Genomic DNA, 120,448 nt, shown 5'->3' with positions numbered 1-120,448 from the left:
CAGTTTGTGGAGGTTTCTTTTTAAAAAATGACTTTGGAACAAGCCTAAGGATAACAATCTTCAGAATCACTGGGTACTGTTGCAAAATGTTAGAAAGCAGATTCCATTCATTTGTTGGGGTTATCATGACAAAAATCTCACGACTGCTGAATTGTATTTTCTCATTTCCTGAGGTTGAAATTCCAATCTGTGGGGAAGATGTCCTATCACCCTCATTTGAACTTTTCTCCAAATACAGTTATATGTTGAGGTGTTGAGTGTTGGTATTTCAACCTGTGAACTTCAGAGAGATACAATTTAATCAATCGTGAAGTTATACAATCAGAATAGTTTACTAAAGCCACTGAGGGTGTACAAAAATAGTGACGTGTGGATCACGCAAGGCAAGTTATTCACAACTTTATGAAAAATAATATAAATAATGACAATGCTATCATGATGCTATAAACTATATAAAATAATTAATGATGTAAATTGTGAATACAATACTTGGCAATTCCTTGGTCATTTTTGTTATAAACCCTTTCAATATTTTTCTTCCTTTAGCCCTCACCCTTCCCATCTTCATATTTGTCATTGAGGAAGTAGAGGTCCAGGAACATTTACCAACTTTCCAAAACTAGGACATGCAGAATGCAATGGGGGAGGCAAAATAGGGACTTCAGTCATCGAGCAAATTTTTTGCCTCCTTCAACAGACAAGGCTTATTCTTAGTAATTATTTTTTATGCTGAGAATCTGAGAGTATATTCAGAATCAGAGTAGTGCAGAGGAAATCAACAAAACCCATGGTGTTCAATCTTTATAATCTTCTTAATCTTCCAAGAACAAAGGGATATTGAAGTTTAGGAAATTGGGAAGCACCATACTAATACAGTGAAGACATCAAAAGATGAGAATTAACGTTCCACAGAACAAACAAGAATACATTGCTACAATGACATAGAAACAATGTAGAAATAGAAGTGTTGATGTTAAGGGTATAAATCATAACAATATTTACCAAGAAGTTCTTTGTACCTAACAGAGAAGACTAAATGATTATATTTATTTAATGAAAAGAATTCAATAAGAGGAAATGAGTTGCAAAGTTCCAAACAAGAAATGAGATTCCAATTCAGATTTTCATCTTTTCATGACTATAATTTATGCCCCTGGTATATGGCAACTTATAAAGGAAAATGTTTATATTTGCTTTCAGTTTTATTGTTTTAAGATTTTTTTAAAGATTGATTTATTTTTACTACAAAGTAGGATATACAGAGAGGAGGAGAGACAGAGAGGAAGATCTTCTTTCCAATGATTCACTCCCCAAGTGAGCTGCAACGGCCAGTGCTGAGCTGATCTGAAGCCAGGAGCCAGGAACTTCCTCCAGGTCTCCCACATGGGTGCAGGGTCCCAAGGCTTTGGGCCATCCTCAACAGCTTTCCCAAGCCACAAGCAGGGAGCTGGATGGGAAGTGGAGCTGCCGGGACTAGAACCAGCGCCAATATGGGATCCTGGCGTGTTCAAGGCGAGGACTTTATTCACTAGGCCACGCCACCGGGCCCATGCTTTCAGTTTTAGACTTTCATGATTCAAGGTAGGGCATCCCCTTGAATCTGCTCTGGAATCTGCTGAGGGTAGTGTAGGTTGGATCACATGTGGAAAGATGGTCACACTACATGACATGAAGCAGAGACAAGTAATGTATCTGTCCTCTATGTCCATGTGCCTCTTATAAAGCCACCATGATCCAATTATAGGGATCCATCAGAATGACCTAATCTAATCTAATCACATTGCAATACGTATCTTTAGAAACCGTATTTGAAATACCCTCCATTCCTAATCCATTAACATAAGATTCTAGTGGATCATGCTTTTAATTTATAGACTGTTGGAGACCCCTACCTATCCAAACAGTACCATTAGTCTTCATAGAAACAGGAAGCTACTATTACAAAGACTAAAGAACTGGCACTGGAGGAACTAGATACTTGTGTTTAGATATTAGAGTGCCTAGAGAACCCTAAAATAAATGGGTGGTAAGTGGGAGCTAGACTGACAAAGGAGATATTTCCATTGATGAAGCTGTGGTCTAAGGCCTAAGATCTTCTCCCTTCCTTATGCTCTCCAACTTTCCAGTTTCATCTCCTATTGCTTCAAAGGAGCTGAAATCTAATTGTCAAGGGAATCCTAAATAGTGTATGAAATATACATGTGCATCTTAAGTAATTATTCTAAGCAGAACACCCATTTAATTATCATCCTAATTACAAAATGTAACATAGTGGTAACTAAGAAAACATTTGTGTGCCCATCCAGAATATTATCCTTTCCTGTTCTTATGTAACAACTTTCTATATTTGCATTACTCGTTTTCAGACAAATAATTTAGTACTATTTATGGTTCCTTTATTTTATGTCAAATTAGCATGTGGTTGGTATGAGTCAGCTAACACAGATAACGGTGACAGGACCAAGCATGAATTCTGCAAAAGTGCCAGTTCAGGTAAGGCTCTTGGAAAGCTTAGATCCTCTGGCCTGTTTAATGTTGCTGTTTGAGGGCGTGTTGACCTTGGTAACTTTTGCTTTGTCAGCAGAGATGTTATAGGTTTTAGAATTAAGAGATTGCTACCAGTGACCACTCTGCTCTTGTGCATAAAATATGATTTTTTGTATATTCACTTTAATCATAAAAACCTTATTTTCCTTCCCCTTGGTGTGCTATCCTGTGAGATAGTTGCTGTCATATTTCATAATAAATTTATTTTCCTTGAAAGGTTGAAGACTCTGTGTTCTGATTTACAACATCTGGCACCTGAACATGGGGCTCAACTGGCAGAGGAAATCCAAGAAGTTATTGGAGGAAAAACTAAGAAGCTACTGAAACTCCAATTGAAACACTTGAGGTAAGCAACTCCTGGCAAATCATGGGAAACTCATCTTCAGTTATAGAATAATACATAGGTCTTTTACAGGGGCTTTGGAAAGGCTCAGGAGTAAAAACCTCTCAGCGTACATATGAGCATCTCTTTTCACTTGTGTGTAGGCACTAGCAGTGGTTTCATCCAACAAGTGTGTATTAAACTATAACATGTGGCAGAAGAGCTCAGCAGCAGGGAAAAATGATGCCAGTTAAAGTTTGAATGCTCTGTTCATTGATAATTATAAGATGTAGGCCTTTACAGTCAGATTAAGAGGCATCTTGGTTGGTAGTTATTGATATGAAATATAGACCAAAGCCCCCACAAAAGTTAGAACAGAAGAAACTGCAGAAAGAAAAAAAGAGGCTTTTGTTTCCACTAACAACTTCCAGTAAAGTGTGTCTAAGCCTGTGGTAGAACGGGAAGCCTCTGCTGTAAGCTTGGCATCACTCTCTAGTTTTGATGATAATTCAGAAACGGAGTCAGATGTTATGTATTCTGATGATGACTCAGAAGGGGAGTAAGATATTATGATTACTAAAGTGCAGTACAAATATTTACTGAAGGAGATAAGAAAGCTAGGCAAAAGAATGGATAAAGCTGGCATACAAAAGAGCAAAGAATTGGAGCCAATGGTTCGAAGGTCAGCTAAAGCAATAAATAAAGTTGACATAGCAGAGACAAAAAAATGGAGCCTACATTTCTGCAGCCACCATCTCCCCAACGCTGCCGTCTCCTCCACCAGCTCCCCCAACTTGGAGACAAGCACTGCATGAATACTCTGTAAGTATCACTTATGTCCCTGCAGGACAAATTGGTCTGCAATACCCTAATGGACTTAATCAGCATCAGTGGAATGATTGGGATATCAATACCTTTAAGGAATTTAGAAAGCCATATCGACATATGGAATGCATTTCACTTACACTCGGAGATTGTTGAATACACTGTCACAGGCTCAACGAATGATCCCTCAAAATTCGGAGTCACTGTTAAAAACAGTACTGGAGTCAGGAGCATATATGCAGTTTAAGACTTGGTGGGAGAATGAAGCCAAACAGCAGGCTAAAAAAATCAAGAAAACAATGTTGCAATTATCATGGAACAGTTGCTGGGGATTGGACAGTGGCTGGGGCTCAGGCACAGTTGGTGTATGATGATGTACACAGGTGGTGTATCAAGTTATTAATCAGGTCCAACAGTGTTACATGAGAGCCTGGGACCAGGTAGAGGAAGCAGGAAATTCATCATTCTTTTGTGAAGATGGTGCAGGGCCCCGAAGAACCTATGTAGACGTTATCTCCTATTTACAGGAGGCACAGCAACGGGCCTTTTCACCAACAGATTTGCAGGATCTACTGTCACACATCTTAGCTTATGAGAATGCTAACCTTGATTGTCAGCAAGCTCTCCGACCAATTAAAGCAGCTGAAGGAAGCCCAGGTGATTATACGAGGGCATGTATGCGTGTAGGATATGAAGGTTACAAGGATAATTTGTTGGCTGTTGCATTAAGCACTGGATTAAAGCAAAATAGACTTAAAGGTTATAATTGTGGCAAATTTGGACATATATGAAAAGATTGTAGTAAATGAAACACCCAGAAATCTGGTGAGCAAGTTATGGGTCATCTAAAGGCCTGCCATTACATGGGAACTTTCAAACATCCTGCTCATCTGGCAGGGCTTAAAACCTTTGCTACCAAAAAGCAAATGAATGATAAATGTTTTAATTATGGCAAGCCCAGACACATTCAAAAACAATGCCAAGTGCCTCTTTTAACTGAAAAAATATGGCACTAATACTGCTAGGGATCACTATCCTAAAATATGTTCTAAATGCCATAGAGGTCTACGTAGGACAAAACTATGTAAATCTAAAATTGATCATGAAGGCTGATGCCTGTGACCAGGAAACTCCTGGCAAGGCCAGCCCCAGGCCCTGAACTATCAGAGGTTTGCAAAAGCACCAATATCCTATCCAATTTGTGCCTATAGAAGAGTAACAGACTTAAAATCTGTTACTAATGGAAGTGCTGATTAAAAGCTGATATCTCTCAGGATCTCACTGTCACTCCTTCTCAATGCTCCATCTATGCCCCTTTATCTTGTACTCTTCACCCTACAGGTGGAAATCTTCAGGAACAAAGTTCTACTCAATTGTGGCAAATGGATGTTGCTCATATATCTCTTTTACCTAAACAGCCATTTGTATAAACTAAGCCAATGTACTAATTTTTACCTACAGCTTGTTATAGTAATGTAATCTTTATGTTCTCTGCTTCATTAAGTTATTGTTTAAAGATGTTTGAAAAATTGCAGAAGTCCAATTCAGCTGAACATCCTTTCAAGAACTTCAGAACAAATAAAGCCTATTAGTAAAATGCAGAGTAAAAATCCAGAAAAAGATGAATGTTTACAATTTGGTAAATGTATTAGGTTATTCAGTGCACATATTTTAGAATAATTTATATTACTGAGAAAACTAAATCATAGGTTTTTAGTTTAATGGATATATTCCACAGTAACGACAGTTTTTGTCTTCTCAGGGTTTCAATTCAGACTGGATTATAATGATGGACTTTTCACTTGCTAATTTTTAGTGGGCACTGCGAGTACTAAGCTTGTTTAGTAAAGACTTCTTAGTAAATTCTAGATTTGTCTGATATAATCTCTCTTGCACCCTGCAACATTTTAGAGGTGTCAGTCAGAGGGCAGTGGCTGTATTTTGCTCTGGAACCTGGTTTGGTAGTCTAGGGGCCACCATGATGGTCAACATGGTCCCAGCTGCCAATCCTGGCTTCCTGGGTCACAGGACTTACATGACCTTTACCCATATCCAGATATCTCACTGTCTGATGTTTGTTTTGAGTGCTCATCTGGGACTCAAGAAGGCTGGACGAAGCACAACTTCTTGAGTCAGGGTCCATATGAGACGTTGATATGGACCATTATGTTTCTAAATTGTCTGAGCGTGGTCGTCACCTATGTCAGTCTTAATGTATGTCTTTTTGTTAAAATTATTTGATTTAACAGGTCCAGTGCCCAATGTATGTTCGCTAAGTCATCTTGGTACAGTTAAGTCTAAATTAGACAAAGGGGAAATACTGAGTCCGTTTCAAATACCATATAAACTGATAGGTGTCTCTTCTTGCTGGTTAATAAGTTTTATAATTCCAGGCACAACTATATAAAATCTAAATCTGCCTATACTTGTAAACCATCTAAAAGATTTGGCAAACTCATGTTACTAAACATAGAAAGTAATTCTAATCAATTAATTTTAATTTTAAAAAATCTATAAATCTTAAACTGTTACTAAAACTAATTTATTATTCTGTCCTAAAAAAAGATCACTAAATCAACACAAAATATTTCTGGTTAACATAATTTAAAAGTTTAATATAAACTTTTTAAAATTAATACATTAATTTATTTGTGCTTAAGTTTGACAAATTATATATATTATATTCTCATTACTGTCTATAATGTACAATTTAGTTTACTTGTTAACTTGTACTCTTTAAAACTATAGCAAGCATCAAACTTTCAGGTAAATGTTTTCTAAAATTGTTAATAGTCTTCACTTAATATTGTTCCTTGGGGTAAACAATCTGGTGACTCAAACTTTTTCTTCATTTCTCCTCTACTTTCTAAAAAAACCTCTCAGGATCTCCATATCCTGTAAAAGTAATGACTAATTTCTTTCTATTATTAAATATGCTTCAATTAGTAAATCTTTACTTTTCACCTATTTTCCTATCACAAAAATTTCCTCTGCAACTGTCAAACTGTTGACATGGGGTCAATGAAGCTATCAACATGGTGCAATGTAAGGGAACAACAGTCTGTCTCCAGAGATGTTATTTCTAGCCTTGGTTGCCATCACCACTATGTCCTCTGCTTTAACTGTAAGTCGGGGTAGTAATCACATTTATTGGGCCTACATTCCCGATACCCCACTAAATTGCCCTCAAATTGTGGGATTCTAGCATCCCGGTATGTCAATGATTCCACTTGGCTTCCTGTCCCTTTTGATGACAGGGAATCTATCAGTGTCATTTACAAAATATTCAGCTGTTTATATCCAAACTTGTGTTTGATTATCCTTTGTGTTGCTGATGGAGCCTACACATTGGAATGAATCAGTGAACTCTCTGTTCTGCATGAATTGTTCTTTGCATACATGTTTATCAGAAAACAATACTGCAAATTCTCCCTGGAATCTGTATACTTGCTCAGGGCTCATGTGGGACTACAGCTGTCTGTATGACTGGAATGGGAACAGGAAGAGTCAACATCTACATTCATTTTTAATACCTTGATTCAAGAGGTTAAAAAACAGGCTTAACAGTCTGTAGGAATGTTAATTGCAGCCATACTGGGGATTATTGCTATCACTGTTGTGTAGCTGCAGCTGGAGGGGCCTTGTATCAGGGAGTTCAGACTGTATGTTTTGTGTAAAAATGGCAAAGAGATTCAGAACATTTATGGGCTATCCAGAGACAAATTGATAGTCAATTATATTCTGAGATAGCTGATTTAGAATCAACTGCTATCATACTGGGAGGACAAATACAATCCATTAACCAGCGACTATCTCTAAAATGTGACTGAAATTATACTATTGTGTGCATAACTTCTGTGGGCTGGCTCTGGGGGTGGGGGGCAGCCAGACTTGGCTATGTTCCAACACTTGTTGGCAATCACAAGAGCCATAATGCGTGTGGGTCAGGCTGGGCTAAGCTGATACACTGTTACATCACTTGAGAGTTGAATCAATGGATGGGTAAGACAGAGCCAGGCTGCAACAGCAATAGGTGTGAGTAAAACTGGCTTTGGGTCAGTTGGACTTGGCCACAGTACCCACTGGCGAGTGCCAGAACTGAGAGTCAGCCATGTCAGTCTGAGTAGCACCACCCACTGGCATATGTGAGAATTATTGCTGGGAGCCAATCTGATAGGTGAATTTGGTGAACTCCCTGGCTAGGCTTAAATACTCTCTGTTGAGTGTGACAGCCAGGAGTTTGAGCAGAGTAGATCAGGCAGGGCTACAGTTCCCATTGGTATAAGCGTGTGCTGGGTGTGGAGGCAGGCTGGGCAGGGTCAGGCCATAGAACAAACTGGCATGAGTGAGAGACAGGACAAGGTGCAGGCCAGGGTCCAGTTGGATTCCAACACCTGCCAGTTGACACAGGGCTGGGGGTAGACCAGGTTGGGATAGGCTACTGTACCCACCCGTGAGAGCTGGGACTGGGGACAGGTTGGACTGAGCATGGCTATAGTACTTGCTGGCAAATGTTGAGATTGGGGAAAGACCATCTCATACTGGGGTGCTATACCTGCTCACACACTCATAACCTGGGGCTGAGAGTGGGCCTGATAGTGGAATTCAGGGACCCCCTAGCTATACTGCTGCTTCCTCTAGTGAGCATGAGAGTTGAAATTGGGGGTGAATTGGTCTAGGGGGTATGCCAGACTGGGATAGGCTGCCACACCTACTGGCATGAAAGAGATGAGAGCCGCAATGGAGCAGGCCATGCATGCTGGGTCTCAGCACCAGCTGGCAAGTGCTGGGACTGGGTGTAACTCCTGTCAGGCTGGACTACACTACTCTCTGGCAGGTGGAAAATCTGGGTGTGAAACATTCCTTGCAGCGGAAGTGTGGTCATTCCCCTCTGTTAGGCTGTACCTATCACTGATGAGCACAAGAATCAGGGCTGGGGACAGGCAAGACTGGACAAGGCAATAGCACCTGTCAGGATATTTGAGACAATGTCTGGGAGCTAGTAGGGCTGAGTTCAGTTGCACAATCCATAGGTGTGTATGACAACTGGATGAGCTGTTGCATGGGTTGGGCTAGGCCACAGCAGAAGCTGGCATGTACAAAAACCAGGGATGGGAGGCTGTCTGGAGAGGGCTAGTTGAGGCCTCCTCACTAGGCTGCATCCACTGATGTATGTGAGGACTGGGTCTGTGCATGCTGACTGGCACGGGCCATAGCATCTCTCAGCTCTCATGATTTACAGGGCTGGGGAAGAACTAACCAAGCTGTAGTCACAGTTGGATGCATGGTCTGGTGCAAGTAACGCAATACATCTGCAGTACACAAGAGTGAAGTGTGAGATTACCCCAAGTGATGCTTCTTGGGGTCTCCCCAACATGATTGTTGAACTCATAGCCTGGTCACCTAGAAAAAAAAATCACAATATGTGTGGTCCATCCTTGGGGTGCAAGTATCAGAATGGGGTGTTCTCAGTTGATGATGCCTTTGTGGTGGACTGCATGCACAAATGCACATGGAGGACATGATGGTTACCTCACAAGGCCAGCAAGGGATGTCAATTGCCTCATCAAAGGTTGGAAAGCAGAACAGTTCTCCTAACCAAGCTTTTCACCATTTTCCTGGATTTGTTGAAACAATGGGTGGACTTTGAAAACCAACAAACCTTGGAAAGATTTTCTCAACTTTGATGCAATGACGCCAGCAATGCCTCAGAACTATCAAAACCACTTAACTAACACCCTCAGAACACTATTCCCACATCAGGGTCTCTAAGGCACCATCAAAGAATCGTCCCCTATCCGCAGGTGCTAATGTAGTTTGACAGCAAGGAGCAGCTCCCTCCCCTTCCTCCCTTATAGACAAACGGAAAAAAAACCTGAAACATGTCCCACTTACCTCCCTCTGCAACTGAACCTTCACACTCAAATCAGAAGCTCATATGAGTATGCATCCCTGTCAGCTATGTAAACAATATTGAAAAAAAATCAGTAAAAGTAAAGAGATAGTAAACCACCAGAAATGAATAAAGCTGACAACACAGCACACTAAACTTAGAAGATACAGAAAAATCTGTATTTTGAGGAAAGTTTATAGTAATTTGCACTTACATCCTGAAATTAGGAAGGCTTTAGATCAGTGATCTTACAATACATCTCAAGGACCTAGAAGAACAACAAATAAAATACAACACTAGTAGGAAGGAAAAATAATACACTGTTAACTCTATTAACTTAAGAAAATGAGAGAACACCCAAATTAATAAATCCTGGATGAAAAAGGAGGTTTTTTTCATGGATGCCACAGAAATAGAAGAGTCATTGGGGGTTACTACAAATAACTATCTGGCACATACAATCACCAAAATTGATTCATGAAAACCTAGATAACGTAAAAAGATCAATATCAAAGACAGATATTAAATAATTAATCAAAACACTGTCAACAGAGAAAAGCCCAGGCCCAGATGTCTTTATTGTTGAATTCTACCAAACTCTTTAAAAATTGATTCCAGTGCTTCCCCACTGTTCAAAGCCATTTAAAGGGAGAGAACACTTCCTAATGCCTTCTATGAGATAATATCACCTTGACTTCCAAACCAGAAAAAGACAACAAGAAGGAGAACTATTGGGCTGTTATCCCTGGTGAACACAGATGAGGAAATGCTCAATAAAACACAAAATAATTAAATACGAAAATATATCAGAAAGATCTTGCAACTACACCAAATGGAATTCATCTGTGTTATGCAGGGATGCTTCAATATATGTGAATAAATAAATGTGATATTTCGTATTAAAGTTAAATAATCAACATTGTATAATAAAAAGCATATGGTTATCTCAACAGATGTAGAGGAAGCATTTGATAAAACACAACACCCTATAATGAGAAAAGGCTTTAAGCAAACAGAATAGAGAAGCATCATTGCTCAACATGACCAAGGTAGGATTCGGAAGATGGCCAACTACAGAGAGCTGGTATAGGGAGGAGTAGGGAGAGAGGGGGACCAATCCAGTGGAGAAATAAGCCAGGAGACACTGAATTGTAGGGAGAAGAACGGGAAGGTCACTGGAGTTCACTGAAGTAAGAAGATCTACACAGTGTGGAAAGATAACCATAAAAAGTAAGAAAGAAAATACAGCACGCAGCGAGAAACTTGGTGAGTCACGATCCCAGGCAGGGGGAAGGCGGCAGAATTTCAGCTGTTTCAGGGAAGACAAAGGCGGCTGGAAGGATCGGCGCCCACACAGACAGGGGCACAGTCCACTGGAGTGCAGGAGCCCCTAGAGGAGGCTACTGGACTGAACATAGGGGGCATCATCCCGTGTAGAAGTAGAAGATAAGCAGGGGAGGTTTCCCAGAAACGTGCCCCCCAGTCGCTCAGCAGCTTTGAGAGAGTGCAGAGGGATCTGGAGTGGCGCTCTGAGACTGTAGTGCAGAAATCCCCATCTCAGCTCCGAAGAGTGGAGTAGCTGCTAGAGAATCCAGGGGAACCTACTGCCAGGCTCAGCCTGAGCTTCAGAGGCTGGGCAACACTCAGTAAGACCTCACAACCTGGGCAGAAGAGCAAGCTAGCAGGGGCACTGTGGCGTGCCCCTCACTGCTCCAATCCCACCATTGAGAGAGTGCAAGAGAGAAAGTAACTTCCTATCTGATCCAGGGCTGTGAACTCAAAAGCAGAAAACAGCCACTGCCAGTACACCCTGCTGGGCACAGCTGGAGACCTCAAGCCAGAACCGGTTCAGCAGAATCTGGGCAGAGTCTATCAGTGGGAGCCCACTTAGAAAAGCCTGCCTGCCCAGTGGCGAGAGGCAGTGTTGTCTCTCAGCGGAGCAGCACTTTTGAGTGGGAATCTTGTAGAGAGGAGCTTGGTGCTGGGGCCTGTGGAAGTTTCCAACCCCGCCCGGGGTTGTGGAGTTTAAGCTCTGGGCGGCAGAGGGTCCTGCTGTGCTAGACTCAAGCCCTGAAGACAAGACTCGGTGGAGGTCCTTGCCGGGATTAGCTTGTGACCCAGAGCTGAGGCACAACTTCACAGGTCAGAAAACCCCTAACCAACAAGCTGCAACGGAGCCTGGAGGCAGTTATATAAACCCAGGCGCAAACAAAGCAACCTAACAACCACCCAACCATCACAGGCTGTCCCCAATAGAGTGAGAAATATGATGCCTATGCCAACACTCCATACAGCAGCAACTAGAACACACCTCCTATAAGTCACAGCACTGAGGGCAATGGCTGAGGACAAGCAAGTCAGAGGCTAAAATCCCAAAACGAGAAGAAACAAAAACACAATGAGGAGAAGTATCAGAAAAAGTAATGACCCAGAAGAAAGATCAAGCACTCCCTCCCAAAACAACCAAAAACTAATCTCAATATCTGAGATGCAAGATGAAGACATAGAGGAATTAGCAGATAAGGACTTTAAGAAACTAGTGATGAAATTCATCAGAGACAGCGAGAAGCGCTGGGAAAAGTCCAAGGAATTCGAAAACCATGTCGCTGCAGAAATAAACCAAATCAAACAGGGAATCCTCAATCTAGAACACAAAATTGAAAGCCTAACCAACAGAATGAACACAGCAGACGACAGAATATCAGAACTGGAAGACAATCAGAACGAAAGACAGCAGCTTATCAAAGACTTGGAGACAAATCTAGAGAAAGCCAATAGGTCCATACAGGAAATGAAAGATAACCTCAAAAAAATCAAATATTAGAATAATAGGTCTTCCCGAAGGAGTGGAAAAGGAGATAGGCTTGCAACGGGTGCTCAATGAGATAATACAGGAGAACTTCCAGAACACTGGAAATATAAATCCAGCACAAATCCAGGAAGGACAAAGAACCCCCAGCAGATTCGACCCAAATAGAGCCTCACCCAGACATGTGGTCCTCAAGTTTCCTTCAAGCGAATACAAGGAAACTATTCTAAGACAAGTAAGAAAAAAGGATAAGATTACCTTCAGAGGAAGGCAAATCAGAATCACAGCCGGCCTATCAGAAGAAACACTCCAAGCAAGGAGAGAAAGGAGTAAAACCTTTCAAATATTGAAACAAAACAACTGCCAACCGAAAATAATGTACCCAGCAAAGCTCTCATTTGTATTTGAGAATGAAATTAAATACTTCAACAGTAAAGAGAAACTCTAAGAATACATCAGCACAAAACCAGTTCTAGAAAACCTCCTCAGGAAGGTGCTAAACCCAGAAAGAAAAAATGAAAACCAAAATCAAAGATGGCAAACGGGAAGACCTCCCCACTAAAATCCATACAAGGAAAGTCAACCAATCAGAAACTCTAATAGTCACAAAAACACACTTATATGCTTACACACGCTCATGGAAGCCCAAAATCACATCCTCTCAATATTATCTCTAAACACACACAGCCTAAACTCACCAATCAAACAACACAGATTAACAGAATGGATCACCAAACAGCACCCAACTACCTGTTGCTTACGAGAGACATATCTAACCAGAAAAGCCTCTAAGAAATTGAAAGTGAAGGGAAGGAAAAAGATATTTCATGCCAATGGACGAGAAAAAAAGGCTGGAGTAGCAGTCCTAATCTCAGATGATTTAGACTTCAAGCTGACAGACATCAAAAAGGACAGAGAAGAGCATTATATATTAGTGAAGAGATCAATCCATCAGAAAATAATTACCACCGTGAACATGTGTGCACCTAACTCTAATGCACCTAGCTATGTGAAGCAATTACTTACAGACTTAAGGGGAGACATAGATGTACAAACAATAATAGTGGGCGACCTTAACACCCCGCTAACAGCTATAGACAGATCAACAAAACAAAAACTCAACAAAGAAACAACAGAGCTCATACAAACATTAGAACAACTGGACTTGGTAGACATTTATAGAACTTTTTATCCTAAGACCACACATTATACATTTTTTTCAGCAGTGCATGGCACCTTCTCCGGGATTGATCACATGATAGGACACAGAGCTAATCTACAAAATTCCAAAAAGATAGGAATCATACCATGTTCCCTCTCAGACCACCATGGATTGAAACTGGAAATCAACAATTCAAAATACCCAAGGAAATACAGAAACACTTGGAGGCTGAACAATATGCTATTAAACGAACACTGGGTCAGAGAAGAAATCAAAGATGAAATAAAAAAAATTTATGGCAACCAATGAAAACTCTGACACAACATTCCAAACCTTGTGGGACACGGCCAAAGCAGTGCTAAGGGGCAAACTCATCGCAATTGGAGCTCATGTCAAGGCCCAAGAGAGGCGCCAAACACAGGAACTAAACACGCACCTCCAGGAATTGGAGAAACAACAGCAGAAGAGCCCCACACACAACAGGAAACAAGAAATCATCAAAACAAGGGAAGAAATTAATCAAATAGAAATAAAAAACTATACATAAAATCAATGAATCAAAAAGTTGGTTTTTTGAGAAGATAAACAAAATACACACCCCGCTGGCCCGTCTCACAAAGAAAAAACAAGAGAAAGCAAGAATTAACAGCATCAAAAATGAAAAAGGTAACATAACAACAGACACCGCAACCATTAAGAACATTATTAGAAATTACTACAAAGCACTGTACTCCAACAAATCAGAAGACCACCAAGAAATGGGAAAGTTCTTAGACTCACACCACCTGCCAAAACTTAGCCCAGAGGCAACAAACGAACTGAACAAACCCATAACTGAAGCAGAGATTGAATCAGTGATTAAAGATCTCCCAACAAAGAAAAGCCCAGGCCCAGATGGCTTCACTACTGAATTTTACAAAACATTCCGAACAGAACTAACTCCAATCCTTTACAAGCTCTTGAAAACAATAGAAAAGGAAGCAACCCTTCCAAACTCATTCTATGAAGCCAACATTACCTTAATCCCAAAACCGGAAAGAGAACCTACAGAGAAGGAAACTAAAGACCTATCTCTCTGATGAACATCGATGCTAAGATTCTCAACAAAATCCTAGCCAATAGAATTCAAAAAATCATCCGACAGGGCCCGGCGCCGTGGCCTAGCGGCTAAAGTCCTCACCTTGAAAGCCCTGGGATCCCATATGGGCGCTGATTCTAATCCCAGCAGCTCCACTTCCCATCCAGCTCCCTGCTTGTGGCCTGAGAAAGCAGTCGAGGACAGCCCAATGCATTGGGACCCTGCACCCGTGTGGGAGACCCGGAAGAGGTTCCAGGTTCCTGGCTTTGGATCGGCGAGCATCGGCACGTTACGGCTCACTTGGGGAGTGAAACATCGGACGGAAGATCTTCCTCTCTGTCTCTCCTCCTCTCTGTATATCTGGCTTTCCAATAATAATAAAATCTTTTTAAAAAAAAATCATCCATCTTGGGGCTGTTCGCATACACTATGGCTGTTGATTTTTGTTCATTAATTTTGCACCCTGCCACTCTACCAAACTCTCGTACAAGTTCTAGCAGTCTCTGTATTGAATCTCTTGGCTCTTCTACATAAAGAATCATATCATCTGCATATAGTGAGAGTTTGACTTCTTCGTTTCCCATTTGGATTCCTCTGATTTTTTTTTTCTTGTCTTATGGCCTCAGCGAGTACCTCTAGAACTATGTTGAACAGTAGTTGCGAAAGTGGACATCCCTGTCTTGTTCCAGATCTCAGTGGGAAGGGTTCCAGTTTTTCTCCATTCAGTATGATGCTGGCATTGGGTTTTTCATATATGGCTTTAATTATGTTGTGGATTTTTCCATCTATGCCTACCTTGGTTAGGGTGTTTAGTAGGAAGTGGTGTTGGATTTTGTCGAAAGCTTTTCTGCATCTATTGATACTATCATGTGATTCTTGTTTTTCAGTTTTTGGATGTGGTGTATTACATTTATGGATTTCCGAATGTTGAACCATCCCTGCATTCCAGGGATGAATCCTACTTGATCTGGATGAACGATCTGTCTGATGTGGCACTCCTAGGAATATATCCAGAACAATTGTTTTATGAGAAACCAACATGCACTCCTATGTTCATAGCAGCACAATCAGTAATTGCAAAACCATGGAAGCAACCAAAATGCCCATCAACAGAGGATTGGATAAGAAAGCTATGGTTCATCTACTCCATGGAATACTACTCAGCTATTAAAAAAAACAAAATGCAGTTCTTTGTGGCCAAGTGGGCCAAACGTGGTCACAGAAGGTGGCTGGGAACCCGCATTTACTTTTAACATATTGGTTACTCATTACTATGTCAATTAATTCCATAATGATGTAAATTTTTGCTGATGGTATGTTGGAGCTTTCAATTGACTGGGATAATACTCTGCTGGCTCTGTCATCAGACCAGAGAGGGTATACCTAAGAAGCCGTTGAACTTGACTGGACAATAAGATGCTGGACTCTATGTTTGGTATACGCTTGCAATGGGGAAATCTCAACTGAACTTGAGCTGTGGTTATGCAGCAAGGTGGAGGAATCCACCATGGTGGGAGGGTTTGGGGAGGGGTGAGGAGAACCCAAGTATCTATGTAACTGTGTCACATAATACAATTTAATTACTGAAGTTAAATAATAAATAATTAAAAAAAAAAAGAAACCATAATGCTAAGGGAAATGAGCCAATCCCAAAAGGTTAAATACCACATGTTTGCCTTAATTTAAGATGATATGATGTTATGTATAACATGTTATGTTTTGAATGTTATATGTTGTGTATAAACTAAAATTGAAGTATAGGTGAGGTGGTCACAGAAGGTGGCTGGGAACCCGCATTTACTTTTAACATATTGGTTACTCATTACTATGTCAATTAATTCCATAATGATGTAAATTTTTGCTGATGGTATGATGGAGCTTTCAATTGACTGGGATGATACTCTGCTGGCTCTGTCTTCAGACCAGAGAGGGTATACCTAAGAAGCCGTTGAACTTGACTGGACAATAAGATGTTGGACTCTATGTTTGGTATACGCTTGCAATGGGGGAATCTCAACTGAACTTGAGCTGTGGTTATGCAACAAGGTGGAGGAATCCACCATGGTGGGAGGGTTTGGGGAGGGGTGAGGAGAACCCAAGTATCTATGTAACTGTGTCACATAATACAATGTAATTACTGAAGTTAAATAATAAATAATTTAAAAAAAATCATCCAACAGATCATTCATCCGGATCAAGTAGGATTCATCCCTGGAATGCAGGGATGGTTCAACATATGGAAATCCATAAATGTGATACACCACATCCAAAAACTGAAAAACAAGAATCACATGATAGTATCAATAGGCGCATAAAAAGCTTTTGACAAAAATCCAACACCACTTCCTACTAAACACCCTAACCAAGGTAGGCATAGATGGAAAAATCCACAACATAATCAAAGCAATATATGAAAAACCCAATGCCAGCATCATACTGAATGGAGAAAAACTGGAACCCTTCCCACTGAGATCTGGAACAAGACAAGAATGTCCGCTTTCTCCACTACTATTCAACATAGTCCTAGAGGTACTTGCTGAGGCCATAAGACAAGAAAAAGAAATCAAAGGAATCCAAATAGGAAATGAAGAAGTCAAGCTTTCACTATATGCAGATGACATGATTCTTTATATAAAAGAGCCAAGCGGCTCAACACAGAGACTGCTAGAACTTGTACGAGAGTTTGGTAGAGTGGCAGGGCACAAAATTAATGAACAAAAATCAACAGCCATAGTGCATGCAAAGAGCCCTAAGTTGGAAAAAGATCTAACCAGCAAGATACCATTCAAAACAACAGAGAAAAGTATGAAATATCTGGGAATAAACCTAACCAAAAATGTAGGAGACCTAGTTGAGGAAAACTACAAACTACTTAAAAAAGAAATTGAACAAGACCTCAAAAGATGGAGTAACATCCCATGCTCCTGGATAGGTAAAATTAATATCATTAAAATGTCTATATTGCTGAAAGAAATATATACATTCAATGCAATCCCAACCAAATTGCCCAAAACATTCTTCATGGAACTGGAAACAAAGCTAGAACCATCCTGAAGAACAGGATGCTAGCAGGGGGAATCACAGTTCCAGACCTCTGGACATACTATAAGGCAGTGGTTATCAAAACAGCGTGGTACTGGCACAAAGATAGAGAGGAAGATCAATGGAGCAGAATAGAAACACCAGAATGGAACCCAAACAGATACAGCCAAATAATCTTTGACAAAAGGACAAACGATAATCCAGGCAAATGGGAAGGTCTGTTCAATAAATGCTGTTGGGACAACTAGTTGATAGCCTGCAGAAACAAAAAGATAGACCCACATCTCTCACCATACACTAAGATCAAATCTAAATGGATAACAGATCTAAACCTACATCCAGAAACCTTCAAACTTTTGGAAGAAAATGTTGGAAATACTCTGCAAGATCTAGGGGTAGGTCCCTACTTCCTAAAAAGGACACCAAAAGCAATAGAAATCAAGACCAGAATAAACAAATGGGACCTCATCAAACTAAGAAGCTTCTGTACAGCAAAGGAAACAATCAACAAAGTAAAAAAGCAGCCCACAGAATGGGAGAAGATCTTCGCGCATGACATAGGTAATAGAGGGCTAATCTCCAGAATATACAAAGAGCTACAAAACAGCCAAAATGCCAAAATAAACAAGCCACTAAAGAAATGGGCATGGGAAACGGGCAGACATTTCACAAAGGAACAAACCCAAATGGCAAATAAACATATGAAAAAATGCTCAAGTTCCCTGGCAATAAGGGAAATCCAAATTAAAACATCAATGAGGTACCACCTAATGCCAGTAAGACTGGCCCACATGAATAAAAGCACCAACAACACTTGTTGGCGAGGCTGCGGGGAAAAGGGAACCCTACTCCACTGCTGGTGGGGCTGCAGATTGGTACAGCCTCTATGGAAATCAGTATGGAGAATATTCAAACAACTCAAAATTGACATACCGTATGATCCAGCAATAGCACTCCTAGGAATATATCCAGAACACTTGTTTTATGAGAAACCAACATGCACTCCTATGTTCATAGCAGCACAATCAGTAATTGCAAAAACATGGAAGCAACCAAAATGCCCATCAGCAGAGGACTGGATAAGAAAGCTATGGTTCATCTACTCCATGGAATACTACTCAGCTATTAAAAAAACAAAATGCAGTTCTTTGTGGCCAAATGGGCCAAACTGGAAACCATAATGCTAAGGGAAATGAGCCAATCCCAAAAGGTTAGATACCACATGTTTGCCTTAATTTAAGATGATATGATGTTTTGTATAACATGTTATGTTATGGATGTTATGTCATATGTCGTATATAAACTAAAATTGAAATGTGAATGGGGGGGTCACAGAATGTGGTTAAGAAATCGCATTTATTTTTTAACATGTTGGCTGCTCAATACTATGTCAATTAATTCCATAATGATGTCAATTGTTGCTGATGTTATGTTAGTGCTTTGTTTGATCGGGATGATACTCTGCTGGCTCTGCCATCAGACCAGAGAGGGTCTCCCCAATAAGTAGTTGGACTTGACTGGACTATAAGATGATGGACTCTATGCTCGGCATATGCTTGCAAAGAGGGAATCTCAAATGAACTTGAAGTATGATTAAGCAACAAGGTGGAGGAACCCACCATGTGGGGAGGGTGTGGGGAAGGGTGGGGAGAATCCCAGTTCCTACGAAATTACAACACAATGCAATTAATGAATAAACTTAATAAAAAAAAACAAAAAAAACATGACCAAGGTAATTTACAACAAATCCATTACCTCAGTATCATTTTGAATGTGGAAATGTTGGTAGCATTTGAATGTGGGCATAAACCAGTTATGCCCACATTGGCCACTGCTATTTAATATAACTGTAGGCACAGCAGTTGGGCGAAAAAAAGAACAAATGGATATAAACTGTGAAGTAGAAAGTGGACTTATCCCTGTTTGCAGAAGACACCATCCTGTACATAGAAGACGGATCAAAAGATTGCCAAAATAAACTATTAGAAGACATAGGAGAGCTTGCTAAAGTTGCAGGTTATAAAATCAATAGCCATGATTGAGAAATAACATGTAAAAGCAATACCTTTCACAATAGCATTCAGGAGTTTAAATATCTTGAAATAAATTTAACAAAGCATGTGAAAGATTCTTGCAATGAAAATTACGAAATATTAATGACAGATATAGAAGAAGAAAAAAGTGGAACAATCCTCCATGTTTATGGATTGGAAGAATTAATATTATCAATCTTCCATAATGCTCAAAGCAATTTACAGATTTAATATCAATAAACTATTAAAGACATTCTCAGATCTCCTTGCTAAATATGTATTGAAAAATGTGTGAAATGTGTTCACATTATATCAATAAAGTGTTCACTTTATAATAATGTGTATGTGTTCATAGGAAATGTGTTCACTTATATCAATAAATAATTTAAAATAAACTATAAAATTAGCTTTAAACGTTTCAAATGGAAACATAAAAAATTATGAAGAACAAAAACAAGGCCTGAGCAGTCACAACATCGCATTGAAAGATATTGAAGTAGAATTACAATAAATCACTCTAGTACCGGCAAGAAAACAAACATTTAGAGCAACAGAGCAGAACAGAAACAAGGGAATTTATCCAGGTATCTACAGTCAACTAATTTTTGACAAAGAGCTAACATAATCTCTGGAAAAAGGCAGTATGTTCAACAAATACTTTTGTATAAACTGGATCCAGGCATGCAGAAGTATAAAACAGCATCCTTACCTAACACCTGACAGAAAAGTCAACTCAGAACACAGCAGGGATCTTGATCTGGGCAACGGGAATCTGGGTAAGATCTCAAAGGCACAGAAAACAAAAGCAAAAACCAACAAGTGGAATCAGAAGCTTCTCCACAACCAAGACAATACTCAGGAAAGCAAAGAGACTGTTCCTTTGATAAAGGGTTAAAAACCTTTAAGAAACTCAGATAACTCAATAACAAGCAAGCAAACCCTGATTCAAAAATGATCAGAAATCATGAATAGACATTTATTGGAAGAAGAAATACAGATGGCCAGCAAGCAAGCAAAAGTTTTGAATTTTTCTCTTGAGAGTCAAAATGAGATTATCTCACTTCAGTAAGATTAGGGATGATCAAGAAATACCAGAAATTAGTGATGACATGGAAAAAAGGGACACTTTACACATTATTCATTCCATTATTCATGGAAACATACATTAGAACAGTCATTACAGAAAGCAGTTGGAAGATCTCCCCCCGCCGCAAGAAAATCCTGAGTATGACTGCAATGTGATTGACCAATCACATTACGAATACACCTAAATGAAATGGATCAGTGCAGAAAACATCTGCTTTCTCGTGTTTATTGCAGCACCATTCATCATAGCCATTCATCATGGAATCAACCTATGTGGCCATCATTATATACACAGTAGAATACTATTTAGCTTTAAAAAGCAAAATCATGTCACTTGTGATAACATGGGTGAGCTTGGAAGACTTTCTGTCAAATGAAATAAACTAGATGCAGAAAGACAAATACTACATAATCTCATTCTTTGTGAAATATATAACAAAGTTGATTTCATAGAAATCAGATGCAAAACAATGGTTTCCAGGGGTTAGGAACAACTTTGAAAAAATTTGAGAGAGTGACAAATGAGTGAGCTCTCATATGATTTAGCACACTGGAGTTAATTGCAACATATTCAGTGTAGCTCTAGAGAGGATTTTGAATGTTATCATCACAAAGAATTACAGATGTTCAAAGTGAGGGATATGGTAAGTATCCAATATGATCATTACACAAGGATGCAGGTTTGGAAGTTTCACCTTGTATTTTATAAATATGCTAATTATTATGGCTCAATTGAAAACAAAGTTCAACCTAAAATGACCATATCAATATTAATATTACACAACCTATACATCAAATTGAGGAGTCTTACCAGAGATAGATAGTTTATCATGAGAAAAATTAAATTCATAAATACTCTGAACTAACACATAAAAGAACTACAAAGGCACTAAACTTATGAATAACCATAACCAAGGAAATTAACCTTCAAGTGAACTCACCCTGCTTTCCTTCTTTAATCACATTTAACGGAGTTTAAAATTATGAAGAATTCCTGCTGTGACTTAAATTAAGACTTACTACCACTTACCAAAAATTATCAGTGTCATCACATTTCACTTTGCTTAATGTGTGCCTCTTCAAATCCAATTCTAGAAAGTAACTGAATTGATTACTGAGTTTATTTTGTTTTGTTTGGAGACTATGCCTACCAAAGTCCAAAGTTAATTTCTGCAAGTTCCTGAGGACAGGCACACTCAGGGTAAATATTTAAATGGATTTAATTTTAAGTACTCAAAAGCCCCTTTTAAAAGTATTTATCTCCATGCCCGGCACGATAGCTTAGTGGTTAAAATCCTGGCAGCTCCACTTCCCACCCAGCTCCCTGCTTGTGGCCTGGAAAAGCAGTCAAGGACGGCCCAAAGCTTTGGGACTCTGCACCCGCATGGGAGACCTGGAGGAGGTTCCTGTCTCTTGGCTTTGGGTTGGCTTAGCTTCCGCCACTGCGGCCACTTGGGGAGTGAATCATGCGATGGAAGATCTTGCTCTCTGTCTCTCCTCCTCTCTGTGTATCTGACTATCCAATAAAAATAAATAAATCTTTTTTAAAAAAGTTATTATCTCCTTTGCATTTACTAGAAGATACTCTGTTTCCTGATCTCACATGGCTAAGGAAACTGTTTCCATTGATCTGTTGCAGTAATGATTTGCGGATATTGATGAGGCTTCACTGTGAGGGTCCACCCAAATTCATAGTGGATTGATCAAAGGGCATTTTTTTTAAAGATTTATGTATTTTTATTGGAAACTCAGATATATATAGAGAAGGAAAGACAGAGGAAGATTACTCTGGTGATCTCACTGCCATAGCAAAGTGGATTCAAAGCCAGGAGCCAGGAGCTTCTTACAGTTCTCCCACTTGGTTGCAGGATCTCAAGGCTTTGGGCCATCCTTGACTGCTTTCCCAGGCCACAAGCAGGGAGCTGAAGGGGAAGTGGAGCAGCCAGAACACGAATTGTCATGCATATGGAATCCTGCTGCATGCAAGGTGAACACTTTAGCCACTAGGCTACTGCATGGGGCCCAGAGTAAATTCTATATGTCAGGGAAACAATGTGACCACTCAACATAAAAAACATCCTCCTCAATGTTTTTAATGTATGGCATGGATGGAAAAGCACTGAAGTGCAGAGTCTTAAGTGAATATAAAAGACTCCAATATAATCTATATGCTTTAGAGTTAGAATTTTACAAGGTTTATCTTTTAAGTAAAAGGCAGATTTAAAGGGAGGAGAGCAGAGGTAAAGATTTGCCGTCCACTGGGTCACACCCAAATGACCACAACAGATGGAACTCAGCCAATCTGAAGCCAGGAGCTTCTTCCAGGTGTCCCACATGAGTGCACGGCATTGAGCCATCCTCTGCTTTCCTCAGGCCATGTGCAGAGAGCAGATTAGAGGTGGAGCAACTGGGATAAGAACTGGCACCCATAAAGGATACAGTTACTTGGAGTTAGGGGATTAGTTGGTTGAGCCAATGTGCCAGCCCCCAGAGTTAGAACTTCTAAAGAAAGCTCTGCTAAAGTGAAGTTCAGTGCCAAGGTCAGTAACGCAGTGGAGAAGCTAAACAGTATTCCACTGAGTTGGTTAAGCTGGTGAACATTGACCAGTCACAAGTTGGCGTGAAGCTTCATTACTTGGTCTCTTTCTCTTCCAGTAGTGCCTGGTATGTGGGTACCAGTCACTGAGTTCAGGGTCTCTGTTCCTCTGCATGACTTCGATGCTGGTCATAGGTCAGTTAATGAGAAGAATGTAATGGAGAGATGATCTGATGTCAACGAGAGAGAGTGAGTTCAGTCCCATTCTCAATAACTACAAATTATTCAAAATTTTAATTAGTTTATTATTCCATGATACAGTTTCATAGGCTCTAGGATTTCCCTTTCCTGCTTCTCAAATATACACCCCCCCATCCCTCACTGATTCCCCCATATCACTGCAGTAGTATAGTCCTTCACAATCAGTCTTAAGTCCATCATTCTGCTATTTAGATGTGTCCTGACATTGTAGACATGGACAATGGCAGAGAGTCCAGTATCCTATTGTCAAGATACATTTAACAGTTTCATTGGAGGTTCATCTTTGATTTGCAAGTAGAGATGCACACTGCATTGCATCGGTGTGTGACAGTCTCTACTGCACAATTACTATACGACCCACCTCCAAATTAAAAATCATGAAAAAATCAACAAAAGAGAAAAATGGAAAATTTACGACATGTAATCAAAGAACATGCTACTGAATGATCAATGTGTTGCTTAAGAAATGGCTATTGGGCCCGGCGGCGTGGCCTAGCAGCTAAAGTCCTTGCCTTGAAAGCCCCGGGATGCCATATGGGCGCTGGTTCTTTTCCCGGTAGCTCCACTTCCCATCCAGCTCCCTGCTTGTGGCCTGGGAAAGCAGTCGAGGATGGCCCAATGCTTTGGGACCCTGCACCCATGTGGGAGACCCGGAAGAGGTTCCAGGTTCCCAGCTTTGGATCAGCGCATACCGGCCCGTTGCGGCTCACTTGGGAAGTGAAACATCGGATGGAAGATCTTCCTCTCTGTCTCTCCTCCTCTCTGTATATCCGGCTTTCCAATAATAATAATAATAAATCATATAAAGAAATGGCTGTTAAAATAACAAGTGATGGCAAGGCTGTGGAGAAAGGGTGCACCAATAAACTACAGTTAGGAACGCAAATTGGTAAGATTATTATGATTGAAAACATAGGAATTCCTCAGGAAACTGAAAGTTGAATTTACCATATCGCCTGGATATCCTTCTCCTGTGAATATATTCATAAGAAGTAAATTCAGCATATGAGAGACACCTGCGCTTTTTTGTATATAGCAGGTTGCTTCAGAGATAATTCCAGGCATACATATTTTTTTCCTGAAGGAGCTTCAAGTGGTATGAGTAGCACTACTTCTGTGATCCATCTTTGGTTTTATCTCCTTGTGACCCAACTCTGGACATTGAGGAATCTTTGTGATCTCAAGTGACCTAAGACCTCAGAGAAAAAGCAGGTTCACATATTATTGGTCCATTATCAGATCTATCTCTCAACTATATCTTCTACTGTCTTAAAGGAGAGCATCTAGCTACTGAGTAGAAAGATGACTAATCTCCATGTGACTTGGTAGGTTTCCATAATTATTTTTAATTTTTAAATGTACTTTTATTTCTCAAACTCAAAGCTTTATTTCAGCACATGCTAACACATTACATTGACAAGCGATTTCATCTATATCAAAATAGAAGGCTAGTGACCATTATCAAAGAGGACACCCCACACATTCTAGGCAATGTTAAGAAATTAATATTTCAAAGGCTATACAAATACAGAAAAAAAGCCTTGCAATTTAATCTAATGATATCGCTTCACTGAAATTAATTTAGAAATAAATAACTATGTTAGGATAATCAAATCTTTACTAGAAAAAAGGCTTGAGCTTTAAGAAAACATCCATATTATTTAAGTACTTCCTCTTTAGTAGATGGTCATTTCACCTTCCTATGCCAGCACATGTGAGAATTTGAACCAACTCCCACTAGCCCAGCCAAAACTCCAAGCATTTTCTTTAACTTACACTTAAACTATTTTTTCTTTAAAAAATATCAGTGACAGGTAAACAAGATTAATTAATCTAGTTACTGTGTAGAAAGATGACTAATCTCCATGTGACTTGGTAGGTTTCCATAAATTTTTAGTTCTCTCAAAATATACATATGTGTCTATACATGCACACATGCATACACATACATACATATATGAATAAACATAAATATAATTTTATAATATATTATGTACACTATGCATAATATATACATATGCATACAGATTATTCTATTTATGCAAAATGGCAACTTAATGTATTTTGTGCTACAGATTTAGGAGCATAGTGATACTTCACACCATAAACTTCCCTCCTGCCCAATTTCTCCGTATACCCTTGTCTCTCTCTTTTGTTTGTTTTTTAAAAATTTACAATGGCATACTTTCATAATTACAGGCTTAACACTTCATTAGGTAAAAAACAATTACAGCACATACCAAGTACGATAATAAAACTACACCTCCAAAGAATATAAACAACACTGTAGTAGTAATCAAATCTCCAAATGTCAATCTTGCTCACATAGATTACTGTTTTGTACTGTGTGTATCAGCACAGATCAGGGAACTAATGAAATTTTTTTCTAGAACAGGCTTTAAAATTCTTTTCAGCATAGCTAGGCTGAACATTTTACAAGCTTTAATGCTCTAAATTTCTTTTTGCTTAAAAACACTGTCTTTAATAACTGCTTCTCAATTTTCATTATTCATGTAAGTGCCAAACCACTGCTTCAACACATTGGTTAGAGAACCATTTGGTCATACGAGCAACTTCAACTCTTGCTGCAAGCTCTACCTTCCACAAACACCAGAAGATGAGTGCAATTTAGCAAAGTTCTATGTATTCCCTTTCCTCCATGGTCCCATCACACACAAAGACAAATGCAAAGAACATTCCTATAAAATGACAACAGAAGACTAAATCGGCCCGGCGGCGTGGTCTACTGGCTGAAGTCCTCGCCTTGAACGCGCCAGGATCCCATATGGGCATCAGTTCTAATCCCGGTAGCTCCACTTCCCATCCAACTCCCTGCATGTGGCCTGGGAAAGCAGTCAAGGACGGCCCAATGCTTTGGGACTCTGTACCCGTGTGGGAGACCAGGAAGAGGTTCCTGATTCCTGGCTTCAGATTGGCACAAAACCGGCCGTTGCGCTCACTTGGGGAGTGAATCATTGGATGGAAGATCTTCCTCTCTGTCTCTCCTCCTCTCTGTATGTCTGACTTTGCAATAAAAATAAATAAATCTTAAAAAAAAAAGACTAAATCAATGAACAACCATTGCTAAAATGACAGGACCAAATTATCACCTATTTGTACTAACTCTGAATGTAAATGGCTTAAACTCATCAATCAAAATTAGTAGACTGGATTAAAATTAGTAGGCTGGATTAAAATTAGTTGACTGGATTTATCAGTCACAAATTAGTAGACTGAATTAAAAAACAAAACTCATCTATTTGCTGCCTACAGGAGACACATTTGACCAACAAAGATCAGTGCAAACTGTATCTTGTGCATTTTGATTTTTTTTAATTTCATCTCTTCAAAACACTTTGTTCTGATTAAATTATTCAGTGCCTCATAGATTATATAGTAGCATCATTTTCTTCAAGAATGTTCTTATTTTCTTCTTTATTTCTTCAGCGAGACATTAGTCAATCAGTAGCATGTTATTTAACTTCATGGTGTTGTTAATTTCTTTTTTCTTCCTGTTGTTGATTTTGCTTTGTGGCTTTTCATTTAACAGGATATACAGTAACTGTGTAATGGAAACCATCATATCCAGATGTGAGAATACAATGCAGTATGCATCTCTACTTCCAGACAAAGATGGACTCCCAATGAAACTGTTTACTATATCTGAACAAAATGCTGGACTCTCTGCCATTGTTCATACCCACAATGTTGGACATATGACTGTGTATCAAGAACTATATTATAGCAATTTTATATGGGAACTCTGTGAGGGGATAGGGAATTGGCGAGGGGATAAGGGAAATCTGAGGGCCTATGGAATGGTATCATAAAATGAAAATAATAAAAAATAAGTAAAATTAGAAAAAGAAATGTAAATATATTAACTACTTCTATAGAACAAAGAAGAATGACATTATTGTATTAATACGGGGAAAAGCAGTGTGAGGAGGGGGATAGAAGAGGAAATCCCTGTGCCTATGGGACAGTATCATGATTTTTTTTTTGAATTTTAGAAGTTCTGCTTCTCCTTGGCCATTGTTTCTCCTTTTATTTAAATCAGTTCTGCCATCTTTTTCTCTACTTCCCAATATTTGCCACTCCATTAACAAAAGATAACAAAACATAACAATAGGAAATTTTAGAAGCTATTATTTTTCATGAGTATTCGGAAAGGTTTTAAACAGTAATTAGGGTAGACAATATTTGTCTTTGGGGGACTGCTTTCTTTCACTAAAAATATTGTTTCCAAATCCTTGCATGCAAAAACACGTTGCAGAAGACAAGATTTCATTTTTTTCATGGCTATGTGGTTTTCAATAGTGTATACATACCACATATCTTCATACAGCTTATATAGTCTCTTCCACAGTGTATAGATACAATTTTCCATACCCAGTCAACCATTGCTGGACATCTGGGTTGATTCCCAAGCTTAGGTGTTGTGAATCTGGGTGTTAACACCATACTGTTACAGATAGCTAGTTTTCTCATAAAATAATTTCATCTCATTTGGATAAAATCCCAGGAAAGCAGGGCTGCAATATATATTATGTAAATTTTTGAGATTTGTGAGGAATCTTCATACTGTCTTTCAGAATGTTGTGCTTGTTTCCGTTTCTAACACTGCTGTCTCTGCTTGGTGCTGTGTGATGACTCTGTCCATGTTTCTGCACCATACCTCCCTGCTTTCTGTAGCATTTCCACTGCAAAAAACTTCTCCCAACTCTCCCATGGGAGCAGGGTCCAGCCGCCCCAAGGGTTAAAATAACCTCACCAAGTATGCCTGCTGCACTAATCTTGCTTTTTTCTCATACTGGTTGCACTTGAGAAAGCTTGAGAAACTGCAGGCCAATCACCAGGGCATGACGTCCCCTTGCATGACTGATGGTTCATGTTGACCTAACTGCAAGCTTCCTGATACATGCTCGAAACACAATGATCAAAGAGTGTGAGAATATTCCCCAGGAGGAACTAGACAGGGTATATTAGAATGGCCTGAAGTTCCAATAAATGGCATTCTTACGCAAATGATCCAGTGTATGTGTGTGTGTGTGTGTGTGTGTGTGTGTGTGTGTGTGTGATTTTTTTTTAACCCTAGTCCCTCCACTCGGCTCAGGGTGCATGGTGATGCGGGCTTTGCTGGCATCTGGAGGTTCCACTGAGATTGAGAAAGAGAGGATTCAACAAAAGGTCATCTCAGGAGGCTGGCCAGCTGATTAAGGTAAGTGGCACATATTGCAAACCTTTCCTAGTCAGTTAGGATATGGAGATTTACTTTGAAGTATAGTTAGATCTTGGTGATTAATTTATCCTCTTAAAAGGACAATAAAATGGGTTCTGCCTTCTCCCAGGATTAATTGGTCACTGAGCTTAAAGTACTTCTGCATCAACAAGGAAAGAGGTTAAGACTAGAACTTTACAAAAGTTTTTTCAGGCAATTGAGGCAAGTAGCCTCTGGTTTGTAGTCTCAGGGAGTTTAAATATATCTGAGTGGGAACATGGCCATAGAGATCTTCAGTCTAAGTTAGAAAAGGACCCCGATACTTTCCCAATTGCCACCTTTTCATTGTGGTACCTTGTTTGTGATGCACTCTTGACTGATAAAGTGAAAGTAAAAGAACAATTGAGAGAAGCCCAGTTGTCCCTAGAGGGGCTTCAAAAGGAGGTGGCGTGCCATTCGATTTTGGTCTTGGCTGCTCCCAGTAAAGAATCCTCCTCCTCAGAGGAGCCTCCTGACAAGGATGAGGAAAAAAATCTTAGAGCGAGACATTTGGCAACTGGAGGCCAGGCTCACAAACATGAGATTAGGAGCAAAAGGACTCCCACTAGAGGCCTCTCACCCACCTCCACCTTATGCTTCAGAAGCAGCAGCTCCTTCAGCCCCTGCCTCATTACTAGAACAGGAGCCTGTGATAGAACCCCATAAGAGTGAGGCTTCAGATCTCCCCAAGAGGGGTGTAATATGCCCTGTTACTGAGACCCCTACATGAGCTGGTGGACAACCATGCCGCAAACATCAACCCCTGCAGTTTAACATCTATAAAATAAGCAAGCAGTGAAAGATTATGGCACTCAGGCACCTTTTACCCTTGCTCTTATTGAGTCCTCTTCAGGCATGCGTCTCCCCCTTCTTTACCCATCCCCTTAGCTGAGAGAGGCGGGGTAACAGATAAGCCATTTAAGGTTTATTTTAAAAAAATGAAATGTGTTCTGTAACTTGATTTAACAAAAGTGATCTGATATAGAGTGGTCCAAATACACTGTTAAAATAACCTAAAGCATGAGATGAACCTATGTGTGCTTGTTTTACAAAATATCTCCAGGTTAAAGTATGTCGAAGAAGAGGTTGGATGTCGCAAAAGGTTTGAGAGTTATATGCCTCTGTTCTGACATGTTTGGTGATTGTGCATATGTTTGCTTAGTCATTATTGTTGGTGTTCTATTATTTTTTCCAGAAAAAATAGATTTCATTTTAATAATATTTCTCCAGTTCTATCTTTGTCTTGAATTGTTAAGTTGTTGTTCTTGTTGTGAATTGAGTGTGTGTGTGACTGACTGACAGACGAAATGGGATGGACCATGACTAACCCCCTTTCTCTCTCCTGGTAAATAATTTCAGAGAGGTCTAACAAGTTTAACAGGACCTGGCCAGACCAGACTCCCCACCTCCACTGGGGATAAGCGTGTATGATTTTTTCTTGCTGTTTGGTCTTCACCCTACAGTGTTGTCCTGGCATTGATCAAGTCTAACATACAGTATTCATTAACATGTTCAGTTAAATGCTAAAGGTCATTTTTGTTTAACTCATTTAGACCTCTAAATTCTTCAGAGTTCTAAACCAAGTCTCATAACTTTGAAAGTTCTAGTAGGATCCCTGGAATTCTCACAGATTGAGACAAAATTTGAATAATTTAACTGTCATTTAAAATAATTTGGATTATAATCTCACAATATTATAAAATTATGCTAAATTTGTTGAATCATATATGCTATTAAAGTAGATGAGTATTTATGTTCATTGGACAAAATGTTTCCTACTCATGAAATTAGTCAAGATTGTAAATTATTTGTGTTCTTATTTATAAAGAGGTATGTGAGATTTTGCCTTACAGGAAAGCAACAAATTCTTTAAAAATGTATAGTAGACTTGCTCATGCTGTGTATAATTTCTGAATGTTTACCTTTAAAACAATGGCCCCTTTCAAGCAAAAAAACTAGAGGCTGCAATTGAATTAGTAAATGAGCAGTTTGGGGCTGGACATATTGTTCCGTCCACCTCTCCCTGGAACACCTCTATTTTTGTTATTAAAAAGAAAACAAGAATTGGAGGCTCTTGCCAGATTTACATGCAGTTAATGCTATCATGGCCCCTATTGGGGCTGCACAACCTGGATTGCCATCTCCTGTGGGAATATCAAAAGATTGGCATATGCTTGTGTTAGACTTAAAGGACTGCTTTTCCTCCATTCTCTTGCACCCAAAAGATGCTCTGCATTTTACCTTTACCTTACCATCCATCAGTCTAAAGCCCCCTTCCCATAGTTTCCATTGGGTTATGCTGCCTAGGGAATGATTGAACAGTCCTACCATGTGCCAGATCTATGTGGATAAGGTCTTGAAAGGAATTAGGTCACAATTTCCAAATTTTTATCTAGTCAATTATATGGATGATCTTCTTATCATGGCTGAGATATGTTCCATTCTATCTTCAGCAGCACAATGCGTTTATCAAGCTTTAGCCCCAGATAAAATCCAGACAGATTTTCCTTATCAATATTTAGGCCATCAACTTTTACCAACTGGAGTCACCCCTTAAAATTTGAGCATCAAGTAAGTGATGTGAAGACTTTGAATGATCTGCAGAGTTTGTTAGGTGATATTAATTGGATCAATCAATTTTGCATATTTACACTGGGCAACTCAAGCCCCTTTTTGACATTCTTAAAGGTGACCCAAATCCTTCCTCACCCAGGCAGTTGTCCAAAGAAGGCAGGGAATGTCTGCAGTTAGTCCAGCATGCCATTCATAATGCTCATGTTAGCTATGTAGATTATAAAGCACCAATATGGTTGTTGGTCTTTCCCTCCAATCACGCGCCTAGAGCAGTGTTTTGGCAGACTGGACCTATATATTGTGTCCACTCCCCAGCATCCACTGGACAAATTGTTCAATCCTATCCCACTGCTGTTATATCTCTGTTGTACAAGGCATGTAAGATCAGCCTGCAAATTTTTGGGAAATACCCTGATTTCATCTCCATTCCCTATAATTCCCAACAAGTGGTATGGCTGCAGAATAATATTAATGCTTGGTCTGTCTTTTGTGCCACGGTTTCTTCTCAGTTAATTAATCAATATCTTTACCATTCCTTGGTACAGTTTTCCAAATGACATCTGGTTGTTTCTCCCAAAATAATTAGACAACAACCCGTATTAGGAGGCCGTGTAGTTTTCACCGATGGGTCAGCTAAAGGCGAGGCTGCTATAGTTTCTGGACATGAAGAATGGGCCGTTCCCTTCCCCCACATATCAGCTCAAGCTGCTGAAATAGCCGCTGTTCTTTTTGCCCTTCAAATTTATCATAATGATCCCCTGAATTTATACACAGATGACTGCTATGTGGCTCATGTCATTTTACCTTTAGAAACCACAGCCTATATAGCCCCCCACCTCCTCAGTTTATTTGCTTCTTTTACAATTGCAGCAACAGATTTGGCAGTGCACTTATCCTCTATTTGTTGGGCATATAAGAGCACACACCTCCTTGCTGGACCCCTAAGCAAGGGTAATGCGCAGGCAGAAGCGCTGACTCAGGTGTTGTACATATCCAAGACCATGGACCCTTATGAACAGCCAGTTTGCCTTCACAAAAGGTTCCATCTCAATGCAGCTTCTCTGAGATCACATGCTAAGGTGACTAGAGAACAAGCCACCCAGATTGTCACCAATTGTGAAGTTTGCGCTCAATATTGTTCTGTCCCATCCCCAGGGGTTAATCCCAATCATGCACGGCAGATGGATGCTACCTATGTCCCTTACTTTGGAAAACTTTAATATGTGCATGCTTCTGTTGATATCTATTCCCATATAATATATGTCTCTGCCCATTCAGGAGAAAAATTAAAAGATGTTAAAGCCCATTGCTTACAGGCTTTTGCATATACGATGGTCCCCAAACAGGTTAAGACCGATAATGGGCTGGCCTATGTTAGCCAAGGCTTTGAAAAATTCTACCAAGACTTTAATATACCTCACAAAACAGGCATCCCTTATAATCCTCAGGGTCAGGCCATTGTTGAACGTGCCAATCGCACCCTTAAAGTTTATTTAGATAAAATAAGGAAGGGGGATGTAGCTGAGCACTGCAGTTCACCCCATTCCCTCTTAGCATCTGCCATCTCTGTGCTAAATTTCTTAACCATCACCAATAATGTGGCCCCTGCAAAATGTCACTGGTTACGATCTAACAATGAAAAATAAAGGTCAGGTAAAGTGGAAAGATCTAGCCACAAATAAGTGGCAGGGGACAGATCCAGTGCTAATATGAGGGTGAGGCTCTGTCTGTGTTTTTCCGCAGGATGAAGAAACACCGAGATGGGTACCTGAAAGGCTCACACGGCAAGTTTCTCCAACCCCAATATTTAGTGACCCCTCTTCTGATGCTGATGCTGATTCCGATCTACCCAGCAGAGGTAACATGGGCATTTGTGAAAGATTCCCCGATACTAATGCCAATAGGCATTGATTCCCCCATTTGGCCAGCCTTTCTAAGCTCAAATCCTACCTTGGGAAAGGTGGCCATTCTGCCAGATTATCAAGAAGCCAATTTCACTGGTATCCTCCAGCTAAATGGCTCATTGTGCTTTGTGTTAAATTTCAATTATTCTACCTTGCCACAAGGCAAAGCCCTAGATAATCATTGCTTGATATTGACAAAATGATCTATGATTGAAACAACATCAGATCATAGTCATGCCAAGGCATTCGGCTTTCAGCATTCTTGGACACCTGTAAATGCAAAGAAAATTGCTGCCAACTCCACCTCTTCTCCTCCTTCATCTGTGCCTCATTGCTGGGGCTCCCAAATAGGTAACCCTCCAAAATTAATTGAACTCCCTCTTTCCTGGGATAATTGTGCTACAAAAGCACCTATAGCATTTAAGGGAGTTGCTTTATGATGGTATGGACAGCTGCCTCCCAACGTTTATTCCTAGGAGTTCACCCCGCGAGAATCCATAACTCCTGCAAAAACCTTGGTCTCACCCATATTGTCCGGGGCATATTTATGTGGCCTCAGGGCCTGTGCAGATGCCATTCCCCTAATAATACGCAATGTCATAGTATTCATGGCCAATGCTTCCTGGAATCCCTCAAATTATACTCATGATACATTGTGGCTTAATAAATTTAACGTCCCTGGTTTGCATTTTACCCCCTTCTTTTTTATTGTGACAAATGATTCCGTATCTAATGATGGCATGCTTAATTGTTCTCTTAGTCTTTGCAGGATTAAGTCGTGCTGGAATATTGAAAAAATGGCAGTGATTGTACGACTCCCCGGCATAATCCCCATTGCAGTAAATCATTCTGAAGACTATCCCATGCTGTTGACTAGAAATAAGAGAGCTTTTGGAATTACGGCAGGCATAATAGTTGCCATTGGAATGGCCACAGCTTTGGCCATGGCTGCTGGTGTAGCCATTGGTAACATGGGCAAACACTGCTGCCACTGTTAAATGATCTAGCTGGCAATGTGGCTGAATCCTTACTCACCCAAAACACTCTGAATGCCCATTTGCAGCTTGGCATATTACAGGTAAACCAACAGGTAGCCTTATTACAGGAATCCATTGACTTACTGTGGGAAATGCAGATAGCCTGCTGCTTCCCAATATACCATCAAAAATGTGTCACCTCAGTAAAAGTCCACACTTTTTTGGCCAGAGTAATAGAAATCAATCAATACCTCTGCGGACAAAGATCAAGTGCCTTCCTAAATTTCACCAGTCGGTTAGCCACCAGTATAATTAAAGCAAATGAGACCCAAGTTCCACCCATGTCAGGAGAAGCAATGCTAAATGGTATAAAACTAGCAGCTCGCATGTTCAAGGAATGGAGCGGGGTTATGGCCTTGGAACCTTTACTGTCGCTGCGCTAGTAGTTGTCGTGCTCTTCCTGCACAGCATGCACAAATAGTAGGCCCAGGAGCAAGTCGTCTTTTGACAAGCCATGATGGCTCTGGCTGTGGAAAACCAGGGCGCTCAGGTTTGGCTGAGCATGATGCATTAATAGGTGACCAGAGAGAGGCAAGATCTGACAGGACTGGCGACCAACCTAAGACAGGGACCCCACATGCCACGGGCAGGACTCCCCATGATGGGTAAGATGCAAGTCGACTGTCAGACGATGTAAGACAGGTGCCTATTAAAAAATGAAAAAGGGGGAGATGCAGGGTTTGGCCTGGCTCCCCAAGGGTTAACCTCACCAAGTATGCCTGCTGCACTAATCATGCTTTTTTCTCATACTGGTTGCACTTGAGAAAGCTTGAGAAACTGCGGGCCAATCACCAGGGCATGACGTCCCCTTGCATGACTGATGGGTTTATGTTGACCTAACTGCAAGCTTCCTGATACATGCGCGAAACACAATGATCAAAGAGTGTGAGAATATTCCCCAGGAGGAACTAGACAGGGTATATTAGAATGGCCTGAAGTTCCAATAAATGGCATTCTTACACGAATGATCCAGTGTGTGTGTGTGTTTGATATTTTTTTTAACCCTAGTCCCTCCACTCGGCTCGGGGTACATGGTGACGCGGGCTTTGCTGGCACATGGGAATGCACCTACTTCGTTTTTTCTTTCATTTCCTGCCCTGATCAAAATCAGCAAGCCTTTTCCTCATCCAGCCATCTTTGCGTTCTGAGGTACTGATTTCTCAGCAGCTTTGAAGTACAATTTATTGTATACTTCTCCCAACATCATATTCAGTTTCACTCTACCTCATCCACCCCAAGATGAATAGTTTATTTAAACATAAGCGCTTTGGGAAATTCAAGTTGGAATTTGTCACAGTACGCATTCCTTTCACCACAAAAAATCTGGATAAATATTCATACATTATACCTTCTGTTTTCTTTCCCCTTGATGTCTTTTAATTGTGTACAAAAGTATAACTTTGTTTTTAATAATATACATTCAGTATATGCACACACATATTTTGGAGTCATTTCCATATTAATTATGCTTTAATTTTTGATAATATTCATGATCAGTATATAGACTCACACTTGCTTAAAATATGGAACTTAGAACAACTCCATGGAAAAATTTCATGGTAAACAGGAAGCCATGAGCATCTTTTCTGCAAGTTTATATCTAAAAAGTTAATTAATGCTGTTCATTATATAATGTTTCAATGTAGATGAAATATTGGTTGACTAAATCTGATACACCCTTTGCACATCCTTGGGTATTTTTCTGGAATTGTCAAGATATTTTGTGTCTGCTGTCTGCTCTGGTGACTGTAGTGTCAAAAATTCAACATTTGCTTTGTTATTCATGAGCCTCTTTGCATCTATCAGGGAGGTTTTTTCTTTTTAATTTGATTTATTTGTTTTGGAATTCATAGGTAGATGACTTTTGTTCATTTGTGGTACATAAAATTTTGAAGTATATTTGCATAGTAAGATAATTAAATCTGGCAATTTTACATATATCATTTAATTATTGTTTCCTTTAGTTATGTGACTATCAACTCTCTTTTCAAGAATACAGTATATGAACTATCATCACCAGAGTGTACCAAAGATCTTTTGAAGTTACTCTTTGTATTTTATATTCTTTGACCAACATGTTCTTATATATATTCCTCACCAAACTACCTCAGTCCATGACATCTAAACTATATTTTGTGAGGTTAATTTGTTTTAAATGGGATATCATATAATTATTTTTGCATGTTGGTATTTTTCACTTATCAGAATGTCATCCAGATCCATCCACTAGGTTGTAATGATACAATTGTTTTAAAAGGTGAATATTATGCAGGAGCTGTACCACGAATTTTGCATCCCTTCATCTAATAGACATTTAGTATGATTCCATGTAATGGTTATTATGAAAGCTACTTTAAAGCCCATTGACATGCAGACATCTCTTTGACATAGAGATTTCATTTCCTTTGGAAATACTAAATAATGAGGCTGATAGATCATGTGAATAATGCTGCTTTCTAAAACCACCTCAGCTCTTAGTCATTTGTGAATGAACTAAGGATACCTATAAGTTAGTCCTTCTTACAAACAATAGATTGGCTTGATTTAAACTCATAAATCATGTTCAGAAAATTCATGCATTTGGTTTGACAAAAGTGAGAGGTGTCATTCATTCATTTCATTATTCATTTATACATAGGACCAAATTGAATTTTTTTTCTCCTTATTTGGACCAATCATCAAGAGTATGTTAAAATCATGTTACTTTCATTTTTTTTTTTACTTTCCTTGAGTCTTTAGAGCTGGGAAAAAGAAATCCAACAGAACAAAGTCAGAAAACAAAGAAGCTAAAGAATAACTACACATGTCTCACAAATACCCCACGAGAACCACCTCCTGTAGACAAACTGCGTGTTTTGCAAGGCAGTTTTTTTTTCACACTCGATTCCCATTTTTCTCCCTAACTAAAACAATAAACAGGTTTATGTGCATGTGACAAACTCATTTTCTATTCCACATTTATCAAGTGTTCACAGGGTTGATGATGGTAAAACCAGTGTGATGAGAAAGAATAACTTGAGTTTTAGTAGACACACAAGAAAACATCAGAAGTGTGCCTTGTCAGGGCAGAGCATGAGCCACCACTAACCAGAACATTTTGGGTCTTTTCACCACTAAACCTACTGGTGCAGCGCAATCTCCATGACCCAGAGAGCCTCACAAGGAACTTGAAATTTCTGGGTAGAAGTGAGGCTGTCACTGAAGAAGGACATTAACAGCCCAGGTCTGAGGCTACCAGGACAAGACCCAAGTGATCATTTCCTTGCTCATGACAGAGCTATCAGCACAGCAGCTCTCTGCTCAGATCAAGGGTGGAAGATTTACTCACGAATTTTCTACATCCTGAATGGTTTCGGGAAATGGCTGATTCCTGGTTTCTTGAAGGCAGAAGACAATTAGTCCAGAAAGGATGGGGAAGACTCCATACATGATCCAGGGCAGGTGAGGTGAATATACGACCAGGGTCATCATAAGGGGAACCAGGACTGCCCCAACTCCTGAGAACAGACTATTGATTCCTCCAAATGTTGACCTATGCATGCAAATAACAATACAAATAAATTATGTAGAGATAGCCATAGACAATATCTTATTTATCATCTTGTTTTCATGGTGGAGGAATATTACAACAGAGCTACATACATGAGCTCTGACAGTAAGCCCTTAATCATCACATTTTCTGCACTATCTCCCAGTTTGATTTTGGCAACTGCTTGAAAGTCTATTTTATCATCATTAAGGTAGATTGCTGCAGCATCGATCATGGAGTGTGGTTTTTAAGGTAAATGCAATGACACATGACAGGACTTGACACATTTTTAGGCACAGTTGGCTTTTGTAGTTACTGATAATTGGTCATTAATTATTACCTCAATTTGTTATGCTATTTACTAAACAGTCTGCTTTATTCCCTCAAATAAGTGAGTGATTCCAATGGTCATATTTAGAAATCAGAAAGCTTGCTTTTCAGTTCTTGTACCTGCATACGGTAGGGATGAGTTCATTGGAATAGATGGGGAGAAAAGTTGCAGCAGAAGTACCAGCAGCAATTCCCAGGGTGGCTAAAGCCACACATGGAGTCTGCATTTCTGGAGAGAAACAAATCATAGGAAGTCAGAAAATTTTGAATGAATTTTAATCAGCACAGCCTTCCAATAATTGTGAGAAAATATTGTTGGAGGGGTTCCTGGGTGGGGATGTTTAGGTCTGTCTTCTAACATAGAGAATCCTCAACCTTATGGAGTGGTCAATAGATTAATGTAGCTTATACGATGTTATGTATTAAACAGATAGTGAAGGATGTCAAGTTGCTCCAATTCTTTCTGCACACATGAGTGATTTCATACATTTTATGTAGCTTCTCCTGTCTTTAAGACATGGGTAAATATTAAGGTAATAAATGTATATGCAGCCACCACTGGTAATTTCCCATATAATATGACATAGGTAATTTTATATGCAATTTCTTTATCTACATATTACTGGTGATAACTGTATATAATCACATGTTAAACAGCTTGGAATTAAAAGTGTGGAGAACAATTTTAGATGTGAGTCAGGTATTTTGTCAAATCATAACAAATGGATTGTGTTTATTGGGGGGTGGATACTGTGAATAGACACAGAATCTAGAACAATAGTTCATGAGATAATTAATACTTCCAGTTAATAATCAGCAGTGTCAACCTGGGAAAGATTAGCAGTAAACATTTGAAAAGTATCTTATACAATGTGATGGAAATATTGAAGTAGGACTTTAACTTTGACATGAGGTACATAAATCCAAACAACTCCCATGGACTCTGAGGAAGCCCATTCATCCCGCAAACTCCTGACTTTCTTACCTTTGGGCAAGAATGTGCTGATTAGCATGCAAAGTCCTACCAGGAAGAAAAGCATGAACTGAGTGGTGCAAAGATCCAAGTGTTTCATTATAAAAATGACAGACAATCTGGGTATAACTGTGACAGCCCCAAAGAGAACCTGCAGCATGAAGATACTGCCCCCCACTTCCTGGAGTTTGAGGACCAAGCCCATAATAGGTACAGTGGCTCCCAGTCTGCAAGGAAGAAAGGAGTAAAGACAAATTTAATAAGCCTCAGTGACAAAGAAATTCTTACGATTTTTTTTTAAAGATTTATTTTATTTTTATTACAAAGTCAGATATACTGACAGGAGGAGAGAGAGAGGAGGAGAGAGAGAGAGGAAGTGGAGCTGCCGGGATTAGAACCAGCGGGCATATGGGATCAAGGCGAGGACCTCAGCCACTAGGCCACGCTGCCGAGCCCGAAATTCTTACGATTTTGAATGTAAACATTATAATTGATGAAAATATCATTCAGGTATTCAATGTCAGTGCTGCAGAAAAAGCTAAATAAAAAAAATCACAATATAAATGAATAGAGAAATTTGCAATTGCTACTCATTTGCATCTTCTTTCCATAGAATGCTTTTAAAAAGTAAAAGTATAATTTGTGCTAAAATTTTACATCCTTCCTCTCTCCACGTATAAACCTAGTGCTTGGACACATTTCTGTATCCAGGTTAGGCAGGTCCCAATGAATCCTAGAGGACAAGAATAAACTACAATGTTATCTGTAGACAAGCTTTTCTAATCATTTGCTCTTTTTAAACATTCAACTGTAACAAAAATGCTGTTAATATCAATATTCTAAATCTGTAGGTTGACAAATGTAAAATCTATTCACTTTTTGGAAACAATTTTTTGAAAAGAAAGGAATTTCATTTCAACATTTTAAATGGATCCATCACCCCATGCACTTCACCTCACAAGGCCCAGGTAGAGGATTTGCATGTGTAGTTTCATTGCATGCAGCATCTGAAATATTAATGGTGTTGTCCTGGATTTGTCCGCTTCTCCAGAGCGGTGAATCTCAAAGACTTCAACAATAGAAAGAGAGAGAACAAGGGAGGTTTTAGAGATGAGTCCTGGAGGATGAGATGGGTATAAGAAGGGCCATCACTACAAGAGAACAGATGGTGCCATCAAGTGTGGAATGGGTGTCTGGGTTAGTGGTCAAGATGCCATGCAACACACAGCTTCTGTTAATACAGCTCCCAGGGGTCAGTCATGATGGTTCAGGTCATAGAGTTCCTGCCACCAACAGGGCAGACAGATCTGGATTGATTTCCTGATCCTTGGTTTCATAGCCAACCCAACCCTGGCTGTTGCAGATATTTTAAGAATTTACAAGCACATTAAAGCTCTCATTATGCTTTGCTGCTTCTTCGCCATGTCTGTGGGTCTCGAGGTGCCACTCTGCTGTCAGACTTGTCCTCTCCTGTTTCACAAAATCTCTCCTCATTGTTTCACTTTGGCAAATTATTCTGTCTTTTTAACCCTGCTGCACATTTTCTCTTTCTCTCCCTCATAGAAATAAACAGCAGTAAAATCTCACTTGGTATTAAGGTTTATATATTGCTAAGTCAGATTAAGTAGACTTTTTGAAGTGACAGCTACAGTGGTCATCATTGAATCACAGTTCTCACTATCAGCTTCTGGTCTTCACACTTCTGTATAATTCAGTCATGTTTGCTGTGCTTGTTTCTAGTAAACAGAAGAACGAGGTCCTGAAGAATTCAGTAAAATCAACCTGTAGACCAGTGAGCACCACAGCTTAGAAGATGACCCCGAGAAGAGAAGCCTGCTAACCAGAAATGCAATGACCAAGATCAAAAGAAGAGACAGAGGCACAATGCATATTACTGATGCCTTTCCCATAAAGGAGCAGAAGGCCTTGCCAACCTCAGAGCTAACTGAGAAAGAAGTCTAGAAAATGGAGGATAAAGAATGTTAAATTCTTGTTATAAAGCTTCATATCAGCAATGAGAAGCACATACAGGAATTCAAGGAATTTAAGGAATAGGTTATACAGAAAATAGCAGCAATGAATCAAATGAAAGCTGATATATTATAAATGAAGAACATAACAGAACAAATCAAAAAGTGGAAAGCTTCAATATGAGCATGAATGAGGCAGAAGAAAGACTCTCACACTAGGAAAATATCTCTTGCCATAACAGGGAAACAATTAAAAAGCTGGAAATAGATCTGACTCCAGCTAAAAAACAAATTTCTCAAGAAAGTTTTGGGGAGTTCCAGAAGGTACGCAAAGAGAAGTTGGTTTTAAAGCTGCATTCAGAGTCATGGAAGATGGCTGACTGTGGAGGGTTGGGGTAGCTGAGCGCGTGGAGAACTAGAGACAAAATTGGAAAAGTAGAGAATAGAAAGAGGAGAATTGCTGGAAAAGGAATCTGAAACTCCCCAGAGTTGGTGGGACCAAGGCAGGGCCAAGCAGACATAAAGGACTGCAAAAAAAAGAAAAAAGAAAAAACTCTCGAGACAGCAAACGCCAACTTGAATCAGTGGAAACGGATGCCATCAGGGTAAGCATGGATACAAACAATGAAAAAAAGTGGGGGGGAGAGGAATTGGTGAGTCACTATTCAGAGGCAAACTGGGCGGAATCTGAGCTCACCCATACCCCAGAGCTCTGGGACCTGGGTCACCCAGGAAGACATTGAAATCGCCCAAAACAGAGACATGTGGTTCCTAGGGGACAGAGGGCTCTCCCAAGGAAAAAGACTTCTCTCAGTGATCCAGAAACAGGAGAGCAGATTCTAGGTATAAACATGAGTGGCACTAGAGCAGAGCGACCTGCCCGGCTGGTAGCAGGGCCACAGAGCAGCAGGTGTGTGAGCGACAGAAGAGTAAATCAAAGAACAACACATCACTAAAATGACAGGACCAAACTGTCACCTATCCATATTAACCCTCAATGTAAATGGCTTAAACACATCAATGAAATCTCATAGATTAGTGGACCAGATTAAAATTAAAATGTATCTATCTGTTGTCTACAGAGACACATCTTATCCACAAAGATCAGAAGAAACAAAGTGAAAGGATGGAAAAAGATATTCCAAGTTAATGGTAAGGAAAAATGAGTGGGTGTAGCCCTTCTTTTATCAGATGATACAGATTTTCATGTAAAGAGCATCAAAAGAGATGAAGAAGAATACCACATAATGCTCAAAGGATGCATTCAGCAAGAAGAGATCAGCATATGTGTATGTATCAAATGCCAAAATATCTAGCTATGTGAAACAAATATTAACGGGTTTAAAGGGAGAAATAGACTCCAATATGATCATTGTGGGAGACCTTAATACACCATTAACATTAATAGACAGATCAAAAACCCAGAAACTCAGCAAAGAACAACAGAAATCACCCAAACGCTAGAACAAAGAGATTTAGTTGATATCTATAGAACCTTTCATCCTACAGAGAATACACTTTTCTTCATCAGTGCATTTAACCTTCTCCAGAACTGATCACGTTATAGGTCACAAAACAAGCCTCAGCAAATTTTAAAAAGTTGAAATCATAACATGCATCTTCTCAGACCACCAAGGAGTGAAGCTAGAGACCAAGAAGTCACAACACCAAGGAAGACTTGCAAACACGTGGAGACTGAATAATATGTTACTAAATGAGCAATGGACCAGAGAGGAAATCAAAGGGGAAATTTAGAAATTGCTTGAAATAAATGAAGGCATCAACACAACATATCAAAACTTAGGGAACACAATCAAGGCAGTGCTAAGAGAAAAGTTCATCTCAATCAATGCTTATGTTAATAAACTAGAAAGGAACCAAATAAGTGAGCTAACCCTATAATTAAAGGATCTAGAAAAATACAACAAAGCAATCCCAAGATTAGTAAGAAAAAAGAAATCATCAAAATAAGGGAGGAAATAAGCCAAATAGAGATCAAAAGAACTATACATAAGATCAATAAATCAAACAGCTGGTCCTTTGAGAAAATCCAGAAAACAGACTCTCCATTAGCCAACTAATCAAAAAAGGAGGGAGAAGATATGCATCAATAGCATCAGACAAGAAAAGAGATATAACAACAGATACCTGTGACATACAGTGAATTATTAGGAAGTATTACAAGCAACTTTATGTGAACAAACCAGAAGACCTAGAAGAGATGGACAGATTTTTGGTCATAGAAAACCCACCAAAACTAAATCAAGAAGCAATTAGCAACCTAAAAAGATCTATAACATGGACTGATACTGATTAAAGCCCTTCCAACCAGTAAAAGTCCTGGACCAGAGGGTTTCACTGCTGAATTCTACCAAACAGAGATGGAGCACCTGGGACAAGAACCAGCACTCATAGGGGACATGGTTACTTGGAGTTGGGGGATTTGCTGGTTGAGCCAATGTAACAGCCCCTAGAGTTAGGACTTTTAAGGAGAGCTCTGCTCATGCTAAAGTTCAGTGCCATGCTCAGTAATGCAGTGGTGCTTCTGGATAGCAGTGGTTTGAAATCCTACTGTGTAAACAGGATGTTTCAAAGTCCCTATGTTGTGACAGGCCTTTAGATAACCCATAACTTGTTCAGATTTTTGGGTGTTTCCTTTCCTACATTCTTTCCACATATGTCCCAATTTGCCACAATTATGACATTTAAGTCTGTTTTGCTTTAACCCATTGCTTAATGCAGCACTCAACATTTTAGTTTTGTACCTTTCAGCGATAATATCCACACACATGCCCTCATTACTTTGGGGGCCCAGGACAGGGCCTGCCTCCCGTTTCCCTGCATCTGACCCTGTACAGAATGATTACTCAATTTAGATTGACTTTGAAGCAATGTAACTGTTCCATTCTTGTGGAATTTAGACTGACAAGCTTTTTGCCAATGAAATCCCTTCTCACACTGTGGACAGATGGTGCAAGGAATATTTAAATTGGGTTTAGGAGTGTCCATATAAGTTTTTTCCTGTTTGAAATTTTGGGATGAGTTTCTGGCAGGACAGCTATGGCTGAAATGTCCTACTCCACCACATGAATAGCAATTGTTTCTTTTATATTTATTTGATTACCTCTGATGTTCTTTAAAGTCTGAGTGGCAGTTTGACCTTGAAGAGCTGCAGCAATAGTTAACCCTTGCATGTAAGATGGAATTACTTCAGCACAAGCTCGAACATAGTCTGACAAATTTCCTTTCCTTCTCACTGGTTGAAGTAAAGTTTGGCAAGTTGGAGTAGCATTTTTCAAAAGCTAACTGTTTAACTATGAGATCTGTAGCTGTGTTGTGCATTACTGTCCAGCTCATGGCCTTGGTGAGTCAAGCGACAAAATCGGCAAAACTCTCCTCAACCTTCTGTTTAACATTTACAAAACCTGAAGACTTTTGATCTGGAGATGGCAGGTGTTTCCATGCTCCCAATGTCAGGGAGGAGATAAGCTGTAATGTCTCCTTAGGCAGAGTAAGTTGTTCTGAAATGCCAAGATGAGTGCCCTGTCCTAAAAACATGTCTAGGGTAAAAGAAGGTTTGCCATGCCCCATAGATCCCTGAGACTTTACTTCTGCTTTAGCTAATGCCTCATATTCCATTTTCCACAAAAGGAAGTTTCCTCCTGTGAGGCAAGCCTTGGCAACCTGAAACCAGTCATATGGAGTCACCCACTTTCTGCTAGTCCCTCCACCATTGCCATAGTATATGCGGGGGTTGGCCCATAATTATAGACAGCATGCTTTAGTTCTTTAATAAGCTTATAAGGGAACAGTTCCCATTCAGGTTCATCCCATTCGTAGACAACAAGAAAACAGAAAAAAAATCACCTTCCTTAAGTGCCTGCTGCATTGCCCCTCTAATGCCAATCTTTGCTGGATCTGGTCTAGCTGGAAAGGGCTCACAAGGCTTAGCAGAATACCTTGGAGGCTTATCATCAACAGCATGAGACCATTTATCATGTAATTCAACCGTTTGCCCCTCTCCACAATCCAATCTAAATATTTCTGGTTTTAAAAGATCTTCTGGGCCCGGCGGCGTGGCCTAGCGGCTAAAGTCCTCGCCTTGAAAGCCCTGGGATCCCATATTGGCGCCTGTTCTAATCCCGGCAGCTCCACTTCCCATCCAGCTCCCTGCTTGTGCCTGGGAAAGCAGTTGAGGACTGCCCAAAGCATTGGGACCCTGCACCCACGTGGGAGACCTGGAAGAGGTTCCAGGTTCCTGGCTTCGGATCGGCGCGCACCGGCCCGTTGCGGCTCACTTGGGGAGTGAATCATCGGATGGAAGATCTTCCTCTCTGTCTCTCCTCCTCTGTGTATATCTGGCTGTAATAAAAATGAATAAATCTTTGGGAAAAAAAATAAAAGATCTTCTTCCTCATCTGTTAAGCCTTTCTGATCATTTTTATGAATTTTACATTATTTTCAGGAAGGACATTTTCCCTAGAGCCACAAATAAGGCCTAAGCCTTCCTTCTCAGGATCAAGAAGGGGAGTATGTTCTCTCGGCAGGGCCGAATGCATGGGATAAGGCTCAGGTCCCACATGTAGTGCTTTCTGTAAAACATTCCAAATGGCATATGCAGAAGATAGCATGCCCACTCACTCGTCCATTACTCCAATACCACCTTCTCATATCACTCCCTTTCTGATCCCATGTGTGTAAGTCTAAAGTGTCCTGCTCAAAAAACCATGGGCTAACCTTTTGTACAAGTTGTAAAAATTCTAACAATTGCTGCTTGCTAACTTTAATGCCCTTTCTTTTTATGATATGCTTAATAATATCACCATATAAACTTCTTTCACTAGACTCACTCTGGCCCATTTTTACAGCACAGAGGGTACACAACTTCTCAATATAAGTTCTGACTATTCACCCCTGACCTTCTGTCACCCCTGACCTTCTGTCAGGGGCCTGCAGCACCCTGGGTGAAGTTCTATCCACACCTCAAAGAAAAAGAAAAGACCTACCATCATTGAGCACTCACATTGGGTGCACTTGCCAGAGTAAAGCTTCAGCTGAGTTTGGAACTCGAGAAGGGTGGGTGGATGAGGCACAAAGAGAAATGAAACAGACCACTACAATTCCAGGATCATAATGGACAATGCGAGAAAGCTGTCCACTTTATTTATACAGAAACAAACTCTGGCTCAGACCTTTTACACCATGGTCAAGTGGGTGTTTCCAAGGATAATTCTGCTGTTTGTTTCACCTTAAAGGAAGTTCTCAATAGATGGTGCATATCAATCAGTAACACATTCCTACTACAATCCTAACCCTACAACTGAATCTTGAATCAGTTAAGGGAGGAAATACATCATAGAAGGAGGGAGTTAAAGATCAAGGATAGTCAATGGGGGCAGCAGAGACAGAGACAGCATGAATAACAAAAGGCTCTTCTGCTAAAATGGTATCAGCAACATCAACTTCCAAGCTCACATTGGTAGTAAACACCAACTCCGCAGTGGCAGACAATGGCTACAGAGATTACAGAAATGTCAGTGAGGTTGTCCAGTGTCCATGCAAAGGGTGGTGGAGTTGCATTCAGGTGGTTGTACAGACATCTGCGGGCCCTGCCATGCAGCAGGAAATTCCTTGTGGCCCTGCCTGCAATGGAACAATACTCTTCACACCATCCTGTCTTCCACACCCACCGCATGGACCCTAGCACAGTGGATAGGTTCAACAGTGTTTTATTGATTTAATATTAAATAATATTAAATTTAAAATTTTCATTAATAAGCAAACATTAAACAATATTTTAACTTAATAATATTTAATGATGTTTAATAATTTTAATAATAATTAAATATTAAGTAAATAATATTTACTTAATGAGCATTTATTATACATGTTATGTATTTATAGCAAATATAAAATGTAATATAATGCAATATGGATATATTATCTATATATATTTGTTATATATTTAAAATTATTTTAAATTTATGACTACTTAGTAGTAGCATTAATTTCATCTTAAATTATTATTTAATCATTATTATTGAGAGTAAATATTTATAAATTTATATATTTACATATTATGTGTTTATATGTAAATATGAATGTATATGCATATGATATATATTTTTATAGACATATGTAAAATATATGATATATGTGAAATATAAAATGCATATATATGTTGAAAAAAAGACATGTATAAAATGAGAATTTCATGTAATGCAAATTTAAGAATATAGTGAAATATCACACCACAATGCCCAATTTCTCTACTTTTCCCTCCTTTTAAAAAAATATTTACAATGGCATACTTTCACAATCAGGCAACACACTCTAGAGACTTAGGCATGTGGACTTACACGGAGTATGGGCTATGGCACCAATGAGTCTGTGTGGGGACCTTAGAGTTCATGTCCAGATGAGGAATGACTACTGAGGGACATCCATGGACAACGACACTGTACTTTCAGTACGTGAGGGTGCTGAGACTGAGCGGCTTGGTGGGGGGGATGGAAAGACTTTTAAATGTCTCTCCAAAGCACCAGCACATGTGGGAGACCTGTGCTTGGATAGTTAGCAGCAGCCATCACCAAATACCAGTCACTGGCACACACTCGAGCTAGAGCTGGCAGCCCACCTGGCAGGGCTAGATCATAGTATTCACCAGTGAGAGTCGTAATAGGAGCAGATAATTGCTTAGTTAATATGGGGATTTGGGACGATAATCATTTTCTGTATCTACTTCTTGCTGACTAAAGGTGCTGATCATTTTGGTAATGGGGATCTTGGGGTGCCAGGGTGCTGGTAGTGGTCATTAATAATAGCCTTCAAAGAAAGAAGATTTCTGAAAGTTCCTTTAAGGATTAGTGATAATGTAACCATAACTAGTTGAATGTTCTAATGGAAAAGTTTTCATTTGCTCCTTTAGCATCCACTGTATGCAAGAGAGAACAGATAGAGCAAATATAAGAGTAAGGAAAAGTATGAGTAGGAGTGTCAGTTTCCCTTGTGGGTCTCTTGAGAGGTGAGCGGCCAAAAAGAGATGGGGGGACAGTGCTCCCCAGGCAACTGACAAAGCTTATTTCTAGGGTTATAGTTCTTATATAATTAGTAAAAAAAAATGGTTCAAACACAACTCAGACTTAGGTCATGTCTGTAAACAGGGAGCTCAAGGAAAGTTAACAAGAATGCTTGGCAAAGCACCATTGGACTGGAGAATAAGTAGGGAGTACCGTCTGCCATCAGTTAGCTGACTACACAGAGCACAAATGTTCATCTTTCATCAAGGAGAACATGAATACACCTTCAAGGATTCACTGGGAGCAACATGTATGCTGGGTGAAGGGCCTTTTGCTTCCTCTTCCTGGAGCCCATTCTCAACAGGTTCCCACCCTTGAATCTGTCAGCCCAGCTTATCTTGTTGCATGTGTTCCAACAACAAAAGGTTTTGAGAGGGGCAGAGCGCACCACAGAAGGGGACTTCCCAGAATCCAGGGAGAGGTAAGACTTTTGTTTTTAAGCTTTTACTTAAGCTGTTTATCTTTTGCAATCCCTAACTGGTTGACATAAAATCCACATTTCTCCTGGAGAGAGAGAGAGAGAGATAAACTACCCTTTGTAATCAATAGAGGATTCAGGCCTAGGCAGTTTTGTAGAGCTACAGTTGCCAGGGAATTAAATTGTACTGGGGGTATTAGGACAATTTGTGTCACTTCCTGTAGGTCATTCAGGAATTGAAAGGACAGGTTTTGCCGGATCTTTAGCTCCCTTGGCAAGTCCTTTGGTTATGCCTATTGGGATCAGTAAGGGGCTGAGTGGGAGTTACCCTGTGATTTTGAGCAACAAATTGACCCATGAAGAGCACAGGTGTGACTCATGGATCACACAGTAGCATCATTTTCTCTGAGAAGCTTTTTTTTTTCTTTTTCATTTCTTCATTGACACATTGTTATTCAGCAGCATGCTATTTAACTCCCAAGAGGATGTGTAAACAATGGTCTTATCCACTTTCCTGAAGCCCTTAACCCCTTTGCGTCCTAATCAACTATGTAAAGATTATCAAAATAAATTAATATTTAAAGATGAAATAATGAAAAACATCATTCCTGTTGTTAATTCTGTCTTATGGCTTTTCATTTAAGGGAATATATAATAACTGTATAATAGAGACTATCATATCCAGATGTACAGATACAATGCAGTATGCATCTCTACTTCCAAATCACAGATGGTCTCCCAAATGAAACAGTTGTATATGTCTGGACAATAGGATGCTGGAGTGTCTGCCATTGTCTGTACTTGCAATGTCAGGATACACTAAAATAGCAGAGTGATGGACTTATGACTGCTTATGAAGGACTATGCTATCATAATAATATAAGGGAAATCAATTGGGGAGAAGGGATTTAGCAGGGGGTAAGGCAAATCCCAGAACCTATGGAATTGTATCATAAAAGTAAAAATAAAAATAGATGGAAAAAAGAGCATAGGTGTTTGTTTTTCTCTGGAGAGTACATTGAGAGTAGGAAATAATAAGGTGATGTTATAAACCACACGCCATCATGGAGGCAGGCATTGACAGATTGTGATGTAGCAAAGGAGGGAGCAGTTGACCTTGGCTGTGCAAGTCATATTTGCTGAAGGCTCCACATTATAGCGAATAGTGGAGTCACAGTTGGTACATTTTGAGAATCATAATGAGCTGTTAACTCAAAGGGCAGTTCCCATAAGAGTGAGTGGAAGTTGAGGAGTTCAAAAAGGTGACAAGAGAAGAGGCTAGCTAGAGGTGACCCAAAAATACATCCCTATAATTTTTTTTTTACTCCTGAATGAGAAGTGCAGCAGAAGCCAGAACCCACAGGCAAGGGGCCTATTCGTAGAATATTGAGTTGAGTTTTTTTGGGCATGTAGGCAACTGGGGTGAAAATTGGTCCCATATGGTGCCCCAGGGCACATAGAGGAAATCTGCCACACCCATGAAAGACAGGATCGCTTCTTTGCTGTTGGGCAGCAGCAGTGACCAAGTTTTTTCAGTCTGGGTGATGGCCGTAAGTGTGGGAGTGATGAGGAGTCCTACCTTGAGAGACAGGTAGTTGAACCCTAGATGGAGACACCTGACAGCCACAGTGAGGTAGAAAACTTAATTTAAAAAAAGGCGCTGGTGTGGCTATCCTGGAGGAAGGGGCTGTGGAGGAGAAGGTCATCCACATACTGGATAAGTTTGGAGTGGGGGAGTGAGGGACGATAGGTCCTTAGAGAGAACCAATCAAAGAGTTTGGGGCTCTCCTTGAGTCCTTGAGGTAGGACAGTCCAACTGAGTTGGGAAGAGGAGTGGGAGTCAGTCTATCCACAGAAAGGCCAAGAGCTCCTGGGCTTGGAAATGTAGCACAATGAAGAAAAAGACATCCTTTAGGTCCAGGACTGAGAAATAAGTACTATCACTGGGGATGGTGAAAAGCAGATTGTGACATTTGGGAGCCACTGGATGGACAGAGATGACTGTTGAATGAGCTGCCTGAATGAGTCTGTAGCTTTGTTAGGCTTTTAAACGTATAAGATAGGAGTGTAAAAGGGAGCGTTGGCATGTAATAGGAGGCCCTTTCAAAGCAGATCAGAGATGATGGGAGACTCTAAAGAGGGAGAAGATATTTGCAGTGTTTGGGAAATGCCTGGGATCCTTGGAATGAATCTGAATGAGATGGTGGTGGGTCAGCACAGAAGGACTTGGGGTGTCCCACACTATGGGGTAATGAAGAAATATGAGACTGACAGCATCATGAAGCAACCAGTCATGATTAGAAAACAGGCTTTGGACTCAGATTGGACCCTGCACTTAGAGACAGGTGCTCCATGAAATGAGGAAATTTGGGGTCTTAGGAACACTTGTTTGCTGCATAACACTAAGTCAGAGGAAGAAAAATACTGTTCTCCTGTGAACTCTGATCTCTGGGACTGCTTCATAAATACATGGGCCACAGTGCTGCTCTTCTTTAATGATTTACTATTGCTCGTGTACTAGGATGGCAACCTCCTCCACCCCCTTGAAGTTAGTACAGAAAGCGTATGGCCTGTGAACTATAAACACTGAGCAAGTCACCTATGACACAAATACTTAGACAACCACCATCTCATCCCATAATGCAACTTTATGTTCTCTGCTGTCAAATTAGGTTCCCAGGAATCACACTGTGGACACACAGTAAAGTCCAGCATCTAAAGAAAAGTTCTGTTGCTACTCCCGCTTGTATGTCTCAAATGACACACAGCTCATATCTGTTCTCACAAGCCTTTCAGACAAGCCTAAGTATTCAAGTGCTCTTATAAAGCTATTGTACCCCTAACAGCACAGTGCTAGCTAAAAACAGACACAAAGAGAAAGGGAACAGAATAGCAACCCCTGAAATAAATCAGTGCAATGCTGGCCAACTTCACCTTGACAAAGGACTCCCGAGGAAAGGACGGTCTATTCAACAAATAGTACCTGGAAAATTAGATTACAAACAAGGCCTTTATGTCCCATCATGTGCAAAGCTAAACTCAATATGGGTCAGAGATGTAAAGGCTTAAAAGGATAAAACTAACAGAAGAAAACACAAGGACCCAGTTCAAGACATAGACATCAGCACTTTATTTTTGGTAAGACCCGCAAAAGCACAGGCAAGAAAAAAGCAAAAACAGACTGATGGGATCCTAAGTTCAAAAACCCCTCCATTTCACTCCTGAGAGTGACAATCCTCCCCCTCTCTCCCTGTGCTCTCACCTGGGTCAGACAACTACCCAGTCCTTAGAATAACCACCTGTATCCAGTTTGGTCTCAACCTGTGTGCTGACTCAAGATGTCCCAAAGACTATTGCATTCTGCTTTGCTCTGACCACAAACACTAACTAATTCTGCTAGTTCTAAACCCCCTTTTAAAAAGAGCTTATAAACACTTTACCTCTCAGGGTTCATACAATCTGCAGGATTTTGCCCCTTCCCTCCCTTCGAAAGCAAATAAACCCCAATTCTGCTCACTCCTCAGCTCCTGTGAAATGTTTCGCAACCCCAGGCACAAGGCCTTGCAAACCAGGCTTCCATCTGGAAACCACACAGAGATCTGCTGCCATCTTCAGGGACAGACCTCATCCTGCAGATAGAATGTTTGTAAAATTTGATGACATTGGAGGACAGTCAGTCCTTTCTGTCCTCTCAAAGTTTGCTGGTGTCTCGGGACTCCAGGCTGCTAGACTCCTCCTCATTGTCTTCTAGCTTCATTACTCAGGGACAGGTGCCTGCTGAAGTCAGACAGCAAACATCACCCTTCCACAAACCACTCCTGTTTTCTTCTTTTTAATTGTCACTTATGGACAACAGCCTGTTTACCCGCTCAGAAAGGGAATCCCATTGAAGTGGTTTTCTCAAAAACTTCCCGAGGGCCTAAGAAACTGGCTCAGTGGCTAAATGCTTGCCTTGCATGCACTGAGATCCCATATGGGTGCTGGGTTTTGTTCTGGGTGCTCCACTTCCCAGCCAGCTCTCTGCTTGTGGACTGAAAAAGCAGTAGAGGATGGCCCAAAGTCTTGGGACCTTGCACACGCATGGGGGACCTGGAGGGATCTCCTGGCTCCTGGCTTCGTTTTGGCTCAGCTTCAACTGTTGTGGTCGCTTGGGGAGTGAACCACAGGACCAAAAATCTTTCTTTCTATATCCCCTTCTCTCTGTAAATCTGTCTTTTCAATAAGTATAAGTAAATATTAAACAAACAAACAAACAAAAAACTTCTCCCTGAGGTGTTTAGCAGTTGGTGTTATCAGTGTGATTGGTTTGCCTGGTGTAAGGGGTCTCCATTCCTATACATCTGTGGAAATGTCCTGTTATTCCCCATAAAGTGTACGTGTATTTCATATTAATCCCAAAATTTAAAAAATTAAAACAATTTGTTTTCAGAAAAAGAAAAAGCTCAAAAATAAAATGTGACCATACCTTAACGACAGAAGGAAGATACAGACACCTCTCACTAGCAGATATGCCAGTCTTGAATGGCAAGATCCAGGTATCTTTGGGTTATCTGACTGATCCTGGTGTACGAGCTACCACCTTCAATGCCATGGATTTGAATTGGGATACCATCCACTCTGCCATTGGATGAAAGCCATACATAAGACTCTACTTCAGAAGAAAATGGAAATTCAATGTAGATGATGAAAAGTGTTGTCCACTGAGCCTAGTCCCACCCTAATAGTCATGGTAGGTAGGAAAATCAGCCAAGCAGAAGTGGACAGTAAAAGCAAAGGAGGACAAAGGGTCCAGCAATGGACAGTGGTGGACTTGAGGCAACACCACCAGAGCAGGAGCATTGTGTTGCACCTGAGACGTGGAAAGCCAGATTAGAAAATTTTCTGCTAGGCCTGGTGATGGCTGGGTGGCTAAATCCTCACCTTGCATTCACCAGGATTCCATATGAGCTTGAGTTTGTGTCCTGGCTGCTCCGCTGCCCATCCAGCTCCCACCTTGTGGCCTGGAAAAGCAGCAGAAGATGGCCTAAAACTTTGGGACCCTGTACCCATGTGGGAGACCCAGAAGAAGCTCCTGGCTCCTGGCTTCAGATCAGCTTAGCTCCAGCTGTTGCTGCCACCTTGGGAGTGAACAAGCAGACAGAGAATCTTTCCATATCTTCTCTTTGTAAATCTGCCTTCCTAATAAGTATAAATAAATCTTTTTTAAAATGCTCTGCTGTTACAATTGATGGAAGTATGCTTCATTGTTGATTTTTTTAAGTTGACTCTAATTATGCATACCAACAGGGTGCAGTTTGTTAATGCTTTATGTATACATGGTGGAACATGTTCAACACCTCACATTCTTAACAATTTTTTACTGGTAAACGTATTTACATTCCAGCTTTTGGTAATTTGGAAATATGCACGACATATACATGACTGCATTCACCATATTGTACACTGGACTGAAACACTGACCATGAATATCCGTTTCCCAGACTGTTGGCGATGATAATGTTGAGAACCTGGGATTAGTTGCCACTCTGACATGCTGATTAATTTTCTTTGTGCAGCCATCTAGTAGAGGGTTTGTTGGATAACATGGTATTTCTGTAGTGAATTTGTTGAGGAATTGCCGTCATGGCTCAACTTATTTACATTCCTACCTACGGTGTTAGAAGAGTTTTCTTTTAGCCTAGTGACACCTCCCATCTCTTGTGTTTTTGATAATGGCTTTTTAAAACAGGTGTGAGGCAGTTTTCATCTGTTTTCCTTTGGTTACTAGTGATGTTGAAAATTTTTGTACCTGGGCCTGGCGGCGAGGCCTAGCAGCTAAAGTCCTCGCCTTGAAAGCCCTGGGATCCCATATGGGCGCCGGTGCTAATCCCAGCAGCTCCACTTCCCATCCAGCTCCCTGCTTGTGCCTGGGAAAGCAGTCGAGGACGGCCCAAAGCATTGGGACCCTGCACCCACGTGGGAGACCCGGAAGAGGTTCCAGGTTCCTGGCTTTGGATCGGCGCGCACCGGCCCGTTGCGGCTCACTTGGGGATTGAATCATCGGATGGAAGATCTTCCTCTCTGTCTCTCCTCCTCTCTGTATATCCGGCTTTCCAATAATAATAAAATCTTTAAAAAAAATTTTTTTTGTACCTATCTGCTGGACATTTTTATGCCTTCTTTGAGAAATGTCCTTTGAAGTGCTTTGTCCATTTCCAACTGGATTGTTTCGTTTGAGTTTCTCATTAACACCTTGCTAGATGTGAGGTGGCAAACATTCTCTTCTGTTTTTGTACGTTCTCTTCATATTTTTCATCGTTCTCTTTCACATGCAGAAGCTTTGTAATTTGGTGTATTCCAGCTTTTCAATTTTTATTTTTGTGGATCATGTTTTTGAGGTCATATGATTGTCCATGTTAATGTCATGCGAGATCCCCCTGTTTTCCTCTAGTAATTTTATTAAGTTCTTATGTGTAAACCTTTAATCCATTTTGAATGATATTTGTATGTGGTGTGAAAAGAGTGCCTAATTTCTTTCTTTTCCATGTGGACATTCTATTTACCTAACACAGCTTGTTGAATAGATTTTCTCTACTGTACACTTTTGATATTTTGTCAAAAATTACTTGACTGAACATGTGGCTTTACTTCCTAGTTCTTTATTTTGTTTCATTGCTCTTTGAGTCAGCTTTTATGGCAGTGTTGTGCTGCTTTGATTCCTATAGCTTTGTGATGTATTTTAATACTGGGCAATGCAATCTCTCTGGTTTTCTTCTTGTTGCTTAATATTGCTTTGGGTCATTGTAGTTTGTTATGGTTCTACACAAATTTTAGAAATTTTTAAAATATTTCTGTAAAAAAAGTCATTGAAATTTTGATAATCCTTTAAGTCCATAGATCACTTATTTTAGTGAAATTAGTTCTTCCAATACATTAATGTTGGTTCTTTCCATTTACTTAAATCCAGTTCAATCTATTTCATCAATATTCTAATTTTTTTTCTGGTATAAGTCTTTCATCTCCCTGTTTAAATTTGTTCCTAAACACTTTGTTTTTGTGCATTATAAATAAAACTGCTTCTTTTGTTGCTCTTTAGGGCATTATTTGTGTAGAGATATGTTACTAGTTATATGTTGGTTTGATTTCTTGCAACATTCCTGAATTCAGTTATTAGTTGTAGTAATTTTTACTATCTGTTTTGGCTTTTCCATAAATGAAATAATGTGATAAAGACTTCTTTCCAATTTCTTCCTCATCTAACTGCTCTGTGTAGAACTTGATGTAGCAAGAGTGGTCATTCTTAATTCCCCCACACCCAAAAGGATGGCTTTTTAGCATTGAGTAAATGTGAGCTGCGAGTTAATACTGTTTTGCCTTTTTTGTGTTGCAGTAATTTTTGATAGATAAGAACTCAACAATACCATTTTGTTAAATATCTTCTGAGTGCTCTGCAGATCCTTTATTCTCTTCCTCTCTTGCTATTTTATTTTGTGAATGGTTTCATTCATTTATTTTTGTTCCTTAACTCTTATGTCCATTCACTAACGATTTTCTTGCAGCTATAGGAGCTATACTAGGATGGTAACACTTATCCTGTTAGCATAATTAAATTCTCAGACAAAGTGATCATCTTAGATCCACTCCAGGCAACAAAGCTGTATTGATGTTCCCTCATAGAAATAAACTGTAGAAACATGCTCCCTGCCAGGCCCCCGGTCCCCAAGGTTTGTTGAATGTTTGAACATGTGCTAAGGTTACATAGACACCTAGCTAAGCAATGTGATCACAGATTTGTGCTAGGAGAATACTGGTTTGGGCTTAGCCCAACCTACCCATCATTTTTCACTTTGCACAGACAAGCCTCACTATTTGGTAGTCACCTATCAATTTTCCTGGAAATCTCTTGGTTTAGTTACCAGTGTTGTCCATTTTCAGTGTTAAAAGTGTCTGCCTTTGTCCATTTCCTGCTGTTAATAACACAATACCACATGACATGGCAAGTTAAAAATAACATGGGCTTGGTTTGCTCATCGCTGTACTTGAAAGTCAAGGGTTAGCATCAGCACTGCCTTCTTCAGAGAGCTGAGTCCTGAAGCAACACAGAGCATATGATGATGTGAGAGACTGCACAAAAGACCTAATCCACCTGTCATAAAACTGACTTTTATGGCAGACTTACTCTAGTCACAACCCATAACACATTGATCCATTAATCTCATGAATGGCTTAATGTATTCACGAAGGAAACCTAAGAGACATATGGGATGCTATTGAGTGAACAAATTCCTACCCTTCTAATACTATTAATGTATTGACAAGGAGACTCAAAGTCCTGCGTGGGTTCAGAAGTCAAATCACATTCCTGCCTTACCACTCGCTCTACCAAGGCCCTTGAATGCAGAGGGACGCCAAAAAGTTACTGGAAAATGGAATTCAAAGCTAAACTTATTTGAGTGCAAAACAAGCGTTTAGATTTATACTTATAAGGGGTCTTCAAAAACGTTCATGAAAAAAGCATATCCTAAAAAATTTATGAGGTTAGGATTTTTTGGTACTAAAATAAACTTACCTTTTCATTCCATTTGGAGTGCTCCTGGAAGACACTGAATAAATACACAGGCAAAAGAAAACACATCAGACTGTGGGTGCCACTGGACTCCATCACCACCTCCATCATCTCATTGTGAGTCACTTGAGAGTTTCAGGGATAAATTTATCTGGAGCAAAGTGTCATTTGGCAAAAAGAGAAGATTGTGCCAATGTTTTGATGCTTGAACTTAATTCATGATGGTTTTCTCTTGCTCCCCAAGTCAGAATTCACTACTACAAAAGTTAGTAAATTGCATTCAGCATTTCCCACAGCACTGTCTAAAAAGGACAGTATATCTCTATAGCAGATTTGTTTTGTTTACACGAGGATGTGCAGGACAAAGTCCGATGCTAGCTTTGGACACTGTTGACATGGATTTTCACAAAGTAGAAATTTAAACAGATGTGTGTACAGTTGTGATTATCCAATCAAAACATCTCTTTTTGACTTGAATTCACACAATAACTTAGCTCAGCCCGAAATCATGTGCAGATTCGTTTCGCTTCGCAGGGCTAGAATTACCTAATAAAAAGACACTATCTGTTGGATTTTTTTCCCCTGGGAGCCAGTGTGCCAATTCTCAGGGATCATTGGTTTTGCCTCCATGGCCTTTCTTGATCTCTTGGATCTAGTCGGTGGACTGGGGAGATTTCAGATCCTTCAGACTGTTTTCTTTGTCATTGCAACCATTTTAGCTTATCCACATCTGCAGCTGGAGAACTTCACTGGAGCCGTTCCTGAGCATCGCTGTTGGGTCCCACTCCTTGACAATCACGCTGTCTCTGACAATGACACTGGACTCCTCAGCCAAGAAGCTCTCCTAAGAGCTTCCATCCCTCTGGACTCAGACCTGACGCCAGAGAAGTGCCATCGCTTCATTCATCCACAGCGGCAGCTCCTGCATCTGAACGGGACCTTCCCCACTGTAAGCGAATCTGACACAGAACCCTGTATGGATGGCTGGGTGTATGACCAAAGCTCCTTCCACTCTACCATCGTGACAAAAGTAAGAGAACCCGTTTTTCTCTAATGAGTATGTGACCGGGGTACTTAGAAATAACACAAGTTATGAGTATACTTCAAGCCTTTGAATATCATGTAGGTACTCATTCTTCAATTATTCAGCCTGACATTGCTTCTATATTAAAGGTCATATATGTTTAATGTTCTATATGTTTAATGTACAATATGTTAGACGAGTCTAATACAGTCAAAAGTAGATATGACTGTGCCATCAGGTGCTTTCTGTCACAATTTCAGCAAGTCCTATGTTTTTTTTAAATGATGTATTAAAGAAGGCTCAGCCTTGATCTTGAATGAGAAATATCTTGCAGATTGGTCAAAACCTTCACTCTCAGAATTATATCCCCAGAACAGTCATAGTGGTCTATACAAAGGAGGTCTATAGTGACATGTGTGAAATTGTGTAAGTTCATAAACTTCCTCAAATGACTGCACGTTGTGATCACCTGTGAGAACAAGTTAATACAGGGCCATTAATATAATCTTCAGCTTAAGACAGGATTCCTCAAGAAAACTATGTTTGAGCTATGTCTAAGTGGCAAAATTCAGCAACTATGGAAAAGGAATGCTAGACAAGACGATAGGCACTTGACATCCTGAAGCTTGCAGTCTTGTTAAAGGGCTTTGTCTGGCTACATTGAGGCATTGTGAATTCTGCTCTGCTGGTTCCTTCTCTTCTAGTGGGACCTGGTATGTGCGTCACAATCACTAAACTCAGTGGTCCGATTCTCTGTCATGACTGGGATGCTCCTGGGAGGCGTCTTCTGCGGCCATTTAACAGATAAGTGAGTGACTCTGCTTCACAACTCTCTTTGTTAGAATGAAATTTCTGAATTGTTCATCAACAATGAAATGTTTTTGGCAAATGTGCTGTCCTGGGGAGAACTTAGTCTCCAGACACCTGCAAGCACAACTGAAAAACTGCTGTCAGTTGTAGCGAGGGCAGTTTTCTAAGGTTTGTGTTCTGAGACCTATGGGACACAAAATGACATTTTCATAAGACATGGTGGTATTTTAAGAGAGGGTTTTAAAAAGGTACCAGAGCATGTGATTTAGAGACATGAGAGAGGATTATGTTGCAATTCTTGGGATTCAGCCTAGGCAAAGACACAGATAAAGAACATGGTGTTGTCAGCACTGGTGAGAGCTACAGTATCAGCCCTTTCTGGATCCCAGGCACTGAATGCTTGTGGAACAGAGAATATCCAGCACATCTTTATCCACTGAGTCTGTTGAATAGACATTCCTATAACACTCACATGTCACCAGTGGAGCATTGAAAACTTTTTATCAGCATTCTTAGTTTTTAAAACACAAAAACCATTTTAATCTTTTAAACATTATTTATTTTCAAAGCCAGAATTAGAAAAAGAGGGAGACAGAAAGGGAGAAAGATCTTCCATCTGCTGGTTGACTCCTGAAGATAGTGACAGCAGTCAGTGTTGGACCAGGTTGAGACTAGGAGGAGGGACCTTCATTTGAGTCCCCCAAGTATGTAGCATGGGCCCAAGCAGTTGGGCCATTCTCTGCTGCTTTCCTCAGGCCATCAGGCAGGAAGCTGGAGTGGAGATGAACCATCTGGGATTCAAATCTGCACCCATAGAGGTTACAGGTGTCACAGACAGGAGCCTTATCTGCCACATCTCAACACCAGTCCCTACACTTAAACTTTGCAACTGTGCAAAGAAACTGATCCAACAATGGATGTCACAGTTGTGGAGTTATACAGTGGGGGAATTTTGTCTCCTCAGACAGACAACCATTAACCAGCCATGTAAACATTGAGAAATAAAAAGGGATTCCTACCTTAAAGGGATCCTTACCGTTCTCCATCACCATGTCACTTAGCTGTGGACTGTGCTGTCTGGAGCTGTGAGTGAAAGACAAGAGTCTTCATTCTAAGAGTTCAGTAACCAGGCCCTGTGTGAGATAGGTAGATTCTGATTGATCACAAAAAAAAAAAAAAATGTTCTGCACCTTAAATGTCGACAAATATCTTGTTAGAGTTACAAGCCAGTCTGGATTATCCCAAAATCTGCCAAGATCAACAAAATTATACTTCAACACAACAAATGGCTAAATATTAAAATGAAATAGACATGAGACAGCTGAATGGTACCCTGTGGCCTTTTCGGGGTATATAGCAGCCGGTCCGGTCCTGTATATAAACTAAAATTGAGATGTCAATGAGCTAATCATAGGTTGTGGTTAGGACTTGTTTTTTTTGTTATTTTGTTCTTTGTTTTTATTTTTTTTATTTTTTTTTTTTCTTTAACATACTGGTTACTCAAAACTATGTCAATTCCATAATATTGCAAATTGCTGTTGATGTTATATTGGGACTCTTAATTGACTGTGATGATATTATACCAGCTCTGACTTCGGACCAGAAATGGTCTCCCCAAGAAACTGTTCAACCCATCTGGACAATAAGTAGCTGGACTCCATGCTTAATATATGTTTGCAAGGAAAGAATCTTGATTGAATTTGAACTGTAATGCTGCATCAAGGTGGAGGAATCCACCAGGAGGGAGGGGAGGTGGAGGGGTGGGGGGATTCCCAAAGCCTATGAAACTGTCATATAATGCTAAATATTAATTAAAAATAAAAATTAAAAAAAAAAGAATAGCTAATGGGAAAAAAAAAGTTTATATTGTTACATGCAAATCTTTAACCTCCATTAAAAAGCTTATATTTCAAAATCTTGGGTGAGAAATTTCAAAGCTTACAGGATGGACATCTTTTAAACGCAGAAAAAAAGCAAAGAAAGCAATTAAATCTATTATCTTGAAATCTCTAACAATTTAGTGGACACTTAAAAAAAAAAAGACCCTCAATCTTCATTATATTGTGAATAGGAAGCAAGATATGGAACAGCATGACAGTTAAATATTACCTCCATTATCTCTATTATTAAGCCAACAAAGTCCAGAGATGTTTATGTAATCAGGAGTAGCTTGTTAGACACCTATGAAAATCAGAGCAAAATGCAGAGTAACATTTTACTTCTTAGTTTCTTTATAATGAGATATATCAAATATTCTTATCAGAAGTAATGTTATCATTAAAATGCCTCTAAGACTAAGTTTATACAAATCTATTTATACAAAATGCAACTGAAATTTTTAGCTTTCTTTTGAATCATCTTTGTGCTTTCAGATCATAAACTATAAATATGATTGATAATTATAATCATTCAATAAAATTCCAAACTAATTGTCCACAAAAAAAAAAAAAAAAAAAGAAATTCGCAAATTTGTGGGCTGTGTTGTGGCATAATGCTGAGGCCACCTCCTGGAGTGCCAGCACCCTATAATGTTTCCAATTCAAATCCCAGCTGCTCTACTTTCAACCCAGCTCCCTGCTAATAGTTTAGGGAAAGTAGCAGAAGATGGACCAAGTGCTTGATCCCCTACTACCCGTGTGGGAGTCCTAGAAGAAGCGCTTGATTGGAGAGTGAACCAATGAATTGAAGATTTCTGCCGCTCTCTCTTTATCATTTTCAAATAAATAAATAAACTTTTAAAAAAACCTTCAAATGTGAACAGTCCAATTTATTTCTAGTTTCATTAGAGAGAATGGATAAAGCCAAAAGGGAATTTATCTAGACATACCTGAAGTCACATAAAAGTGATTCTGCAGCCCATGTTGAAATACCATTAAATGAATCCAACGGGATTAAAAGACTCAGAAATAGAGTCCTGCTATACCGTCAGGTTGAAAGAAAAACAGAGTGTAATATCTAGCCAGATTGCGCATTAATACTCAATGAGGCAATAATCTTCACATTTTGCACAACATAAATTTCTTTTGAACATAAAGCGTGATCAATTATCATATTTCTCATATTGTGAGATTCTATTGTAGTCTAGTCATAGCCCTTTGTATAGATGCAATTCCAGTCTGAACTGAAAGATAAACAGAACTTAGGCATACATGTGTAAACACTCAAAGTGCACAAGACTTAACAGTACCATCATGTGAATGTGCTCTGAGAACAGACAAGTGTGTAAATCATTTTCTGAGTCTTCCTTTTTGTTCATTGGGCTGGGTTACTGGTCATGCAGAAATAGCACATGTCATCGTGTACAAGTTGTCTGTGGAGGTGGCCGCTTTCCCAGGCACTCCTGGAACAATGGATACATGTCTGTTTTTCAAGATCTTTTCTGTTTCTTCATGCTCATCTTACGCATTACTTTCCACTTCTAGCTCTATGGGTGGAGGCCTTCTTGCATCCTGTTCTACAGGAAGCATAATCTGCAGGATCCTATTCAGAATCAGAAGACAGGGAATGTTAACGACCCCATTGGCAACTGTGATGCCCCATTCTTGCACATTCCTTTCACACCGATTTAGACATGACCTGTGTGGCCCCGGAGTCCCAATTCCTGATTCAGAGCTTGTGTTACTTAGCCAGGGTTTACATAGCAAAATTCCATGCTGGATGGTTTTAAATGAGGAGGCTGGGAATTCCAATATCAAGGTCATGACCAATTTGGTTTCTACTGAAGGTTTTCTCCTTGGTTTGTAGCTAGCAGATTTCTCCCTACATCCTCACATAGAAGTGATAATGGGATTGCAAACAAGCTCTTTGTCATCTCTACCTGTAAGGGCACCAATGTCACATGGAACCCTTACTCCTCTATCCCTGTCTATGCCTACTCATTTCCCAAAGATGACCTCTCCACACACCATCTCTTTGAAAATAAGTGTTCAATACACCAACTCATTCCAGGTCAGAATTCTCGCATTCTAGACACTATACAGACTCTGCATTACACTAACTGATCTTGTTAATACGAAGGCATTTGCGATGAGTTCTATTTTCTAGCATTGCAGTCCATCTTCAGTAGTTTCAGTTGGTCTTCAAGATCTACTGGTAACACATAAGCAAAGAATATTTGAAATATTTGATGTCTACTTACAAATGGAGAAGGCTTTTTCTGAGAGCTGCCATTGATAATCTGTTGACACTTGAAGTGCAAAGAGTTGCTTGTTAAAAATGCACCAAATGTCAAAGCAGGCTTACTTTTCGAAAAATCTTATGTATGGTTATGGTTTCCAATTGCTAATCTGTTCTCCTTTCTCAGGTTTGGGAGGAAGTTAATGCTCAGATTCTGCTTCCTGTTGTTGGGCATTGCTGGCACCTGTACCGCCTTTTCTCCCACCTTCCTCATTTACTGCTTACTTCGCTTCTTGTCTGGGATGGCTACCTCAGTCATCATATCAAATAGTTTTTTGCTCCGTAAGTCAACATTTTGGATCTTGGGTAGTTTACAAACTTTGCCTTTGCCCTTGAAATTCCACCTTTGTGTAAAGCAAAGTCCTCCTGTTTGTGTTCTCTTTCAGTTCTAGAATGGACATTGCCCCAGTTCCAAGCCATGGGAGTTATACTGGTAACCAGTGCTGGAAGTATTGGACAGATAGCTCTGGGTGGCCTGGCTTTTTTCGTCCGTGAGTGGCACATCCTCCAAATGGTGTTTTCTGTGCCATTTCTCATCTTCTTTCTGTCCTCAAGGTATAAGCCCGTTCGCTTTTAATATTAGAGGATGTAGAAGTGCAAAATACAGGCAATGCATGTGGAATTTGTGTACATGTGGATTGCTATGTCCTTGGTCAACATTTGAGCATGCGCTATACTAATCTATTCTCTGTGTATAATTTGGGAAGCGTAACAGATACAGTTGTCAGATAACATTAAGGATACAGAATTAAATTTGCTTGTCAGATAAATGACAAATATATTCCATATGCTATTCCATATGCTGCCTGAACCACGGCTACACTGAGTGTTATTCATTGTGTGGGTGAAATTTTCTATGCATCCAAGTGTCTTTTAATTTTATGCTTAAGTGACAAAATACAAGATGTCTTACTAAGTCCAAATTTCAAATACATGGTGATTAGTGTAAATACAACAAAAACATTGCCTGATATGTAGTTTATTTAGGAATTATTCACTATTTACTTATGTAAATATTTACCTAAGCAGGGTGCATTCTTATTTGCTAAAACCAGAAAAAAATTCCTTGGATAATGCAGGGACAAATGAGTTCTGTTCTGTAACATCTGCAAAGAAAGTTCAAAACGTGGTGAGGTCATACTTGTGATTTCCTAGTACTGTTGCAAGAGACCGTGTGTTTATGCTTCTAGATAAAACCTAACTAGTGACAGGCATTCCATAGGAAGGGGAAGGTGTCTCAGGATATTGATCAGGTGAACAATGATGAAGCAAAAACTGACTGCACGTTTCTCCCATTCTTGGACAGGTGGCTGGCAGAATCTGCTCGCTGGCTGATCATTACCAACAAACCGGAGAAGGGGCTGAAGGAGCTCAGGGAAACTGCACGCAGGAATGGGAAGAATGTGGAAGACACCTTAACCATAGAGGTGAACCAGGAAGGGAACTGGTAATGGAGTGTAGGAGAAACATTACCTGACATACACACTAGTCAGTTTTCAGCAGGTGAATAAGGGTGGGAGTACGGGACTGGGTATGGGAGTGCCTCACTTAATTATCCTGATTCCCAATAAATGTTGACACTTAATATTTCACTGTTTATATAGTGAAAGAGAATACATGTTAATAAAGAGAGTGGACATGGGTAATTCACTTACAGAGATAGTGGCACTTAGTGTTAATAATTGTGAAAACTGCACGAATCCCATTCTATGTTACCGAAAGCAACACAAACAAATCACTCCTTGCTGTTTATTAGTCTTTGGTCCTTTTCCTCAGGGTGGGCTAAGAAGGATGGGTTCATGATGCTGAAAATAGCACAGAAGAAAATGTACATATTCAATCACCCAACTTCATGATTCTTCATTCAAGATATATTTGGCACTCTTCTGCTCATGGTGCTACCTAAGTGATCATGTCAGTCCAAACCTCTGTCCTAAGAAACTTACATTTTACTTAGTACACGTTCCAAGCCTACAACTGAGTGGACATGCTTCAAAAGTCTTTCTCTTTTTTTCGGACTTCTCCTTTAGAAAGCAATAGGACTCTAGGTAATGAAACAGATTGTTTACATAGAAGTAAACCATTAGATAGTGACATACATAGTTCATCACATACTATGTTAAGCATTGAAAAATTATAGTGCGGTAGGCACATTGCTTAACCATGAGTAGCCGTATTATTATGTCAGGGTTACAATATCAAGGTGGTTTTACACTAGTAAGAGAAAAAATAGTAGATTTTAAAATATTTGGGTGTGATCAAAATCAGTTAAGATGAAATATTCCCTCTTAACAAATTTTAAATGGAATTTTAAGTTGAATTAATTGTTAATAGATTTAATCTGATATATAGATATAATTCTGGGACTCTAATGATATTACCTTCCCCTTCCCACTCCTCCCTTTTTCCCACCCTCTTTCCTTCTTCCTTATGTTTTTTTTTTGTTGTTTTTGAGGTAACTTTTTAACTTTACAGTGATAAGGATTAATAAAAGGTAAAAAAAAAAAAAAGCCAAAAAAAAAAAACCACAAAAGGACCTTGGTTTTGTGGAAATACAGACTATAAACAATAACCCCACGGGAAAAAAAATGACCATTTCATCTGTATGCGTCAATTTCAAAGTAAATAATTCTAAGCCGACTCTTTCAAAGATTCAAAACAGTAAGAACCAAAGTGCTGCTGAGATTAGGTTTCTACTGTGTATGCAAGGAACACGAAAGGGGTCCAGAGTGGCACTGAGGGCTCCTTGCTGATGGACTAGCAAATTCTTCTGACAGAGGTGTTATTTTTTTTTCTCTGCCTACTTCTCCAGATTTTGACCCTTCTATTTTTAGCTCTTCTTTTTAAAAACAAAATTGTGAAGACCAACAAAGTTGTACTGCAGCTAGGTAAGCAGCTGCTGTGACACTTGCATACCGTATGCGTGCCAATTTGAGTCCCGGCTGTTGCACTTCTGATCCAGCTCCATGCTAAATATACCTGGGGAGGGAAAAGAAGATGGACCCAGTGTGTGGGCCCCTGCCACCCACGTGGGAGATCCAGATGAAAAGTTCCTGGCTCCTGCCTTTGCCCATGCGCAGTCTTAGTCATTGTGGTCATTTGGGGAGTCACCCAGTACATAGAAGATTTTCCTTCTCTATCTTCCCTCTCTCCACTTTACCATCTCTTACTGTCTCTGTATCTCCCTTTCTTGCTGTTTTTCTCTCTCTCTCTGAGTAACTTGGTCTTTCAAACAAATAAATATTTTAAAAAGAAATAAGGCAAAATAATATGCTCACAGGTATTTAAGAACTTCCCTCAAGGCATATGCCCGGCAAATGCAGAGCTAACATTTGATCATGATCAAGCCTGCCTGCAGATGATGCCACTCCAATATCTCCCCTCCACAGACTTGCCTAGACGTCATTGTCGGTTTCTAACTCACGGAAATAGGATATGCTAGAATTTTCCTGACAGAGGCTGACAGAAGAATCGAAATCAGGTCTCACAGGGTAACTTACTTTTCTTTCCACAGCAAGTAGTCATCTGAGAACTAAGCACAGGGACCAGGTATGAATGGACTTTGGACCCTAATACAAGTGAACTTCCCAGTTGCATTCCATCCCCCACCTAAATCTCCAGCCCTACAGTGCTTTTCAGTCTTGGGCTATCACTGCCTAGGTACTGTGGCGTTTCTTTTAGCTTTCTACCACTTTTGTACCTGTCATGTACCTCTAATGTTTGCATTTACTACCAGAAAGTGAGAGAGCAGATCTCATGTCCCATGGGTGCCCTAGTCATGCCCCATGCTCCTATCCTGGCCCACTCTTTGTAAAAACTGAGTAGTCTGTTGTTGCTGTTGATGCTGTTGAAGGTCGTGAGATCCACCATGAAGGAGGAGCTGGTGGCTGCACAGATAAAACCTTCTGTGTGTGACTCGTTCCAAACACCCACCCTGCGGAAACGGATCATACTCTTGTCCTTTGTGAGGTAGGCTTCACAGAGTGCCTAAGGAACATGAAATGGTGGAGGCTTGGAGCTGTTATTTCAATGGGTGCAACAAGTGGTAGGGACAGACTTGGGGAGAAAAGATAAGAAAGCTATGAAGATCGTACATGTTTGGAGATGATCAAAGGGATATAAAACTGACATGGAACCAAGTAAGTATATGATGGGGAGCTGTGTTTTTTTCACATAGCTCTACTAGAGATATCACAAGAGACTGACCAAGTTAACTTTATAATCATCATATCTGTATATATTTTAACTTTAGGGGGATTTGTTAGTTTCCATCTTAACTGGGACAAAATTACAGTAAAGGACACCAGCGATTATGTCTCAATATGTTCATCATCTCACAGAGTGTCTAGTCTCAAAATTTAAATAAATGCAGCATGTTGTCCCATGAATATTTATAAATATGTAACCAACATACAGCTCAAATGTAGAAAAATGTAGAAAATCTGGAATTCTAGAAGGCTCTATCAAATAACATCCATTATTGTACTTCCACCCTCCCAAAAAAAAAAAAAAAAAAAAAAAAACCTTAACAAGAATTACGACTTCCCTCATCTTACAATATCTTTTGATGATTTAAAAATAATGGTCATACAATGATTTTTTTTTTCTACAATACAAGTAGCACCTTTATACTTTCACCCCAAGAAATGGCCATCTGGACATGTTGGTGTTTGTAGAACTCAGGCTCTAGGTTTTATGATACACACCTTTCTTCTTTTGTTCACTACAGATTATCAAACATCATGCTCTTTATTGGCCTAAATGTCCACCTGCAGCATTTGGGGAGCAATATTTTCCTGTTGCAAGGCCTGTTTGGGGTAGCGAACCTCCTGGGTAATTTTGTTGCACTGCTGGCACTGAACCGCTTAGGCCGTCGGGGAAGCCAGGCCACGTTCTGCTTCACTCTGGGGATCTGCGTTCTGGCCCTCACAATAGTGCCCCAAGGTAAGAAAATAAAATAAGCGGGAAAAAGAAATTATTCTCTCCACCCCTACTTTCTTTTTTTTTAAAAGATTTATTTATTATTTTTATTGGAAAGGTGGATACACAGAGAGGAGGAGAGACAGAGAGGAAGATCTTCCATCCGATGATTCACTCCCCAAGTGAGCGCAACGGCCGGTTTTGTGCCAATCTGAAGCCAGGAGCCAGGAGCTTCCTCCAGGTCTCCCACACGGGTGCAGGGTCCCAAGGCATTGGGCCGTCCTCGACTGCTTTCCCAGGCCACAAGCAGGGAGCTGGATGGGGAAGCCGGGCCACCAGGATTAGAAGTGGCAACCATATGGGATCCTGGCGCGTTCGAGGCGAGGACCCTAACCACTGCGCTATGGCGCTGGGCCCGCCGCCCCGACTTTACTCAGTTGCCACACTGGCTGTACCTGTCTGGAACAAGGTAGTTGAGTTGTGAAGATTTCCTAACCTAAAAATTCAGCACTGATTGTGCCATTGAGTTGCTGATAAAAGAATTCAAAATTGGTAAAATTGGTGTGAACATAGTCCCCACATCCGAGAAGGACCTGTAAACTGTAAACTGCTCTGTTGGATCTGGCGCCCTGCTGGTAGACAGCGACTTTCCACCTGACTTTTCAGTAAGCAAACTTGTCGATACACATGACTTGATTGTGTCTGCTAAGTGTGACTCAGCCCATATAGGAAACAATATTTTCAGTTCCTCTTTCATGGTATTCCAGCTTTGGAGACAATACACTCCTCCATCTCCATGTATCCACTTGTGGGTCATACACTGCGCCTTGATTTGCAAGAGCTGAATTCAACAAATTAAACTTCCTTATCAACACACAGTAACGTGTCCAGAATAAAAAGTATTAAGTGATTACAACTTTTAGAATCAAGTTTACAGAACGAATGATCATATTTAGTGAATAGGGGAAATCGGGTTGTCACAATACCTCACCTAAATCACAGGATGCATTCTACATAGCATGACTGTATATTCGTGCATTCTAATGCATAGGTGTATTCTGTACGCTTCAACTAAATCCCAGAGGAGCAGTGTATTCCACAGGAGCGGAATGTCCTCATGTGTGCTGCCTTGCAACAGAACTCTGAAGTCCCAAATCTCTCATAAGAGTTGTTTTTTTAATTGCATAGGAAGTAGACTCTGAAATCCCTATCATGTTTGAAAAGAAAAATCCCAAATGGAGGTCATAATTTTTGGTTCCTTCCTACCCTAGATCAACGTTCTCTTGAATTGGTCCTCTACATCCTCTTGGCTTTTCACTCTCTTCTACAACAGCATTTTCTTGTCAATCTCGTACTTGCACTTAGTTGTTCAGCTCCTCTGGGACACGTCTGACCCTGTTAGCCCTTAGCAACTTCTCCTCTATGACAGTCCTCCATTCCCCACGAAGAACCAAAGGCTCAAGGAGGAAAAATGAGAGCAAGATCCTGCTGCTCTCATAGTCTTCCCCCGGTTTGGCAAGTCTCTGTTGTGCAGGGAGAAGTCATGGAATAAATCAAGTCGCTTTATTGAAATATTTCAGTCACAGCAGGTAGAGAAATCACACAGCTATTGGTCCTTACATTTTACGCCACAAACACCTGGATCTGCATTTACTCTACAAGCTGCTAGAATTGGAGGGCTGTGAAATTCGTATGGCATTGATTTTCTGAGTTTCACTGGTCTTTTTTCAAGACATGGAGATCCTGCGTATGGCTTTGTCAACTTTCGGAGGAGGACTTTCCAGTGCAGCTACCAGCAGTTGTGTTACCCATGGAAATGAACTTCTTCCCACAGCAATCAGGTAGAGACGCACGGAGAATCTGTCAGGGCTAAAAGCAGATCTTTTCAGCTAGTTGGGACTTGTGTGGGGAATGGAAACTAAGGCTTGTAAGTTACCAAAATTCTCACTTAGACGTTATCAGTTACAATAGTATGAAACATAATAAAGCTTAAGTTTTCTGAAAATTGTCTTTTTTGCCTATAATATTTTAAAATAGAACGTATCTGAATGCACTAATAGACTTGAAAATAATTAGCAAAGAAGAGAATGCATTTTTAAATGATTTGGATAAATATCTAAAAATATCAAGTAAACATGACAGGATATAAAATAATTAGTCTTGAATATTTAAAGTATCCATAAATCACAAACATAGCCAATAAAATAATAGGGGCTCTTGCAGCAATGATCTGAATGCTTTGGATTGTCAACTTGCATGTGTCTAAACATGATCAAATAATAAACCACAATACATAGGAATGTATTTTGACCGAATTGCTTTTGTGTTGTTTGTGTTCCAAGAGCAACAGCCTTAGGAATCATTTCAATCGCCGGTAGCATCGGGGCTGCCCTGGCTCCTTTGATAATGATTGTAAGGATTTACTATGTGCCCTTGCCATGGATCATCTATGGAGTCTGCTCCATCCTCTCTGGCCTTGCTGTGCTGCTGCTTCCTGAGACCAAGAACCAGCCCCTACCTGACTCTATCCAGGATCTGGAGAATCAGTGAGTGAATCTGGTAGCTGTGCTGAGAGCGTCTGTGTGCCAGGAGCCTGTGACGAGAACGGCAAAGCACCCGGCAGCATTACGTCACCCCTAAGTGATCTCAGCTCTGCCCTGCAACTGTGCACCTCTAGGTTTATCAGAAAAGAGCTAAAATCGAGTTTTTTTCTGTCTTCCCTTCTGTAGTATAGCATACACATTCACACAGGAGGTTGCCCCAGTAGCTGGAATCCTGTGGTTCCAAGAGTGCTGGGAAAATGCTATTTAAGTCTATATTATTCATTTAAAAAATGTGGGGGTGGGGGTGGTTCGGGGACAGTGGCTAACTATTAAACTGTAGTCACTCTCCAAAATGGCAGCATATCTAAGGATAAAGTCCTATTTCGTTGCCTATGAGACTGAGTCCTTGTGGCTTTCCCCGGGAATAAACAAGTTTGCAAAAGACAAGAAAGGTACAGTAAAGAAACATTTAAAAAATGATAGAAGAGTGGATAGGATTGTAAATCTCTTGCAGGCTTTGATATTTCCAAAGACCCCTTTGGAGACTGGAAGGACATCCCAGGGTGAGAGTGGACACTTGACGCCGCCTTCTCAGCTGCTGACTCAGCTTGGTCTTTGACATCACAAGATTCGCTGTAGACCTGGGGGGGGGGGCGGGGCGGGTCCCAGTTCTTACCAAAGCTGGCGTCCTGTCAGCATGCTCCAAAGAGTGCAGGGAATGCCTGTTTTCACCATGGCCCTCCATGTTTGTGCTTAGTTGTGGTTTGCTTTGTGTCTGTCTCAGGAGAAAAGCCAATCAGGAAGACAGCCTCATCAAAGTGACACAGTTCTAGCGGATTCCACAAGCCAACTGCAGATCGAAGCACACAAGACAAAGGAAAGTCATCAGGATCATTCCATAATACTCACAAACTTGAAACTGAATAAACAGCTATGACAGAAAAACGGTCCCCACCTAGGATTGTGGCACTAACTTACTGTCTATAAAATATTCATGGTTGAACACAGTAAAACATTTTAGAAAAAATCCTACTCTAAAGGAAATCATGACACAATGTATCATTGTAAATACTTAACATATTTGGGGATGGAAAAGTAGAATAGATTTAAAGCAATGAGTCTTTCCCAATTCATTAATATAATAATTGATGTAATCATTCTGGCGTGAATGCCAACAGTTTTGAAACAACTTGAAAATGTAGTAGCTCAAAACTTGTGTAAAAATGAATAATTAACACAATGATTCCTAAATAATGAATTTCATGAAATAAGGATGAGTCAGGCTAGAGCAAGCTGGAGCTGGATGTGTTTATTTTGTCATCATAAATTGTCAGGGAATAAAGGGTTATGTAGTCAAGTCTGAGGGACATCACAAAATTTGTGGAGAAAAGGAATTAAAAGATAAGCTTTATTTGGTACATAAAATTTTGAAACCTATGTGTAGCTTTTAAGTAGCTTTTCTGAGACATTTGGAAGATTTCCAATTATGAATTTTTACCAAAAGACTGCTTGGGTGTTGTTATCAAACAAAGGAGTCTTGGCAAAAAAAAAAAGGTAATGGAAAATGCATTATGAGAAAGATATGTACTAGTTTGAAGAATTTTTATTTTTAGACCCAAGTAAACTTATGAAAACTTATTTTAACATATCTAGACAGGGTTTTGTTTGAGGTACTAATAAGGATAATATATCAGTTTGAAAAGAGCCATTGTCAGAGCAACATGAACTCTGCTAAAATTAAAGCAAGAAGAAACCTCAAATTCATGGTGAAGCATGAATGGTAGAATGAAATCGATGATGCTTTATAAAATGGTATTAGGACAATGCCTAAAATAAATCAATTTACAAATGGATAACTTGTTTGAAGAAGGGATGAGGTGATACTGAACATGGAGCCCACAGCAGCAAACCATCCAAAGAACTTGTAGGAAAAAAATAATCTTCCCTATCCCCTAATCAAAGAGGCACAGTGAGTAAAAGTAGAAACTCTGGACTCTCCATTGATCCAACTGATCCGCTTCAGACTGAAAAATTTAAATGGAGCAGGTGTTCTGCTTAGTGGATTTGGAAAGTGTTGTGCCCAAATCAGCTGCAGACCAATACAGCAATTTCCAAGGAACTGTAAGAAGTGCGATTGAAATGCTTGAGAGTTCCAAAAAGAACTAAAATGAGAGATAAAGCATATCTTCAGGGCAACGATCTTCAAGACAAAGCAGTCTCAAAGCAGTATTTATCACAAAGGACAACGAGAGAAGAGCGGAGACCATAGCGACAGTTTGCGAGATTGCTCAAGATAACTCTGTGATTTTTTGGAGGACCAGACTGCTCCCATGTACTCATTCATGATAGAGTTTTGACAAGAAAAACACTCAGGGTCCTTCACCACTGTAATTCCCCTGGTTAAATAAAAACAATTTTGTGACTCAGGACATTGGGATTGGGGGCGGATGGCAGCCTCCCACAGTGTGTCCACTGTAGGGGGCACCCCTGCCGGGCCGGATCCAAGGCTGGGAGCTGAGCAGGCCAAAACCACTGCCAAAAAACTCTATGATGGACTATGTCAACCAGTAGATTATTCAACAGTCTCATCATGCCTGGAGTGGCGAAAATGGCAGCAATGCATAACTGGTGAACTACCGGGACCACTTGAGAAAGGATCTCAGAATATGCCCTACATCTGGGACCTGGGGTGGGTGGGAGACTGGGTGGGGCTTCTCCTCAATATTCCCTTTAGCCCTTGTAAGTTTTTACCCTAATCAACAATGGAAAGATTGCCAAAATAAAATTTAAAAAAAAAAGTGACTGAGTCCTTGGCATTTCCCAGGCCCAAGAGCAACCAAAAGCCTGCAGCAGGACGGCAGGATGGTGGGACGAGTCGGAAGATTCAGGGCCGTTGGGGCCCTTGGGGTTGGGGTGGATAGCAGCCCCCCACAGTGTGTCAACTGTGGGGGGCACCCTTGCCAGGCCAGATCCGAGGCTGGGGGCTCAGCTGGCCAAAACTACTGCCAAAAGGCAGTGACTGAGTCCTTGGCTTTGGGCGAGAGTGTACCCAGTGGTGCCAGGCTCTGCCTGCTGGCCACACAGCGGCGAGCTCTGAGGTTTTTAGGATATGAAATTGCTGCTTAGGGACTCCTATTAATAAGGCCAACTTTAGTGTATGTGAAAGATGAATTCTGGGTGATTCCCGGTTATAGGGTCCTGAAACTTTCGGGTAAGCATGGGGACTGAGACCTGATGGTTTGGAGGGGAGTGTACATAAGATCTATTTGAGTCAGACTGAATCACCAGCCAAATTAGGAATCCTGAGAAGGGCTATTAGCATAGAGCATCACTGACTGCCACACACCGGTCCAAACCAAAGCTATGGATGGGGGCCTGTCTAGCTGGGCACCACAACTTGACTGGGTGTTGGAGAAGTGGACTGGTCACATTCTGCAGGTCAAGACACTTACCGGCACACGAGAGAATTTGGTCCAGGGGTAAACTCTATGGGGGTAGTGTGGGCCTAACCCTGTGGAAATACAAGTCCCACAGGTTAGCTTGGACCTGTGCCAATCTGAAGTCAGAAGCCCCCGAAGCTTCCTCCAGGTCTCCCACACGGGTGCAGGTCCCAAGGCTTTGGGCCATCCTTGACTACTTTTCCAGGCTACAAGCAGAGAGCTAGATGGGACGTGGGGTGGCCGGGATAAGAATTGGCACCCATATGGAGTCCTGGAGTGTGCAAGATGAGGATTTTAGCCACTAAGCTCTTGTGCCGGGCCCTCTCCTTCTCTTTATAAATTTTCCTTTCAAATAAAAACACATAAACTTAAAAAAAAATAAACATACGAGAAAAGATTCAAGCTCCCTAGCTGTCAGCAAAATACAAATGAAAACCACATTGAGGTTCCACCTAACACCAGTGAGATTGGCCTACATTCAGAACGCTACTAAAAACACATGCTGGAGTGGATGTTGGGAGAAAGGTACCCTCTTTCACTAATGGTGGGAGTGTAACTAGTACAACTACTACAGAAGTCAGTGTGGAGAGTGCTAAGATAGTTGAAAATAGACCAGCCATATGACCTAGCTATCCCACTTGTGGGGATATACCCTAAAGAAATGAAATCTATATATGAGAAAGGGAACTGTAGTCCTATATTAACAGCAGCACAATCTATAATAGCAAAGATATGGAAACAATTCAGATGCCCGTCAAAAGAGGAGTGGATAAAGAAATTGTGGTACATCTACTCCAGGGAATGCTACTCAGACATTAAAAGAATGGAATTCTGCCATTGGCAATCAAATGATCCCAACTTGAGACCATTATGCTCAGTGATATGAGTCAATCCCAAAAGGACAAATATCATATGTTCTTTCTGAAATAAGGCAACCTTCATGCAAAATACAAGATCATAGCTCTTTCAATACTGCTTTTGCTACATCTCAGGGGGGTTGATATTTCTGTTTTTTATTAAAAGTTTTTGTTTTTATTATTAATTTCCTCTCTGACTCATAGGTCACACAGTAGCATGATTTGCTTCTTGAAGGTTTTTGATTTTCTTTTTTATGTCTTCAGCAACACATTGATAATTCAGTAGCATGTTGTTTCATTTCATGGTGCTGCTAATTTTCTATTTATTCTCCCTGTTGTTGATTTTGTTTTATGGCTTTTTGTTTATGGGGATATATAATAACTGTGTAATAGGGGTTATCATATCCAGATGTGAAGATACAAATCAGTATGCAACTCTATTTTCAAATTAAAGATGGGCTCCCACTGAAACTATTAAATATATCTTGACATTAGAGCATGCTGGACTGTCTGCCAATGTCCATACCTATAATGTCAAGATACACTTAAATAGCAGAATGATGAACTTTAGACTGATTGTGAAGGACTATCCTATTTTAATGATACAAAGGAACTCAGTGGGGGGTAGGATCTTGGACAAAGGGGAAGGGAAATCCCCGAGCTTATGGAACTGTATCATAAAATAATAAAACACATAAAAATTTTTTTAAAAGAAATCTTTGCAAAATAAAATCTGGCATTTGATTTTAATTACTTTAAAATGAGTTTTCTTTTCAAAATTTATTTTTCTGTGTTTGAAAAGCAAAGAAAAAGTTAAAGAAAACACAGACAGAAGGACAGGAAGATTTTCTCTCCTCTGATAGACTCCCCAAACATCCACAACAGCTGGCACTGGGCTAGTTCCAAGTTAGGATCCCAGAACTAAACCCAGGCCTCGTGTATAGGTGGCAGGAACCTGCATATCGTGGCACTCCTCACTGTATCCCAGGACACACATTTACAGAAAGCAGAGCCAAAACCTCTGATGTGCAATGTGAGCATCCCAAATGACGTCTTTACTATGTCACACACCTGCCCATCACTCAGATTTTTAATATACTGAATTTTCATTGACTCATCTTTTCGTTAATCACACATTTTTGCCTTCTGAACATTTAAGTGTTACACTGTGTCTTCCTTTTCATGGATCTCCATAAGCATTACATTTATTCGCTATACTAAAATTTTGACAATAGTTTGTCCTCACACTTTATTTCTGGCATTTTCTCCTAGTTCGTTTTTAAGCGCCGAATAATCCTTTCTACTACAGGAACCAAAAAAAAAAAAATTGTCAAAAAAAAGTATAGGCACACTACCAAAAGTAAACAGCTTTTAATATCTTGGTGAATATTTATCTAGATTTCCCTCATAACCTAGGAGTATTTTATCTTTCACAAGTTTTATACAAGTATTCAGTCAAATTCTCTTCTTTTAAGCTTCTGGCATTTGATGTATTATTCACATGCTTTTTGTTCTAGATTTTGGGGAAACGTTTCTTTGAAGTGATATGTATCAGTTACTCTAGTTAAGGTTGCAATGATTATGGACTTGTTTCATTTGTACCGTTTATCTGCTATTACATTTGCTTCAGGAAGCAACTGATGCTACTATGTGACGTATAGGTCAGAGAGGAAATTGATAATAAAAACAAAAACTTTTTTTTACAGTCCTAATCTTTTATTTATTTTTTATTCATTAATTACATTGTATTATGTGACACAGTTTCATAGGTACTTGGATTCTCCCCACCCCTCCCCAAACCCTCCCACCATGGTGGATTCCTCCACCTTGTTGCATAACCACAGTTCAAGTTCAGCTGAGATTCCCCCATTGCAAGCGTATACCAAACAAAGAGTCCAGCATCTTATTGTCCAGTCAAGTTCAATGGCTTCTTAGGTTTACCCTCTCTGGTTTGAAGACAGAGCCAGCAGAGTATCATCCCGATCAATTAAAAGCTCCAACATACCATCAGCAAAAATTTACATCATTATGGGATTAATTGACATAGTAATGAGTAACCAATATGTTAAAAGTAAATGCGAGTTCTTAACCACCTTTTGTGACCACCTCATTGACATTTCAATTTTAGTTTATACACAACATATAACATACATGACGTAACATAACATGTTATACATAACATCATATCATCTTAAATTAAGGCAAACATGTGGTATCTAACCTTTTGGGATTGGCTCATTTCCCTTAGCATTATGGTTTCCAGTTTGGCCCATTTGGCCACAAAGAACTGCATTTTGTTTTGTTTAATAGCTGAGTAGTATTCCATGGAGTAGATGAACCATAGCTTTCTTATCCAATCCTCTGCTGATGGGCATTTTGGCTGCTTCCATGTTTTTGCAATTACTGATTGTGCTGCTATGAACATAGGAGTGCATGTTGGTTTCTCATAAAACAAGTGTTCTGGATATATTCCTAGGAGTGCTATTGCTGGATCATACGGTATGTTGATTTTGAGTTGTTTGAATGTTCTCCATACTGATTTCCATAGAGGCTATACCAACCTGCAGCCCCACCAGCAGTGGAGAAGGGTTCCCTTTTCCCCACAACCTCGCTAGCAAGTGTTGTTGGTGCTTTTATTCATGTGGGCCAGTCTTACTGGCGTTAGGTGGTACCTCATTGATGTTTTAATTTGGATTTCCCTTATTGCCAGGGAACTTGAGCATTTTTTCATATGTTTATTTGCCATTTGGGTTTGTTCCTTTGTGAAGTATCTGCCCATTTCCCGTGCCCATTTCTTTAGTGGCTTGTTTGTTTTGGCATTTTGGTTGTTTTGTAGCTCTTTGTATATTCTGGAGATTAGCCCTCTATCACCTATGTCATGTGCGAAGATCTTCTCCCATTCTGTGGGTTGCTTTTTTACTTTGTTGATTGTTTCCCTTGCTGTACAGAAGCTTCTTAGTTTGATGAGGTCCCATTTGTTTATTCTGGTCTTGATTGCTATTGCCTTTGGAGTCCTTTTTAGGAAGTAGGGACCTACCCCTAGATCTTGCAGAGTATTTCCAACATTTTCTTCCAAAAGTTTGAAGCTTTCTGGGTGTAGGTTTAGATCTGTTATCCATTTAGATTTGATCATAGTGTATGGTGAGAGATGTGGGTCTATCTTTTTGTTTCTGCAGGCAATTAACCAGTTGTCCCAACAGCATTTATTGAACAGACCTTCCCATTTGCCTGGATTGTCGTTTGTCTTTTTGTCAAAGATTATTTGGCTGTATCTGTTTGGGTTCCCTTCTGGTGCTTCTATTCTGCTCTATTGATCTTCCTCTCTATCTTTGTGCCAGTACCAGGCTGTTTTGATGACCACTGCCCTGTAGTATGTCCATAGATCCGGAACTGTGATTCCCCCTGCTAACTTCCTGTTCTTCAGGATGGTTCTAGCTATCCCTGGTTTTTTGTGTTTCCAGATGAACCTTTGGATCATTGTTTCCAGTTCCATGAAGAATGTTTTGGGCAATTTGATTGGGATTGCGTTGAATGTATATATTGCTTTTGGCAGTATAGACATTTTAATGATATTAATTTTACCTATTCAGGAGCATGGGATGTTACTCCATCTTTTGAGGTCTTGTTCAATTTCTTTTTTAAGTAGTTTGTAGTTTTCTTCAAAACGGTCTCCTACATTTTTGGTTAGATTTATTCCCAGATATTTCATACTTTTCTCTGTTATTTTGAATGGTATCTTTTTCCATCTTGGAGCTGTTTGCATACACTATGGCTGTTGATTTTTGTTTATTAATTTTGTACCCTGCCACTCTACCAAACTCTCGTATAAGTTGTAGCAGTCTCTGTATTGAGTCTCTTGGCTCTTCTATATAAAGAATCATATCATCTGCGTATAGTGAGAGCTTGACTTCTTCGTTTCCCATTTGGATTCCTCTGATTTCTTTTTCTTGTCTTATGGCCTCAGCGAGTACCTCTAGGATGATGTTGAATAGTAGTGGAGAAAGTGGACATTCCTGTCTTGTTCCAGATCTCAGTGGGAATGGGTGAGGGCTGGTCAGAGAAGGCCACTGTTCCTGTGGGACAGGACATGGACTAAGTAGGGCTGGCCCATTGGACCCACTGGTGTGCATGAGATTTGGCATTGCGAGAGATCCAGATGGAGGAGCTTGGGTAATTCCTCTGTTGGAACACAATCCCTGCAGGTGAGTGCAAGAACTAAGATAGGGAGCAGCCCAAACCAGGTCAAAATACAGTACCCATCGGCATACATTTGGTACAGGTCGGGGGCAGGCCAGGCTGGGTCAATCCATGTCACCTGCTTGCAAATTCAAGTGCCAGAATGGAGTGTTGGTCGGGCCAGGTCAGCGTTCAATACCAGCCAGTCCACATGAGGGCAGGGACTTGGGGCTGGCAGTGCTGGGCTAGGCCATAGTTCCCACCAGCAAGAATTGGAACTGGGGGTGAGCCTGGCCCAATCAGGCTACAACACCCATTGGCAAATGCTGAGTTTAGGTGGGCTGTGACAGACTGGGCCGCGCACCTAACCAGCACATGCGAAACCCGGGTTTGGGAGTGTGGGGACGGACTCAGTGGGTGGGATTGCGAGGGCCCCCCTACTGGGCCACTGCTCACACTGGTGAGCATGAGAGCTCGGATGAAGGCAGACTGGTTGGCAAGGCCATAATATCTGATGGGGTACATGTGAGCTGGATCAGGCAAAAGCCAGGCTGGGCTGACTGTACCTTCTAGTACATGCAAAAGCCAGTGTGGGTGTGGGTTGGTTGGGCTTTGTCGCAGCATCAGCTGGCAGATGCTGGCACAGGGGCCAAATCCTGTCAGGGAAGGCATGGCTTATACAGATAGTGGTACCTGGTGGCACTAGTGTGGGCTGGATAGTGGGGCTGTTTGGGATGAACTGGGCTTCAATGCCCATTAATATGAAAAAGAGCTGAATTCTATGTGGGACAGATGGGACCAGTCTGCTATACATACTGGCAAGCACAGGAACCAGGGAAGCGTGCGGGCCTGTTGGGGGTTATTGCAGGTCACTCAGACTAGGCTACAGCTCCCACTAGTTTGTATGAAGGCCAAGTATGTGGTGGGCAGAATCATGCTGGGTTCCAATACCCACTGATTTTCATAAAACATGGGACTGGAGACAGAACTGACCCAGCAAATGTAACTACCAGTGTGTGCGTAGGCTGATTTGGGTGACAAACACACATAAGAATAAGGTCGGAGATGGTCTCAAGTGAGGTTTTTTTGGTGATTCCCTGAACTGAACCACTGAGCTCAAAACCCCAACCATGGAAAGAATTGCAGGTTCCATGGTCTGACTGTGGAGTACATGTGTCAGAGCTGGGCCTTCTCAGTGACTTAGGTGGAGAAGTGGACATCATATCCAAATGTACATGGAGGATATGGCAGTATATTGGAGTCTCCAGAGGACAGCTGTTACCATGGCAGAGGACGGAAGACAGAACAAATTGATCAACTACCCAGCCAAGCATTGGCAGTGAAGATCTGGACACAGCGAGACCTAAGGTGGATTATAGCAGCCAGTAGATTTTGGAGAGATTTCATCGTGATTGGAGTGGCAGGTTCATTGGCTATTCAGGACTGTTGAACTATCAAAACCTCTTGAGAAATTCATGGCATTGTAAATTTCTTTTTTTCTTCCTGTTGTTGATTTCATATTGTGGCTTCTCATTTAAAGTTATGTGTGCTGACTGTGTAATGGAGACCATCATGTCCAGATGTGAGGATGCAGTGCAGTGTGCATCTCTACTTCCAGCTCAAAGATGGACTACAAATGAAACTATTAGCTATATCTTGACAATAGGATGCTGGACTCTCTGCCATTGTCCATGCCTGCAATGATGAACATGTGACTGTTTATGAAGAGCTATGCTATAGTAATAATATAGGTGAATTCAGTAGTGAGAGAAGGATATTTGGGAATGGGGCAGGAGAAATCCCAGGGCCTATGGAACTATATCATAAAATGACAATAATTTTAAAAGAAGTAAAAAAAGAACTGTATTGTGAAACAGAAAAAAAAAGATTATTTTGATGCTTCAATTTTTGTTTATTTGATCTTTTTCCTTAGGAAAAAATGTGTAATTTTACATAATTTCAGTAAAACAAACAAAAAAATGCATGTAACAAGATACAACATCAACAACCATACTAGGGAAACAACCAATAAAAAAAAAATCAGTATCTTCTCTCATAAATTAAGTCAGGGCTGTGGGGAACTGTGTGGCCTAATATGAAATCGAAATCATGATTCCTTTTCAACTTCTTACAGTGATTAATTGTTGGTAATTTGTATTAGTAACTTGGTAGCACAACTGTAAATTAAGTCCTTTCTTTCCTGCTGCAGGAACTTAGTGCTTCTCCTGAGGTGGCTGATGGGAAGCATTCTCGTCATCTCTTGCACTGTTGTCAGCGATCAGTTGCCGGAGTTCCTTAAAGCCGTGTCACCTTGTCCATGGTGTCTGCCCCATGTGCTTTCCTTGAGGTCGTTTTCCTGGGAGAGACACAATAAAAACCACAAGCAAATAAACACAGCCATGGAAGTCCATAGAGATAACAGCTCCCTCAAGCACCCACATCCTTCACCCACAAGCTTTGGCAGAAACCACCACCCCTGCCTAAGATCTAAGGAATTCTCTGACAGGGGCTGGGAAAGCACATCTGACCATTCCTATCCTCTGGCCTTCAGACATCCTGCCATTCTTCAGTGGCCTCCTTGGACATAACAGGGAAGCTCAGAAAACATTGACGGATCTAACCAATGCATAATCATTTTCAAATCCTTTTATCTTATTCACCATGTTTTTCCTGTCTTTATTGAACGTGTCCTAATGAAATCCAAAAGGAAGGACTCTCCCAGGCAACACAATAGCCGCTCTCCATAGCAGTGTCATTTGTAGGAGAGGTCCTGATCCTGTATGTACTCTTCCCCTCATTTGCTCAGCAAACTGCAGACTCTGTAGTTCCAGATGGCTTGTAATAATTTCTGAGCTGTGGACAGTCAGTGTCTAGGGGTTGAGATGCAGCATTAGATTTGGAACATGAGGCTTAAATACCTTCAGGAACATATGCATCCCATCAACATAGACAACACAGAGGAGCCTAATTTTGGCCTCCTCACCACTACCTACAGGGGCAAACAGGCCAGTCCTGGCCTGGACAATCATGAGAGCCCCTGTGGATGATGGAGGTCAGTGGGAGATGCAGTGATGCTATCCTAAGCCAATGCCATGGGTCACATGGAAAGAAGCCAAGTCCACAGGCCCTGGTCCAAGGCTGTGCCAGAACAGCAGCCCTGCCTGGTATTTGTTGTTCTTGTCGCAAATCTATGGCACAGAGGCAGAATGGCTAGTGGGTTCACTCACTCTTTCTCCAAATCCTGGATGTAGTCGGGCAGAGGCTTGTTTCTGGTTTCAGGAAGAAGGAGGACAATGAGGCCCGAGAGGATGGACATGATTCCGTAGATGATCCAAGGCAAGGGTTCAAAATATGTTCTTAGAATCATCACCAACGGAGACAGGGCAGCCCCACTGTTACCAGCAATCGAAATTATTCCTAAAGCCGTTGCCCTTTGGATACAAACAACACAAATGCACGTGTATATGTCATGATTCAGTATTTTTCTTTTGTTATGGAAGATGCCATGCAAGCTGCTCACACTATAACCTTGCATTTCAAATAAACTCTATTATTTGATAGTAAATATTTTCAAGAGCACCAGGCACATCTTCAATAATTTCAAAATACTCTTGTAGTCATTTTTTAACCAATGAAATACAAATGGCCAATGGACACATGACAAAATATTCAGGATATGAGGCTGGCACAGTGGCATATGAAGCTAATCCTCCAGTATCCAACATGGACACCAGCTCATGTCCCAGAGTATACTACTCAGTCATTAAAAAAAGCAGGAATTTGTGACTTTTGCAACAGAATGTCTGCAACTGGAGATCATCATGCTTGAAGTTAGACAAATATCAAAGGTTTTCTCTTATCTGGTAGTTAGCAGAGAGGAGTAAAAACTGCAGAAAAACTTTGCATGACTGACATTGACATTTTTATTTCAATATTGTCTATAGTTTATCTGTATTCAAACCAAACAGTACTGTTTTTACTGTATATTTGTTGGACTCATTATGTAATAAAGCACCAAGCCTTTCACTATAATATAAATTTAAAATGTATCTCAAAAATTAAGGAAAAGGAAGTCTTAGAATTTTATCTATACAATACATTACATTTGTCCCCTTTAAAAGTACTGCGGTGTGCCTATCGGAACTGCTGTCTACATAACTTTTCTTGTGTAAGGCTCAAGGAGTTTGAAAAATCCATGTTGGCCTCCTTGAGTATCCCTGAGATGTTATACCTGCATGAAGTAGGAATCAGTTCATTTGCATGGGTAATAGAGCAGAGGAGCGCTGCCACACAAACTCCTTCTCCAAAAGTAGACAGTGTCACACGCAGGGTCTCCATTTCTGGAGAAAAAGACCAGGAATACTTAAAAACAAAAACAAACACAGTGAAAGGAATCGCTGTCCCCAAAACACCAAGCACGGACATTGAGCCCGTGACGACAGACTGAACTAAATTATGTCTCTGCAAATATTGTTGAAGAAAGAGAAAGGAAGGAGGGAGAGGATGAGGAATTGGGAGCAGAAGAGCGAGGGAAGTGTGAATGTCTGCTTAAACTGCCTTCACTGCTTCATACCTGGTTCCCACTGCACATTTACACCCAGTGTAAAAAGAAAGGACTTCTAATTCCTGGAAGTCATGAAGACACTGCTAAGCCAAGGCTGCAGTTACGGTGCCCTGAGACACAACTGTGAGTGCTGTATTCTGTCCCTGAGGCTTAGCAACAGAAAAAAAGTTCAGGTGGAGGTAGTGACAATATTGTTTCCTCAAAGTATGCAACATCGTCACACATAATGACAAGTTTGATTGGCCCAGGGGCAAGTGAGAAATTGACGTCCTCAAGAAAGTAGCAGGAATCAGTGGCACCAATTTCCAGATACTTCTTGGAAGTGATGAAGACAACCACTTGTTCACGCTGAGCTTTACCAACAACGGACAGTTCCCAGCAACTGAATGACAGAATGCGCCCTATGATCACAAATGGCTTTTGAGAACCAGTACGACCCAATTCTTTTTCTCCTGACTCTGGGTAAGTGGGATCAGTGGAACAGCTGAGGGAAAGGGTGAGGTAATCTCCTTCCTTCCACGTGTCCTCTTTGCTTACCATCAGGTACAAACGTGACAGAAACAACGCAGATCCCCGTGACAAACAAAAGCACCACTTGGCTTATTCGACGGCCTATGTGATTCATAACTAGAAGGGCAACACAATTGGCCAGGATGTTGATAAATCCGAAGAGACACTGTATCAAGAAGATATTGTTCCCCAAATGATGAATGTTGAGACTCAGGCCATAAAACAACATGGAGTTGGCAAATCTGTGAGAAACCAGTAAAAAAAAACAGTGTCAGGGGTAGAACCTATAGCCACAAATAAGACACTATTGGTCTAGTCAGTCAGTCATGGGTGTTAGGGCATAAACCTGTGACTATTTTTTAACAGAGAATACTTTATGTGACATTTGTTTTAAAATTATACTAAAATGCCGTTTATTTCTTATTAGGTGGGCCATGAGATCCTAGCTGGTAGAGTTATCTGCAATTTTTCACTATTTTGAATTAGGTGCTGCTTAGGCATTCACTTTCCATCATGTGCAGAACATATTTTTGTTATACATACTTAGAAGTGTGACATGACATGTTGGTAGACGATGGCTAGCAATACTGTATCTGATTCAGGATTTTTGCTGAGAGAATGCATCTTACATGCTCTTGTCACGAAGACAGGCACAATAACCATGTGAGCTGATGGACATGTTAGCTTGGGCAATATACATTTGTGGTCTTTATTGTTTGTACTTTTTTAAAAAGATTCATTTATTTTTATTGAGAAGTCAGATACACAGAGAGGAGGAGAGACAGAGAGCAAGACTCATCTATTGATTTATTGCCTGAGTGGCCGCAATGGCCAGAGCTGAGCCGATCCGAAGCCAGGAGTCAGGAGCCAGGAGCCTCTTCTGGGTCTCCCACGCGGGTGCAGGGTCCCAAGGCTTTGGGCCGTCCTCAACTGCTTTCCCAGGCCACAAACAGGGAGCTGGATGGGAAGTGGGGCCGCTGGGACACAACTGACGCCCATTTGCGATCCCAGCATAAGCAAGGCAAGGATTTTAGCCACTAGGCTACCACGCCAGGCACCATTGTTTGTGCTTTTATCCTTACTAAAAGCCAACACACCAAAAATTATACTTATGGCAAAATCTGTGCCATTATGAAAATCATCCTACCAGGCAGTGACGGCCGTAGTAGGATCATGTTGAATAAAAAGCTCCCCAATGCATGTTGTGCTTCTTTCGATTGCTTCCAAACCTGTAAGAGGTCTCATCTGTTCTCATCTTTCCTCTCCACATCTGCCCCCAACCCCACATGTCCCTTTTACATCCCAGGCTCAGGTCTCCCTGGCTTGTGTTCCTCACGCACTGTGTGAAGCTTACCTCGCAAAGGCCAAGCAGAAGATCCTTTTCCGCATAATGGATGTGCGGAACAAGTCCCAAAAAGAAAACTTTGTCTGTGCAGCTGCCAGCTCCTCCTTCATGGTGGACTTCACAACCTTCAACAGCAATGACAGATTGCTCAGTGATGGTCCCTGTACGAGCACTCGGCACCTGCTGCAGATGGTATTAATGATCTCTCTTGCTCTTGGTGGGAATAAAGGTGTGAAAGAAGCATTGATGAGTGCAAAAGTCACCAGACTGGAAGGAATCTGGGGATAATTACACATAGACAAGGATATCTCAAATACAGCAAGAGAGCTCTAGGATCTTGAAAACACTGGAGGCTTGGATAGAAAGTCAATGTAGAGTCAGTTGGATTAGTGTTCAAAGCTCCCTTCATGACAAAGGACTGGAGATTTGATCCCTGGAGTTAGTTCTCAGCTGACTGCTCATTACAGGAAAAAAAAAATCTCAAAGAAAAGAAAAATTTCCTGAGAGTTTGTTTAAGCTTTTCTCTTGGCCTCTGAGGGAAAGCCTAGCAGGCTTTGTCTTTGTGAATGAGATGACCAGAGTGAAATCAAGGAATTTGGGGTAGACACATCTATAAACAGACTAATGACCTAAAATAATTCTGAAAAATAATAAGGTTAAATGTAGGAATCAGAAGTAAGAGAAAGAGAAAAAAAAAAGTTTGTCTTCTAAGATTTTCCTACGCCACACACACAAGGTAATGTAAGATTATAACATGGTATCCTTCACACCCCAGGTATTTGATGATTTATTAACTGCTCAGATACTATCAATATTCTCCAAATACTATTAACTTCTTATCATCCTACTTCTACAAATGAAAGAATCCCATAGAGCCAGATGGAGAGAAAGTCCACAAGGAAGAGAATTCCAACACAGTAAATGCAGATTCTTACACTGCTCAGAATGTGTTTAGGTACGTGTGCTTTGTTTTTTTCAAGATGCCTCATCTCTTCATCAGGAGGTATCTAAAATAGTGACACTCAGGGAATCACACTGTAACAATGATGATAGAGGAAGAGGTAAATAGGAAATTACCATCCAATGATTGCTGTGTTTCAGTGATGCAAGAACCAAACCAGAGATTCCTTGTTTCTGTGGATGTTTCTTAAAACCAGGACTATGGCTTCCACTGTAATTCCTAAACACCCTGCCCAACACAATATTTTTCAGCACACGATTTATACGTATATTACAGGATAAATGAGTTTTTCTAAGGTTCATAGTAATATTTTTCTTTCTGAACTTGGAATAGAAAAATAGAAAAGACTTCTCTGAGTCATTTTCACTCAGCCATGCCTTAGAAACATACACGTAGACTAATTCAAACACCAAACACAGCTTTGGACTGCAGTGGTCACTGCCATATGTTCAAGTAGAGCAGAACCTGACACAGTGACATGCTCAGCAAATACCTCTTGATTGACAGATGATGTGACCAAAAACACAAAAAAATACGTTAACCTCTACTTTGCATGTCACCAACCATTCCTTTAAGGGCCTTATTTTCCTGTGGAAAGAAAAGGCCCAAGTGTGACAAACATGAAAGTACGGATTTGTTCTTATTGTTTTTTCCCAGGTAGGATGAGATAGCTGCACAATCACTACAACTAGTAAAAATAAGCACCTTCTAACTCTGTGGAATAGAATATCTTAACCAAATATCTGAACAGCATGCTCTCTTTCACCGTCCAATAGTGAAATGGTGAATATTTATATCTTCTGAAGGCTGACACAGTGAAGTGAAATAGATCCATGCCAGACCTATGCTCCCACCCTTGATTTACCCAATAAACATTACCAAGTGCATACATCAGGCTATGTTCTTCTTGAATCCCGTAGCCAGCCCCCTTCCCTGTTCACCTCCATAGTTAGGGTGTCTCCCACGTTCTTTATTCCATTCCTATGTGCTGCTTTCTTGAGTTGCTTGAGGGCCTTCTCAGGTTTGTTGGCAACCATCAACCACCGAGAAGACTCTGCAATCCACCTAATCAAAGAAGAAAAGTGCACAGTCAACTCTCACTCATGTAACCCAAGATTTCTTTCCTATCCTATCTAATTCCCATCATTTGTTCATCCAGGGAGTATAATCTTGCAATTTCTTGCACCAATACTAGGAAAATGCAAGGATGACCTCACCATGTAGCACACCTTAATGGCAGGGAATGCAGACCAGGAATAATATTGCTCTTCCTTTATTCAGGGCAACTGTTGGTCTCAGCAAACAGAAGTATGCTGTGCCTTACGAAGTTTTATATTGCATAATATACACAGTGAGAAAGTCTTTAAAAATTTTCACAGATATACAGTGAAAAAGTCTTTATTGTGCTTTATGCAATCTTTTGGTGACATTTATGTCCAAATTATTTTTTTTAATTTGAACATGATGGGACATAGTATATTTTATCCAATAAACAAAGGAAAAATGAAACTCTCAAACATAAACTGAATAATCACAAAGGAGAGTAATTAAGGCATCCAAGAATCACATAATACACAAATTATTACATAAAACTTATTTCGTGTTGGGTAGGTCTTTAGTCTAACTGTTAAGCTGATTCAGACACATTCCACCTGGGGATGCCTAACTCTGACTCTGATTCTTGATTCTTGTTATTCACACCCTGAGCAGCAGCCGATGATGGTTCAGGTAACCTGACCCCTGACATTCACATGGCAAACCTGGATTAATTTCCAGACTCTTGGCTCCTAGCTTTTGTGGACATGTGGGGAGTGAAGCAGAGGGTGGGGGCACCAGTCCCAACCCTCTCAAGTAGAAAAATGTTTCTTGTTGATTTGAATTTCTATTTTAATTGCATGTTCTTAATATGATCAGGCAACCTCGTTGTGCTTCTCAAAGTGTGCATGGAGCACAGATGAGCAGAATAAGTGTTTGATTGATCAAGTGTTGCCCAGTAGAGTTCGCAGTTCCTGCTGCCATGTGCCTTGCACCTCAAAAGCCTTTAAAACAGAAGAAGAGAGGAAGTTTATACCTTGAGCACACAAAAAAGACAAAAAATGGCACCGAAAATATCAGCTGGAGTATCTGCCAGTCCCGAACAACATAAGCTATGCCTCCCAGGACTGCCTGTCCAAGGTTACTAGCGGAACTCATATATGCCACTCCCAGGGCTTGGAACTGGGGCAATGTCCACTCTATAACTGAAAGAGAACACAAACAGGAGGATTTTCACTTCATACAAAGATTCAGTTTTAAGGCCAAAGTCAAGGCCTTGGAAAATGCCCAAGATCCAAAGTGTTGGCTTACTAAGCATAGTAATATTTCCCATGATGGTCGTAGCAGACATCCCAGTCAGGAAGCGCAGTAAGCAGTAAATGAGGAAGCTGGGAGCAAAAGCTGCACAGGTATCAGCGATGGCCATCTGGAGGAGACACCATGTGAGCACTAACTTCCTCCCAAACCTGAGAAATGGGGACAGATTAGAGAACGGGAATGATAGCTTGCAAAAATTATCAAAAACAAAACACACTTTTTAAATGTAATTGACGTGTTAACAGTAAAACACCCACACTTTATCAATAGCAGACCTCAGAAGTAACCAACCCTTGCTGGTAAACAATGACTACTGGTATTGAAGATTCTTTTCCAGTCCCCCACCAATAGATTTGACCCCAGTTGAGGCCGTATAAGGCCAGCTGCATTATAGAGACATTTAACCCATTATAAACTTCCCTTGTACAACATTATAGATTTAGCAGGTAGAAAGCCTATGCATTATCTCGACCCCAAGGGTACATATGTGCAAGGATTTGTGCTCTGCCGACATTTACATGCTCAGAAATCAGACCTTAGAAGATAATGAGGGCATGAGGTGGGGCCTGCTTATGGGATTATTGCCCATATAAGAAAAAGACTCCCAAGAGCTCTCTTGCTCTGCCTCATTCACCTCCTTGATGACACAGGAAGAAGGCAACTGGCCACAAGCCAAAGAAGAGAGCCTTTCAATATAAACCAACTTGTCCAGGACTTTGATCCTGAACTCTCCTGCCCCTATAACTACAGGAAAGTCAACTTCTGTTGTGTAAGCCACTGAGTAAGACATTTTAATATGGCATCCCTGGTTAAACGATGCTGGGTCTAAATCTGCACTTGGGACTCTTGCATCATACAGACCATGGCAAAACTTGTGTGAAAACAAAATCCATAGAGCAATGCCCCAGCAGATTAGCTGATGAGCCTCACAACAGGCTCTCCATGCTGAGTCATAGGTTGTAGACCTTTGGTAATGGGTTTCTTTAAGAACAGGTTACACACAGTCCATTGTCCAAAGAAGTTTAAAGACAGTTTGAAGAGGAAAGCATTAAGGTGAGTGTGGAGGAGCAGAAAAGAGGAAAATTAAAAGGTGGAGGAGGGAGGAATTCTGTTCCAAGGCTTCCTAGGAAAGGGAGCTTTTGTATAAGCAGCTATGCAAAACAGCCTGGGCCAATTCTACATAATTTATAACTAATTTTTTGTTTGGCAAACATTGAGATTGGATACATACTCTGCTATCATGTCTGCTCTCTGAGCACATTCACATGATAGAACTACTAAATACTTTCTACTCTGAGTGTTTATATGGCAACATATGTCTCACTTCAAAATTTGTGTCTCAATTAAATAAAACCTATGTAGAGGCCTTGGTGTAGCAAGCAAAACTTCTGTCTGTGGCCCAGCATCCCATAGAAACACTGGTTCAAGTCCCAGCTGCTCCGCTTCTGATCAGGTGTCTGTTGATCGTGTAGGAAAGCAGCAGAAGACAGCTAAGTCTGTGGGCCCCTGCACCCACATGGGAGACCCAGAAGAAGCTCCTGGCTCCTCATTTCAAATCAGCCCAGCTCCAATCATTGCAGCCATTTGGAGAGTGCACAAGTGAATGGGAGAGCTCTCTCTGCCTCTCCTTCTCTCTGTGTAACTTTTCCTTACAAATAAAAACAAATATTTTCTAAAAAGGAATAAAATCTATGCAAAGGTGGCTTTGATTATTGAAATAATAGTGATGGGTGGAAACCTGGAAAGTCAAAAGGAAAAGTATTGATACATAAAGACAGAACATGTCCATTCTCACATCAGCTACCACAACCCTGACTGCCTCACCTAAGGGATCCTGAAGCAGCAGGCAGTGTGACAAGGAAGTCATAACAGGACCCCATCATGGCAGAAAACCTAGCTATAGACACAGTGCCAATGGGCCTAAAACCACCTTTTCAGAGCCACCCGGAATCAACATAGTAGTTTCACTTTGCAGAGGAATATGAAATGTCACCCCCAAATTCTAGAGCCAGGCTGTGGTGGATGAGTGACATCTTGACATCTTAAGATAACAGGTCTTACATTCCTCTCTACTGCCCTAGGAGCCAGAGCCTTCTGTCTAATCTCATCCTTGGCCTCTGGACCACCTTCAGGCTGACTGACTCCAGCACCCAAATGACAAGTGCCACCCTGGGGGTACAAAGTCTAGGGCATTTGTCCCCTGAGACCAAGGATCTATGCTGTCATTCAACACCATTGCCTCTGACAGATGGAACCACTGCTGGAAAGGAGAGCAGGCACAGCAACACCTGACACTCCCCACCAAGCCACAAGTGGGTCCATCTACCACCAAGACTCCAAGCAGCAGCACTCTCACAGACCTCATGCTCCTTGATCAGCTCCTTCGGGGGGATTAAGAGTAGTTACCCAAAGGAGGAGCTGCAGTCTCCTGTACCCCTTCTAACATGGCTGGAGGCTATGCTGAAGCCTTTGCTGCAGGCTTTGGTGGAGACTGGGCATGACAGTGGGTATTAAGAGAGCTTCAAACTTGCCAATGTCTTCCTCCTGGACTAGCTACTTCTATAGTGACACTGTTTTACTGAGAGTGACTGAAAAGAGAGTACGTTGACCACCTGCTTCCCCCTCCCTGCAAATAAAGAGCGTGTGGGTCTCTACCACCACTGGGATTGAAAACCAAGATTTTCCTGCTTATGGTTCCTCTATCCTCCAAAAACAGCTTCTGTGCCTATCTTTCCCTTGGAATTGAGGATGGGTGCTACCCATTTGTGCTATCAGTCTAAAGGAACTCCTCTGATTTAAGAGCACAACCCAGTAGTGCTAACAGTAATATTTATCTTGATTCAGGTGCTATCATTTGTACTATTGGAATGCCCTCATTATGGACACTCCCCTCCTCACACCCGTGTTAACCATATCAGTCTGGGCCACTAGCGTATCTACATTGCATCAAGTTGATGCAACAATATGCATCATTTGCAGATGAAGAAATTATGGGGTGGAAACCCTAGAGTCCCCAAAAGAAAACAAATCAGATGTTACCTATCAAACTGACACTTCAGATAACATCTTCAAGAGAATGTAAGTCAACATGAAAACCAATCCATAAAATAAGAGAGACTACTGATTCACTAGATGCACAAATCTTAACACAGGGTCACAAAGTAACGTGAGAAAAAAAAAGGTAACATGATGCCTTCAAAGAAATATAATAAGTATCTGGCAACAGGTTCCAAAGAAAAGCATATCAACGAGATGCCTGATAAAAACTCCAAAAGAATGCTTGTATAACAACAGCTGCATGCAAGAAATTCACTCCAGAAAAAGACACAAAGGAACGTTGGCAGGTTAGCCTTACTTATGCCTTTTAAATAATTAACAACCATCGTACACATCTTTGGGCTACCATGCAACATTTTAATACATGTAAACAACATTTCACCTTATTTGACATGACATTGTGATTGAAGACCTGGGTCTCCATTATCCTCTTTGTTCATAAAAGCATATAATGTATAAAATGTAACATATACTGTATGTAAATATGTGATAATGATAGTTACTGTGAACTATACTCAACACACGATGTTGCGTAGTACTAGCATCTAACCTTGACTTGGTATCTGAGATGTGAGTCCCCCATTCTTCCCTCCAACTCCCTGAGGATCACTATTTTATTTCAGATCAATATTTTCTTAAACTTTTACATAAAGAACATGCTGCATTAGTCTTTTTGTGCAGGGTTTATTTCACTTAGCATTATGTCCTCCAGTTCCATTAAGTTTGCTACAAAAGACAGTGCTTTAAATCTTTTTATGAATGAGTAATATTCCGTAGTGTATTTATTGCTTTTTTTCTCCATGCATCTTATAAGGGAAACCTTGGCTGTTTCCATGCCTTAGCTATTGTGAACAATGCTGCAATGAATGTGGTAGAACAGAAATCTCTTTGGATTGTGATTTCACATCTTTTAAGCACAATGACTTTGCTAGTTTTACATATTTAAAAAATGCTCAGTAATGGGGTTGTTGAATCATATAGAAGTTCTATGTCTATTTTTAAAAGGAGTCCCCATACTGTTTTCCACAGTGACTGCTCCAGTTCAGATTCCCTCTTTCTCCACATCCTTGCAAAAAATTGTGTCATAGGGGATAATACATCAAATTTTACTTCTTAGTTATATTTCATTAAAGTTGGAAACAAATTTAAAGGAAAAACACAAAATTTGGACATAAGACATGTTTGTTACTCCCCATTTTTTAAATTTAAAAACACTGTCAGAATGCAAGATGGTGAAAGGGCGAGCACAGGTTTAAATGATCTGAGAAGGATTATCCAAGGAGAAGCAGAGAAGAGGAGACAGGCCAACAACACAGAGACACTTGGAGACCTTTGGACATGGGGAAACAGACAGCAGAGCCATGTTGTAGTGAACACTGCTAGCAGCAATTGGAGCTGCCCCCACGCCCAAGAAGGGCAGCTCGCCAGGAACTTAGGCAGTGAACACAATCACAGAACATCTGATCACAAGCCTAAGCCGAAGTGCAGAGCACAGGTAGTTGTATGTGGGATCAGGGTGGATTTCAGTGCCCAGACATCTACCAGTACTACAACAGGTGCTATCTTCTGTACTGAGGAAAAGGGTGGGGTGCAGGGAGAGGCTGGAGGGACAACAGCAAAGTGCACATGCACTAAGAGGAAAGGGAAAATAAAATCCGTGCAACAGGCACCACTGGCAACCCTGTGATCCAAATTAAAATCACAACTGATGTCTCCTTAAACACAGGTACTGCTGGAACCAGGAGTGACAGAACGGATCAGGCAATGGTACAACCACAACACAGAACCCACACAACATATCAAAACTTATGGGACAAATGATGCCATCATGTAATCCATGAGCCAGCAATGAATTCGACAAGAGAAAGGGAAGTCTTTGGAATAAATAAAACTGAGATTAAAAAAAACATCAAAACACATGTGATGCAGCCAAAAAACAAACAAACAAACAAACAAAAAACCCAGTATGAATCGGATTATTGAAGTTACTCTTTCCATGCTGATTTTCTTATATGAGAGAGAACACATAGTATTTGTTCTTTTGTAATTGACTCATTTCACTGAGCATAATGGTCTCTAGTTGGGACCACCTAGTTGTAAATAGTATAACTGCATTCTTTTTAATAGCTGAATAATATTCCATGGAGTAGATGTACCACAGTTTCTTTAACCACTCTTCTTTGGACACACATCTGGATTATTTCCATGTCTTTGCTATAGTAGATTGTGCTGCTGGAAATATAGGATTACAGATCCCCTTCTCATATGGAGATTTCATTTCAATTGGGTATATTTCTAGGAGCGGCTAGCTGGGTCATATTGAAAGATAGCATCATTTTTCCCAAGAGACTTTTGTGTTTCCTTTTTGTCACCAGTGTGTTGGTTACTCAGTGGTGCGTTTTTTCATGGTAATGTAATTTGTTTTTGTCATTGTTGGTGTTGTGGTTGTTCTAACTCATACCAGTTGTTGACCTTGTTTCATGGCTTCTCAATTATGGAAATGTATATAGTAACAGAGTGCTGGGGTCCACCATATCCAGATGTGGGGGTAGAATGCTACATTCATTCCTGCTTCCAGACAAAAAACGGATTCCCAATGAAACTGTTGGAAATATGTAGACAATGGGATGCTGGACTGTCTGACATTGTTTGTACCAGCAATGTTGCGATGCACTTAAATAAGAGAATGATGGAATTGTGATTCCTTTGGAAGGACTACATCATTGTAGTAAAATGGGGAAAATCTTTTTGGGGTGGGAGTTTGGGAGGAGAATCCCAGTCTATATAAAATTGTACCACATAATTCAAAAATTTAAATAAAACTTATGGGATATGATCAAGACAGTGTTCAGAACAAAGTTCACCTCAAACAATGCTTATGTTCAGAAATCAGAAAAGCACCAACTAAACATGCAAATCATATGCCTAAAGGAGGTAAGAGAAACAAGATCAAAACATTCCCAAGGTTAGCAGGAAAAAAGAAATAGCCAAAATAAAGGAGGAAATAAACCAAATAGAAACCAAAAGGACAATACATAAGATCAACAAATCGAAGAGCTGGTTCTTTGAGAAAATCAACAAAATAGATTCTCCATAAGACCAAATAATCAAAAACACAGGGAGGGGATATATGAATTAACAGAATCAGAGAAGAAAAAAGAAATATAACAACAGATAACTCAGACATGCCTAGAATAATCAGCAATTGGTACAAGCAACTATAAGCCAACAAATCAGAAAACTTACAAGAAATAGATAAACTTTGGACAAACCATATACCTAAACTGATCATGAGGAATTTAATAATCTAAATAGCCTTATAACCAGGATGGAAACTGAATCAGTAAACAAAGCCCTCCCAACAAAGAAAGCCCTAGAACAGATGGTTTCACTGCTTAATTCTACCAAATGTTTCACTAACTTAAGCCAATCATTCACAAGCAATTCCAAGTAGTAGAAATGGAGGCAATCCTTCCAAACTCTATGAAGCCAGCACCACCTTAATATCAAAGTCAGATAGACACTTAACGGAAATAGAGAACTACAGACCAATACCCCTGATGAACATAGACACAAAAATCCTCAACTATATAATAGTCAACAAAATCCAGTAGTACATCATATAGATCCTTCAACGAGACCAGGTGGGATTTATCCCTGTAGGGATAGTTTAACATATAAACTATATAAAGACAAATCTTGTAGGGATAGTTTAACAGATGCAAATCATTTTTTATTATTATTATTAATTACATTACATTATGTGACACAGTTTTATAGCTACTGGGATTCCCCCCACCCCTCCCCAAACCCTCCCCCTATGGTGGATTCCTCCATCTTGCTGCATTACCACAGTTCAAATTCAGCTGAGATTCTTTCAATGCAAGAATTTACCAAGCATAAAGTCCAGCATCTTACTGTCCAGATAAGTTCAACGGCTTCTTTGGGAGACCTTCTCTGGTCTGAAGGTAGAGCCGGCTGAGTATCATCCCGATCAATTAAAAGCCCCAACATAACATCAGCAACATTTTATAATGTTATGGAATTAATTGACATAGTATTGAGTAACCAATATGTTAAAAAAAAAATGCAAGTTCTTAACCACATCCTGTGACTACTTCATTGACATTTCAAGTTTAGTTTATATACAACCGGGTTCTATACACCTTAAAACGGCTATAGATTACTATTCAGCTGTCTCATGTCTATTTTCATTATAGTATTTAGCATTTTATAGCATCGAAGCATAATTTTGCTGAACCTGGCTTTTTTCAGGTAGTCTAGACTGGCTTATAACTCTAATAAGACATATGTCAACATATGTCAAGAGCCCTGAGCAGTCCGCAGAAACGGAAGAACAGTAAACTTCCTTTGGGACTAGGGAGGGGAGCTTTCTCTGGTCCTCGCTTGGTTATAACTTTGGGTCCCCACCCTCTCTGGCAATGACCATCAGGATCGCTCGAGAAACCCCTCAAAACAAACAAGCAAACAAACAAAAAATCTAGAATAGATAGAGAACAACTAAGAAAGCTTAGATTCAGACAGGAAATGGTCAGCATGGATTCACTTATGCCTTACTACGTGGGACACAAAGATTAGTTACTTCTCACTAGGGTATTGAAGATTTTTCTGCACATGCCTCCTAAAACTGTTCTGCACCTAAACAGATGCAAATCATTAAATATGATACACCATGTCAATAAATTGAAAAATAAAAACCATCTGATCATTTCAATAAATGCAGAGAAGGCATTTGATAAAATCCAACATTACTACATATTAAAAAATCTTATGCAAAATAGGCATAGAATGAACATTCTACAACAGAGACAAAGCAATGAATGAAAAAAAAACCAGCACAGGCATAATACTGAATGAAAAAGACTGGACTCTTTCCCACTAAGATCTGGAACTGGACAAGGATGTCTGCTCTCATCACTGCTCTTCAATATAGTATTAGAAGTTCTCACTATAGCTATTAGGCAAGAAAAAAAATTAAAGAAATTAAAATCAGAAATGAGGAATTAAAATTATCTGTGTTTGGACATGAAAGGGATGAGAAAAAATACAGCAAAGAGACTATAGGAACCCAGCACAATGGCTCAATTGGCTAATCCTCCCGTTGCAAGCACTGAGATCCAGTATGGGCATCAATTTGTGTTCCAGCTACTGGACTTCCCATCCAATTCCCAATGCACAGCTTGGGAAAGCTTCAGAGGATGGCTCAAACCATATACCAACATGGGAGACCAGGAAGAGTCTCCTGGCTCCTGGCTGCTGGATTCAGCTCAGCTCAGCTCCAGCCACAGCAGCCATTTGGGCAGTGAATCAGTAGATGGAAGACCTCTTCTCTCTGTGGTTCTGCCTTTCCAATAAAATAAACAAACCTTAAAAAAAAGACTATTGAAAGTCATACGTCAATGCAGCAGGATACATAATCAATAAATATGATTTAATAGCCTTAGTATATACAAATAACTCCACCTTTCCCGTATGAAATCCAAGCACTTGCCAGGTGAGAATTTAGCCATTGAACCATTGCTCCTGGTCCTGTTTTCATTATTTTTAAGGTTTATTTACTTTTGAAAAAAGGATATTTTTCATCTACTATTTTCCTCCCCAAATGATCACAGAAGTCTGCGCCAGATTAGGAGCAAGGAACTCCATCCGGATCTCCTGTGTGGGTGGTGGAAACCCAAGCACTTGGTTTGTATTCCTGTGCTTTCCCAAGCATGTAGGCAGGCAGCTGGGTCAGAAGTGGAAGGGTGGAACTTGAACTGCAATCTGTTCAGATGCCAACATTGCAGACCGCAGGCTTAACCTGATAAACCATCGTGTTGGCTCCGGAAATTGCTTTCCTTATTCCCTTTTCTGATAATTTATGATTGATGCATAACAATGCTACACTGGGTTTTTTTTATAAGACAATTTTGCTGAATCTTTATTAGCTTAAAAGCTTTTGGGCAAAGGCTTGGAATTTTCCACATATAAAATCATGTCATCTACACACAGTGACAACTTGTATTTAAAAAAAAAAAAAATCCTCTCCATGGCAGGTAGAGAAAAACAGACGCAGCCTCAGTGCTGCATCCTTGAGGATGTTTTCTGTCTAAGAAGAGTTCAGACTGGCTCTCAGAAAAGCTGAACAGCAACAGATGTCTTAGCCAGACTCAGATGGTAACAGTGACCCCAACCTCCTCCTCCTTTAATCACTCTTTGCCATGTTTGTCATGGATATCATTTTTTTAAACCTGAAAACACATCAAATACTTGACTGATACTTTTAATTTTTATGATATAGTTCCACAGGCTTAGAGATTTCCCCTTCTACTCTTTCCATTTTTCTTTCCCCCACCGTCATAATTTCTCCAGTATTACAATTGTAGAGTCCCCAGTCCGTCATTCTGCTATGTAAGTGTATTCTGACATTGTAGATATAGACAATGGTATAAAGTTCAACATCCTATGGTCAAGATATATTTAACAGTATCATTGGGAGTCCTTCTTTTATTTAAGAGTAAAGATGCATATTGCAATGTATCTTCACTTCTTGACATGCTATATTTGACTGAATTTTATCTCTGCTTTTCCTTTATTCCCAGGTTTTTAATCTGGGTGCCACTTCAGTGTCAGTTTCCAACATGCCTAATTCATTTAGGTTGTGCCTGTCTCTGCACATCTAGAAATTCTAACAAGTTGTTGGAAGAAGTCTGAGGATGAGAACAGCTAGCAACAAGAAGTAGTGCAGAAGTGAATCGAGGGTTCCACAGGCTCTGGCACCCTGCCCTGAGGATGGCAGCCACTCAGATTCATGTAGGTCTTCACTGCCATCTCCCACAATACCCCCTCTAAATCTCCCACTGCTGTCATCCTATGACTCAACAAAATTTATTTTTCTCATGGCATTCGTGGCTTTCAGTGCTAGTGAACTATTTAAAATGATAGTCACTCTCAACTCTTTAAAATTGCATTCACTTTGTGGTTTTACATATATCAGACTGCAGCTGAGACCATAGACAGCATGATGCTGGAAGATGGAGAGGGAGACCTTAATTCTTTCCTGTTCTTCTAGTTACATGTTATTAGCAGTGACAACAATTGACTATTTTGGAAGAGGTGCTGTCAGACACAGGATATCCCAAATCTCTAACACTACAGTCACAACAGTAGTTAATGTATCTTTTTCTCCAATTTTTTTTAACTGCAAGAACTAAGATTCCATATAGTGGCATATTTTTCAGTTCACCCACAATGGCACATTTCTACATACTCCACTGGTGTTGCCTTGAGCAGCTGACACACCACAAGCATTTGACTTCAAGAAGCACTAAACACACTTTGGTCAGTACTATAGCGAAGCATGTTAAACCATTGCTTTTTATCACATCAGACTGACAATTTGAATCCTGCCTACTCCACTTAGCATCCTGCTTCCATCTAATGTTCCTGGGAATCCATGATGATGGGCCAAGTATTTGGAATGCCAAAAGTATTTGGAATGCCATCAGATGGCATTCCTTGCTCCTGGCTTCAGCCAGCCCAGCCTGTGTGTTAATGGCCATTTGGAGAATGAGCCAGCAAATGAAGTGCTCTCTGCCTTTCTCTCTCTTTCAGATACACACACACACACACACACATAACAACAACAACAACAACAACAACAGAGCAAAGTGACCTTGGCCAATGCTAGCAATACTCATTTCCATATCCGCATCTTCAAATAAGCTGAATGCCATTACGTGAAACACCTACCACTTTATTCCCATAATTAACTCTTTCTCATCTTTCTGTGTGATATTCTCAGTCTCTCCATAAAGCCTCTATTGAAACCCACTCATGTATTGCAGAGATATCATTTCTGTGTTCTGTACTCACACTTTTACAAGCAGTGCTCACCACAGTGAGCTGCGATTGCTAAGTGGTATTTGTAGATTCCTGAACAGCAGGGAGCTCTAAGGTAGGATAATGTGCAGTGATTATTCACGATGGATGAATGACTCATGTGCTGATGAAATCACCCATTAGTGAACAGAATTGTGTACCACACACTCACCTGTCTGTCAAACGGCCAAATATGATGTTTCCCAGCATCATTCCAGCCATGAGTAGGAATTTAACCATTGAACTCATTGATTCAGCTTCACATACCAGGTCCCACTGTAAGAGAAGGAACCAGCACAGCTGACTTTAGGATCCCTCCGAATAACCTGATCAAGAACCCCTGATTTCACTTGCAAGTATCAGTACGTCAGGCTCGTATCTTTTCCACTTTCACCATTCAGGTGTCAGATTGAGCATCCTGCTATAGAAAGTCTCCCCTCAAACTCTAAGGAATAGTGCCCCTAAAGCTGCCACCTGCAATGCTGGCATCCAGTGTGACCACTTGTCCGAAAACAGGTTGCACCATTTCCAATCTAGCTCCCAGATAACGCATCTGTAAAAGCAACAGAAGACAGCCTGAATGCCTGGTCCCATGTCATTCCCATGGGAAAACTGGATGGAGTTCACGTCTCCTACTTTCAACCTGGCCCAGTCTCAGAGTTGAGGTCAATTGGAGAGTGAACCTGCAGATGGAAAACTCAATCTCCCTTTCTCTCTTTCTCTCTCTCATGTCTCTCTTTTCCTCCCTCCCTCTCTCCCTGTCTCTTTGTAACTCTGCTTTTCAAATAAATAAAATAGTCACTTCTTTTTTAAAAAGAGAAAAAAAGTTGAAAGTTCACACAGAGAACTGGTTGGGGACATTCAAGAATAGATTGAATCCTGAATTTCACTTGAGATGTTGTGTCCTGGGAACTGAAGGAGCATCAAGGTTCTATTCAGTTCCCTGGGGCTTCTAACTGCAGATCACGGCTTAGATCACTGACTCAGCCTAATATTTGTAACACACCGTGTGAGTGATCTGCTTCATGAATCAAAGCACTGTGATACTAGAGTTCTGTCTATTTTGTACAGGAGTTCAGCAATTAATAGAAAGGCAATTACCATGTGTGGAAAGAATGAACACTAAGCAGCCGCATGTCAATTGAAGGCTTGAAGCGTGCTCATGATTTGTGCCACGTGTGACATCACAGCCAGGTACTCAAAGAGAGGAAGGTGGATCACCTACCTTCATCACAATGGTGGAGACAAAGGTGCTGCGGTCATACACCCAGCCGTCCACACAAGGCTCCGTGTCTGGCTCTGGCTCGTGTGTGTTTAAGAAAGTCCCATTGTGCTGCAGGAGCTGCCACTGGGGCTGGGTGAAGCGACGGCACTTGTCTGGCTTCAGGTTTGAGTCCAGCGGGATGGAGACTCTCAGGAGAGCATCCTGGCTGAGGATCCCAGTGTCGTTAGAAACAGTGTGATTATCTAGGAGGGGAACTCTGCAACGATGCCCAGGGATGGCTGCAGTGAAGTTCTCCATCTGGACATGAATGAAAGTTATCATGAATATGCCTATGAGGAAGAGAAACTGAAGGATCTGGAATCTCCCCATGCCACCAGCTTGCTTCAGGAGGTCATTGAAGGCCATTGTGGCTCCAAGAACTGGCTCAGGGACTTGAAGCAGATCAAGAGCAAAGACAGAAAGTGTGTGGTTTCACTAAATGGCCTTAGTCAATGCTCCTCCTGACCCGGATAGGTCTGTGTAAAAGGTGATGCCTCAAAGTTCTAAGGAAGCAGGCGGGGAAACATGCTGATTGGATTATTCCCAATGGCTCACAAACACCACTGTTTAAATTTCTACTTTGTAAAAATTCAGGTTGTCAGCAGTGGCCAAAATCAGGCTTGAACTTTAATCTCCCCATTCTCAGTAAACAAAACAAAACTAAAAAAAAAAAAAAAGGCACTTGATACGGTAGTGCTTTTGGGAATAAGTCACTTCTGAAAATAAAATACGAAAGTGCCTTTTTTTCCCTGTAGAAATTACCAGTGGTAACCTGCTTGCTTGTTTAGTGCTGCTGCCTGATTGAAATAGCTAGAAAGAAATTATCTTTTTTTTTTTCAATAAAAGATTCATTTATTTCAAAGTTAGATTTGCAGAGAGAGGGAGCTCTTCTATTGCTGATTCACTCCCCAATCAGCCAATCAGGCCAGGTCAAAGGCAGAAAATAGAGCTACTTGCAGGTCTCCCAAGCGCACAGCAGGGGCCCAAGGACTTGGGCTGTCCTCCACCACTTTTCCCAGGTGTGGAACTGGATCACAAGTAGAGCAGTCAAGAGACTAATTGGTACCCAAATCAGATACCAGAGTCACAGACAGTGGTTTTATTATTATTATTTTATTAATTTTATTATTATTTTATTATTTTTCTGCCACCAAGAAAATAATCTTGAGCTAATGTTAGGCCAGTAAACAGTATAGCCTTCATTTTGGCAACCGATTTTCTGAGTGAGGTTAAGTCAGAACAAGAGCTAACTGAAATTACGTGTGGGGACAAGTACTTGGTGCAGTGGTACCACCTGGGATGCCCACATCCAGCAGCACAGTGCAGGGTTAAGTCCTAACACTGTCCTCTCATTCCAGCTGCCTTCCAGTGCAATATCTGGGAAGCAGCAGATGTTGGCTTAAGCGCTTGGGTGTCTGCCACCCATGTGAGAGACCCAGATTGAGTTTCTGGCTCCAACCATGATAGGCCTTTGAGAGTGAATCAGAAGATGGGAAGTTTCTCCTTTCATCGCTGTCTCTCCCCAATTTTAAAATAAATAAACAAGAAAAAATCTAAAAAAAAAATGGATGCAGTGAGAGAACTGAGATCAGATGAAGGAGTAAGTCAGCAGTAACTCAGTGAGGATTGTTTTTCTATACTCATTCATTCACTCGTAAAGAATTCCTGAGAAAGTTTTCCATGCTAGGTTCAGAAAGTTCTTCAAAAGCTTTGTGAAAAGTGAAAGATAAACTTGTTTCTGGTATAAATATTTTGAAGCCCAAACACAGAAAAGGGTCATCCAAAAGTCCGCTAAACGTGTTATTATGAAAACACTGCATGGATTTGAAAACTTTTTTAAACCAAAGATAAACTTATTATTTAAGGTCACTTTTCCCATGAAAATATTACAACTGAATGGTATACTTTCAATTGGATATGTCTCTCAAACTTAGGCAGTGTGTTAAAACCCAAAGTCACAGGTTATTGATACCAAAAATATGACTATCTAAGCCAGCAGGATCTATTACTAGTCCTCTGGATTATTAGGGGTGTGCTATTAGAAGACAATTCTTGGGAGAGGATTGCTACGAAAGCCCGAGTTTGGCCCAGCCTATCTCTCTCTCTCTTAATTGAACAAATGCCTCAATCCTTGGTAAGTAGCTTGTCTCTGATGTTACATTACAGCAGGGAAAATCTAACACAGAAAATTGGTAGCAGGAGTGGCGTCATTGCTGTAACTATCCCCGAAGGTGATGAAATGTCTTTGGAATGAGTTGATGGGAGTTTGTAGAGCTATCGGAGAAGCATGCTAGAGGAACCTTGGAGCAAGACAGCTGATTCTGGTGAGGGTTTAGACGATCAGAACGCTGATAGAAACATCAGAAGTGAGGGGGGAAAAAAGTATATGATGAATTAGACCAATGGCTGCCTTTGTCACACCATTTGGAAGAGTTATGTTCATGCTCTGAGACTTTAGGAAAATTGAAGTTAGGATGATTGAAGTGTTTTTCTAACAGAGATATTTCAAAGTAACTGCTGTAAGAGCCCTTCACCATGTTAAAAGAGGAATGAAAAGGGAGTACAACAGATAAATCTGGAAAACTCAAAGATTGGCCAGAAAGGAAAAGCACCTGGTAAAGAAATGAACCCAATGCAAAGGGTGTCGTGGCTGATCCGAAAACCAGTGAGCCAAATGCCTTCAGAATGTCTCAGAAATCTTCAAGGCCACCGCTCCCATCACACGCAATAAACCAGTCTCAAAAAGACAAATACAGGCCTTCTCAGATTGGGGCATTTAATATAGAGTACAGAAAAGGTTAGGGATAGAATGTACATATTGTGGTGTGATTGTCATGGTTGGCTCTTGTTTATGCTCCTGTGGAACTGTGGTCTAGGGACCGTGTACATGTTGGCCATTACAGTGACTGGTGGATTCAGCCTGTGTAGAGAGAGGGGATTAAAGTTAAGTCTTTGCAAAAAGCAATGCAAGGAAGATAATGGAGAGCGAGTTGGCATCAGTAGGGAGGGAAGTGTGGTCATCTTGGAACTGTACCTATGGAATGCATGAAATATGTTCTCTTTATATTAATGATTATTTTAATGAGAAAATAGATATTGCAAAGTCTTAATGTAAAAAAATTAACAGGCCTGGACGATAGAATCATCTCATGGTAGACCAGGGCACTTTTCACGGGCATGTCTATATAGTGGTTTTTCTTCATACTATTTGCTGTATTCTTTGTGGATCATTAACCTTGTTTCATTATTAAAAATTAAGAAGAATAAGGAAAGATGAGAGAAGGTAGGAGCATGGGAGGGAAGGAATGTAGGATAGGAAGTATTATGCTCTTAGATCTATATAGCATAAATGCATGAAATTTGTTCACCTTATGTAAGTGAAAGTTAACATTTAAAAATGAATTCATTAAAAAGTGAAATATTTGGAAAGAGTGTTTCAGGATCTTAATTCCACTTTAAAATTCTACTGAAATCTATTCCCTTATCTGCATTGATCTATACAGAGCAAAGTTGGCACCCATCGAGCAAAAGCTTATTCCACTTTAATATTTTAGTCACAACTGTGTGAGCTGAACCAGCTAAGAGGCTTACACTGTTGGCTACTGCTTCCATGTTTATTGTCAGTCCTCTGCAGTCAGTGCATATGCAAACTTAAGTTTTTTTCTTTGAAAACTGTGGATTGTCCTGCTACAGTCTTCATGCTTAACATTACTTCATCCCTTCTTAAAAAAAAAAGTTGGGCCCAGCATGGAACCCTAGAGGCTAAAGTCCTCACCTTGCATGAACCAGGATCCCATATGGGTGTCGGTTCATATCCCAGCTTTTCACTTCCCATCCAGCTCCCTGCTTGTGGCCTGGGAAAGCAGTCAAGGATGGCCCAAAGTCTTGGGACCCTGCACCCATGTGGGAGACCTGGAAGAAGCTCTTGGCTCCGATAGGTTCAGCTCCTGTCATTATGGCCACTTGGGGAGTGAATCAAAGGATGGAAGATTTTCCTTTCTGTCTCTCCTGTTCTCTGTATATCTGACTTTCCAAATAAATCTTTTCTTAAAAATTGTTTATTTTCATTTGAAATGCATATCTTTTAGCAGACAAAGAAGGGGAGACAAAGATCTTCCAACTACTGGTTTCCTCCTCAAATGATCATCATGACAAGACATGAACCTATCGGAAGCCAAGAAAAAGGAGCTTCCTCTAGACTGCCCATGTGGGTGCAGGGGCCCAAGGACCTGGGTCATCTTATATTTTCCTATATCTTTTCCAGCAAGGAGCTGGAAGTGGAGCAGCTGGTAATGAAGCCAGCACTCCAATACAGCATAGCAGCCTTGCAAGTAGCAGCTTAACCCCCAGCACTATGACCCAGGCCCCACTTGATCCCTTTTTAAAATGAGCTATGCACTTAAAAGCAGCTGATTTCGTCTTGAATTGACCTTGTTAATTTTTCATAAAGTACCAATGATTCATCTGCTCAAGGCTCACCATAAATTTGATGTTTGTTTCTGCCCTAATTTTAGTAAGTTTACATTGCTTTTTTCAAACTGATGCCTGATGATTGTTAGTGCCTCGAATTGGATCCTATTCCAACATATTATCACAGACAATCTGAATGTATTTTTGTACCAAATATTTTCAATATATGTAAGGGGGTGCCAGAGAGCATAATGGAGCTCAAAGAGCTCCTCCTACATAGTAGAATTCTTACTCAGGAAATGGGAACTTCACTTTTAAATGGAAGCTTGTTGGATCATCACTTTCACTGATGTATTTTCTCTATGGCTTTCACCTGCCTTGCTTCTAAAACAAATGTATACATACCCATCACCATACCACTGTGTGCAAAAAGACATGAAACAGCATGCTGCTGAAATCATACCCTCTGGTGTTCTGGAGTTGGTTTGCACAAGTTCAGAGGAGTCCTTCAAACTTGGTGGTTATTTACAAGGCAGTTGCTGTATGCTTGGTAGCCAGTGTCAATTATGGTGCAATTATTCACACCAGGGAAATTGATACGTATCACAAACCTGAGCTCCGTGGTTTTTTTTCCCTTAAAATGTTAGGTGATAAACATTTACTTACATTCTCTGTGTCTTACCATTCCCGTCCAGCTTAAGCAGGATTGTCTTTAGAATGCTTTCTCTACAAACACAGGTTCTATTGGTGGTTTTCAAATTTAGTCACACAGTGAAATAATTTGAGAACATATAAGAATGTACTGAGTCTTAAATATCACTGCAGAACCACTCCTGTGAACTTTCTGGGGCTTTGATCAATTCCTAGATGTTTCTATTTTGAAATCAGATTGAGCTTTACTGAATTGGGACATTTATCACAATTTCTGTAAATTACCTGCTTAAACTCTGATCGTCCCAGAAATGAAAGTGCTACGATGGTTAAGTTCTATCCGATTTTTAATTCACAAGACTCATTAAATATGTGTGCGCCTGACATCTAATAGGGAAACAACTAGTATCTCCTGAATGTAGAATTAGCAACTACATGGTGATAAAGACTTACAGCACACCCATAAGTTGTGTTATTTCTAAGTTCCCAGGACCGTACTCATGAGAGGAAGACGAGGTCTCTTACCTCAGTCACGATGGTTGACACCCAGTCAGAATGTGTCTGGCTCACTCATGTTTGAGAAAGACCTGTTGAGGCGAAGCAGCTGTCACCATGGTTGATTGAAGTGGTGATGCCTCTTTGGCCTCAGGTTTGAGTCCAAGGTGAGGGGAATTCCCAGGAGAGCGTCCTGGCTGAGGATAACTGTGCTGTGGTCGGAGTCAGGTTGTTGTCCAGAAGCAGTAGCCAGCACTGTTGGCCCAGGAAAGCTGACGTGCATCTCCCCAACAGAAAACTAATTCCAACTGGATACAAGGGATGAGTATAAAGAAAAGCCCTGTGAGGACATGAACTTGCCTGAGCTGCTGGGTTGCTCCAAGAGGATCTGAAAGACTTCTGAGGATGAGCAGGTGATTTCCATCAAAGGCCCAGGCATACGTAGATATGTTTAAAGGCGGAGTATCTTCCCTTAGTAACAGCAGAAGGTGTGGATCCTTACCCTGCTTTGTTCTTCATGGGCCCTACCTCACCTCTGCAGCAGGTTCATCAAAGATGGTTCTACAGCTTACTTGAGAAATTACACTGGGTAGCTATTTCCTTTTAAATCAAGCAAAAAAAAATTATTGGAAAGTCAGAATTACAGAGAGAGGGAGAGTTAGCGAGAGAAGGTCTTCCATCTGGTGGTGGCTCACTCTCCACATAGCCACAATGGCCAGAGCTGAGCTGATCTGAAGATGGGAGCCAGGAGCCGTTTCTGGGTCACCCACGTGAGAGCAGAGACCCAAGGCACTGGGCCATCCTCTACTGCTTTCCCAGCCCATTGGTAGAACACTGGATCTGGAGTGGAGCAGCTGGTACCACAGGGTGGATGATTAGCCTGATAAGCTGCTGCACCACTCCACATTTCTGACCTTTTTTTCAGGATTTGTTTGTTTTTACTGGAAAGGCAGATTTGCAGAGAGAAGGTGAGGCAGAGAGAGAGAAAGATTTTTCCATCCACTGTTTACTCCCCAAATGGCTACAATGGCTAGAACTGAGACAATCAGAAGTTGAGATCCAGGAGCTCTACCAGGTCTCCCATGCGGGTGCAGGGTCCCAAGGCTTTGGGCCGTCCTCTACTGCTTTCTCTGACCCCAAGCATGGAACTGGATGAGAAGTAGAATGAAATCCACCCTTCAAAAACAGAGGACAAGCAAACACCAAGGGAATGCATTACCACCAGACCAAGCACACAAGAATGTTTAAGGGATTCCTACACTAGAAATAAAAGGTTGGGGGTTACTGTTGTGGCACAACAAGGTAAGCTACCACCCACAACAGCAACAACTTGTACGAGTGTGGGTTCAAGTCCTGCCAGCTCCAGTTCTGATCCAGCTCTCTCTTAATGCTCCTGGAAAACTAGGGCAAAATGGTCCAAATGCTTGAACCCCTACCACCAAATAGATAGTTCCAGGCTCCTGGCTTTGGTCTCACCCAGCCCTGTACATTGCAGAGTAAACCAGTGAGTAGAAGAACCCTCTCTCTCTATCAATCTCTTCCTCTCTGTAATGAAGCCTTTCAAATAAATAAATCCTTTTGATAAAGAAATTTAAAAAATTAATGCCTATTCCCCAGCAGTAAGCAACTGCCTAGACTGCATTATAGCTGGGAAAGTGTTGCACTGCTGGGAGAAAAGCAGATAAGAGCTGGAGGGCATTTTGGACCTGGTTAATGTCAAATTTGTGTTAACCATGTCAGTGCACCAGCATAGTTGCCTATTTTTTGTTTGTTTATTTTTTAGTTTGTTTTTTTGATGTGTGGGGGGTTACACTGGCATGAGGCTAGGAACCCATGCCAGAATGTATGTGTGATCCAGGCAGGCAAACAAAGCCCCAGGCTGGCATGGTACCCCGCCAAAGGACTGGGCTTAGGAATCTGCATGCTAGTGGGCATGGGGAGCTGTGGGTTGCTCAGGGAATGGAGTCTGCGGGTGTGTGGGAGGGAGGACTACTGAGGGAGAGTGACAGGTGAAGAGTTCTGGGGAACTTCCACCAACCAGACTACTTCTCTTTCAAGTAAATGAGGGGACTGACACCAAGTGGTTTGGAGGAGGAAAACTGGAGGACTTTTCAGGGCAGGACCAATACACCCGCCCATGTGGGAGTGCTGAGCTGGGCCTATTGGTCTCAAACACCATGTACCGGAGCACATGAAAGTTAGGGCTCGGGGACCTGCATGGTAGGGCTTGACCACAGTACCCAGCAGTGAGTGTCCGGCAGGGGTAGACTGCATCAGGCTGGGCATGACACTAGCCAGCAGGCAAGAGAACCCGATCTGAAAGCAGATTTTGTGGGAGATTTGTGGGCTCACCCCTTGTGACTGCCACACCAGCTGATTTGCTGAAGGGATAGGAGTGGTGATGGACCAAGCTGGGCATGACCATGAAACTCAGCAACAATCATGGGTACTGGGGTTGGGAAAATGCTGGACTGGTCCAGACTGTAGCACATGCAGGTGCATGCAAGAACTGAGTGTGGGACAGGCTGAGCTGCAACATCCACCACATATACAAAGGCTGACACTGGGGGACAGACTGTGCCAGACTGTGCCTAACACCCACTGGCACACATGAGATCTGGGTCTGGGAGTGAACCTGCTGGGGGAACTTCCCTGGTGATACATTGCTCCCACTGGTGAGCATGTGAGTTGCCTGGGTATTGGTCAGGTTGGGCAGGGCTTCACTTGTCAGTGGGTGTGTGGGTTGGCTCTGGGATGGGGGTGTGGCTTTGTCAGGACTAGGCCAGGTCATAGCACACAGGCACAATCTGGAGCCAGAATGAAGCGTGGACCATGCTGGGTAGACTAGGCTATCAGACCTACTGGTTTGCGTGAAAGTGAAGAGGGCAGGCTGGGCAGGGCTAAGTTGCAACATCCACCAGCAGGAGTTGGGACAGGGGGCAGGCCAGCCCAGGCCAGGCCATCCTGCAACATCAATAGTAAAGGCCAAGCCTAATGATGGGTTATCCCTGGCTGGGTCAGAGCAACCACCAGCACATGCAGGATCTGTGACTGGATGCAGACCTGGTTGGGGAGCTAAGGGAAAGCCCCAGCTGGGCTCTGGTTCCCATTAGTGAGTGCAACAGCTTGAATGGGGGTGACAAACTGGACTGGACATGGCTGTTGCATTCCCTGGCAAGGGTGCAGACTGAGTCTGAGGTGTGCCAGACTGGGCTAAACTCCAACACCTACTTGTGTCACAACAGCCAGCGTGGGCATCTTGGCACCTGCTGACCCACGTGAGAGCTGGGTCTGGGGATGAGACAAGCAGGGCTGGGCTGTAGCATTCAACAGTAACAACTGGAATAGGGGTGAGCTGGTTGGGCAAGGTCACTGTACCTGCCAGGACAGGAGGTGGGCCAAGTCAGGCTAGGCCAAGAACCCATCAGAATGTGAGAGATCTGTGACTGGGAGGTGATATGATAGAGGAGTTTGAGGAACTCTTCTGTCATGATGTAATCCCTGCAGGTGAGCACAAGAACTAAAGCTGGGAGCAGTCCGGACCAGGACAAGTTATACTACCCACTGGCATATGTCTGGGTCAGGTGTAGGGGTGGGCTAGGCGAGGCCACTTCATAACACCCATTGGCAAATGTGAGAATCAGGGATGGAGGACAGCCAGTTCACATTAGACCTGGGACTGGGGGCTGCCTGGGCTTGGCTAGTCTGTAGCAACCACCAACATGAGCTGAGTCTGGAGGCAGACCAGGCCAAGCCGTGCTGCAGCACCTGCTAGTTAATGCTGATATGATGCAAGACACGCCAGACTGGGTAGCAGCAACCACCAGCACACATACAATCCAGGGGAGGGGAGGCTGTGAGGATGCTGCTGCTGGGCCACTGCTCCTGCTGGTTAGGAAAACACACCAAAACCCATTGGTGTGTACAAGGGCCAGACAAGATGTGGGACAGACCAGACCAGTCTATAGTACACACCGGCCTACACAGGAACCAGGGTTGGAGGTAGACCTGTTAGGAGTTACTGGTGGCTGTTCCAACCAGGCCACAATTCCCACTGGTGTGTATTAGAGCTGAGTGAGTGGTGGGAAGAGATGCCCTGAACCATAGCATTCACTGATTAGTGTTTGAGATGGGGCTGGGGGCAGACTGACTGGGTGGCTGCAACCACCGGTGTATGTGTAGGCTAATGTGGGTGATGAACTGAGTCAGACCCTGCACTGGCTGGATAAACAAGAGTCAGGTCTGGGGTCACCTCTGGTGAGATGCCTTTGTGCACCCCCTCCCTAAACGGAACTGCTGGACTCAGAACTCCAACCATGGGGAAAATGGCATGGTGTGTGGTTTGACTGTGGAGTGCAGGTGTCAGACCTGGGTGTCCTCAGTTGTTGAACCCTGTGCAGTCAACAACATGCCCAGAGGCACATGAGAGATATGACAACCACTTCACTGGAGCCTGTAGAGGATGTCTAGTACCCTGGAGGACAAAATAAACTGGACAGCTCTCCTGGCCACTCTTTGACAGTGAGTGTCCAGGCGAGTGGAGACTCTAAGGAGGACTATGTCAGCCAATGGACCTTGGAAGGATTTCCTCATCCTTGGAGTAGCAAAATTAACAGCATCTCAGAACAATCAAAACTACTTAAGCAGTACCCTCAGAACATGCTCCGCATCAGGGACCCTGAGATGACACTGGGTGGACATCGCCTATTTGCGAGTACTAATGTGTTTGGGCTACTGTGAGCAGCCCTCTCCCCCTCTTCCCCCACTTTCCCTAGACACAGAAAGAAAAAAGATTGGAAACAATTGTCTTGTCCACTTTCCCCCATTTCTTGACCTTCCACACCCTAATCGGTGCACACGGCATGCCTCCTTCTAAACTGTGCAAACAGCCTCAAAAATAAAATAGATTTATTATTAGAAAAAAATAATGACTACAAGAAAATCCATGAGCATTCAAACATACCAGCAGATGAGGATCATAAACAGAAAGAAGAAAGAATTACATTTTACAATGACAGAAAACACAAATGTTAGTAAGAGAAGCAGAGAGAAATAAGAGAAACAGAGGCCACAAGGAATTATAAAACAATAAGTAGTTAAGACTATGACAGGAAAGGCACAGCACATTAGTGCTGCAATGCCAGCATCCCATATGAACGCCAGTTCAAATCCCGACCACTCCACTTCTGATCCAGATCTCTGATAATCCACACAGAAGCCGTAGAAGATGGCGCCATATACTTGGGCCCCTGCCACCCATGTGGGAGACCCAGATGGAGTTCCAAGCTTCTGGTTTCAGCCTGGCTCAGCCATGGCCACTGTGATCATTTGAGGAGTAAATCAGCAGACGACACTTCTGTCTCTCTCCCTGTCTATGTAACTCTTTTGAGGAAATAAATCTTTATAAAAAGAAGAGAAGGGCCTGGAGTGATAGCCTAGTAGCTAGGTCCTCACCTTGCATGCACCAGGATCCCATATGGGCGTGGGTTCATTTCCTGGCTGCTCTACTTCCTATCCAGCTCTGTACTTGTAACCTAGGAAAGCAACAGAGGGTGAGCCAAAGTCTTGGGACGCTGCACCCACATGGGAGATCCTGAAGAAGCTCCTGACTGCAGATCAGCTCAATTCCGGCTGTTGCGGCCACTTGGGTAGTAAGCCAGTGAAGAAAAGATCTTAGTTCCTCCTTCTTTCTGCAGATCTATCTTTCCAATAAAAACAAATACATCTTTTTAAAAAGAAAAAATATGAAGGTAAAGAGAGAAAGAAGAAAATGAAAGTTTTTGTCAGTAATAAACTTAAATATATGTGAATTCATCTTCCAAATCAAAATGTATAGGCAGACTGAATGGATTTTTTAAAGACTAAATGATGTGCTGCCACCAAGAAATTCAATTCACTAGGCTGAGAGGTTGGAAAATGATTTTCTATACAAATGGAAAACAACAGACTTCAAAAATTGTAAAAAGCTACAAGGACGGTCATTGCATATTGATAAAAGTATTAATTCAACAAGAAGAGACGAAAGAGTAAATACACACACATCCAACATCAAATTACCCAAATAATTGCAAAGCTATCTGGGGAATTTAACACTCCACTACAACCAAAGACAGATGATCCAGATGGAAAAATCAGCAAAGACACATCAAAGTTGAACCATCCTATAGGACAAACTGACTCAAATGAGCATTTACAAGAACACCCTAACCCAACCATTGCAAAGTCACATTCTCTCGTCTGTAGACAGAATGCTCTCCAGGAGAGAATGTATAGTATATTTGGTCGCAAATCAAGCCTTGATAGATTTCTTTTTTTTTTTTTTTTTTAAATTCATTAATTACATTGTATTATGTGACACAGTTTCATAGGTACTGGGATTCTCCCCACCCCTCCCCCATGGTGGATTCCTCCACCGATAGATTTCTAAAAATCAAAATCGTATCATGTATTTTGACGACAACAGTGGAATAAATGTAGAAATCAGCAAGAACAACAATGGGAAATTGTAAAAGCATGGATCCTATCTCATGCTTTTGAATGACCAATGAATCATTAAAGACACTTGAAAGGAGGCTTACATAGTTCTTGAAACAAATGAAAGCAAAAACCTAATGTTTCAAGGTCTGTTGGATACAGAAAAAAAAAAAAAAGGAAGTGAGAAATACCCTTTACTAACCTAGTGCCATCATACACAGAGCTGCAGCAAACATGAGAATACAGCAGGTCTTTGATATATGGATTTTATTTCCTTTGGCTACATGCCCGCTAGTGGGATTTCTGGAACACATAGTAGTCCTATTTTTAATTTCTTGGAGCAAATCCATACTGCTTCCCATAGCTACCGTGCTAACTTACATTCCCCGAAAGTGAATATTAAGCGCTCCTTTTTCTCCACATCTGTGCCACCATTTGTCACTTTCTTTTTGTCTTTTATTAGGAATGTAGAACATTTTTTTCACATATTTGTGGACCATTTGAATATCTCCTCCAGCTATTCAGATGAGTAAATCAGATTGTTAGGGTTTTTTGTTTTGTTTTGCTTGCTGGTGTTTCCTTTTATAGTACAGATCTTAATCCCTGGTCAGGCGGTTTGCAAACACCTTCTCCCAGTCTATAGGTTGTGTTTCACTCTCGCTTGTTGTCTTATGCTGTGCAGAAACTGTAGTTTCATGTAATCCCATCTCCCTATATGTTATTTTGCCGTCCTTGTATTTACATACTTGTCCAAAAAAATTATTACACAAATCAATGTCATATCCCCCCAAGTATTCCAGTGTCATTAGAATTTCAGGTTTAACATTCAAATCTTTGTCGTGCCTCATTCTTCTACCTGTGAACAGGCAGTTTTCTCTGCATCATTTATTAAATACAGGATCCTTGCCTGGATGTGTGCTCTTAGCTCCTTCACCAAACCATTTGATTCTAAGTGCATTTTTTATTTGTTTATTTTTATTTGAAAGGCAGATTTTACAGATTAGGAGACACAGAGAGGGGACCTCTGCTGATTCTCTCCCCCAAGTGACCACAATGGCCCCAGCTGGGGCGATTCGAAGCCAGGAGCCAGGAGCTTCTTCCAGGTCTCCCACGCGGGTGCAGGGTCCCAAGGCTTTGGGCCGTCCTCGACTGCTTTCCCAGGCCACAAGCAGGGAGCTGGATCTGAAGCCGGGCTGCCGGGATTAGAACCGGCGCCCATGTGGGATTAGTTTACTATGTCTTCGCACCAGCCCCTCAGTTCCACAATCTTCTTTCCATTATCTAAATCTCTCTCTCTTTTTTTAATTCCTCTGGTAAATTTCTGAGTCATGTTCTTGTGTTCTCATGGATTCTGTTCACTTCCCCCTAATGGCTGTTTTGAATTCTTTCGCGGCAGATCCGTGTCTGGCGTCTGGCTGCTTGTGGCTGCTGAGGTGGTGCGTCCCACCAGCTCCTGGGGCTGGAGTCTGTGTCTTTGCGCTGAACAAATGGTGTCCTTTGCAGTCTTTGCTATCTTGTTTGGAGTCTGTTTTTGAAGTCTGGCCTGTTTGGTGAGTTTGTGAGGATCACCTGGCTTCCTTGGACTTGAAGGCAGTGCTTCCTTTTTGGCATTAGATTGCAGCCTAAGCCCACAGGTCTCACAATAGTATTTTCAGTTTTCAAGATGGCCAAGTTGTTGGGACCTGAGAATGGTAAAGTTCGTACAGGATTTGCTCCTGGAGGAATAACGTGGCAAATCTCCCACAGAATGGCACCTGGCTGGAGAAACTCCTAGGATTCCTGCTTCCTCCTGCTGGGACGCAGTCCGCTGAATTCGGGTCAGGTGTTCTCTGGGCCCACTCTGCTTTTGTTGTTAGCCGATTGGAGATCTGCAGCCCTACTTGCCCAGTCTCTGTTTTCAGGATTGCTATTCTCCGTGGCTTTTCACAGCTCTGCACCTGATGCGCACAGCTGCTGTTCTAAGACCTGAGATATTCTGGCTGGGGATCTTGTAACAAGAGTTGCATCCTGTAGTGGAGAATGAAGCTAACTTACTTCCCTGCCGCTGGGTGGGGTGGGTCTGTGGTTCCACTGGTTGGTCTTTAGAGGATAAGTTTCGTCACACAGTGTTGTTTTGACACCTCACCCATATTGCAACATGTATTATTAACTTACTTCTTTCGCACTGCCAAATATTATGTAGTTGAACTAAATTTTTAGATCTAATGATTTGTAAATATCTGGGCTGATTCTTTTTTGTCATTATGGATAAAATTACTATAAATTCTGGTTTTTAAAAAGATTTGTTTATTTATAATTGGAAAGTCAGATTTACAGACAGGAAAAACAGAGAGATCTCACTGCAGTTTCTCACAGTGTGTTTTTCCCTAATATTTATTAATACTAATCATTTTTTCATGGGCACGCTGATCCTTTGTATATAATACTTAGGAGAAAAGTACATTAAAGTTCCTTATCTCATGTTCAAATTGCAGACATTTTCTTGCTATAAAGAAATTTCAAGGGTTATTTACACCTTCTTAATGTAACACTGTATCAAAGAATATTTGCAAATAATAACCCCATTCTTTGAGTTTTCATGCCACTCTTTTTTTTTTTGCTACTTTATCAAGATGTTACATACACACAGAATCTGTAATATAGCCAGCTTGCTGCGCTTCAAGATAAGCTTACTCTCAGAATAATCGCCACAGCCACTAGCACAGGTACAGCCTCTCCCCAGGTTTCCTCCTGCACTCCTGATAGATTTTCCTTTGTGTGTTTTGAGAACATTTTTTTTTTAATTTGTTTATTTTTGTTGCAAAGTCAGATATACAGAGAGGAGGAGAGACAGAGAGGAAGACTTTAAGGACTTTAAGGTGTCCACTAGGCCACTGCGCTGGACCCTTGTGAACATTTTTAAAAGATTCACTGTCTTTGGGGCTGGTGGGATAGCCTAGCGGCTGAAGTCCTCACCTTGAACTCACCAGGATTCCTTATGGGTGCCGGTTCTAATCCAGGCAGCCCCACTTCCCATCCAGCTCCCTGTTTGTGGCCTGGGAAAGCAGTTGAGGACGGCCGCTGCACCTGAGTGGGAGACCCAGAGAAGGCTTTTGGTGCCTGGCTTTGGATCAGCTCAGCTCTGGAGGTTGTGGCCGCTTGGGGAGTGAATCAGGGAACAGATGATCTTCCTCTCTGTCTCTCCTCCTCTCTGTATATCTCACTTCCCAATAAAAATAAATAAATCTTACATAAACAAAAAAAAAGATTCATCGTCTTAGCAAAATTTTGAATATTCAGTACGAAAGTGCTCACCATAGGAATTACGCAGTCCAGTGGATCTCTAGAACAACCTCATCTTAGATAACTAAAGCTTTGTACCCTGGGGCAGTTCCTTCCCGCTTGCTGCCCCCTCAGTCCACGACCATCAGCCTCGCTGCTTCCCACACAACCTCAGCCCAGGACCATCAGCCTTCCACTCCGATTCTCCCAGTGTGACTAACTACACTGGATTCCTAATGCAAATGGGATCCAATGCAGTGTTTGTCTCTCTAGGTTTAGCTTATTTAACTTAGCACAATGCCTATAGGGGCACACTTTCTATGATGTATCTTAAAGCCTTACTTGTTTAACTGTACAAAGCCTATTTGGTTTTCCTTTTGATGCTTGTGATTTAAATGTCCATCCAAGATTCTGGTGTCCAACTTAACTGTCTGTAATTTTTAAAATTATTTTTTTACAAAACAAATTTTGAAACATGAGACCTTCTGGTTTATGTGTGGGTTTTTTTTTTAAGTTTATTTTTAAATTTTTCTTGAGATAGATGAATAAAAAGAAACAAAGACACAGAGACAGATAGATGTCCACTGGTGCGTTCTCACTCAGTCCGGCTGTTTGACATGGCCGACCAGCCCCACAGGGCGCACTTCAGCAGGAAGCTGGAACCACAAACGGAACCTGCACTCCCATCCCGGTCCTCAGGTGTGGCATGTGGGATACCGACTTCATCACCAGGCCAACCTGTTAACACAACATCTCAAAAATGTGTAACTATGTGAAAAACTAAATGAGATAGTATTGGCATTTATTCTTTTACATATAGATATCCCATGCTGTTCCCATGTCATTGAATGAAAAACCACTCGTTGCTGCATGGAGAAGTCCTGGTGTCCTTGTGGAAATGTGCCGAGTTCTGGGCTTTCGTTTGCTGCATAAACTCCTAAAATTCTACCTCCTCTTCCTCTATATAGAATTCCCTTATAAATGCTGTCTCTCTTCGTGTTCCGGCCACAGAAATTTACAGTGGCTAAAGTTATTTTGTCTGTTTTGGTTTTCTGTTTATTTCTTTGTTAGTTATTTATTGTGTTTGCAAGGCAGAGAGCTGGGAACCATATCCCACTTTACTACCTAAATGCCCGCAGCAATCTGTCAGAGCGCCTGCTCTGCCTGCTTCGTTTTAAACCTGCACAGTTGACAGCTCAGACACCATCGGCACCCATGCCTGGCTCACTTCATCATGAACAAACTCCCTTTCTCTCATATGCAGAATGCCTGAACTTGCTTTCAATGTTGACAGTAATACTCCAGTAAACATAAATATTTCCCTGAGTTCTATCAGCCACTTAGCAAGTTCATCAAACCTGAGAAGGGGGTTGTGAGAACCTCAGCTTTTTTTTTCAGCCCATACATCAGAAGTACAGGTACACCTACCTGGAGCTTTTGAATGGCAATGAAGTGAGTAGCAGAAAGTCCTGGAAACTGAGCTCATAATTTGTGGCATCTGATTTCCTCCCCTTGGGGATAGTCTTAAAATTGCCCTGAATTAGAGAACACCCAGCTGTGTCCATCACAGAACCTGATGGCTTGCTTGTTGTCGGGGAGAAATCCCCAGACATTTGGAATCACCAAAGTCACCTGACTTGATTATTGAGGCTGAGAACTCAGGGAAAAGTTTTTTTGTGTTTTTTTTTTTTTTCCTTAAGACTTGATGTCAGTTAGCTGGGATTTGTTAGAGTGTACATGCCTCATCGATACACGTGATTTGGAAAGAAAAAGCACCAAAAGATAAGAATGAGCAGCTTCTGATTCTCGGGTGGTCACGTGCGACTCTGCTGCCATCTGTGTAAAGCTATCAATGAAACTCCCAAAGTGTTGGCTCACTGGATATGCAAGGAAATCTAGATTAAGACCAAAAAAAAAAAAAAAAAAGCCAAAATATTCAGCCCTTGTGTTACTGTTATCTGTAATAACTAACGTGAAGTAATAAGAGATTGCTATGTCAGATTTCTGTGATCTGAAACTCAAAACTGCCCTCCAAAGACAGTGTGCATAGGGAAAAGAAATTACGTTTAGGGCCTGGCACAGTAGCCTAGTCACTGAATTCCCACCTTGCATCCCATATGGGTGCAGGTTCATATCCTGAGTGCTCCACTTCCCAACTAGCTTCCTGCTTGTGGCCTGGGTAAGCAGTAGAGGATGACCCAAAGCCTTGGGAACCTGCACCCACATGGGAGACCCAGAAGAGGTTCCTGGCTTCTGGCTCAGCTCTGCCATTTGTGGCCACTTGGGGGAGTGACCAGTGGAAAGAAGAGCTTTCTGTCTCTATCTCTTTCTCTCTGCATAGCTGTCTTTCAATTTAAAAAGAGAAGAAAAAAAGAAAAGAAATTACTATTGAGGCCTGTGGTTACTAAAAGGCAGTCAACATTGAAAGGCTGAAATGAAGAAACTGTTAAAACCATAAGGTCAACTATGATCATGTTGTAGTTCAGTATCACCAGCTCCAGGGGGAGCATTTCCTAAAATGTGTTCTGAGAGTACATCACTAAGGAGCAGAGGCGGGGCTTGACATGCCGTAGAGTAGAAGCGCTTGTCTTCCTCCACACAGGTCCTGCAGCTCACCAGGACACAAATGCAGAGATGGGGCTGACGCAGAGACACAAGAGGTCGTTCCGCAGCCGGACCGGTGAAGGAAAAGCCGCAGGACCTGCTTACCTGTGAAGCAGGACTGTCACACCCATCTTCACACACCAACCCTAACCCCAAATCCTAACCATAACCCTAAAACCTAACGTTGAATGGAGCTGCCCTTCCGAGCCCCGTGTAAGTCACAGGGACCTGGCTTTGTGGTAACTGGAATATATCACCGTTATTTTAGGAGAGGAAGACGCTCCAACTTTTTTGTTTGATGTAACAAAGCAGATAAGCAGGCTGAAAATCTCAACAGCACAAGTTTTAGTTGGTAGTCGAAGAGTGGAAACGTAGCAGCCTAGCACACATTCATCACCTCTCTCTGCTGGGGCCCAAGGAATCGGACATAGGGCAAAAGAAGTGAGGAATACTGTAGGAGAAAGCCAGTGTAGTCCTCAGAGCTAGGAAGTCATCTTTTTGCCCTCTTCCAGTCCCTGTACCTGGATGTCATGATGATTGTCAATTGGCATGCCCGTGGGAGTGATTTTTTTTTTGGTGTGAAAATAAGATTATAATGAGGTAAGTTGAAATTTGTTTGAGGGTCATACTATCAGCCATACTGGATGTCACTGTTTTAAACTACTTGGCCTGGGGTGGAACTTCTGCCATTAAGCCCCTCTGTTCTCAAAGACAAACAATATTAGGGTGGTGGTTGAAACACAGGCATCATCTTAGGTAACTAACATACCTATTACCCAGTTCAATGCAAAGCTGCGGGTAGGGGATAAACGCACCAGTGCACAGTGGAGATGCGGCCGGTGAAGCTTTAAACTCTGCTGTCTCAGCTTCCTACACCGGTCTCACAGATGCTGACAGAACAACCAGGTTGGAAGGAGAAGCTGAAGCTGACAGCTGAGTCCAGAAATGCTGGTATGGGACAGGGCCATCTTAACCAGCGTGGAACCAATGCCTATCCCCAAAAGACTTTTTATTTGTATTACTTTTTTAAAAAAAACCTTTGGATTGACATATAATACTCACTTGATTCAGCATAGCGGAATATTTCAACACATAGAATAAGCTGGTCATATCACAGCCTTTCCTTTCTTCTTTGGTTTGTCTGAGTCTACCAGCTATTCTACTGTCATCGTCACAAACTATCTAACACATTATTAAAAGCTACTGTCACCCTATCACGCTAGGAACACCAGAACCCATAACTTCCACAGGACTGATTTTGGTGCCAGTTATCCAACACCCCTTCCTGTATCCCGCCTGTCCTAGCCTCCAGTAATCACTGTTTGAAGTTCAGACCAACTAGTTGTTCACTTCCCGGTGTGAGAAAGAGCATGAACTGTTTTTTTTTTTTTTTTTTTTTTTTTTTTTGGCTTTGTTTTATTTTTTAATCTGGCTTATTTCACTTAACGTAATGAACTCCA

The 120,448-nt window shown here is 41.0% G+C and overlaps 2 protein-coding genes across 2 annotated transcripts; one reads left to right on the top strand and one right to left on the bottom strand.

Annotated features, from left to right (window-relative positions):
• Window positions 1–34,748: 34,748 nt before the first annotated feature.
• LOC101517686 (organic anion transporter 7-like) lies at window positions 34,749–101,756 on the bottom strand. Its single transcript, XM_058662235.1, has 10 exons — window positions 101,055–101,756; window positions 100,002–100,105; window positions 88,886–89,040; window positions 88,611–88,779; window positions 87,481–87,604; window positions 85,588–85,703; window positions 84,261–84,475; window positions 38,349–38,457; window positions 37,698–37,901; window positions 34,749–34,836 (listed from the first exon to the last, which is right to left on the bottom strand). The coding sequence occupies exons 1-10, from the start codon at window positions 101,457–101,459 to the stop codon at window positions 34,749–34,751; spliced, it is 1,689 nt and encodes a 562-aa protein (XP_058518218.1). The 5' UTR covers window positions 101,460–101,756.
• On the top strand, window positions 57,842–70,693 carry LOC101525147 (organic anion transporter 7-like). Its single transcript, XM_004596747.4, has 9 exons — window positions 57,842–58,243; window positions 58,942–59,045; window positions 63,351–63,505; window positions 63,610–63,778; window positions 64,530–64,650; window positions 67,077–67,192; window positions 67,953–68,167; window positions 69,876–69,984; window positions 70,486–70,693. The coding sequence occupies exons 1-9, from the start codon at window positions 57,842–57,844 to the stop codon at window positions 70,691–70,693; spliced, it is 1,599 nt and encodes a 532-aa protein (XP_004596804.3).
• Window positions 101,757–120,448: the final 18,692 nt, after the last annotated feature.

This window comes from Ochotona princeps, chromosome 4 (assembly GCF_030435755.1).
Source record: "Ochotona princeps isolate mOchPri1 chromosome 4, mOchPri1.hap1, whole genome shotgun sequence".
Classification (NCBI taxonomy): Eukaryota; Metazoa; Chordata; class Mammalia; order Lagomorpha; family Ochotonidae; genus Ochotona; species Ochotona princeps.
Note: the sequence above shows the minus strand (reverse complement) of the source record. Positions and strands in the feature narration are given on the sequence as shown.

What these genes read in the sequence shown, in the direction of transcription:
- LOC101525147 (XM_004596747.4), top strand. Translation starts at nt 57,842, where the DNA reads ATGGCCTTTCTTGATCTCTTGGATCTAGTCGGTGGACTGGGGAGATTT. An exon ending in TGCGGCCATTTAACAGATAA is followed by an intron (nt 59,046 to 63,350) that starts GTGAGTGACTCT and finishes CTCCTTTCTCAG; the next exon opens with GTTTGGGAGGAAGTTAATGC. An exon ending in ATACTCTTGTCCTTTGTGAG is followed by an intron (nt 67,193 to 67,952) that starts GTAGGCTTCACA and finishes TGTTCACTACAG; the next exon opens with ATTATCAAACATCATGCTCT.
- LOC101517686 (XM_058662235.1), bottom strand. Translation starts at nt 101,459, where the DNA reads ATGGCCTTCAATGACCTCCTGAAGCAAGCTGGTGGCATGGGGAGATTC. An exon ending in GAGACACCCTAACTATGGAG is followed by an intron (nt 85,704 to 87,480) that starts GTGAACAGGGAA and finishes TTGCTGTTGAAG; the next exon opens with GTTGTGAAGTCCACCATGAA. An exon ending in TGTCACGTTTGTACCTGATG is followed by an intron (nt 38,458 to 84,260) that starts GTAAGCAAAGAG and finishes GTTTCTCTCCAG; the next exon opens with AAATGCAGACTCCATGTGTG.